Source organism: Meriones unguiculatus, chromosome 11 (assembly GCF_030254825.1).
Source record: "Meriones unguiculatus strain TT.TT164.6M chromosome 11, Bangor_MerUng_6.1, whole genome shotgun sequence".
NCBI lineage: Eukaryota > Metazoa > Chordata > Mammalia > Rodentia > Muridae > Meriones > Meriones unguiculatus.
In genome coordinates this window covers 74,317,799-74,425,064 of record NC_083359.1, presented here as the reverse complement: position 1 = coordinate 74,425,064, position 107,266 = coordinate 74,317,799, and the positions used below count along the sequence as shown (strand labels likewise).

General features: G+C 41.7%; 2 protein-coding genes and 1 non-coding gene across 11 annotated transcripts; 1 reads left to right on the top strand and 2 right to left on the bottom strand.

The window, feature by feature from the left end:
* Nucleotides 1–4,940: 4,940 nt before the first annotated feature.
* Smg7 (SMG7 nonsense mediated mRNA decay factor) lies at nt 4,941–73,086 on the top strand. 9 transcript variants are annotated; one of them, XM_060364453.1, is made up of 24 exons: nt 5,068–5,207; nt 30,219–30,357; nt 36,580–36,611; nt 38,910–39,027; nt 40,548–40,680; nt 44,202–44,373; nt 45,558–45,629; nt 46,562–46,712; nt 47,039–47,174; nt 50,011–50,173; nt 50,790–50,943; nt 52,326–52,396; nt 54,693–54,753; nt 57,711–57,830; nt 59,872–60,298; nt 62,512–62,656; nt 63,085–63,464; nt 64,253–64,624; nt 65,311–65,460; nt 68,250–68,330; nt 68,714–68,873; nt 69,699–69,869; nt 69,992–70,134; nt 70,741–73,086. In XM_060364453.1, exons 2-24 carry the CDS (start codon nt 30,305–30,307, stop codon nt 70,852–70,854), a joined length of 3,579 nt encoding a protein of 1,192 aa, XP_060220436.1. In that variant the 5' UTR covers nt 5,068–5,207; nt 30,219–30,304; the 3' UTR covers nt 70,855–73,086. The 9 variants fall into 9 exon arrangements, with proteins under 9 accessions (XP_021488537.1, XP_021488541.1, XP_021488540.1 ...); XM_021632862.2 differs by lacking the exon at nt 30,219–30,357 and having other exon boundaries at nt 4,941–5,207; XM_021632865.2 differs by lacking the exon at nt 30,219–30,357 and having other exon boundaries at nt 4,944–5,207; nt 59,872–60,160.
* Nucleotides 16,524–16,667, bottom strand: LOC132646592 (small nucleolar RNA SNORA48). Its single transcript, XR_009584855.1, has one exon. It is a non-coding gene; the product is annotated as a small nucleolar RNA SNORA48 (small nucleolar RNA).
* Nucleotides 73,087–74,264: 1,178 nt separating the features above from the next.
* Nucleotides 74,265–105,394, bottom strand: Ncf2 (neutrophil cytosolic factor 2). The gene is made up of 15 exons (XM_021632870.2): nt 105,081–105,394; nt 103,147–103,229; nt 97,711–97,819; nt 92,999–93,133; nt 90,403–90,510; nt 88,721–88,780; nt 87,363–87,406; nt 84,446–84,587; nt 84,208–84,276; nt 83,234–83,309; nt 81,433–81,458; nt 80,838–80,989; nt 80,574–80,685; nt 76,756–76,933; nt 74,265–74,544 (listed from the first exon to the last, which is right to left on the bottom strand). Exons 1-15 carry the CDS (start codon nt 105,252–105,254, stop codon nt 74,432–74,434), a joined length of 1,581 nt encoding a protein of 526 aa, XP_021488545.1. The 5' UTR covers nt 105,255–105,394; the 3' UTR covers nt 74,265–74,431.
* Between the last annotated feature and the right edge of the window lie 1,872 nt (nt 105,395–107,266).

Here is a 107,266-nt window from a genome sequence, read left to right as displayed (position 1 = left end):
TCTTGTACTGTAACATCTCTACCAGAAGGTGAGTTATTCTAAGACAAGTATCATCTCTCTTTCACTGTGGTATCCATAGTAACCTGGACAGTTCCTGCAATATAATAATGCTCAGTAAATGTTGAGTGGCTAGATCAGCCAGCAGTAATAAAAAGGATTCATCTTTCTTATCTCATTAACCCTAACCCTAAGCTGTTTCCAAAATGAGTAGATATGAACATTTTCATAGAGTTAGTATCAGAAATATGTGATATGTTTATTATTTACTGAAGACGTATGCCTGAACATAAAAAATTGTTATGATTATTTTATTTAGTATGAAATTACATTTTGGTAAAAAATCTTGAAAGTATCTAACCAGGAATCAAAATAAATATCTAATAATGTAAGATATCTGACATGTGACCCCTGTAAAAGGGTCACATGACTTCTGAAGGGATTGTGACCCACACACTGAGAACAGCTGATCTAGGAAAATATATACACAGAACTGTATGCACAGTATTCAGGAAAGAAACAGACTATTTAGCATAGTTCTAGAAAATATAGACAGAGAAACAGACAAGAGAAAGATAAAAGGAGTTACATGTAAACAGAAAAGATAAAAAAAAAAAACAAAAAACAAATTATCTCTAATTGCAGATGGCATGATACTCTACGTGAAAGACCCTAAAGATTCTACCACAAAACTCTTAGGCCCCCTATGCGCTTTCAGTACAGTTTTAGGATACAGAATCTACACAAAACATCACTAGCTTTTTAAATATAGCAATAATGAACTTGCTTACTAAAAAAAAGTCAGGAAAATATTCCATTCACAATAGCTTAAAAAATACCTTGGAATAAACTCAAACAAGGAAATGCAAGGCTCCACAGTGAAAACTTTGAGACACTGAAGAAAGATCTCCCCTGCTTGCGGATGACAGAATTAAAGGTGTAAAAATGAACATATTACTAAAAGCAATCTACAGATTCAGTGCAATCTCAATCAAATTCTAATGACTCTCTTCACAAAACAATTACAGCAAATCATAAAATGCATATGGATGTACAAAGAGCCTAAAATATTAAATTCAGTCCTAAGCAGAAAGAGTGATGCTGGAGGTATTATAGTACTTGATCCTCAAATTATACTAAAGAGCCATAGTGACAAAAATTATACTGTACTGGCAGAAAAAAAAGCAAAACAGACATGCAAACCAATGGAATAGAATTGACCCACAAGCAAACCTACACAGCAACAAAATTATCAAAAGTAAACCTCAGGAAAAATGCTGCCTGATACCATCTATAGAATGAAACTATACACATAATTCTCTACTGTGTGAAAAAGCATACTTAAACTGGACCAATGACTTACAAGACCTGGAACTTTAAAACAACCAGAGGAAAACACCTTAAGATGTAGGCATGGGGAAGAGATTTCTGAAAAGAACTCTGGTAACACAGGGTATAATCCCAAGGGTTGAAAAATGAGGTTACATGACATTTAAAAAAGCTTCTCTGCAGCAAAGAAAACAACCACTTGAGTGAAGAAACACCTTGCATAAAGGAAAAACAAAAACAAAACAAAACAAAAAACCCTTTGCTAACTACACATCAAATGGGCTCATTATCTAGAACAGTGGTTCTCAACCTCCTTAGTGCTGTGACCCTATTTAATACAGTTCCTCATGTTGTGGTGACCCCTAACCATAAAATTATTTTTTTGTTTCTTAACTGTAAACTTGCTAGTGTTATGAATTTGTTATATCTGCTATGAAGGATATGTGACATTCGGCACCTGTGAAAGGGTTGCATGACTTCCAAAGGGGTTGTGACCTATGAGTTGAGAACAGCTGATGTAGAAAACACAAAGAACTGTATTTGTACAGTATTTGTAGTTGTCTTTGTAAACACCAAAATACAAATCATCAGTAAATGGGCTAAATAGTTTTCAAAATAAAAATATTGGAGTGTGCAAAATCTACAGGGACCAGGGAAATGCAAATTAAAACTGCTCTGAGATTCTATTTCACCATTCAGAATGGCTGCTATTAAGAAAACCAGTCACAAGGCTGAAGAAATGGCTCAGAGATCAAGAGCACTGGCTGGTCTTCTAAAGGACCTGGGTTCAACTCCCAGCACCCACATCACAGCTCACAACAGCAGGGTGGTGGTGGTGCATGTAATTCCAGCATCCAGGAAGCAGTGAGACACCCAGTCTCAATAAACAAACAAACAAGTAGAAAAAGAAAATGCTGGTGAGGATGCAGCCAACAAAGACATTCTTATACATTGTAGGTGTTATTGTAAGCTGGTCCAGCCTCTGTGGAAGCCAGTGAAGTCTCTCAAGAAACTAAAAACAGACCTACCATCTGACTTAGCTCTGCCGCTTGAGTATAGATAGACCTTAAGGACTGTAAGTCAACATACTGCAGAGATACTGGCACATCCATGCTCATTGCTCCACGTTTTCCTACAGCGAAGGAACCAGCTTATGGGTCCAGTAACGAAATGAGAAAAGGTGGTACATATAATGAATTAAAGAAAAAAAAAAGCCAGACTAAAAAAGAGAAAATACAATTTCTCTCATTCACAGCATCCAGATTTAAATTGTGTGTAAGTGTTATGAGAGTTCAAAGAGGACCATGAAAGGGAAGAAAAGGTTTCAAGGAAGGGAAGGGGGGGGGTGATAATGAAATTCTTAAGACAATAAAAGCAGAGGGAGGACTAAGTGTGGAGGGCATGAGCAAGAAAGGGAGGAAAGTAGTGTAGAGGACATCAGTGGGGAGGGTGAACAAAAATATAACATTTATACATAATGGAGCCCAGCAGTCTGTATGCTAACTTAAAAACTAAAGTAGAATATTTGAGTATACTTAGTAGGAACTTTCATTCTTTGGTTCTCCGAGTTGAAGTCGAATTCCACACACCGGAGATGTGAACAGTTTCTCACTAGGTGGCTCTCTTTCCCGTGAGTGGGCGGTGCATTGGTGCTGGCGGAAGATTGAGGGCATTGTACTGCTGCAATTGCCGCGCGTCATAGCGCTTCATACACTGTGCTTGCTTGCAGCATGAGGGGCCATAGTTCACTTTCTATTTCGTTGATGACAAGCTGTCCTTGAGGTTTATTTCCAAGTGGGCTGTACTTTCGTTTCCTGAGAACTCAAACACGTTCCAACTAAACACTCTTCTAGGTTTTTAATAGGCCTTGGATTCAAAGAAAGATCTGGAAAGCGTTTGTTGAGGCAGCAGGGAAAAACAGAAATCAGGTACCCAAATCAAAACCAAGATCTCACTGAAATGCTGATTTTTTCACTATATAGTGAGGACTGTGTTCTTGGAGTTTATGACCTTACATATTACAAAATATTTGGGGATAGCTGCTTACATAACTTTTCAATATGAATTGAAAATAAAATCTGTAAAAATGTTAGTAACTTCCCTTCCCTCCAGAATGACTTGTTCTGTGATAGATTCCACATCATTAGGAGACATTTTTCTGTTTTAAAAACCTGACACAAGATACATATACACTAAAATATTTGTTCTTAAAATGGTAAATTTTTTTCGCAGACTCCCTCATGCTGATAAATCTATGTACGTTTATACAAGATTTTCTTCTCTAATTAAAAAAAAAAAAACAGCGGCAAGTTCTAAAACACTGCAGATTTTTTGAGGGGAGGGGGACTTTGGAGATCAGCCTTCGATGACGGAGTGTCATTCCAATGTGGGTACCCCTGGTAAGGATGGCAGTCAGCCTTTCGGATCGCTCTCAATTCTAAATGCCTAAGAACTGCGAGCTAGCCTAGGCAGGATTCCAGCTCTCATCTTCCTCCCGGAGGGCTCGCAGGTGATACGGAGGAGGAATTAGGGAAGGCTCGACCCAACAGGACGAGTCGAACGTTCTCGATTGCCAGAGCCGCATCGCATCTCCTCCTTGAGGGACCCCGTCCTGGCGGGATCCCGCCTCCCAGACCCAAGCAGTTGTGGGGAAACCCCTTCCTCGCAGCCTGTCGGTGCAGTACCGCCTTCGCTTTTTCGCTCCAACCCACCACCCGGCAGCCTTCATAGCCTGCGTTTTCTTCTGGGGCCCAGCCCTTTCCCCAACCGCCTCTGAGATGAAACCATGGAGGTGGTTTCCACCTTCAGAAGGGTGGAAATGCCCACGGTGAATGCGTTGGGCTCTCCCCGCAATTTTTGCTGGAAGAGGAAATGGACTTCACTGCCCGGATCACAATCTGCAAGCCCAGAGTTTACAAGGCAGGGAATCCAAGCGGGGAATCCTAGGCGGTTTCCCGGGAACCCGTTTCTCCAGGGGAGGGTCACCCTGTCTACACACACCAGTTACTATGACAATACAACCACAGCCTCCAGTTTCCATGGCAGCGGCCTGCCCAATCTGATTGGTTTTCTTTCTATTTCTCCCCGGGCTCCGCCTTATGTCACCGTCCCCCTCGCTCCCCCCCCCCCCCCGCCAACACGCTTCAGGAGTTCTTGGGGATGGGCAGTGAGAGGGAGGCCTTTGCATCACTCTCCGGCGCGCGAGGGAAGACAAGAGTAGAGGAATTGGCGGGCGGAACTGTAGGAGGAAGAGGTGGCGTTTCCGGTGGGGAAAAGTGGAGGAGTGGAAAAAGGAAGCGAGAAGTGAGAGGGTGGAAGGGCGGAAGTCTTTGAGTGTAACCCCCCGGCTGATTTGGGCTCGGTGCTCGCGGAGAAACTTGGGGCTGCCCCCTCGCACAGGAGAGGAGCGGATCATTAGGGAGCCGCCAAGCGCTACCACCGACTCTCTCGTCCGGTGCGCAGGCGCCACACAACTTGATGTCCCCAAAAGGGAGCGGTATAGAGAAGCGGAAATCACCCGGAGGAACCGGCACTGCTAAAGTCTCGCGAGAGCAAACCCGACTTCCTTCCTCTGGTTCTCCCTCCTCTTCCCCCGCCCCCTTCCCTTCTCCCCCTTCTTCCCTCCTCCCGAGTCGGAGCGTCCCTGTGTCCCACAGGCCAGAGCCGCAGCTAGAGCAGCTTTCCCCACGCCCTCCCCCTCGCCTCACTCACTCTCCCCCCCCACCCCGCGCCGAGCGAGGAGGAGTCGGAGAGGAAGATGGCGGCGGCCGCCAGCACCCGCGGGGTCGCGGGGCCGCTCCGAGGAGCCTGAGAGACCCACGGAGGCTTCGCGGGGAGACGCGGCGGCGGAGGATGAGCGTGCAGAGCGCGCAGTATCTCCGGTGAGCGTCGAAGCCCGGCCGAGGCGCTGTGGGGAGCGAGGAGGTTTGGGGGGCCGGGAACAGCGGACTCCCGAGGTGGTGGGGGAGTTGCAGCGTCCTCCTGCCCCCGGGCCGGGGGACGCGGGCTTCGCGGGCAGCTGCGGGAGGGGGCGGGCACACACATGGCTGCCTGGCCCCCGCCGGCGGAGCTCGGCTCCCGTGGAGCCGGCGGTGAGCGGAGGGAGGTTGGAGAAGCGTGAGAGCGAACGTGTGTGCGCGCGCGCCTGTGCTCTCAGCCTACGGGCTGGGGTAGGGAGAGGCAGCCCAGGAGCAGGTAGCGACCTGGAATGAAGATGGGTGTGAAGGGGTCTGGTCCCCACAGCTGGGGAAACGTGGAGCGCCCTGACTGGAGCGATGCTTGCTGAGAGTAGAGGATGGAAGTCAGCACACCTGGGGGGTTGGGAGGGCGCAGACTGGAGGGCAAATTGGAAGAAGGGGAGACTGCAGGAAACGGGAGCTTGTTTCTTTTATCGCGGCTTGAGAGTACGAGAAATAATGCCTTCTGTGGTTAGTCGAGGTGGTAAGGGGAGCCCGAAAAGGGAGGAATGGATGGGGAAATGAGGGAGAAGGGAGGTGCTATGACCAAGGTTATGTTCTCAGAAGAAACTATAGTTGGAAGATACCATTCTCTGAGTCGTGTGCATTCATTAGGTGCGATGTAAGGAACTTGTAGGAAGGAGATGGAGTGACGCATGGGTACTGGTGCTTGTGTGTCTGTCGGGGGTATGGGAAGGAAGCAGGAATTGATGCAAATTTAAAGAAGACACATGCCTTGACACTGATGTCGAGAACATTTTGAATGGAAAGGCAGCAGCTGTTGTGCAGTCAGAATGGCTTCATGGATTCCGAGTAAGGGGTTGCAGGAAGCTAGAGGGTAAATAAAACCTTGATGACAAAGGAAACTAAGATTGTTAGAGCCTGAGATTAATTGGGGAATTGCAACGACTTAGAAACTTAAAAACTGGGCTTTTTTTTTTTTTTTCTTCTTTCAGGAACAACTAAAAAAAGGACAGTTCTTATGGGAAGATGCTTTTAAAAAAAAGTGATTTCATACGTTGCGGAAAGGGGAATTGAATAGATAGATTACTGAAGAGCTATAAATGAGTTACAATAGAGCCAGGCTTTAATCCCAGCGCTTGTGAGGCAGGTGGATCTCTGAGTTCAGGCCAGCCTCGTCTTACAAATCAAGTTCCAAGGGCTACTACAGAGAAACCCTGTCTCGAAAAAATAAAATAAGGGAGAATTAGTGAAGTGAAAGAGTCAGTGTGTGAGAGCAGACCCACATATACTTATATTGCAAGAGAAGGTATGTCGTTCTGTGGTGCACGAGGTGGCTGTTCTGTCTTTCAAAGTAGTTATTCATTATACTGGAGAGGGATAGTGGGATCTCTGAACCTTTGGTGCATGAATTCCAGAGTTTAGCACAGCGTATATGCCTGATGTTTTAAGGTAACATCTTCTTTTCTCTGTTACCCTTATGATTTACTATATTAAGTAAACTTTACAACAGATAAATGTAGGCACTGTACACAGAAATAGAAACTACCAGGCAGTTCTTAATCTTAAGGAATTTGCAGCTTAATAGCCAGTAGGTGAGTAAATTAACAGCGCAGACTAATATAATTATCACCACAAAAGGTACCATGTTGATGAGTCCAATTGCAGGAGATGACCTGAGCAACTGAGGGAAGTCAGGAAAGGCTTTCTTTGTTCATTTATACACATGTGATTCATCAGTTGTTTGGTTGATCACCTGTATGGAAGGCATTGTACTAACTGCTAAGAATAGAAAGTAAGAACTCCACCCTCTTACAGAACTTACTAGTTTGTTAGGCTTTAAAAGAAAAGAGCACTTAAACTCTAAGGCCAGACAATATTCTGACAGCCGAGGATTAGGAAGAAGATTCTAAATGGTAGGATGTAGATAATAAGGAAATGGAGGAGAGAAAATGGTGTTCAGATAGACAAGAATGTGGGGTGATACAATTGGAAAGCATAGATAGAGTTTACCTTCTTCCTTTTTACAGCTTAGGAAAAGAAGTCCAAAAAAGTTAAGGATCCTATGGTTGGTGTGTAAAAAGAAATTCAAATGCTTGTCTTTTGGCTTCAGGTCAGCTTTCTGATGTGCATTTTCTTTGGCCCAACTGTGAATTAGGGCCTTTCTATATTCTAGGACCTGAGGCTCCACTGGTGAACAGAAGGGAGAACATAGGCGAGTCTATTTTCATAGAAAGTCAGTAAATGTGAACAGATAAGTACATGATGAGTTACTTTGAAGTGCTAGGAGGGAAAATAAAACAAGACTGTACTTTATATAAACAGTAGTTACAGAAAACCTATTCTGTAACCTGATGCTCAAAGGGTCTTAAATTTTATGATCTTTATAGATAGAATATGTAGACATTAAGAAGTTTGTGGTGAAGGTTTTTGGGATGTAGCTTCATTTGAAGAATGCTCACCTAACCTGCATTACATAAAATTGGGTGTAATATGGCCAGCCATTCTGGAAGTGAAAACATGAAGATCAAAAGTTCAAGGTCATCCACTATTTAGCAAGGTCAAGGCCACCCTGGGCTTCATAAGCCCATGTCAAAGACAGAAATCTGAGATGACTTGTTAAGAGGCATATGTTCATAGCTATGCTTTGAGAAAATAACTGTCATAAAATAGTAGACCTTTAGGGTTTGAAATAAGGTCTTGGTAGTAGGAAAAAGGTGTGATGCAAACGTTAGGAAAGTGTTGATATTTTTCAGTGCAAAGATAGTTTCTTTGAGAAGCTTTTGTGCTAATGTATCTTCAGCATGGAGCGAAGAATTATCAGTGACAGGTTGGTATGAATTTATCTGTGAAGAGTAGAGAAAAATGGAATGAGCAGAGTTTAAATGACCACTACATCTCCAGCTCAATTGAAAAGGCAAAGAAGTTTGTGTTAACTTCAGTTTTCCTTTCAATTTCATTTAAAGACTGCTGAGGGGAGACTGGAGGGTATCTTCAAGGAAACATGTTGAGTTTCTTTGAAAATAGAAGTTTGTTTTCAATTTAGTAGACTTATTTTATATGTATGGGTATTTTGCCTACATTAAAATGTCTGCATTGATGTGTAGTGACCATGGGGGCCAGAAGAGGGTGTCAGGTTCTTTGTAACTAAAGTTGTGATGGTTGTGAATGACCTTGTGTGTGCTGGGAATCTAATCTGGGACCTCTGGTCCTAACTCCTAAGGCATTTCTCCAGCCCCCAGAATGTCTGTTTTTGTAGAGGTTAGAGGAGGCAGTTTGTCCTTGACTTTAGGATGAGTTTTGTTACTTACCTTTGTCAGTGGGAGAAGACCATGACTGGACAGTTTTTAGGCTGTGTGGCTGCTGCAGCTTTTCTCTTAGCTGAGTTTTAATTGTTTTAGTGAGTAGGGTATCTAGTATTGAAATGCTGGGGAAGTGGAAATGTAGGGAACAAGGTGGCAGCTTCAAAGAGTGAGAAATAGTACTATGAAGTAAGAAGTCTTAGTAAGAACAAGAAAGAGGGAACTAGGTAAAGGGAACTGAATTCATCTCAAGTTAAAGAAACAGCACAGATGAAAAGAAAACCTGTGGAGGGATGAGATGATACTGTGAACAAGACTGCAGATTTCCTTTGCTAGAAGAAAAAGACCCCTTTCCTCTCTTAGTACTAGGCTGGCACAACTCCTGTCCAAATAGATGTTTCAGAGACCTAATTTATATAAAGTAAGACATTTCCTTAAATATGTATGTTCTAGGCAAGAAATATTGGGAGTATATTACCCAAATCTAAGTAGAAATCAGGTGTTTTCTCCTGACTTGACAAAATGAAAGCTCTTTTAAAAAGACTTTGACACTTACATTGAGTAAAAAAATGGACAGAATGTAGTTTTTCTATGGTGCAGAAAGGTGATGATAGGTCATAGATAAGATAATAAGTATGGCATAATATTATACTTTAAATGAATTCTTAAGAGCTGGAAATTAACATACCAAAGGCACTGTTTTGAGTTTCTGTTGCTGTGATAAAGACCAGGACCAAAAAGCAGCTTGGAGAGAAAGGGCGTTATTTCATCTTACACTTTGTAGTCCACCATCATTCAGGAAAGTCAAGGCAATAACTGGTTCAGAAGTGATAGGGGGGGTGCTGTTTCCTGTCTTGTTCCTTCGTAGCTTGCTCAGTCTGTTTTCTTTTACCATGGGGATCACCTGTTCAAGAGTGGCACCAACCCTCAAATTCTGGCTTCTCTGACAACGGTTGATCACGGAAATGCCCTACTGACTTGCCTGTAGACAATTTGATGGAGACACTTTCCAATTTGAGGGTTCTCTTCCCAGGTGACTCCAATGTGTGTCAAGTTGACAAAAAAGTAACCAGGTCACAGAAAAATGTGGGTGAAGGAAGAACACATTAAAGTATGAGACACAGAAAACATCAAAGTTACTTTTTCTGCAATATGAGAAAGTGGAGTAATCTCTGCCATAACATTACCAGTCAAACAGGCCAAATCCTATTATAAAAGGTGTAAGAGATGTTACCAAATAACATCTGTTGCCGTTGTGAGAGGTACTGTTTTATATACCTTCCAACTTTGCTTTCTTCGTTATTCTGTCTGAAATTTGCTTCTATGCTGTGAGTGTTTTCAGTGAAATCAGCTTGACGTTGATTTCCTGGTGTTAGATTCCTTTACAAAAATGCTCTATAAATGTCTGCTTTGTTAAGACTTTCCCTCTGATACCTCTGTTGAAAGGACATTCTAGTGTCATATTCCGTGTTAGAAACTTTAGAGCCAGAAATGAAACAGCAGCCGCAGACTTGTTTTTGAGGCAACAGAAAAAATGGTTGTTATTTGAATTGGAAGGAAAATAGTCCCATATTACTGTAAGGTAAAATGCTTGATGGTAAATCTTGGCTGGGGCTGGGTAAAGTAGCAAGCATAATCTTAGACTAGAGAGAGAAGCCAGGAGGATAGAGCATTGGTAGGGAGCGATAACTAAGTGGAATGGGCTGTACTTTGTAGAACAGTCTGGTAATGCCGAGTCTGATAGGAAGCCTCAGAAAGACTTGTAAGCTGTACATGGGTATTAATCCTTGTGGTTCACAGAGTTGTGTTGTTCCTCCTCCTTCCCACCACTTTTAGCCTCTCTAGGGTGTGAAGTAGCCTCAATTCCAGAAAATCAGTCAAACATGGCTGGTTTACCAAATATGGCAATTAAAAAAAATTACTTGAGGCTTAGAAGTTTTGTTATAATGTTAATAGCACACTGGCTGCTTGGATACTGACTGGCTGAATTATCTTGGTTGGTAATTTCTGCCTTCTTTGTGATTTCAGTTGGATTAAAAATGTATACTTCCTGTTTTAGCTGTGTTTCATTTTTTGCTTTCTCATATCTGCTGTCATCTTGGAGGACAGTCACTGAGCTTTTTGTTGATGTTTTTAATGGTTAGGTTGTAGTAAGATCTGGACCCACTAGTACAGCCAGTTTCTCATGAGGTACTTGTTGGGGTGGAGAATGGTTCAAACTATAAAAGGCTATTTTGTTTTATACTGTATTAAGTTGTTGAGTCTTAACTTTAACAGACTTTTGGGTTTTTATTTGTTGTGTGAGTTCGTGCCTGAAAGTTTAGATGGGCTAGTCGTTCAGAGATGAGCAGACAGATGTCTTGAAGAAAGTAGGTTGTTCACATGTATGCAGGTTACTGGTGGGTGAGCATTATATATTGTCAATGAAGTTTACCGTGAAGATTTAGTTGCTGTAGCGTAATTTAGCAAAGAGCCTGGGAGATTGTCACTAAAAGCTAATCATCATCGACAGGAAACTAAGAGATGGTAATTTGGCAAACATGTCATATGGTAAGAACTTGTAACCAACTTCTTACTGGTTAACATGCAACCGAAACTCCTTAGGAAAGTTGTTTGCTGCCAGGTTCTTAGTCTGTAGGAAGAAGAGGAAACTTAAAGAAAATTTTAGAAGTCTCAGATACACTAAGCAACAAATGACTGGTTGTCTTTTTTTTTTTTTTTTTTTTTTCTTGATTGCTTCATTTTGAAGTGTTTTTGCAAAGTTTGGCACTTGATTGATATAATGGGCTATATATTCCTCATGGGTCCAGGGCATGGTTTATCTTGTGCACCTGGGGCCTTTAGCAGCCTAGCCTCCCTAGCCTGTACCCATTAGATGTGAATATCATTCATTCTGCCCAATTAAAAAAAAAAAGAATAACCAAAAATGTCACCATGCATTGTGAGCTGTTCCCTAGTGTAAATTCTAAACCAGTTGAGAACACTAATTTTAAAAAGTATGTATGCATAGTATTGTTAGTCAGTTTTATGTCATTATAACAAATACCTGCATAATCAGCTTACTGAGAAAACAGGTTTTTTGTTTGTTTGACTGATTCTTATCTATGTCTGTCTACCCATCTTTCTGTCTGTCTGTCTGTCTGTCTGTCTATCAGCTGTATCCGCCTGCCTCTGCCTCCCCAAGTGCTGGGATTACAGGCATGTGCCACTGCACTGCAGCGAGAAAAACAGGTTTGTTTTAGTTGAGTTTCTGGAGGTTTCAGCCCAGTCAGTTCTTGTTGAGTTTTGTCTGTGGTGACTTAACAGGTGTATGTGTGTGTATTTATGTTTTGGTGGCTGGGAAGCAGAACAAGAGACTCATACCCATCTCCTTTGAGGGCACACATGTGCTCAGTGACCTCCAGCCTCCTATGAAATGCCCACCTCCTGCGCGTTCCGTAATATCTCAGAAGTGCCAGGAGAGGGACCAAGCCTTTAATGCTGGTGCCTTTGTGGAAATGTTCCAGTTTCAAACAGTAGACATAGCAGTGGGTCCCTTTACCTCTAATCCATGGATTATTTCTTAAGCTTTCTCATCAATTTTCCCTTAGGTAGTGCTAAGCTAGCTGCCATGGTTTTACTTGTAGACATGTGTACATACTGACTTGGTTTTGTAAGTTTGAGGGTTTTTTCTACTGGCAGTTACTGAGTATTACATGTAGAGCACAATCACAGAGCTTTCAGTGGCAAGTTTAAAGTTAATTGGAGACACACCAGTAAAGTTACCACGTGCTGTTATATAGAAGCAAAGGTAATATGTGAATATAGGGATGATGTTTATTCCAACAGGTAGAGATATGGGTGAAAGGGCATCTTAGTAGAGGTGAGATTTCACGTGAAAATTGAAAGATGAATGGGAATTTTAAAGGGGGGGGGGGTATTGAGCACTTCATGTTGCAGCCGGCAGAACATGCTCATACTTGTTTTCAAATATATTAAAAAATGTATCTACTCTTGAGTAAATGCATGATATTAAATGTTCTGACCAGGCACAAGTTTCTCACAGATATAAAAAGAAGAGATGTGAAAATAGCGATTTGAACATTTGCTAGCTGGTGTGGGTCTCAAAAAAGGAAAAGCAATTAGCTAGGATTCTTCTGCAAGCCCCATCTCTTCCTTTTGCTCTTGACTGTATCTACTATTCTTCCTTGACCTATTTCATTTGTTGTGTCATTTTCTTCCCTAGTGTTTTCTGTAAAATAATCTTGATTTTCCTTTAAAAGCCTATTTTCATTCTAATTTTCCTTCTGAGTTCTGTCATTCATGCTTTTGCCTTATGGTTAAGCATTTCAAGTTTAACCTGCTGTCTGTTTGTCCTTTTATTGTGATCCATTTGTTGTTGATGATGATGTTCTTTATTGGTACTGACATCTTCAAAGGTGCCAAAGACCTCATAATGGCCCAAATCACTATTTTCCTTCCTTACACTCACACCTTTGCCTTTCTCTGATTGTGTATCTCTTTCTTATATCATCTACCCTATTCCACTAGTTCATCTGAGCCAGTGTATATTTCAGGACTCTGGAGCCTAAAAAAGAGACCATGCTTTCAGCTGTTGAGGGTCTTTTTGTTTGTTTGTTTGTTTGGTTGGTTGGTTGGTTGGTTGGTTGGTTTTATTTGATACAGGGTCTCACTGGGTACTCCTAGCTGACCTGGAACTATCTAGATCAGGCTAGCCTCTAACTCACAGAGATCCACCTGCTTCTGCCTTCTGATTGCTGGGATTAAAGTTGTGTGCCACTACTCCTGGCTCAAGCATACAAGTACTCAGTTACCATGTAATTAGTACTAACTGTGTTGTATACACACAGCCATAGGAGAAGTTCTTAAGCTCTGTTGCTTTTGGCAACTGATTGTGATTACTCTGTCCTGTTTTGTTGTTCTGGCGTATTTCACTCACCAGTGGCAAGAACAATGACATACCTCATTCTTTTTCAGCATTTCGTTCCTTCATTTCTTTTCTTTTAGATGGTGTTTTTCTGTGTAACAGTTCCTTGGCTGTCCAGGAACTCTCTTTGTAAACCACCTGCCTCTGCCTCCCAAGTGCTGGGATTAAAGGTGTGTGCCACCACCACCTGACAGCTTTTTTTTCTTTTCTTTCTTTTTTCTTTTTTCCTTCTTTCCTTCCCCACCCTCCCTCTGTCTGTCTGTCTTTCTGTTCTTTCTGTCTTTTTTTTTTTTTTAAGATACCCTTTCTACTTAACAAACTTCTGTCATGGAATCATCATTCTTTAAAACTTATCAAGAGTATGTCATTGTGCTAGTCCTAGTTAGATGATTGGTTTAGGATGTCACTCTTTCCTTTCAGAGACTCATAAACCTCTTAATGAAATGGGCACAAAGATAAAATAAACGGAGTTGAATATTCTGCTTTAAAGAGTATAATTTCAGCTGGAAGTGGTGGTACCCACCTTTAATCTCAGCTTTTAGGAGGCAAAAGCCAGGTGGGTCTCTGTTCTACATAGCAAATTCCAGGCTACACAATGTGTCTCAAAACAAACAGAATAGCATAACCTCTGGGGTGGAACTGCTTCAGTCTATGTCATAGCCCTGTCATTCGGTTGCCCTGGGCAATTCACTTACACTTTCTGTGCCTCGTTTCTCTGACTTCTTATCTGTGAACTAGAAATAATATGACTGTTGCATAAAGTAAGAAAGATAGTTAACACACTTAGAGTGGCTCCGGTAGGTAGTAAGTACTGTATGTTTTAGGTGTGCATAATCTGAAAGCTAGCATGTAGCACTGACTAACCATTTTGTCCTTCTGCCTTCTGGGCATTTGTCATTTGAGAAGTCTTACTGTTGTCAGTCTTCTGTTCACTCTGTCGCTTTAAAAGCTACTTATAGGGAAAGGGTTTTATTTTTGCTCACAATTCCACACTGCAGTCCTTTCATTTGTGGGAAAGTCAAGGCAGCAGGAACTTGAAACAGCTAGTCACATTATATCCAGACAAGATTGAAGAGAAGTGAATGCTTTGTGCTCAGCTCATATTCTCCAGTCTTAGAGTTCAGGACCTCCTCCCTACCCAGGGAATGGTACTTTCAACAGTGGGCTGCCTCTTCCCATATCATTTAACTTACTGAAGAGGTCACTCACAGGTCAGCTGTTTTCCCAGGTAACTATAGGTTGTGTCAGGTTGCCAGTTGAAGCTAACAGCCATATTGTCATATCAAACTCAACACTTAAAAGTAAACTCTGCTACAGTATAATTTGAAGCCAGCTTGGGATACATGATATCTTGCTTTAATAAGTAAGTAAATAAATATGCTTTATATACTTCCCTTCTTCCTAAACAGTTCGTTAAGCTTTCTCATTTTCCTCACTGGAGGTGCTCCTTGTGAGTCTGTTTCCCACCCCACCCAGCCAGGTTTAAACTCTGTACAGTCATCTTTGATTTCTGCTAGTTTCTTTACCCTCGAGTATATTATACCACTGTAGTACTGGTTCTGTCAGTTTTAGCCATATTTCACCCCTTTCCAGCCTGGTACCTTGCCTGCAGTTCTTCCAGGTCACAAGAGATATTGACTGGGCTTTAAATACTGCTCATTACTCGTTGGTGGTAAAATGAAACAGATATGAAGAAATAGCTCAGTGTAACCAATTCTGGTTCTCCTTCAGACTAAATTCTTTTTTTTTTTAATGTTCTTGAAAAAAATTATAAATGGCTTTCCCTTAATTATACTCCTTAGTCTGGCATTGTTGGCCTTTATAAAATAACATCTACTTCTGTCAATGGTGTCAGGAACAAAAAAGATTAAAATGATTTGCCTATTGTCTCTGAACATGCCATATTTATTTCAAATTAAAATTAAAAAATTCTCCCCTTCATTAACCTAGTTATATTTCACTTGTTTACTCTTGGTTTCTGCTTTAAACATAAACCATTTCTTTTTTGGCGTTTGTAATTTTAATTTTTTTGAATTTTCATATGTGTTAATCACTGTAGCTTAATTGTAGTAGAGGATGTGTCTTAGCTTATTTATTTAACTTTTTGTTGATGTGTTGGGAGTTTCACATCATGTACCCTAGTCCTGCTCATCTTCCCTCCCGTCATACCTGCGCCTTGCCATTACAACCCCCCCCCCCGCCCAAATAAAACACAGACAAACAACAACAAAACAAAGCTTAGAAAACATCTCATTGTGGAAGCTTTAGTTTGTCACAGTGTATCCCACAGTATATTTCTCTGTCCACACATCTTCACTTCCAAATGTTCATTGCAGTGAGGCATTAGTCTGTTTGAGATCTGGCTTCTGTGACACCATCAGTCCTCTTTGGGGCTCCTCCTGGTTATCCTGTTGTTGCCCTGTGTCATGGAGATTCTGCAGCCTTGGAACAGCAGGACTGGCCCTTTTATGCACCTCAACCATTTGTAGATGATACTGATTTTGGAGTGAGCCAATTCAGAGCTCTCCCAAGGGCTGCAGCTGGTGAGGGGTGGGGCCAGTTATGCATAGCTCTTGGACATCCAAGTGGTCCAAGGCTTGGACATCCAGTGGCTCTGACCTGACCAAGGACATCTCCGTATTCTCTAGTGATAATGTGAGCCATGGACATTGACACTGATACTGCTATTGCATAGCCGTGGACCCAGAACTGATCCAGGACTTCAACATGGCCCCAGGTGGCGAGGCTGGACACGCACAACAGGCTACTCCTCTCCACTGTCAAGTCTACAGTTCCATATCTCTTCATAATGCTCAAGCTGCTTCCTTCTTTTTCTCTCCCATCTGATCACCACATACTCGTACATCGTGGTTGCTCCCTCTGAAGGCTGGTAACGCTTCTAATAAGCCCTTAGGTGACATCCTCCGTACATGCTGCATAGTGTGGTGCTGTGTAGCTTGGTGGCAAGTGGATATCTATGGCCTCCTGTGGGTGGCATGGCAGGTATCTGTTTTCTTTTCTCTTCCCACATTGTACTGCCTGGATTAGATTTTATGAGTCCTAGGCATAAGACAGCTTTGGCTACCAGGCCAGGCATCAAGCTAGGATGAACAAAGGACTGCCATCTGCTCTGCTTCTGACTGATATAAGACCACCACCAACAACAAGGTGTCTCTTTGCTCATTGCCAGCGGTTGTGGTTGTGTCTTAGTTTTTTTTATCTATCTATCTGTCTATCTATCTATCTATCTATCTATCTATCTATCTATCTATCTATCTATCTAATCTATCTAGTGTTTTGTGGCCCAGGCTGTTCTCCTGCCTCTGTCTCTTGTTCTGGAGTTAGAGGATAGGGTCCCCAAACCTGGGCCACATGTATTCTACAGTTGACATGCGTCTTCACAGGCATGAGTCTTGCACCTTCCCTTAAGGGTGCATTGAAAACTTCCAAACATAAACACCTCCTCCCCGCCCCCCATCGTTGTCATTGTCATCTTTTTCTATTTCTTCATTTTTTTTCCAGTTTTTTTTGGGGGGGGGGTCTTTTTTTTTTTAATGTGTACGGAATTTTTGCCTGCATGTATGTAGTGCTTACAGAGGCCAGAAGAGGGCACCAGACCCCTGAACTGGAGTTTTAAATGGTTGTTGAGCATACACGTGGGTTGGAAATCAAACCTAGATCCTCTAGAAGAACAACCAGTGCTCTTAACCACTGAGCCATCTCTCCAGCCCCTGCTGCTGCTGGTCTTCTTGAAACAGGGTCACAGTATGCTGTTAAAACTTATTCCAAGTGATTCTTCTGCTTCAGTGTTCTCAGTGCTATACTACAAGCATGTGCCATTGTATCCAGTCTGTGCATAGATTTAAAGCATGAGCAGAAGTAACCAAGCTAAAAGTCTAAGAGAAAGGAAACAGGAGAAAGGCATGTCTTATGCAGTTCCTTTGGAATATGCAGGATTTGAGTTTTCTCCTTTTAGTGAATAGATTCATCTTCACTAAACTTTACTAGTTCTTTGGAATACTTTTAAGTTATTTGGGAGATAGCCGGGTGCAGTAGTGCACTCTGGGAGGCAAAGGCAGACAGATCTTTGAGTTTGAGGCTAGCTGGTCTACAAAATAGTCCAGGTCAGCGAAGGCTATACGTGTGTGTGTGTACACACACAAATTATTTGGAAGATAACGAAAGTTTTAGTAAGGTTGTGTAATTCTGAAAAAAAATTGGGCTGTAGGATTTTATAGAATTCTCACCTGTGATAAGGAGCTAGGGAACAAACAGCAGGAGTTCTGTAGTTTGTTTTCAACTGTACCCTGTTCCTCACCTCTTGCTGGGGATGGAACCCCACAGGTTCATATGTTCTAGGCAAGTAGTCAGCCACTGAGTATGCCTTAGCTCCTTATCACGGTTTCTGGTGGCATTTTCTTTTGTTCTTGTCCATCGCAAGTGAGAGTCATGGTTCTGAAATTTTGTCCTTGACATACTATCAAGGTAATCTTAAGCTTGTTTAGTTTTAATTTTGCTACTAATGATCATGATGGGTCACTAGAAGAAATACATGAGAAGCTGTAACTTCCTCATGTAAAGTCCAATGTAGTTTTAGATGGACAAATGTAACCTTTTCTGCATCGACTTAATTTTCTGTATTTTTAATATATTAACATTTCACTTTAAAATTTGCTTAATGTAGTCTTTGAGGTAGGAGCAGTTAATGGTATAAATAGTTGTAGGGTAATTGAGGGGCCTGCAGTGTGAAATGAACTTATTCATTGCATGAAGCTGCTATCTTATTACTGTAATTTATGCTTTCAAAATGCCTCTATGTAATTATCTTTTTAATCCTAGAACCTGTGAATATTTTACTGTTTGTTACTTGGGGAGAGGAAATTAAGGATTGAGATAAAACTGCAGACTTTAAGGTGCCATTATTTACTGGATGCAGTGTAATCACAAAGATCCATTATTTGTGGGGGAAAAAAAAGCAGAAAAGCTAGAGTTGATGTGGCATTCTTTTGTCTATGAAGATAGAAGACGGCCAGGCGTTAAGGAATTCAGGCAGCCACCAGAACCAAGAAAAGGCAACAATGCTGATTCTTTCCCCAAAGTGACATGGTGACACCTTGATTTTTAGTACACTGGAAATCCTGTGATAATGTATGTTGTTCTAGGCTACGGATTTATAGTAAGCTGTTAAGCAAGACTAGGAAATTAAAGCAGTCTTTTCATAGAGCATCACAAAGTTCAAAGTGTTGATTTTGATCCCAGCAGTATTTAAAAGCACCTGTTTCGATGCACTCTGACTAGTACTGAAGGCTCTATGCATCTCACTTTTTAAAGCAGACGCTTTAATGTTTTTACTTGTATTATATATGGCAAACCTGTGCAGTACTGTAGCATATATTAGAATATATTTTGCTGATTAACATTCTGTTATATATAAGCAAGAGGATTATCAGTACTTCCAAGACAAAATAAATTTAAGAGCACCAGATTAAACTGGATCTTTTGAGGAACATACAGGAGCTTGGTATATAGTGCTGGGTGGCCTGATTCTCATTTAGTAGCCCAGGCTGTCCTTAAATTTATGATTTTCCTTCTGCCTCAGCCTCTCATGCTGTGATTACAGATAAGCATCACTCCACCTAACTGTAAAACTGGATTCTCTCATAATTTTTAGTGTGCTAATTTGTGTTGTGAACATCTAGAGGGGAGGTGTAGTTGTTTCTCGGAGTGCCCCATGACTCTAACTCTCTTACTACATATCGCTCTTACCATGCCACAGCACAGACATGGCCATTCTTAGAACTCTACCTCTACCATTTCAACCACAGCACTACCTCCATTAGTCTGCGTCTGGTTAAGACTTCTGCCTGGTGGTGGTTGGCTATGCCTTTAAACCCAGCAGAGGAGGCAGGAAGGCAGAGGCAGGCCGATGTACAAAGTTCCCAGGACTTCCAGGTCTAAACCCTGTTTTTCTACATACTGATTTTTTTTTCTTCCTAATTAGCCTGTTTTCTGTTCTTCTTTTGATAATTGGTTTCCTGTCTTAACACTATCTTCCCCCTCATCATATTGCCCTTCCTCACTTGCCTAGAAAAATCCAACAATGAATGATTCTTACAGGCTTCTCCTTTGGGTAACCTACCATTAAAAAGTCTTCCTGACTTGTAAGCTGCCACTAATGTGCAGTCCTCAGCATGTATTTTCCCTTACTGGCTTGCCTAATACTTTAGAATAATTATTTTATGCTTTTACTATTTCTTGAAGCTTTATTGACAACCCTTAGTGGAAGGCCTTTATAGCAGATATAAAAGTTAGAATTTGGTGGCACTAATCTTATTCCTGGTCCCTCCTCCCTGATTTGGCCCTTGCCTCCCTCCATATTAAAGTTACATTGTATTGTTTTGTTTTTGAGACAGGGTCTCACTGTGTGGTGGCCTTGGCTAGCCCAGAACTCATAGAGATCCACTTGCCTCTGCCTCAAGTGCCCAGCACCATGCCTGGCTAGTATGTTTTATAATAATATATTTTTATAATAATTCTGACTAAAATTGCTTTCATGATTGCTAAAAAGCTTTCATGATTCATTAGACTGTCACATGGGTGTAAAAGGAACTTTTATTTGCCTGGTTCAATTGTTGTCTGGAGGCTTACTGCCTCCTTCTGCTAACCTAGGCCTAGTCCTGGAAGCTTGGAGCCTCTGTACAATCTCACCTAGGCCTAGAATGTTTTTAGCCTCTGAGACTTACAGCTTAATAAACTCACGCTTTGTAGTTCTTTCTGAGCTCTGGCCTGGCTGGTTCAGCCCAGCTGTTCTGGCTCAAACCCTCTCACAGCTGACTTAATCTGGCTTCTCTCTTGGTCCCTGAATTGCTCTCGTTGGCCTCAAACTAACTCCAGCAATCTTTTCTAATCTTTTGTCTTATTCTTATTCTCTGGCTCAATCGGTCTTCACCTGAGTTCTCTCTCTGCAACCTGTCTTTTACAGTCCCTATAAAACTGCCTCCTCTCTCTGAATTGCCTTTTAAGTGGCTTCCTTTTTCTCTCTCTTCTCATGAGAGTTGGGCATATCCTATTCTATCAAATCTTCTCTGATTAGTCACTGTCTTCTGCCACTCAACTGACATCACTTTCAAACATGGGTGTGCCCTTCTACAAACTATCTTAACCTCCATTGTTTGGAATTAAAGGCATGTACCACCATGCCTAGATCTAAGATCACATCTGAAACTCAGATGTGCTTGCCTTGTCTCCTGGATTAAAGGTGTGTTTATATTCCAGCTGGATCACACAGACCTACAAGGTCTTTGGATGTGAGCTTTTTCCAGAACAGCCACACTCTGAATTAATATTCCTCTAAACATGGGTCTTAGGTTAAAACTGACTCACCTTTTATCTTAGGCATACCTTTTGTCTTCTGGTTATGCTGTTGAGACTTGTGAAGATTGGTCTGCTCTCACTATTGAGTTAGAGTAACTTTGGAGATGCTGCTTGTTCTCTTTGATACAAGTAATGACAATAGTCAGTATTTAGGTTTTATTTTATTCCTGACTCAAACAGTTTGTTTATTTGATTTTCACAGCAATCCTATGTGATATCTACCACTGTTTTTCTGTTTTACAACAGGCAAACAGACTCAGAATAGTTAAGCCTAAAGTTATTCTCAGATTGACAGAGTTGAGTTTTGAGCCTGGGAGTTAGGCTTTTGAGTCAGTAGTCTTAATTGTGTATTATACTGGCTGTCTTTAATTTTATATTATTTGCTTGGGATTTTGAGATTTTTGTTTATTATATATTGCTATAAAATATAACATTCATAATTACAGATACAATATGACTAAACTCTTCAATCCCAACTTTTAAAATACATTTTTTTTTCCTTGAAGGGAGTAGTATTTAGAGTAATTTTTGATAAAAGGCAAAAGATTTATACTATCTGAAGAGAAACCAGAGTATTTTTGGAAGGTTTACTGATGGGAGCAGAAAAAGGAGGTTCTTTGAAATTCATTGGTACTGCTCAAAGAATGAAAGCAAGATCTGGACCTTGGTGTAGATTATGAGATTAAGGGTGGGAAGATAAGAGAAAGTATATTAGTTAAGACCTCAGTGGTAGAAAGCAGGAAAAAAACAAAACCTTCTTTAAGAATGAAAAGGGATGGAGACCTGTTAGCAATAGCTATGTTGTGTGGGATAGTGCATCAAATTTAAAATGACCTAGTTTTCTTCCTCTAAAGACACTGTAGAACCTTGATGCTATCCGTAACTTCTGTCTCTGACCCCATTCTTCCTTCACCCCAGTCCATTGCAGTTAGAAACTAGGTAATCTAGGGTGACATAGCCACAGTTTCTGCTTTCTCTCACTAGCTCCACTTAAAGCATGGAGTTAGAAACGTAACTAGTGTTTCCTAAATTATGTGTCTGGCTCTATCTGACCAAGAAGCTGGTAAATCTGTAGCAGGAAGCAAGTTCTGACTTATAAATTGAGGGAGTTTCTGTAAGATAAGAAACATTCAGATGTTAGGTTTCTTAAAGGAATGCTAACTAAAGAAAATGCAATAAGTATTATAAAGCTGTGTCCTTGGCATGAGGATTCTGTTGACAGACTGCCACAGATGCACGTATGTATAAGAGGCCTTTCTGTATTGCTCCTGGCTAGGAGGATAGATGTGGGAACCCATGTTCACATGTCAGTACCCTAATACAAATCAATGCTGTTTCTTTTATCTAATTAAAGCTAGTTTTGTTGCATGAAATTTTCATTTAAATGCAATACTTGGTATCTGTGAGTTTGATATATATGAACCAACCATAGATTGAAAATAGTTGTAAAAATCATGTTCGAGGGCTGGAGATGATCAGAGGTTAAGAGCACTGGCTGTGCTTCCAAAGGTCCTGAGTTTAATTCCCAGCTACCACATGGTGGCCCATAACCATCTGTAATGAGGTCTGGTACCCTCTTCTGCCATGTAGGCACACATGCAGGCAGAATGTTGTATAAATAAATAAATCTTTGAAAAAAACCGTGTTCGAACTAAATATGCAGACTTTTTCTTATTGTTTTCTAAATAATGAGAACTGTCTATAACAGATAGGGCTAGGTATTAGAAGCACTCTAAAGGTGGCTTAAAGTATATGTAGAGTAAGTGTTATCTGTCAGTTCTACACCATTTCATGTAAGAGACTTGAGCAAGCTTTTTTTTTTTTTGTTACCCAAGAAAGTCCTGAATTCCCTGTGAGGAAGAGAAAGTTTTCTTCTCACGATCAAAAATTGTTGTTGATTTTTGTACCTTTGCCATTGGAGGGATGACATTAAGAGTAGTTGATGGAGAAAGGTAGATAGGTTTTGGGGTTCAGTAATAATACTGCTGTATTGCTCTTTTTTCAAGCTACACCTAGCTGTTTGCATTCATTTAAACTAAAAGTTAAAATTGAGTTTCTGTGTCTCATTAATGCATCAAGAGATAATGTGGGTAATGTATAGCCAAGTCTAGACCCGTGGTGTAGGATATTGTATAAAAGGCGATTCAAGAACTGGAACATATTTAAAGTTTGTTTTAATCCCTTAATCTTCTTCTGTGTAGACATTATTAATCTTCCGTTTTGGAAGTAAAGATAGGATCTCATGTAGCCAGGCTGGCCTCATACTTGCTCTGTAGTTATACAGCTGAGGATAACCTTGAACTTCAGGTCTTGCCTTTACTCCTTGAGTGCTGAGATTAACAGGTTTAAGACAAACTGTATTTGGTTTATTGATGGGGAGAGGTCTGGGGACATGACTGGATTAAACGCAGGATCTTATGCATGCTAGGCAATAACTATGCCATATGAGATGTGCTTCTTGGTCCCTGAAAAGCTTAAACTTGTTTAATTTGAACTTAAAGATGTGTGCTAGTCACTTAAAAGTCAAGCATGTCAAACAACTTGAGTGTAAAAATCTACTTTTAGGGGGCTGGAGAGATGGCCCAGCAGTTAAGAGCACTAACTGCTCTTTCAGAGGACTCTGGTTTGATTCCTAGCACCCACATGACAACTCACAACAGTCTGACTCAAATCCTGAGGGATCTCCAGGCACTGTACACACATAGTGAACAGAAGACATTCATGCAAACAAAACAAAAAAAAGAAAAAAGTAAATCTTTCAATAGTTAATTTTATGAAATCTAAGTAAAAATCAGTTATTGAAAACTTAGCTATGATTTAGAGATGCTGTATAATTGTGAAATACTAATCAAAATTTGGCTATTTAGTGTGAAAAGAATTGAAAAATCTTTAATTGGTTTTACATTAAATATATGTTGAAATGGTAATATTTTTGTCTATGTTAAGTAAGCTAAACTATTATTAAAAGTTATTTTCATTGTTTCTTTTTTATTTTTCAGTGTCACTAAAGAACTTGATTATATATGTGACTCAGTAGATTTCTTTATTGGCCAGTAGTAATACAAATCATAAGAAGTCTCCAATAAAGGGCTTTTATTAAATATTTTGTGTGAAATTAAATTTATCACCTTGATGTTTAAACGTGCAATTGTTATCTTTAATTTAGGTGTCTTAATTTGCTTTATATTGCTTTGATAAACGGCATGACCAAAAGCAACTTGGAAAAGAGAATGTTTATTTAGTTTATCTATTGTGAGAAGCTAAGGCAGAAGTTTGGAGACAGAAACTAAAGTAGGTACCACAGAAGACCACTGCTTACTGGCTTGCTTTTCATGGCTTACTCAGCGTAGAAGTAGCAAAGCCCACGGTGGGCTGGGCCCGCCCCTCATCAGTCATTTATCAAGAAAATACCCACTAGAGTTAGTTGCCTACAGACCAACCTAATGGAGGGCTTCTGAGGGCTGGAGTTGTAGAGAGCTGGGATTGCAGGCCTCTGCTACCTCACTTGGTTTTGGCGTTTCTGGGAATTGAACTCAAAAGCTTTGTGTATGCTAGACAAGCATTGTGGCAACTGAGGAACATCTTCAGCAACTGAGTTAAATATGCCCGGCTTAACTTTTATCCTTAATGACTATTATTAATCTTCTGTTGTTGCAAATGTATATGTATTGAATAAAACTAGAACATCAAGAAGAAAACTGGTTTTACCATGTTGCTACCACTACTGTTTATATCTCCCATTTATATGAATCAAGAATCTGTTTTTGTTGTTGTTTTTCAAGGCAGGGTTTTCTGTGTAACCTTGGCTGTCCTGGACTCACTTTGTAGACCAGACTGTCCTCAAACTCAGCAGAGATCTGTCTGCCTCTTCCTCCCCAGTGCTGGGATTACAGGGGTAATCCAGATACTTTCTGGCTTTTGCCAGAACAGCCACACTCTGAATTAATATTCCTCTAAACATGGGTCTTAGGTTAAAACTGACTCACCTTTTATCTTAGGCATACCTTTTGTCTTCTGGTTATGCTGTTGAGACTTGTGAAGATTGGTCTGCTCTCACTATTGAGTTAGAGTAGCTAACTCTAACTCTAACTCTCCTTGCTTTGGACTGTGAAGTCCATTCTGGGTGTTGGCATGGGGTATAAAACCATACTTACTTGGGGGTAACAGCTCCCAAATAATGACACAGAGACATAGTTATTTATGAATGCCTAGGTCTTACAGCTAGGCTTGTTCCCAAGCAGTTCATAAGTTATCCTGTTTATATTAATTTAAATCTGCCATGTGGCTTGTTATTTCGTCTCCTTCAGTCCTGGCCTGCTTGCACTGTGTCTGGCTGTCGACTCCAGGCGCACCTCTCTCTCTCTCAGAGTTCCTCTCTCTGTCTTAGAAGTCCCACCTCCTGTTCTGTCTTTGCTATAGGCCATCAGCTTTTTATTAAAACCAATCAGAAAGTGAGGGGGGTTGTTTACAAGACATTGAGACAGCTGATGCTTAACACTATTAAGGTCTGGTCTGCAAATCTGATCTCTGCAGAACAGAAATCGGCATTTGAATATACAGGGATAACCTTTACACAGTGCACAAAGACGTTATCCCAACAATGGGGTCTGAGAGCATGGACCCCTAGCTAATTCCTGTTAGCCCCTTTATAAGGCACTGGTCCCATTCTTGGTCCCATTTGTGTAACCTTCATATGGTATTCATTCCCAAGAGTCAGCACCTCTTAATGTTGGATTGGGCATTAATTTTCAGCATGTATTTGGAAGAAGACGTACAACCTTCAAACCAGAGCTAGTAGTTAAAAGTTATTCCATTTACTTCTAAATTTTCTTCTAGAAATTTTATAGACTAAGTCTACAATCTATTTCGAGAAAATTTTGTATGCGTTGTGATGAATTCCTTGAGGTTTTTAACTAGTTACATTTTTTTATCTAGTTGTTGAGAAAGTACTTTTTCTTTAAATTTCTTAGTACTTTTATTAAAATATGACTATACACAAAACATATTTACATACACATATACATAAGTGTTTCAGTCAGATACTATGAAGACATATATTATCATAGCAACTCTTATAAAAAGAAAGCATTTAATTTGGACTTAGAGTTTTGGGGGTTGGTCCAATTTCATCAAGATGAGAAACATGGATGCACACAGACAGAAATAGTTCTGGAGAATTGGGCAATAGCTCTACATCCAGATCCATAGGCAGCAAGAAGAGAGCCATTGGGCCTGAGCTGGGCTTCTGAAACCTTGACGCCCCACCCCCAGTGACACTTCCTTCAACAAGGCCACACCTACCCCAACAAAGTCACACCTTCTAATCCTTCTAAGTAGTGCCACTCCCTGATGACTTAGTATGGGCCCACAGGGGCTCTTATTCCTACTTAAACCACCACAGTAATTACATCAGTATATGTTGGTCTCTGACTCTTGAAATCAACAATGTACCTATGTCTCTCTGCTTAGAGTCCTTTGCTTTACACAGCTCTTTAGCGGGTTTTGAAATCAGGTAACATACATATTCCAGACTTTATTTATTTGGAAAATCGTTACAGTTACAAATGCTAGATAAACATGAAAATCACCTGCCAATTTCTATCAAAAAAACACATGCTGAGGTTTTTTATTGAAATTGCATTATAACTATAGATTATTTAGGGGTAAACTACAGGTATTTCCAAAGAAGTAACTTTTGGTTCTTACTTTGTTTATTTTCTTTGCATTGTTTCTTCATTTCATTTGATTTGAGTTAGTGGAAACCCCCCCCCCCCTTTTTTTCCCTTTTTTGTACAGCTTTTGAAAGTGGATGCTTCCTTAGATCAGTGCTTTTAGCCCTTTCTCCTCTATATAAACATTCAGAGTTCTGAAGGCCTCCATGCTGCCTTTGCTGCATACAGACAAATTATGCATATTTACATTTTCATTTGGTTTTAGATATTTTCAGATTGCTCTTGCAGTTGTTCCTTTGATTTATAGTTCTTTAGAAGTACATTTTTTAAAAATTGAAGCTTTGTGAAACATGACTGAATGTGAACAACTAACTGAAGCTGACTTTCTGTATTGATTTGAATTTTTGTGATTTTGTCTTAAATTTATAAAAACTTGTTTTATGCTGCAGCGTATTTTCTGTCTTGGTGTATACTTGGGGAAAAAGTGTGTTTTGTTTGGCAGAAACTTTTTTTGTTTTTTTTTTTTTTTGCCCCTGAAGACAGGATTTCTCTGTGTAGCTTTGGCTGTCCTGGACTCACTCTGTAGACCAGGCTGGCCTCACAGAGATCTGCCTGCCCTCTGCCTCCTGGAGTCTGGGATTATAGGGTGCACCACTGTGCCCAGCTTATAGGTTTTAATTCTATCAGATTGGCCCAACCTTACCGGCTTTCTGCCTTGCTTATTCTATTGCTACTGAAAGATGAATTTTGAAATTTCTAAGTAATTGTAGATTTTTCTGTTTTTCCTTTTTTGTTTTATTTCTACTTGTGTGTTAATATAAACAATATACTTTCATTCCATTCATGTCTCTTTACATTTCTTTTTTTATTTTGTGTGTGTGTGTGTGTGTGGAAAAAGGCTCTCAGGTGTAGTTCATGCTGGTCTTCACCTGCCTCATCCTCCAACGTCTCAGGATTGATGATGTACATTGCCTGTACCTGGCAGTTATTACCCACCCATTCCATTTTTGGCTTGTACTACTGTCAAATGTATACATTTTTTAAATCTCTATGATCTAGTATTATTTTTTGCTTAAAGTAGAAAGTAATTTTTTAAGATTTATTTGTTATTTATAGTATTCTGCCTGCATGTATGCCTACATGCCAGAAGAGGACACCCAATATCATTATATGATGGTTATCAGCCACCGTGTGGTTGCTGGGAATTGAACTCCAGACCTTTGGAAGAACAGCCAGTGCTCTTAACCTCTGAGCTATCTCTCCAGCCTGACAGTAATTTTAAAATGAAATTAAAACAAGAAATGAAAGTATTTTATGTTTACTCACAGGTCTATTTGTGGAAATCTTCACCTCTTTGCTTAGTTTCAAGTTTCCATTTGGTATATTCTTTCATCTTGAGAAGCTTTTTAAATATTCTTTGTGAGTATTGATCTGTTGGTCTGAAGGTTCCTTTGTTCTTGTATTTCTGAAAATGTTACTTGTTTTCCCTTCGATTTTTGAAAGATATTTTTGCTGGATATAAACTTATATAGGTTGAGGTTTTCTTTTTTTTTCTTATACTTTGAAAATGTTGCCTTTGTCTTGCCTTTTTTTTCTGATAGGAATTTAGCCATGATTTTTACCTTTATTATTCTCTATAAAATGTTTCTCTCCCCTCCCCCTGTTTGCTTTTAAGGTTTTCTTCTATTAAAATGACTCCATAGGTTTTCGTTTTGGTTTATTGAGTATCTTAATCTGTGGGTTATGACTTTATCAGTTTGGGGAAATACTGGATTTTTTTTTTTCAGGCAAAATAGAAAAGAAAATCTGGGTTTCAATAATATTTGATATAACTTTAAATAGAGACACCATCCACATTGATTTAAATTTATTTATATAAATGTCTAGTAATCACCATGCTGGGTGCTAGTTATATATACAAGATTGAATAGATACAACTTTTTTGTTTGTTTGTTTTATGTGTATTGGTGATTTGCTATCATGTGTCTATGGAAGGGTGTCAGATCCCCTGGAACTGTTATGTGAGCTGCCAGGTGGGTGCTAGGGATTGAATCCAGGTCCTCTGGAAGAGCAGCCAGTTTGTGCTCTTAACCGCTGAGCCATCTCTCCAGCCTCAGATCCAACTTTCTTTAATGGAAAAAATATGTAAACAATTTGTATGGTGCTACGGTGAAACTACATGTATGCACATTCTGGAATAATTAGCCAAATCACATCTTTCTTATAGGGGTTACTCAGTTTTTAAAAATCTAAGAATGAGTTGGCCAGATGAGGAAAATGGGAGTACATTCCAGGTTTAGTGATTAAAAAGCATGAATTAAGATGTGGATCCTGAGAGGCAGAATGCAAGAAACTATGAGTAACAGCTAGAGGCTCACTGGGTCAGAGTCAAAGCTTTGCTAACTGATTTGCTATGTCAAGGAAGTTGGAGCTGTTTTTATCTCATCCTTTCCTGTGAATACATGCTTTAGAAGTAAAGCAACAAAGCCCTCTACTGCATGCTTGACATTTCTGTTAAGACATTTTAGTGCTAAAAATTATTAAAATCAATGTGTTCTATTCTAAAAATTTATTAGTATGAGTTTCTAGCTTCACTTTCCTAATTTGTAGAAGATAATAGTGTTTGCAATTTTTGACTAGTTGAGAGTTGTAATTAACCATAATGATAATGACAAATGCAGTAATGGGTAACTTATTTCTATTGCTTATAGTACTGATAACTTTACTTCTGTTACTCTAATTCATCCTCAGATCATCTTGGTGAGGTGACTTGTTTAATTATGTCCATCTTCTAACTAAGCTGGGGTGTAGAGCAGTGATTCACCTTGTTACATGGCTAGCACATACCAGAGCTTAAGTTGAACCCCAGCAGCCTGAATGTGAAGACCCCCAGCAGTTCCTCTTCTGCTCCCATTCTGTGAGGTCACATATAGAAAGCACTTAAGTATGCCTAAGCACATAAGTAAGAACTATAAATGTAAACAGTGACCAAAGGCCAATAATTAACTCACTTTGCCTAAATCATTTGAATACCTCAGTAAACTGTTCTTTTTCCTATGGCTTACCTTCTGTCATACCACCAACAGCGCATGATTCTAGAAGCATGCTTCAATTGCTACCTTCTATTGCCTGCTGCTTTGTTGATCTGTTTATACATTCTATAGTAAATCTCTAGCAAGGACTGTTACCTATCTTATCACTGTATTTTCTCTTCTTAAACCAGTGTAAGCAACATAAAATGGTTTTTCTTTCACATAAAAATGACCCAATACTGTTTGATGACTGAAAACCTAAAAACCTAACCGCTGCTGATCATAGAATTCATACTACCTACCTGTGCCTGTGGTTTAATTGCTTTTATATGGTTTTCTGTTGGTTAAGAGTACGTCTGTTTCGATGTTATACCTGGGTAGTTTCACCCTGCAGATCCCTGCTGGGAAACTGGTGTCTATTCTGTAAAGATCAGTTTGTAAACAGTGAAGCTCATGAGGGCAACATATAGGGTCTAAAACAAAAATATTTTAGAAAAACAAACAAAATAACATTTAAAGGTGTTTTAAGAAATATAAAAAGAAAACAAACTTTGCTATTTTTCTTTGCTTTTTGCATTAAGTCATTTCAAATAAATTAAAATTTTTTTTCCCAGGGCCATTCTCTATTTTTTGTGTTAACTCATATTTTCCTCCTCTCCTCTATCTAGAGTGTCTTAAACCATTCTACCTTGTGAAAAATTGGATGTTCTTGCAGATAGTCATTGTGGGAGAAAACGTTTGATTTAAGTCCCAGATGAGGACCGAAAACTTGAAATCAGAGGAGCATCTGAAATCAAGTAATATTAGGTAGGACAAAAATTATAAGGGATTTCTGCACTGTTACTAATTTCCAGTATGTATATTAAAATTTTCATATTCTGTGGACATTGAGAAAAGAATTTGAGACTTCCTGAAGGATGGAGGAGGGATGTGCTAAAGATTTTATTTTTACTTATGTGGCTTTATGAGAAATTAAGCTAGGTTTACTTTGGCATCATTACATTGATACGGTCCAAAGAAACCTTAAAAAATGTACTGAAATACATTTCAGGAATTTGTATATTTAGATATAAAGTTTCTGAGTTTTTGTAAGACTGGGGATATAGGATTAATCATTTTCATATAGAATTATTTCCTTTATTTTCGTTTTATGTATATGGGTGTTTTGCTGCATATATATGTGTATACCCCAAGTCTGCAGTATGCACAGTCTAGAACAGGGTGCTGGATACCCTGGGGCTGAAGTTAGAAATGGTTGTGAGAGAGCATACCAGTGCCAGGAAAGGAACCTGGGTCTGCTGGAAGAGTAGCCCTTGCTCTTAACTGCTGAGCCATCTCTCCAGCTTCCTGAGTTCATCTTCAAATTATCTGTTAAAGAAAATTTCTGTTACATGTTTAGTGATTTATTTTAGTGCAGGAAACATCAATTTTGGGTTCGGTATGTCAGTGTGGATGGTATTAAACTCCTAGAGTTTTGTGATAATGTATCACAGAATACATTTTGTGATAATATATTACAATGTATATTATAATGTAATGCTCTGGTAACTGTTGCTCTAGCATATTAATACTGACATAGCATGTGATTAATATCAGAAATGTGGTTTTACAATGATGGTTGTCCCTGTAAGTTGCTACTATGATTGATGGTGACACTTGTAGCTACTTCATTTCAAAAATCCTGCTGCTTTTTTTTTTTTTTTTTAATAAATGTGTCTAAGCTCTGGTTCTGGAATTACATTGCAAGGTAGAATCCAAGCTCTGCTACTTTCTAATCCTGTGATAGTAGGCTATTTCATCACTCTTTTCCTGTTTTCTCATCCAAAAAAAAAAAGTACACATTACTACTTACCTGATAGAGTAGCTGAAATTTAAAGTTGTTTGCTTGTTTTCAGTATTGGGGATCAAACATGGAGTATTGGGCATGGCTCAGCAAGCATTCTGCTATTGAGCTATACCTAGCCCTGGTTTTTTGTTTTTAGATAGTCTTGTTATATAGTATTGTTATAGCCTTGAACTTCAATGTCACCCAGGGATGACCCCATACTTTGAATCCTACTTCTTCTTTCACGGGACCACCATGTGTTGTTATAGGCCTGTGCTTCCAGCTGAAATGTAAAGACTTTATTAGATGAAAGCATGACAAGAAAACTTAGCAAGTCATACATTATCAAATTATATTAGGCTATCAATTTTTAAAAATATTTATTATTTATATAATATTCTGCTCACACATGTGCCTACACACCAGAACAGGGCACCAGATCTCATCATAGATGGTTATGAGCTACTGTGTGGTTGCTGGGAATTGAACTCAGGACCTTTGGAAGAATAGCCAGTGCTCTTAACCTCTGAGCCATCTCTCCAGCCCCCGAGGCTATCAAATTGTATCTGATGGATTTGGGCTCTATTTTTTCAGCATGGCATTTCAATCATTTATCATTTGTTTCACATGTTATCAGGTCTTAAGTTTTTAAATGTTATTCTGAAATAATCAGTTAGAATTATAACATGTTTAGAGAGATAACAGAAATGTAACATCTTGACCCAGTTCTTTTGTAATTGTCTGTCACTGATGTTATTTTTTATGCATACTAAAAATATACTGGTTTTATTTTTTGCTCATATGAGAACATAGTTTTATGGTATTTAAATAGCTTATCTCTCTGTCCTTTAGCATTATGTGGAGATAAAGAACTAGGGTTTTTGCTGTTTTAAACTTGCATTTAATACATTGTGCTTTTTTAGAAGAGATCTTGTGAAGTAGTAAGGGAAGGGACACCTGATTACAGTTAGAATACAGATCAGCAAGTAGTTTGGTCACAGGTTGTCCTTCTTTGAGAGGTCATTTACATGCTTTGTCTTATTTATTCCTCATAACATCTGTCACCTCTAAACTCCTGCCTATACTATATACTGTCCAAGCTGGCTACCTGAAATGATTTTAGACTCTTTGCTTTGATTCTGTCTCTTTGCTTCCTCCCTCTCCCTTCCTAGTTTAGCTTTGGAGATATTTTGGAAAGGAGTTTTCTACTTAGCAGTATTAATCATTATCTCATTTCCAGTCTTGACCTGTAATCCATGCTTCATGCATCTGATATCATTGTGCCATGGATGTATGTGCCCTGTATGCGTGCAGTGCCTACAGATGCAGGGTCTTGTAACAGTGCTCTCGTACTCTTACTTTCAGCATTGATTTCTTAGAGGACTGAATTTGAACTCTTGAAAACATCATGCAGGTCTTCTCACAATCGCTACCTTTCTTGATTCTCCAACTTCCATCTATTGCTTTTGACTTTGCATTTTATCTTTGTTTTACTTAGTTTTGTCTTTTGCTCTCATCCTTGAAATTCCCAGATTAGAATGACCCTTAGCAAACTGTATACACATACTCAAAGAATATAGACCATGGACTAAATGTATGTCTGGTATAGAGCAGTGTGGGTTTTCAACCTTCCTAATGCTGTGACCCTTTAATACAGTTCCTCATGTTGTGGTGACCTCCAATGGTAAAATTATTCTGTCGCTACTTTATAACTGTGATTTTGCTACTGTTATGAATTGTAATATAAAAATGATATGCAAAATGTCTGATATGTGACCCCTGTAAAAGTGTTGTTTGACCCCCCAAAAGGGTCACAACTTGCATGTTGAAAATGCTGGTATAGAGCATTGTAGTGTGCAAAGATTACAAGAGAAATAAGAGAAAGCAAGTTCATATGCTTGTTAACCTGAACTGAGAAAAACCCTTAGTATCAACATCTTCCCTAGAGTATCTTCAAAACGATATTCAACAGGACAACAGTAGCATTTATTCTTCTCCAGTTAATTTATTATTAGACAACTTGCTACTGTCTAGAGAGCTATATATACATTTATGTGTGTTCATAAATTCATACTCACTTTACAGTATTTGGCCTATTTGCATAATTAATTACGATTTGGTTCTTATATTTATCATAATAGATGAATATTGTAATAATCCCAAATTGTTCCTTAGAATGTGTATGTTGAACAAGTGAACAAAGTAGCAAATTAAAAACCAACCTTGAGGGGCTGGAGAGATGGCTCAGTGGTTAAGAGCACTGCCTGCTCTTCCAAAGAACCTGGGTTCAATTCTTAGCACCCACATGGCAGTTCACAACTGTCTGTAACTACAGTTCTGACACCTTCACACCAATGCACAAAGAATAAAATTAATTTAAAAAAACAAAAAAACCCCACCTTGATTCTTGCTTGGTATGGGAGGAAAAAATGTCCCAACTACTCTAGGCACTTCTAAAAGAAAGGAGAGTGGCTTAGCATTTGTGTGTTTTGTTTTGATAGCTGTGAGTTTACACTGACTTTTTTTTTTTTAATTTAGTTTTTTGTTTGTTTGTTTTTAACAGAGAAAGTTGGTCAGAAGTTCAGGTTGAAAAAGTGTTCCAGTTCTATGGGCTGTTACTATCATACGTTTGAATTTTTTTTTTTCTTACAGTTTTACTACTTCCAACTCTGTGACCATGGCTTGCTACTTAATCTCTACATGCTTATGTTTTCTTCAAGTGTAAAATGGAGACAGTAATAGCACATAGTAAATATTAAATTATTACTTATACTAGGCCCTTAGAACAATGTCAGGCAATGGTATTATAGTGCTAGCTCTTAAAGTTGCTAGTGCTTAGAATGCACTAAATATATTTATAGATCTTGATTCTGTTTTCTCCATGTGAATTGTTTGATTGTAGCTTTCAGTGTATTTATTATTATTGATCCATGCCCTTTAATTTCATTTTTCTTTATTGTTTAACAGGCATACTTTATTTCTTTTAATGAATAACTAAAAGCTGCTAGGTGTGGTGGCATACCTGTAGTCCCAGCACTTGGGAGAGTAAGGCAGGATGGTTATGGAAGTTCAAGGCTAGCTTGTAATACATAGCAAAATAAAAAGTCCAAAAACAATGTATATAATAATTTTGATTTTTTAAAATTTAATAGCTATATTTAATTGTGTTTTTATTATTAAGAGTATAGAGATTTAACTTTTGGATCCTTGGTATATTCATTCCTTTCACTGATTTCCTTCAGCTTAAAGTAAGAACAAACAAACAAAAAACCCTTACCTTTGGTCACATTTTCTGCTGAGAGAGGACATTAAGACTAGTCTTGGGCCGGGCCCAATGGCATACACCTGTAATCCCAATGCTCTGAGAGGCAGAGGCAGGTGCCTGCTCTCTGTGAGTCTGAGGCCAGCCTGGTCTACAAATGAAGTCCAGGACAGCCAAGGCTACACAGGGAAACTCTCTCTTGAAAAAACAAACAAAAAAGTGGCTATTTTTTTTATAAAGAAAGACTATAAGAATAAAATTTATAGGCATTGGGGACTGGAGTGGTAAAAACACTGGCTTTTCTTCAGAGGATATTGGTTCCATTCCCAGCCACACGACAACTTTTAACACTTTCTTCTGCTCTATGCTGGTTCCAGGCACAAAAGAGGTGTACGAGCAAAAGCAACTTAGGGAGGAAAGGCTTTATTTTACTTATACTTCCAGTAATAGTCCGTCATAAAGGGAAATCCAGGGCAGGAACTGCTTATTGGCTTGCTTGCTTATCCTCTCAATTTTTTACACAACTCTGGACCACTCTCCTGGGAGCAGCACCTCCCCTATTGAGCTGGGCCCTCATTCTCCTATGCAAGAATATACCAGAACCTTGTGGGAAAGCATATTTTAGAGTTCCTACTAGGCTTTATGCTAGTTGAAAAGGGATTCTAATGGTATGTATTTTTAAACGCTGTGATACCTACTTATTATAAAGTGACTTTGGGAGCCTAAGGGTTTCCTTACCTCATGGGTTTCTCAAGGAAGTTCTAGTGCTCTAACTCAGACAGAAAGTATAAGTAGTTTATTGGCCAGTAAAGGGAAGGTGGTGTGCTTAGCCCAGGGACTCCCCTTTTCAAAAGTCCAGTGGCAGACCACTAGATTAAGGAGAGAAGAGTGGTGAAAGTTCAGAGACTAAAGAATTTGTCACTAAAAATTTTATAGTGGAAAATACTAAACGTTTTACGTTCAGGTGGGTAGTTTATAAGATCAAGCATGAATTCAAAAATATATTTTGCAGTATTTCAAATGAGGGATGGGTGGTGTGATAGATAACATGGGGAGGTGGCTAAAGAAGTAATGCAGTGAAAGTCCAATAAGTATTTAGAGGACATCACTTCTCTAGAATTGGTAAATATTAAGGCTTTGGAAGAAGGTTGTCATGAAGGACTTCTGGGGGTTTTGCCTTCCACAGCTGGAAAGCCAATAAAACTTGCCAAGATGAAAAAAAAAATTCCTAAGAGAATGAAATGTGGAGTTAAGGTTATGTGTGGACCATGAAGTCAATTTAGGATCTCTCCAATAGCAGACAATTCTTGAATTTCACAGAGGGAAAAGTTAGCTTTTTATTTTTTTAATGTGTGGAAAACTTGAATATATTTGAATGCCAAAGAGATGGAAAGGTACAATAGCAAGGGAATGTCATGATTGTCTAAAAGGGGAAAGAGTAATCATGTCCTGATGAATGCTAAAAGAGCGGTCCTTTAAGATGAACTTTGATCTCATAGGGCTGTGTAAGTGCAGTAAATACCCAGTTGTGGGAATTGTTTTCCCAGAGCAGGGCTATGTGACAGTCATTTGCCAGTGGGAAAAGGATTAGGAAAGAGCAGTTTGAGAAGGGAGGAAATTTGAAATGTTAATGATAACCAGTAAATTGAAAGCAAACTAGTTGTCAAGGCGTTCAGGATGGGAAGGGAGGGGCTTTTTTATCTTTACATTCAGATTTGGAGAACAAGAAATGACTCTTTTAGAGAAGTCACCAGTTTAATCTGTGAAGTAATTTTTAAGTTATGACATCAGTTTCTCAAAACCTGTGCTACACTAGGTGTTAAAGGAGGGCATAAATTTCTCTCCATATATATAGCCTCATTGTAATGCATTTTAAACTTAGTGTTTATTGTGTTTATGCTAATTTGTTGTTTTTTAACTATTGTTCTTTTTTCTCATCTAGGCAGGCAGAAGTCCTGAAGGCTGAAATGACAGGTATTAGCTGTCTTCTTTTTTTACAACTTTTTTTATTCTATTAAGTTAAAGGAAGAAAATTTCTTTTCTCACTTAAGGTATAGTACCAAGCCCTGTACTAGTTGCCAAGAGAAATACTAATTTTGCTTTAAATGTTTATTGGTCTTATTCTTTGGATTTTTCCTTAAATATTTCTCAGGAGCTTAATGTAGTATATGCCACGTTTGAATTGTTATTAATGTGTACAATCATTTAATGTTTATGAACCTTTTATTAATAATTTAAGATATAATTCACATTCCATGTAACTATATAAAGGTGTGGCGTTTGATTAATATTTTTGTAGGCAAATGTTCTTTTCAATTTGTAATGACTCAAACCTAAGTGTAAGTAAACCTTCAAGAAAAATGTTTATAGAAAAACTGCACTGAAAGGATGAAATGCAGTGAGCTATCTTTTCTCACACATCTTTTCTGCTCTGAGTAATAGCTTCCTTTTGGGAAGAAATTTTAGACTTAGCTGCTAAAGTGAGCAGATAATTAAAAGCTAGTGATCCTTCAAAATAGCATGTGTTAGCCTAACCTGTCAGATGTGTGATACTAGGTAGATAATGTTCTAAGTTGGGGGAATTTAGTTATATGGTTGACCCACGAAGACTTCATCTACTATTGATTGGTAGCCAGCATTCTAGCCAAGATTTGCAGTTCAAGAGGGCATATGCTAACTACTAGGGAGATGGTGGTTTTTTTTAGCTTTGACAGTTACAGGCTAGTGTTTATTAAGAACCTGAATACTGTATCATAAGGAACAAGGCAAAAGAAGAAGGCTTACAGTGTATTCGCTGCTACTGTTCCTGTTAACACATTTCTGGCCATCATCCATATTACGTGATACCAGTGTCAGAAGTATTATCTGTGCAACAAGCTGCATATACCATACATTTTTTTCGAAGTATTGAACATGTGTTTACATTTACTTATTTGAATGACATCTACAGTCCCCTAAAGCCCTGTGTATAAGACCCAAATCTTACTAGCCAGCAAACCTCTGTATTAGCTCAAATATTCAGGATGTTCTCTTTGCTGAATAGGATTATGATGGCTTATAGGTACTTCTAACCATCCTAAATAGAGTGGAAATTGTGACATTGTACAGCAGCAAACTTCTAGATTGAATTAAATTGTTTAACTGGATATTGGAAAAATATGATTGAAAAGTTCATTAAGTAGCTCTGCTGAGGCAGTATACTGTCAGCATTTGAGCTGTTCACCCTACAGGACTTTGGCCAAAAATGTGGCTCTAGTTCATAAACACACAGTCAGAGACTGACTTCCTAATTCTATCCTAGATACAGTTACTCTTTTGGCTATTTGAGCAGTTTAATTTCAGGCTTCTGCCCTTTCTTCATATAAAATGGTTATAGTATGGACTGATTTTATAAGGACCTTGGATGGCCATGTTCCATCTATGAAAATAATTCTTACTATTTCATTAGGGTGGCATAATAGAGTAGGAATAATCCAGGCATCTGCTGGATGGTAAGCTGATAAAAGTTTTGTGAGGATCCTTGTAGAAGTGATTCAAAATAAACATGATTTGGGTAGAGATTAAGGGGGTAAACAATTTGATATAAATCAATTATTTTAAATATAGTAACTTACTGTGAGATATATGACCTGCTGTGACATGAATAGGCAGAAATTAAACCAGAAGCAAAGGGTGAATTTTCTTTTAATGACCATTTTAATTTCACAATGTTATTTTAAAGTTGAAAGACAGGTTGGAGAAAATGGTCAGCACACAGGAGTTTTTGCTTCATGAGTGAGCATGGGGCCTGGCCAGCAACTACAGAAAATCATTCTGGGCATAGCTGTAACCCCAAAAGGTGGGGAAGGTAGAGACAGGAGAATCACTGGAACTTTATAATTGACAGCCTCACTGAAAAACCTGAAGCTGCAGGCTCATTGAAAGACTGCCCCAAAGGAACAGGTGGAGAGTGATAGAAGAGGATAGCTGTTGCCCTCCCTTACTCATCCAGGCTATACACCCACACACACTCACATATAGGCTCCATACACATGCACACAAGGTTTTTAAGACTAGCTAAAAGACAAATAAAAACATTTTAAATCAAATTTAGTCATTAGCAGAAAGGCAGTAGGTGAAAGTCATTTGAGACACAGTAACATAAAACTTCTGCAGCAGTGGACAGAAGATGCTGAGAGCAGATTTGTGTTGGTGGATGGAGAGAGAAGGAATCATTGATGTGGATTAAATGACTTAACTATATGGTGGCTTTTTGTTTGTTTCGTTATACAGATTCTAAGCTGGGTCCAGCTGAGGTCTGGACATCCAGACAAGCTCTGCAGGACTTGTACCAGAAAATGCTAGTTACTGATCTGGAATACGCTTTAGACAAGAAAGTGGAACAGGATCTGTAAGTATTAGCACTTGGGGCGCCCCTGTGCTCAGGAATTTCATCAAGATTTTGAAACAGGGTGGTTAGTTGGTTGTTTTTTCAATCTACCCTAGTGTAAGCTTTTCCCAGAAATTCTAATACTTGTGACTTTTTAAAAACAAAACATTTAACCATTAGTGTTTTTTCAGGTATAATCTTTGAAGGTAAGAGGAATAATGTTTAGATCTGAATTTTACCAAAGGCAACTTTTAGAGCATACTGGAATAAATAAAGCTAAACATATGTATGGTATCTCAAATTCTATGAGTTTATCTATGTTAAGTCTTATAGTTAAACTTTTCTTTGATCAGTAGGATTTTGCATTTGGACTTAGCCCAATGATTAAGAAAAAGATGAACAGAGTCATCTTTTTTCTTCATCAGAAAGGTGTATTTGCATTGTAAGAAAAGTTCCTTTAATCAAATACATGGCTATATTTTCCTTCCTACTCCCCAGAAAATTAAAGAAAGATTTTTTGTTTAGACTATTCCACTTGTTCTTTCTAATGAAGGATGAAATGGCAGATAACCAGATTACCCAGTGAGTAAAATAATGGCTTTTTGTAGAAGATCTTGCCTATAAAGTGAAACAGGGACTGTTAGTTTGGTAGAAACTTAAACATTCTGTCTAGTAAGGCCCACTAGTCTAAGTTGTGATGAAGTTAGTTCTTCCCTTTTTTTCTTCTATGCTTTTTATGTTCTGTGTTTGTAGAAAATCTAGTAGTTTAGCTAACTAATCAGAAGTCATGTCTGTGATATTTGAGTCCACAGTAAAAACTATCACTAATATTGAAGGAGTATTGACAGACGTCCTAAACTATTTTTAAAACCATAAGGCCTAGAGCCTCAAAATTTGATGTTGGCTTTTGATACTACATTTCACTAAAATTGAACTTAAGCTGATAATAATATTGACTAATGTCATTTTCATATAATGTATTTCAGCTCTGGGTTGTTTAAGTAACCAAAATTGAAATGTGGTTTCTATTTCATGTTGTTAAGAAAGTATTAAGCCTTAACCTGTAAGATAAATAAAATCATTAAATAGGAATGGAAATGAATGTTATAGATAATTAGCTTGGGGAAAGTAAATGACAGACCTTACTTAGTATGTACAAAGCACCCCGCAGTGTGTCACTTGAGTAGGGTGTAATTATTTTTGGCCCACTGTGTTAAAATCGCTAATATCTTATTTTACTTTGATCTTACTGGGATTCTTAAGTAGGTCTTACTATAAGAGTTCTAAAAGTTCATAGTTGCAACCACAGTCTACTTACTGGAGCATTTGGTAAGTGTCTACTAAAGGCAGTTACATTCTAATGCATGTTTGGTCTAGTCTTGTTCAAAGAAAAACCTGAAGTTATTAAAAAAAAAAAACTTTATTGCTGGTTTACTGTTTGGTGTGGTATAACATAACAAACAGTTCTTTCTTGTTCTCAGGGGGACCAGTGTCTGCCCAGTGAGTCACTACTATACCAAATAGAATTATTTTGTTTTCAGCTGGAATCATGCCTTTAAGAATCAGATCACAACACTACAAGGCCAAGCAAAGAACCGAGCAAACCCAAATCGGAGTGAAGTCCAGGCAAACCTTTCTCTGTTCCTAGAGGCAGCTAGTGGCTTCTATACTCAGGTGAGTTCAGCTTTGTATATGAATTCTCATGGCTTTGTGGTACCCAGCTCTTTGTACACATCTTTTGTGCATGTAAATACTTTATGAGACACCAGAAAGTTGATCTCATATAATCTCACATACTATAGATAGATGTCTGAAATTACTCATAATACCATTTTAAAAAATGCAGACTTAAGTTTGAGAATGTAGTATGAGATCTAGGGTTCAGGCTCCAGTATTGGCAGAGAGAGTCATTATGACAGTATTAGCTGTGTTGTACCAGATGAGTTGTCAAAAGTGGTAATATCAAGTGGGTTTTCCTAGCATTATTTACACAGTGGAGTTTATACGGATCATGAAACTATTTTCACCCATCTAAGAAACTATTTCATTCAGTTTGAAAAATATGCTATACACTCTTCATATTTTTTCTTAGTCACATCTTATTGTACTTTACAAATAAATAAATTTTTATGGGATTTTCTTTAAGCATAATTCCTTGGAAAATAGCTATTTTAGGCTGGAGAGATGATAGCTCAAAAGTTAAGAGCTCTTGTAGAAAGAGGACCAGAGCTCTCGCTTATATAGCAGCTCTCAACTGTCTGTAACTCCAGCTGCATACAATCTGATGCCCTCTTGTGACTTCCATGGCCTTTTACATGTATGTAGTGCATATATGTGTATGTAAATAATAAATAAATAAATACACATTAAGTAAATATTTTCGTTGTGCTTCATCTATTTGTAATTAAATGAATAATAAATTTAAAATTGATTTTATTTTATGTGTTGGAGGGGTTGCCATGTGTAGCATGACAGGCACATGGGTAGAAGGCAGGATAATTTTTGGGTGTCAGTTTACTCTACCACATGGGCCCCGGGGATCAAACTTAGGTCATCAGCCCAATCACCTTTACCCCCTGAGCCATCTCAGCAGCCCTTGTGATGATAAGATTTTATAAACTGTGAACTGAAGAAATTCTTGGCCAATTTTCCCTATTTTGCTTGCTCCCACCTATGTATTAGCTATATATTGTTTTGGCTTAACCATTTATTGGATGAAGAAAAGGAAAACAATGTCTATATTGGAAGATACTAAATAACTGTCATCTTGTAGAAGTTACTTATTTTAGGGAATGGTAGTATGTTCCTTTAATCCCAGAAGCAGAAACAGGCAGATCTCTGTGAACGTGAGGCCAGCCTGGTGTACATAACAAGTTCTAGGCCCGCCCAACCAGGGCTACACAGTAAGACTCTGCCTCTGGGAAAGAAGGAAAAAGATGGAGGGAGATATTTTGTTATTTACTATAAAAATCTACCACAGGTCTTTACTGAAAAACCTCAAGTACCATTTTTATTCTTAAAATTTATGCCAACTTTTAGTAACATAAATTGATGCTTCTGGAAAGGGGATTGATGTTCAAGTGAACAAATACTGAAAATTTAAACAAACAGTGTATATTGGGCTAGCAAGCTGCCTCAGAGGATAAAGATGTCTAGCCATCTGAATGTTGTAGTGGAAGAAGAGAATTGACTCTGAGCACACACCCTCTGACCTACGCAAGTGTATAATGGCATTTATGTACACACACACACACAAATAAAGTTAAAATTTAAAGCAGGAGCAGAGATGGCTCAGTGGTTAAGAAAGAACACTGGGCAGCTCTTCCAGAGAATCCTGACTTCATTCCTAGAATCCGCAAGGCAGCTCACAACTTGTCTGTATCTCCTGTTCAGGGAATCTGATGGTACATACATTCAGGTAAAAGCATCCATAAACATGTAAAATAATACTTAAAGGATAACATAGAAGGAAAGCAGATAGTAAAGGCTTGTTATTTGATTGCCATAGTCGGTTTTTCTTGGTAAATGGTTTTGACTTCGTTACCTAAAACCTAGTGCTTTGGTCACTTCCAGAATCTTAGTAAAAATGAAAGCATGTAACATTTCATGTAAGATGCTTTTGTTATTTCCCATAGAAGAAAATAGTAATTGTCTTAGTTAAGTTTCTGTTTCTATGATAACACACCATGAACAAAAGCAACTTGAAGAAGTTTATTTTAACTTGCAATTTGAAGTTCATTATCTAGGGAAGTCCAGGCAGAAACTCAAGGCTGGAACCCAAGGCAGCTGGTGCAGAGGCCATGGAGGAGTGCTGCTTACTGGCTTGCTCCTCAAGGCTTGCTCAGCCTGCTGTCTTAAACACCACTCCCAGGACCATTGCCCAGGAGTGGCACCACCCGAAGGGGGCCAGGCTCTTCTGCACCAATCAGGCTTGTGGTGCATTTTCTTCCCAAGTGACTGTATAGCTTGCATCAAGTTCACATGAAGCTAGCCAGCACAGTAATAGTCCTTACTCTAAGAAAACGGGAGAAGAAAGCACTATCAAATTTCTATGTTATGTAAAAGTGATAATCTGCTTCATAGTCAATTCTTCATTCTTGGCAGAGTGAGGAACTGAGGGAAAAAAAGACAGTACAGTTTTTCTCTTGGGGCTCAGGATCCCAGGAACTGTCTAGTACTGTAGTACTGACTGACTGTTGTTTACCATGTACCTGATAGAAGGCAGACATTTGTGTGAATGTGGTTGTATGTAAAGATGTGAACAAAAAGGAAGGAGACAAGTTTCAAATGCTTGGCAAGACAGGTGAGGGAGGCTTAGAATTAAGGAAAGTGAAAAGAATGTTTGGGGGAAAAAAGCTTAAGAGCTAGCTAGCACTACGATCTACAGATTTAAATGGAGCAGGAGGTCCGATAATGGGTTAGAGGTGGAGGTGATCGTTGTGTTTGGCCAGCTACTATATAGCAAAGTGTCTGATAGATGCTTTAGTAAACCAGCGGTGGATAGGGGTAGGAGAGACTTGAAGGAAGTAAGATGGTAGTGGGGGAAAAGAGTGAGGAGGTTTTGACAAAACAGATGAGGAAAAGGTGGACTCCCTCTCTAGTTGAGAAGAGAAAGACATAAGATTGTTGGAAGGACTCTCAGGTCAATAAAGAGTGTTTTGGTTTTGTGTTCTGTTCTTGTTTTGTTTTTTTCTATAGGAAACCTTAATATGGTTAGACCAAAGGAAAGACACATGAATGGTTTAAAGTGAAAAAATTGGGCTAGGGTGTAACAGACAGGAACCAGAACAGAATGGAATAACGGACACACACAAGCTTAGGAGGTAACTGGCCAGAGCAGAGTCCCCTCATACCTTCAGAATAAAGAGTGGATCATTTTAGAACTTAAGAAAAGAAATGTCAAGACCTGTCTTGCATTTTAGAAACATTTGTAACCAACCAATATTTAATGTTTTTTATGTTTTTTTTTAAGAGAAGTAGATAATTTCATGGAGTTTATTTTATGTCCTTGCTGAATGTCTTTTCAAAATGCTGTGTTTAAAAATGCTTTGATAATGAGAATCACCCTATCAGAGATTGCATTTAATCTCCATACAGTTCTTACTGGAGTCTCAGTACTATGTGGTACTTAGATACATAATCTTGTGTGTAAAGTTTACTGTTATACATACTGAATTTTGCTTATGTTTCTTCAGTTATTACAGGAACTGTGTACGGTGTTTAATGTAGATTTGCCGTGCCGTGTGAAGTCTTCCCAGTTGGGAATTATTAGCAATAAACAGACGCACACCAGCGCCATAGTGAAGCCACAGACTAGCTCCTGTTCCTACATTTGCCAGCACTGCCTCGTCCACCTTGGAGACATTGGTGAGCCTTTGGAAAGGAACTAATGACACATTCATTCTTTTCTTTGGAGTTGTCATAGGAAGAAACTTCAAGTATGCATGTTTGGTTTAAAATGATATATGAAGAAATTATAAAATTCACTTCTAGGAACTTACATTTCTTCACATTTTGAGATTTGGCAGAAGAATTTTGAAAAAATTCTCATTAAAGTTTACATTCTCCAGGTCTAGGCAAGTAGTAAACACTAAAAATGTAGCCAATGGTGAATTATCAAAGTGATCCTGTATTTTCTAAATTAGAAATGTGTACTATTTTGCAACAGATAAAATTTATAAATTACCTCTTTAGAACTAGATTGTCTATTATTTCTTCCTACTGGTGCACTGAAAGCTCATTTTATGTGCTGCTTCCTTTCAAAGGTTAAATTTGCATTTCCATTATACACATTTTTACCTGGGGTTATTATATAACTTATTTTTCTGTTCATTCCTTTAAGGTGACCTAAAAAGGTTATAAAACAAATTAACTATAGGATTATGTTTTGTCCTGAAATAACAAGGAATACGGAACATTAGTATGTTTAAATTAGTAGATTTTAGATTTCTTAATGCCATAAATGAGTGACACTTTGAGAGGTCACATCAGAATATCAGTGAGCTCTGAAGGAGATGCAGTTACAGTGTGTTTAGGTTGGTTTTGCTTTAAATGTCTTCTTTGCACACACATAATAAGATACGAATAAGATACAAGACATTTTTCAAGATCACTATAAAATATTGAAGAAATACTTAATTTTCAGATCATATTGTATAGTGTTTTTTGTTTTGTTTTGTTTTTAAGTGCCATATAACTCACCCCTTCTTGTGGGCCGGCTCCAGGTCACCAGCATAGTCCATAGTGGGAGCTGGTGATGCATGACACTGGAGGACCTGAAAATGGGGGCTAGGTAAGCTTTAAAATTGGTTACATGCTGAATGTCCCAAGTAGAGAAGGCCGGATGGACACTTCACACATAATCCTATCGTTAATTTGTTTTAAATTTTTCTGTCTTTAATGGTCTTTAAAGTAAATTTAATGTCTTTATTATCTTTAGAATTTATAAGTAGCTGTTTTGAACATGCCCTCCTGATGGTTTTGTGTATGTTTGTGCATATTTATATGGTTTAAAACTGAGTTTTCATTTTGTTTTGTTTTTTTTTTCTCAGCTCGATACAGAAACCAGACCAGCCAGGCAGAATCCTACTATAGGCATGCAGCTCAGCTTGTCCCCTCCAATGGTGAGTGGGCCTGTCACCTTAAGGTTAACCATGTTCCTTCGTTTTTTATAGCACTTTAGAAAATAGGTTCTACTTTGTAGGTGTGTTAAAGCAGTAGATGTTGAATTTCAACAAGATTGAGTTTCATGGTTTCCTTTTAACTTTATATACCATATACTTAAAATAAGGTTTTTTTAAGAAGGTTACTTTGTTAGTAAGCCAACATAAATGGAATTAGTCAGTGTGATCTAATAGAGTTTCTACAACTCTAGCATACTTAATTGATCTAAAGAATAATGATCTTTTAAGAGAACCATTTCTCCTTAGAAAACTTACTAGTCACCTAAAAGATAATACTTTTGATGGCCCCAAGATGGGCATTCTTGAATTAAAGAGCTTAATAACATATACTTACTGTTACAAATCATTCTGCTAAGCCATGTTGAAATGTCTTTAGATTCTAGAAACTGTCTCAAGTAGAGTGATAATCTGGATACAATGTCTATTTTATATTGCCTGCAGCCCTCATACCTCAGTAGCAGAGCTGAGTGCTTGTAATGAGCCCTTAGCACCTAACAGAGCCAAGGAGATTTACTAGCTAACCCTTTGTGAAACCATGAGTGCTTACTGTATTGATCCTAAGTTTATGAGTTTTGGTTTGTTTGCTTTGAGACCATCTAGCTACGTAGCCCAATATGGCCTTGAACATTAATCCTCCTGTCTGAGCCTCCTAAATAGCTGCTAGGTTACAAGTGTGTGCTACCATACTCAATATTTAAGAGTGTGACTTTTTACACTGCAAATGATAAGATTGTCATCACTAATAATGTATAGTCATAAGACTTGCCTTATACAATATTTTGCATTATTAATTCAAGGATTTAACTGAGCATTTGTATTTTGATATCAAGATTAGTTCTTGGTGACTTTATAATCTTAACTTTTTCCTTTAGGTCAGCCTTACAATCAGTTGGCTATCTTAGCTTCTTCCAAAGGAGACCACCTGACCACAATTTTCTACTACTGCAGAAGCATCGCTGTGAAGTTCCCTTTCCCAGCTGCCTCCACTAATCTACAAAAAGCACTTTCTAAAGCACTGGAAAGGTAGGTAGGACTGCCTTTTTTCCAAGAATATTTTGTGTAACCTGGAACCGAAATCTCTCAAATTTTGGTCCAGGAAACGCCAAAATGATCTATTCATCTTTTACCTATGAAACTATAGATAACATCATGATTTTTGTGCTTTTACCCAGTATGTGCTGAATGCTGACTTACCTAAGTTGTGGCTGTGAAGCTAGACCTAGACAAAACCTTTTCTCTCTGTTGGATGCTCAAGCTACTTGCAAGCCAAATCCAGTTTAGGAGCTTACTAATTTTGCTGATTAAGATTCATTCAAGTTTTTCTTTCTCTTTTTTTTTTTTTTTTCTAGCCGGGATGAGTTGAAAACCAAGTGGGGTGTTTCTGACTTCATCAAGGCCTTTATTAAATTTCACGGTCATGTATACCTGAGTAAGAGTTTGGAAAAGTTGAGCCCTCTTCGAGAGAAGTTGGAAGAACATTTTAAGGTTTGAGTTAAAAACAAAACAGAAAAATGCTTGTCTTCTCTAAGTCAGAAAGCTTAAGATTTGAAGAAAATTAACTCATAGTTTTTGTCTTTTTGTGGTGTTGGGGTTGGAACCCAGAGCCTTGCAAAGCGAGGCAAATGCTTTCCTACTGAGCTGTACCCAAGAACTAGACTCCTACTTCCTTCCTGTGTTGTTACTTAATTTTAAACTCATAATAAAAGTTAAATCGGAATATATGAAATCTTCACATCCAGCTACCCTCTTGTTATCTGAGCTGTGGTATCCAGACATGTTGAAACAACCTTCTCATTGACCTCTTGCCAGTTGGCAAAAGAGGTCAAAGTGGAAAAATATTATTAAGAAACAAGACAGTTTAAATGTATAATGGAAAAAGTTAAAATACATATCACCTTATTTTAAATGTATTTAAGAGTCTTAAATATATTATTGAAGTATTTGACTATTCAGTATCAGTTTTTAAGGCACCAGAGTCAGCAGTAAGCTAGATACTGTGAATATTGTTGTATTTCTTCATTGCTCCTTTGTTCGCTTAAAGTTGTTATAGTTAAATGTTGTGAAATATTGTATCTCAAGAGGTTTAAATATTTCAGTAGTCTGGGTGGTATATGCTTTGGGAGGCAGAGATAGGTAGATCTCTGTGAGTTTGGAGTTCCAAGCCAGCAAGAGCTACATAGTGATAGACTGTCCAAAACAACCACACAAACTTGGCTAGTAAAAGCATAAAGTAGCCAAATATAATCAGTGTCAAATTGATCATTTATAAGATTAGATCATATTTACAATAGAAATAGTTTGTTGCAAAATAGTCTTTTCTGGTCTTACTCTTATCTCTTCCCTCTGGTGGCATGCTTAAATGTAGGCCATGGTATTTCTATATAGGGTTAAGTGTGAAAGCTGCACCATCACTTGAGGGCCTAGAATATGGAACCTGAATAGAGTTGTTGGATTAAAAGTATAATCAGCATAAATAGCTTATCTAGAAGGCTAAATGTATAAATTGAAGGAGACATTTTATTAGAAAATTCTGTCAGATATTAGGGAATTTTAAGTAAAGAAATGTTTGGAAAAAGAGCTAACTTTTTATATATAGTGGAATGGCAGATCACATGGAGATTGGATTATCAAATACAGATCAGAAGTTTTTCTCTAATAATAATTAATTATAAAAGCAAAGAAGACTGGCTATTTCAGATTCTTTATATAAAAGCAAAAAATAGAAATCTCAGAACACAGTGAGCGTGATTGACATGTCTGAGGTGGCCGGGTCAGGAGCGCCAGTTACTGGTTTGGAACTGCAAGAACTATCCTTCTGGATCTTTAGTTCCGGTTTTGGTTTTTGTGTTTTTTTGGTTTGGATTTTCTTGTTTTGTTCTGAGGTTGTTTGGATAGGTCTCACTCTGTAGCCCTTGCTGACCTCAAAATTGCCACAATCATTACAGTCACGGCAAACCTGACCACATCTAGTGTATTATCAATTCTTACCAGGAGACTACTGATACTTAATTTGCTGTCAGCTAAATTGCTTCCTGGAAGCAACGGAGGAAGGCTGGCTACAACTAAAAATATCCATCCCAGTAGCTGTCAACTTTGTTGTGAACTTAGGTTTGGAAATTATTCCATATGGGAGTAACATCCCATCATAGATGTTAAAGCAGGATATGTAACCACATTGAGACCACCAGCTCTGAGAATCTGCTTGGTGGTGTCATGCACTGCTTAGGTTACTGTCAACACAGTTGCTGCATAAGTGAAACTGGTAAAAATCATACGTGGGTTTTTCTATGAAAATTTCAGCATGATCATTGTAAAGGTGCTTATTTAGACATCCTAATGGCTGCTCCAGCATATCATTTGTCCTCCGTTCCTAAGTATGTGTTTTCTGCCTTGTTTATATGTAAAGTTGCCTTTTGTTTTTGAAGGTGAAAAGTTTAGGACAAATACTGTCAAGCTTCATGTATCAAGGGTTTAAAAGAATACGTGAATCTTTTCATTTGGAATTTCTTTTCTACATAATCTTCTTTCAATCACTTGTCCTGTTTGTTTGTTTTGAGATGGGGTTTCTCTGTGTAGCCTTGGCTGTCCTGGATTCCCTTTGTAGACCAGGCTGGCCTCAAACTCACAGAGATCTGCCTGCCTCTGCCTCTCAGAGTGCTAGGATTACAGGCACTGTACACGGTTCATTTGTCTTTTTTAAACATTTTATTCAGTATATATGTCTTTTATAAGACAACCTCAAATGGATTAAAATGTCTAAATATATGTATAGCCTCAAATACTTTCTTCTCAGGTCATACTGAAAATACAAATATTGGTTCTGGGGCTGGAGAGATTGCTCAGCAGTTACTAGTGCTGGCTGCTCTTGTTCTATCCCCAGCACCCACATGGGAGCTTGCACTTATCCTTGACTCCAGTTCCAGGGAATCAAACACCATCTTTTGGCCTCTTTAGGTACCAGACATGCATATGGCATACATACATATGCAGAAAAAAACACTCCTATTCATTTAAAAAAAAAAAAAACTATAGATAAATCTTACTATATGGACAGTTTCTTAGAGTAAAAATGTTTAAGAAACAGTTTAAACAACTGAATAGTGCCTGAATTGATCCTTTTAAAGAGTTTTCTTTGTAGTTTTAAAAGATTTTTCTTTCATATAAAATACTAGAATTAAGAGTAGGAAAATTTACTCATCCATAATGCTATTACAATACTGTTACTCTAAACACAGATAATTCTAAACATAGTAAGTAATTCTTGTTTCTAACTGGATTCTGCTGTTGATAATATATGCAGTATTTTTGTCTCCCATTACAGAGGCTGCTGTTCCAAAAAGCTTTCAACTCTCAGCAGTTAGTTCATGTCACTGTCATTAACCTGTTTCAACTTCATCATCTTCGTGACTTTAGCAGTGAAACGGAGCAGCATAGTTACAGCCAAGATGAACAGCTATGTTGGACACAGTTACTGGCACTCTTCAGTGAGTATTAAATCATTTAACTTTGAAAGGTGCAATCTACATTATTAGGAATTTTTTTTTAATGTAACCAAATGCAATGATATGTAAAATGAGTCCTATATTTTGTTCTTTTTTGGGGGGTAGGGGGAACTTGGGGTTTTGTTGTTGTTGTTTTAGGTTTTGGTTTTGGTTTTGGTTTTTGAGGCAAGGTTTCTCTTCTTTGTATAGCCTCAACCTCCTAAGTCCCGGATTACCATGCCTAGTGAGTCCAATATTTCTTAATATTGGATCAGGAGACTTAAACATCAAATTCTGTTCTTTTGCCTGCTTATACCACTCATCTGCTTTATTTAACTTCTTAACACAAAAAAAGAGTGTTTTCTGTTTGTTTTTTGATGGTTTTACTATGTATTATTCCCAGGCTGACCTTTAATATCATGGTCTTCCTGTTTCAGCCTCTCAGGTACTGGGATTAGAGCCATGGGCTAGTATGCCCAGATGAAAATAACTATTTAGAAAGAAACTTATAATACATAAATGCTTAATACAGTAGAAGTCTCATGGTAATATTTTAAACTGGTGTGCTATTTCAAATGCCTTACACATTCTGAATCTTTTTTTTCACCCCACACCCCAGTGTCTTTTCTTGGCATCCTGTGCAAATGTCCTCTCCAGAATGATTCTCAGGAGTCCTACAATGCCTATCCCCTTCCTGCAGTCAAGGTCTCCATGGACTGGCTAAGACTCCGACCTAGAGTCTTTCAAGAAGCAGTGGTGGATGAAAGACAGTAGTAAGTGTTAGAACTTTTAAGGTAGTTGGGTACTTTTTGTGATACACATACCATCAGGAAACTGCCTTCTAAAATAAGACTGCATTTTCTGCCTATTCTATGGAAATTGAAGTGAAAACCTCTATGCATGCTTTCATTATTTTTAATTCTTCATGTTAGGCACACAATCTTACATAGAAATTTGTGACTCCTGTATTCCCGTTTCCAGTTTCCATATCATAAAGACGCATTTTTCACATTTCAAAATGAACTTGACATTAAAAATCAAGTTTGTTTTTTTAAACCATACATTTGCCACACTTTTCCTGCTTTTATTTAAACAATAAACTTCATATCCAAACTGGTTCTGCCTTGTAATTATACTTAATTTGTATTATATTTAACCATATATAACAAAATAATTTTTACTTTACTCAAGACAGTTGAGACAGTTCTTAAGAATCTTTGATTTTAGTGATGAATTACATTTTCAGTGTACTTTTACTTGTAGAAATAACATTTCAAAAAGATTTTGTAGTGGCAAAGTTCCTGCCCTGCATATTTTAGTAGTTGTTTAAGTCTCTGAAGTTTGTGCTGTGCCCTGGCATGTACACACTGACTAGGGACTGTCTAATAAATGATGGGACTTCGTTAAGACCCTGTGATCTCTCTAGTTCAGAATCCTTTCTTCTCCTCCCTAATAAGTGCCTTTGTTTTTAATACTGTCATGAATGGGATTTAGGAACATAGAATAGCATAGTGTCTGTCTCCTTTTAATATTATTGTAGGTGTGCTGGTACAGGTTTTTAGATGCTGCTTTTCTGTGTGTAAATTTTTTGCTTATGTGTACTCTAAAACTCAAACCTGTTTTGTTTAATAAATTATGTCAGGAACTTTTTGAACTTTTTGTATTCTGTTGGCTTACAGAGTTTTTGTATTTTAGGGCAAGCCTTGCCTGCCATTTTTGTTTGTGCAGTGATCCTTTTGATTACAAATTTAGAGATAAGGATGTTGTAGCTGCATCTACTTGTACCCTAAAAAAGGCACTGTTAATCACTTTGAACAGAGATTTGAATTTGGTGTAACCATTCTGTTGCTAGCTGAAGAACTAGCAGTACTGCTCAGAAATTGTATGTGTTCAATGTGTAACATATTACTTTCCACTCATTAAACAAACACTGGGAAATAATATGCAGTAGTGTATCACTCACATATAATGATCCTTTTGATGTGTTTTTGCCTGTGTAGCTTTTTTATTAGGGTATTATGTAGCCTTTAAAATGTCTGAGTTGAGTAGTGGGACGATAAATGAAAGACGGGGTCCTTATAGATGCCATTTTTGTAATTATTATTCTGATTTCTTTTGTATAAAAATAAAATCTGAAAATTTCATTAATTTACAGCATTTGGCCCTGGCTAATTTCACTTCTAAATAGTTTCCATCCTCATGAAGATGATCTCTCAAGTACTAATGGTAAGAGCCACTAATAGAACTGCTGCTCTGTTTCTCCACAACTAGTGGTGGGTTGAAAGCTTCTGGTGAGGCTTGTTTCACTTTAAATTCAGGGAGTCTCTGACTTGCAGTACTAATGAAGGTGCCAGATGTGGGTAACTCTCTCCTGAACTCCCTCAGCAGCTTCCCTCGTACACATTAGAGGAGACTTTCATGACCTTTAACTTCTATCCATTTTCTTCCTCAGCTCTTCATTGTTACTAGTTGTTTGGGATTTTTGTTTGCTTTTAGATTTATTCATTTATTCATTCATTTATTCATTCATTCATTCATTTATTTATTTATTTATTTATTTATTTATTTATTTAATGTGTATGAGTATTTTCCCTCGTGTACATATTTATACCATGTATTTGCCGGGTGTCCACAGTGGACAGAAGAGGGCCTTGAATTCCTTGGAACTAGGGCTACAGGCAGTAGAACCCACCACCATGTGGGTTCTAGAAACCAAACTTGGGTCCTCTGTGAGAACATGAAGTGCTCTTAACCACTGAGCTCTCTCCCCAGCCCCACTAGTGATTTTGTTTTAAGGAAACTATGTGAACACCAGTCTGCTGAATAGGTACACATCACACAGGATTTAGCACATAAAGCATAAAAGACATAAATTGTAAATAGATCTCCCATAGGATAATAGTTTATCTTGTTCACATGGTAGTGCATGATCTTAGGGCTTTTTTCTAAGTGCAAACATAGGAGTCATATACAACTTTAAACATGCTTTTAAATTTAACGGTATAACATTTTCATTTGCTGCTAAACAGTTTTTACTGGCTTCGTAATACTTTACTTTATATATGTATCATAGTCTATTTACTAGCCTGTCTTTGGAATTTTCTTCATCAAGGCCTAGAAAGATAACTCAGTGAGTAAACTGCTTTGTCTCTCAAGCATGAGGACCTGAATTCAATACCTAGAACCTGTGTAAATATTTTATTCTTACCTGGAAGCCCAGTTCTGGCAAGCTAGGAACAAGAGGATTTCAAGAGCTCTCTTGCAAGCCAGTCAAGCCTAATTGGCTGAGCTCCATGCCAGTAAGAGACCTTTTCTCAGAGAAGGTGGACAGCATTCCCGAGGGAAGATACCTGAGGTTGTCCTGGCACACAAACATACACATTCAACTTGCAGTGTGCAACTTGCAATGAGTCACATGGATCTTCTTACGATTTGGAAGGTTTGGGATAATGCCAACACTTTCTTGTAAGCTCATAATGATATTAGAGTTGTGTTGATGATTATTAATATTTAATATTGATTTCTCTTTTAGTTAAACTGCGGTTATTCCTAAACCAGTTGTATACCCAAATCACCACACAAAAACTAGGATTTGTTTAATAAACCTAGAGCACAGTGCTGGGGAATAATTATTCCATACTAAACCTCCAAGCCCTCATAGTTTCTTCCCATTCAGATTTCCCACATTATACTTGCTTTTTAGTCATGTCTTAGGTCTGGTTCATTTCTCCTGATGTTTTCTGGTCCTGTCCTCGTTTTCTCCTCCCGTCTCCTCTTTTTCCTCCCCTTCAGACCAGGATGTCCCACTCTCTTCTCTCCATTGCTTGGCATTGGCTGGTTTTTATTGACAACACAGAGAACAAATGGTGGCATGTTTACACAAACTTGAGACAGATGATGCTTCCATCACAATGCAATGATTGAAATCAAATAGTGGGGTAGAGAAACCAACATTTGAATGAACAAGGGTAACATTCCACAAGAACATTATAACAACAGTGTTGTCACTGGGTAACTTAAAAGTCATATGTAGCCTAAGTATTGGGGTTACTAGATCTGATCTGAAGCTCTGAATTCTAGTTTTGGTTGAGTTGTCTGGTTTTTCATAACAGGTTTTTCTCTGTAACCCTGGCTGTCCTGGAACTCCCTCTGAGACCAGGCTAACTGCGAACTGAGAGATCCACCTGCCTTTGCCTCCTGAGTGCTGGGGTTAAAGCTGTGTACCACCATACCCAACTGAAGCTGTAAATTCTTGAGACAGCTGATGAGGAAGTTGCTTGTGTTCTGCACCTTGAGTGTTCAGTATGGAATGTTAGGGATATATAAAGACCAGTGATGATGCAGGGTTTTGTGGTGACTTATCTTTACGTGATGATGACACAGGAAAGCAGAGAAGGGACATTACAGATTCTTCCCATATCTTTTTTCATTCACTTTTTTCATATCTTAAGTATTACTCTGTTCTGCTCTAATAAGATTTTATTTAAAATGATTACAGATTTTGGTGTCTTTCTTTCTTTAGCCACACCACTTCCAGAGGAGTTTGAATTACAAGGATTCTTGGCTTTAAGACCTTCTTTCAGGTAAGTAGCTATGAACTCTTTGCAGTGTTCAGATGTATAGGAGTCTGGACTTCTTGTAGAGGAACCTTTGATTTGTCCCAACTGTCGACTGGAAAAGAAAATTGTTCTTCTAAGTGGTACTTGACAAATGCTACTTTTTTTACTTACCTTAAAATTAAGGATGTCTTAAAAAGGAACCTTTTTGTTACTAATTCATTCATATTCATTCTTATGTTTTGAGACGGAGTCTCACTATGTAGCCCTGGCTGGCCTAGAACTAACTTTGTAGACCAGGCCGGCCTCAGACTCACAGAGTTCCACCTGCCTCTGCTTCCTGAGTGCTGGAATTAAAGGTTTGAGTCACCATACTGTACTTTTTTTTTTTTTTGAGACAGAGTCTCCATAGTCATTGCTAGACTGAAGCTTGTTGCGTAGACTGTTGTGTGGTGTCAAACATGCAGCAACCCTCTGTCTCCAGAGTGCCAAGATTATAGGCATGCACTGTATATACTCAGCAAATACTAAATTTTAGCTAAAAGTTATTACCATACAGTTTTTGCATATTAATAGTAGTGACAGGGCAGTGGATATGGCTCAGTGGTAAGTTGTATAAGCATGAGTGTGGATCCAAGCATCCATATAAAAGCCACGCATGGCTGGTTGTAGTTGTGACACCAGTATGCAGCTAGAAAAAAATAAATAAAAATGCCAAGGCTCCAGTTCAGTGAGAGACCCATAGTTCCTCTCCATGTGTGTATGCACATATTTCCTTCTACATCACATACCAATATTACAAGAAGGGATCCCTTTCACTAGTCACCCTTGGTTTCTTGCTGCCTTCTTGTCCTACCCCTCTATCTTGTTCTTTCCTTCTTACTGTGCTTCACATTGTTTTTCCAGTACACCCCCACCGGTTTTCCCATCTCTTCCCAAGTAGTTGTTTTCTTTAGCCTACTAACATTCAGGTTTGTTTTTGTGTTTTAATTCTATAAAATACAGTTCAGTCTCCATCTTTCTCTGTTACTCCTTTCATGGGTGTCTTAAGAGCAGTTTGGGTGGCCCTTACTAAGTTCAGTTTTTAGTTCTGTCTCAACCTTCTACAACTTAACACGTATACTATCTTAGTTACCAGATTCTAATGGACTTTGTTTTTATTTGTTTACTTAACTGCTTTATTTTGCTACAGAAGTAGTCTGTGAAGGAAGAATCCTGAAAACATCATCTTAAACTGTATTTAACTTCTCAAAAGTTAAAGCAAAGACCAAGACAATTTAGGCACAAATACTCTATTTAACATCTTTGCAACAGTTTGTCATTCGTGGTTCATTCATTTTTAAGCAGTTTTTAAACATTCATTTTGCCTTTATAAATTCTTGTAGCTTAAGATCTGTTGGCATACTTTATTCACCAACCTAGAAAATAGAAAAGCTCTTTTTTTTTTGTTATTTTTTGTTATTTATTGTTCTCATCAAGGATTACAATTCGATAACCAAAACGCCTCTATCTCCAGCAGTTTCAAGTGAGTACTGACATAGCAAAGACAGGAACTTAGGTTTCCCGTTCTCAGTCATTCCGGGCTCTCCTTTAGCTTAATGGCCAAGTCCTCACACTGTTGAGCCCTTGGCCCCTTCACAGTGCCCCAGTTACTCACACTCGCCTTGTCCTTTTGAATGAGCTGCTTTCCTCTACACACTGTTGACTACGCCAGAACACCCCATCTTCGAACTGCTTAGAGCATTCCCATCTGCTGGTCTGCCTTTCCTTACTGTCTTGGTCAGCAGTTGACCTTATTTGTTAATCTAGCTCAGGTGGCACTCTGAAACCTTTCCAGGGTTTTTGGAAGGAATTCAGTTCTTCTTTCGCTTTTTCATTCTTTATGAGGTTTTATTATATGGCTTATCAAGTTTAATTTTAATTACTTTTGCCCAGAAATAGGGACTGTTTCTCGTTTATCTTTGTATGTTCTTCAGCCTAACTTATTTTAATGGCTTTTTGGGTTTGGACTACATGGTTTCACTATGTAACCCTACAACCTGCTGTCATGCCTCTAACTCCCAAATGCCAAAATTATAGCCATACACTACCACGCCTGCCTTAAATAATCTTTTTTTCTTTTAGAATTAATGTTGAAAGAACTCAGGAACTCTTTTCCACCCTGGTTTACGCATCTGTCTACATACTCTATGACATTTGCACATTTTTCTGATTTAGAAAAGGACATCTTAAAGTACATTAATACTGTTTTAATAGGCACCTCAAAAGCTGGAGAGATGGATGGTCCTTTACTCTTTCAAAGGACATAGGTGTGGTTCCCAGTACCCTCAAGGCAACTCAAAACAACCTGAAACTCCAGTCCCAGGGAAATTCATTGCCTCCTTCTGGCCTTGTGGGTACCAGGCAAACATGTGGTGCATATATGTACATGCAGGCAAAATGCTTCATGAACATAAAAAAAATAAGAAACTCAAAAATGCTTATCAGAGACCCTTAGCATTATAATGGTTTGTTTGTTTTGTTTTTGGATTTTTGTTTTGAGTTTTGTTGTTGTTGTTGTTTTGAGTTAGGGTTTGTTTAGCCTTGGCTGTCCTATAACTAACTCGGTAGACCAGACTGGCCTCAAAGCAATCCACCTGCCTCTGCCTTCCAAGTGCTGGGATTAAAGCATGAGCCACCACCACCCAGACCATAATGATTATTTTTTACTTAGTCAAATTACTTAGAAAATGGGTCTTTGGGGATTCATACAGTGAGAGCATATTACTTAGAAAGTAAAAATAGGACATTAATATAATGAACTTTGATGTTTGTTTCACACTTTGTTTCTTATATTTGGAATCTTTGGAATTATAAATTCAAGTAAGCACAGTTGGTTGCATGTGGTCTGTAGCCTGTAAGGGAAACATCCTGAAGTTTTTGCATTTGGTTGCCTGGAAAACTTTCAGTATTTAATCTTCTGTAATGTGCTATGTCATTTTTAGGAACTTGGATTTTTCCAAAGGCCATCAGGGTATTACAAGAGACAAAGAGGGTCAACAGCGACGAATAAGACAGCAGCGTTTGATCTCTATAGGGAAATGGATCGCTGACAATCAGCCACGGTATGCCCCTGGCCACCACCTGCATTCCTTTTTGGTCTGTCATCACACAAATGTACCTCATGTATATCTTAGACTTCGGTATAAACACTATGATGAACTAAGTCAATATTTGTAACATATCTCATTATGACCCAAGTGATCATAAGTGTATTTTCTCCTTGTTAACACTGCCTGTTATCTATGATAAGAATTAATCTTGTCTTTATTATCACGAGCTGCTCCAGTTTTTTTAATTTTTTTTCTTTATTAATTACACTTTATTCACTTTGTATCCCCCCTGTGTTTCTCTCCCTCCTCCCGTCCCAATCCCTCCCTTCCTCCACCCTCTGCATGCATGCCCCTCCCCAAGTCCACTGATAGGGGAGGACTTCTTTTCCTTCCTTCTGATCCTAGTCAATTAGGTCTCATCAGGAATGGCTGCATTGTCTTCTTCTGTGGCCTGGTAATGCTGCTTCCTCTTCACGGGGAGGTAATTAAAGAGCAGGCCAATCAGTTCATGTCAGAGACAGTCCCTGTTCCTATTACAGTGGATCCCACTTGGATACTGAACTGCCATGGGCTACATCTGTGCAGAGGTCTGAGGTTATCTCCATGCATAGTCCTTAGTTAGAATCTCAGTCTCAGGAAAGACCCCTGTGCTCAGATTTTTTGATTCTGTTGCTCTCCTTGTGGAGTTCCTGTCCTCTCCAGATCTTACTGTTTCCCACTTCTTTCCTAAGATTCCCTGCACTCTTCCCAAAGGTTGCCCATAAGTCTCAGCATCTACATTGATAGTCTGCAGGGCAGAGCTTTTCAGAGGTCCTCTGTGTCAGGCTCCTGACTTGTTCCCTCTTTTCTTCTTGTTCTGATGTCCATCCTCTTTGCCTTTCTGGATAGGAATTGAGCATTTTAGCAAGAGTCCTCCCTCTTGATTAGTTTCTTTAGGTGTACAGATTTCAGTAGGTTTATCTTATATGTCTATATGAGTGAGTATATACCGTGTGCAACCACTCTGGAAAGCAATCTGGGGCTTTCTCAGACAACTAGGAATAGCGCTTCCTCAAGATCCAGCTATACCACTAGTAGGCATATATCCAAAAGATTCTCAAGTACACAGTAAGGACATTTGCTCAACCATGTTTGTAGCAGCCTTATTTGTAATAGCCAGAAGCTGGAAACAGCCCAGATGCCCCTCAGTAGAGGAATGGATGCACAAATTGTGGTATATCTACAGAATGGAATATTACTCAGCAATAAAAAACAAGGAAATCATGAAATTTGCAGGTAAATGGTGGGATCTGGAAAAGATCATCCTGAGTGAGCTATCCCAAAAGCAGAAAGATGCACACTGTATATACTCACTCATATAGACATATAATATAGGATAAAGCTGCTTCAGTTTATAAGCGTCTGTATTATTTGAATAGGATTAGACATTCTCAGGTCTAGTGAATGATTCATATGTCAAGGATGTGCTGGCCAGTGTCTGTCACTATAGACCAGGACCTAGTAGCTAGCTAGAGACCACTCAGATGTGGTTGCTGGCCTAGTGGAAAGAACACAGTTTTGGAGTCAGTTAAATTCAAGTTCTGTGTCTAACTGTTCTTTTCTAGTACTCTGTCCCTGGCATCTTCCTGCTGGATTATTTCCTTTTCAGTCAGTTACTATTATTTCTTAATGTTTGTATTCAAATTTCTGTCATGCTTGGTGCACTTGAATGCTTGCATGTTTATATAAACTCACCATTTCTAAGTTTCACTATCCCTGTCTATAAGATAAGTATATATAGCTACATTATAGGCTGTGTCAAGGACTTAGACAATCTTACTCAGTAAGAGTAACCAGTTATTAGAAAGGGAAGGGCAGGAGAATGAGTGTATTGTGGTGATGTGAAATACAGTCATGAGGATCTCAGTTATTGAATATACTGTTTACATTAGCTGGATCTGTATTCTCTTGCCTTTTTAAAAAAAAAAAACTAAAAATACTTGTTGAAGTTACATACAGTTGTTCCTGTTCTTTAGTTTGTTTTTTTATATATGATTTATTCTTGCTTTTTTAGGCTGATTCAGTGTGAAAATGAGGTAGGGAAATTGTTATTTACCACAGAAATTCCAGAACTAATACTAGAAGACCCCAATGAAGCCAAAGAGAACCTCATCTTGCAAGAAACATCTGTGATAGAGTCACTAGCTACTGATGGGAGCCCAGGACTGAAATCAGTGCTGTCTACAGGCCGAAATCCAAGCAACAGCTGTGACACAGGAGAGAAACCAGTGGTCACCTTCAAAGAGAACATTAAGCCACGAGAAGTGAACAGAGACCAAGAAAGAAGCTTTCCTCCCAAAGAGGTGAGAAGGGACTATAGCAAAGGCGTAGCTGTAACTAAGGATGAAGGAAAGAAGGACAGCAGCAAGAGGAGAGCTGAGACCAAGAGATGCACCTTAGGAAAGTTGCAGGAAACAGGAAAGCAGAGTGTGGCAGTGCAGGTAAGCTGTACTTGAACTATAAAGCAGGTAGAGGAAGGCTTACACACAAACGGCAAGGTTTCTTGTTTTGTTCATAAAGATCAGAGCATTCCCATTCTGAAGTTTCAGTGTATTCTTTGACCACATAGGAAGGTATGTGAAGAGCTGTGGTAGATACTCTAGCTTTATCAATTTGAGGGAGTTCCTTTGTCAGTGACATTCTCTTTAGCTTTTAAAGGGCTTCACACAGGATTGTTTTTCTTTAGACAGTATAATTGCCACAAACAAATCTTAGAGAAGAGTTTTGGAATTACATAGCATCCAATAGAATCAAAGGTATATTATAGTTCTTAGTGTTTTGTTTTGTTTTTGTTTTTCCCTTGAGAGATACTGCAGGCTCAGCATAGTAATACATACACACCTTTAAACCCAACATTCAAGAGGCAGAGGTAGGTAGTCTTTGAAGTAGAGACCAGCCTAATCTACATAGAAGTTCCAGGCTAACCAGGGCTGCATAGTAACCCTATCTCAAAAACAAATTTAAAAAAGCTTCACTGTACAGTATAACTTAACATTTTTGGAGAAAAATGAAGCCCATCTTTTTGACATTATACTATATTTGATCCAGTGCTGTTGTAGATTAGTATCCTGGCTCAAAAAAAAATTGGTAAAGGAAGAGCTCAAGTCAAACACTTACCATCTATTTGTAACTTTTTTTATACCTTTCCAAAGAGATACTGGTAATTTCATATAATACAGAAGGATCTGGACTGTTCTATTAATACCATTAATGTTTTGATAACTATGTAAGTAGCTGTGTAATTTGTTAGCTCACTGTGGCAAATGCAGATGTTTGCCTGAGGACCTCATATTTCAGAAGGCTGCTTATAAGCAAGAATACCTTCGGTTTACTTGTCTGATAGAAGGGGCGGGACAGGACTAGATGACATGACGACAAGGTGTGGCTCTCTTTTTTTAATGTTTGTATGAGCACACTTGTGTTCTCACGAGTGTTCATGGTTTTGCTGGTACACACGTGTATATATGTGAATTTGAGAGAACAACCTTAGATGTCATCCTCGGGAAGGCCGTCACCTTCCTTTGAGACCATTGGCCTAGAGTTCAACACTTAGGCTAGACCAGCTAGCCAATGAGCCTTTCTTCTGACTCCTCCTCCCCAGCACTGGGATTATAAGTACACCACACCTGGCATTTTTGTGTGAGTTTGGAGATTGAAATCTGGTTCTCATGTTTACAGATATTTTTCTGACTGTGCTGTCCTCTAAGACACATACATATATAGGAAATGGCCTGAATAGAGAGGGTACAAAGGAAAGTCAAAGAAAGCAACAAAACAAAACTCCTAACCAGACCTGTGTTTAAGGACTAAATCCAGCATCTTCTGTTTGTCTTCTGTAATGGCTTTGCAGTTAAGACCCATGCAGATAATAAGATCTCTTTCTGTCCTCCGTCCTTCTCAAATCTACCAGTAGATAACAAAAGTAAGTCTGCCATAGGGGTATGGCATTACATGCCTGATTGCTACACATTTAAGGCCAGCCTGGGCTACATAGCAAGTTCTAAGCTGGCCAAGGCTATATAGCAGACCTTTTCTCAGTAGTACACAACAAAAACAAATGTTTGGCATACATATAATTATCATGCTCTTTTTCTTTCACTATCTGTTTTACTGCTTTTTGCTCAACCTTGAGCACTACACATGGCGTCTCCATTTTGGCTTGATGTTTAGAACTGTGGGTTTATTTATTGCTGCTAGATGTTTTCCTTCATATGTTTAAAGAGCTTTGAGAAGTGTTACCTAGTTGAAATTAAACCAGGAGCTATAGTATGTCACCTGTGAGATAATAGTTCTCATGAGATCCCAGTGCAGCACGAAGAGCGCTAGGCCCCTTACCATACAGCTGAAGATCACAGTCTTTTTCACCTATTGGCATGAGATCTCTCACATGTGCAACAAATGGTTGTACATTCCTTTTCCTTATTTAATATTTCTGTGGTTATGTGAAAGCAAAATAATTCTATTAGTAAATCTGAGCCCTTGTTTCTTTTACTAGTCATTTATTTTTATTTTCCTATTCTAACTTAGATGAGTTTAAGTTTCTTCAACATACTTTGGACATAGTGAGGTTTTACATATTTTTTTGAGTAGGTTCTTCTTTCTGATAACACGGGCACCAGATTTTTGTAGTTAGCTTTGCTTTTGTTGATTGTAGGTAAAATCCCAGACAGAACTAAGAAAGACTCCAGTGTCTGAAGCCAGGAAAACACCTGTCACTCAAACTCCAAGTCAGACGAATAATTCTCAGTTCATCCCCATTCATCACCCTGGAGCCTTCCCTCCTCTTCCCAGCCGACCAGGTAAATACACATTCTTCTACCTGATTCCATCAGTATGGGGTTTTCTGTTTGCTTGCTGGATACTTTGTATTCTTAGGATGATGTTACTAAGCTATGATGTAAAGAAGAAAGAAATTCAGCTTCCCTAATACTTATGGGATTCTGGTTGAGCCTTTTTTTTTTTTTTTTTTTAATAATTTACTTGTCAGTGCTGGTCAGAGACTCTGAAGGAATTGCTATCATTACACATGTACACATGAGAAGCATCTTTAGGATAGTGTGATTAATGTTAGAGGAAAAGTAACCAATAGTCTGTATTTCTTAATGTCATGTTAAAGACATGCATGGTTGGTTGTTGCTTTTATAATGTGTTAGAAGCACCCTCCCCTCAAATTTTACCCCTTTCTTAAGTTTCTTTAGAACTAAAGCTGTGTTCTTCTGTTTTGAAGGGTTCCCGCCCCCAACATATGTTATCCCCCCTCCTGTGGCATTTTCTATGGGCTCAGGTTACACCTTCCCAGCTGGTGTTTCTGTGCCAGGAACCTTTCTTCAGTCTACAGCTCACTCTCCATCAGGAAACCAGGTGCAAGCTGGGAAACAGTCCCACATTCCTTACAGCCAGCAACGGCCCTCTGGACCAGGGCCAATGAACCAGGGACCTCAACAATCACAGCCACCCTCCCAGCCACCCCTTACATCTCTACCAGCTCAGCCAACAGCACAGTCTACAAGCCAGTTGCAGGTTCAAGCTATAGCTCAGCAACAATCCCCTACAAAAGTTATACCAGCTTTGGGGAAAAGCCCGCCTCACCACTCTGGATTCCAGCAGGTAGGCAACAGCTAGAACATTAAATGCTGAGATAATTCGGTGTTTGACCATTTAGTAGATACTGCATAAGTCTATGTTGTTAGAAAATCGAAATGTTTGGCTTCTTGATTTATTTGTAAAGGATATGGTATATTAGATTTTTATTATCATTTTTCTATGCTACTTAATTGCTAGCTCTATTAAAGATTTTTCTGTAAATGTTATTTTCTTAATGTGAGCGTGTCCGTGTGTAGATGTGTGGGTAGGTACATTGTGCTTTAATGTGGAAGCTAGAGGACAACTATGGTGTCATCGTTAAAACTGCCCTCCACCTTCTTTCAGACAGGGTCTCTAATTGGTGAGAATTCACCAACTAGGCTAGATTAGCTGGCCCTAGTCCTCCATCTCTAGCACTGGGTTAACAAGTATGTGCCATCATGACCAGTATTTTTGCATGGGTTCTGCTCTACCAACTTTGTCATCCTCCCCACCCCCACACCATATAATTCTTACCTGAACAGAAACATCAGAATGAAAGTAGACTTGTAATCTTGAAATGGTTGTATCTTTATGGCACGTGAAACCAGAGGGCAAACACATCCTGTCTCACACATTCATTAAACTTACTTGACTTGAAAAAAAAGATGAGGGTTCAAGATCCTTATCTTCTCAGAATTTCTGAAGAAGTAAGGAAACTGCAGTTGTTTTTTTGTTTTGTTTTTTTTGTTTTTGTTTTGTTTTGCTAGAATATTAACTATCAATGAGATTGCAGTTTTTATTCATCTTCTTGACAGGCGCCTCTTTTTTAGTATCAACAGGCAGATGCCTCCAAACAGCTGTGGAATCCCCCTCAGGTTCAAGGCCCACTAGGGAAAATCATGCCTGTGAAACAGCCCTACTACCTTCAGACCCAAGACCCTATAAAACTGTTTGAGCCGTCACTGCAACCTCCTGTAATACAGCAACAGCCTCTAGAGAAAAAAATGAAGCCTTTCCCCATGGAGCCATATAACCACAATCCCTCAGAAGTCAAGGTCCCAGAGTACTACTGGGATTCTTCGTACAGCATGGCTGATAACAGAGCAGTAATGGCACAGCAACCAAACATGGATCGCAGGAGCAAACGGTCACCAGGAGTCTTCCGTCCAGAGCAGGATCCTGTGCCTAGGATGCCATTTGAGGTGTGTTGTCCTTTCCCATTACCAGGTTCCTGGAGATAGATCTAGGAATGTGTAGCTTTAGAATGCCCCAAATAGATACACCTTTTTAATTGATACATAACAATTTATACATTTTTAAGAGAGGTAACCATTATAAAGACAATTCGTGGTAAGGACTTGACCTCTTCAAATCATGTGTACTTAGATTGAGGAATTAAAAGTTCAGTAGCTGAACTGTATTATTGAACTGTACTGGTCTGTCAGAAATATTTAGTGGACTCATGATGGTGAATTCTGAGAAGAACTCTTTAGTAGGGGTGAGTCATGTAAGTTTAAACATGGGTCTCGTGGGTATTTAAACTAATTTAGTGGAACAAAGTCAGTTACCTCCTTGCTCTTGTTATTCAGGAAGAACAGGTGCATAGCTTTGGAAGAGCTGTTTTCTGTGTTTACTCACTGCCGGTATTAACACTTGTGCCCTGCTGTGTTGGTAGATTTACTCTTCTCTGTCTTGGTCTTCCTTCACTGTTGGCCATGTCGCTTTATATTTGTCTTTCAGCCTTTCCCTCTGTCTGCTGCATCACAGTTAATTATGTCTCTACCTTTGGCATTAGTTGTGTTGTCCAGCTAATCAGTCATGCTATCACATACTATTCTTACATGCTTTTGTCCCTAATTGCATCTCACATGATCCTTTCTGTCACTAGGACCCCAAGGGCTCCCCTCTGCTTCCTCCGGACCTGTTAAAGAGTCTGGCTGCCTTGGAGGAAGAGGAAGAGCTGATCTTTTCTAACCCTCCTGATCTTTACCCAGCTCTGCTGGGTCCTCTCGCCTCTCTTCCTGGACGGAGCCTCTTTGTATGTATTTGACATAATTCTGCTTCCTGCTCTAACCAACCACAGCTGCTTTTCTGAGGTTTTTATGATACTTATTATAGGTGAACTCTTTCTGGGGCTTTCCTCCGTATAGGAATAGAAAGTTTATTTCCATATCGCCTGAAATTAACCTGATACTATAGTAGAGCACAGCCAGTTGGTACTGACTAATTCCCCCAAATTAGAGCTATAGCTTGGATATGTGTCAGTCAGAAAACATCTAGTACTGGTCTGCTTGTACTCTGTGCTGGCAAATTTCTTGGGTATTATGTACACCTGAACTCAAATCTCAAATGTTGTATAATATATTATTTAGGGATTTAATTCCCAAATATGTTTGAAATATTACAGGAAATAACACTCAGCATTTTACAGTTGAGTGACCGAATAGTGTGTGGCTCTTTCTTGTTTGGCTCACTGAACCATAAAAGGGCCCTGATCTAAATTCAGAGCTGGAATTGTCAAATAGAATGGGTAAAAATGAAGAAAATGTCTGGAAACAGGGCTACAGGACTATAACTGAGTGGCAATGACTGTGAATAATTAGGATAAAATAGAATAAAATGCAAGAATTGGTTACTGATACCTGCTTGAAAACAGTCTTCTAGCCTGCACAGTGCCATTGTTCATGCTCAATAGTATTTACATCGTATTTAAACTGAGGGTTTGAGGTATAAACATAAGAAGAAAAGTATAAATCATGAAGGCTCCCATACTCCCTCTCTACATCCTAAGACAACTTTAAAAGATGTTGGAGGTTTTCTTTCTAGCTTTTTCTTTCCTATAAATAGAGATCAATAAAATACTTAGACAATTAAAATACATTAATCATAGAACCAGAAGAAATAAAAACAGCTTTATGCTAGTAGCTGCCATTCTTGGTACTTGAGGTTGCCTGGGCAAGTGGCAGTGAAGGCCTCCCTGATGGTGGGGGTCGTAGCAGCACAGCGCGCATGTGTTCCTGTCTTGTGCTTTTGTGTCCTTATCAATGAATTTTTTTTCCAGGTTTTACTTTTTTTTTATTCTTGAAATTTTTTTTATTTTTATTAATTACACTTCATTCACTTTGTATCCCCCATAATAATCCCTTCCCTCCTCCCTTCCCGATCCCACCCTTCTATCCCCTTCTTCACACATGCCCCTCCCCAAGTCCACTGATAGGGAGGTCCTCCTCTCCTTCCTCCTGATTTTTTCATTTGGATGGAAACAGAGCTGATGGTATAAGTGGGACCTTTTCAAATGTTTCTTGCCATGGACCGGCCCAGTCGGGCTCCCGTCGTCCGCAGGAGAACAAGGCTTTGGACAGGCAGACACGGTTTCGGCGAAGAATTGACAGAGACACCTTGATGGTTTTCACTCCGCTGCAGCTTTACTGAAATCAAGCTAGTATTTTTATAATGATTTTACAAAAGGCACCTTAAAATTGGCATACCTCCCAGAACATTCAGACTTTTACCAAGAATACAAAGTTTACATTTTAACTCAAAATTCAGTCAAACATAAAGCAGAACCCACAAGTAATCTTGGCCTAAAAACTTTTTGATCAGAGCAAACAAAGGAAAAGAAACCTCAAATATAGTTTCATTATTGCTAACCAGTGAAGAGGAAAGTCAGGAGCTAAGTCAGATGCCTGCCAAAGTCCCTCTCTATATCAAAATCTAACTATACCTTTGTTAACCATCCTCCCATATGTCCTGCTTAAGATTTATGATCTTCCCTAGGAACACGGCACTGAAGGGAGGGGGAAACTCCTGCCAGCTGCACCTCTCATGCTATTATTTCTTAAGAAGGAGCCTATTATTTTTCTACTATTTTTAATGCCTATTAATACTAAATCTAATTCATTACCTTTCTTAAACTTATTATTTTTATTAAAGCCTTTAACAATCTACTAATAATAAATTTCTTTATAAAGTTAGTTGTGCTGTTTTAGGTGTCACAGAAAAAGATCAAAAAATTCATTATTCCAGCCCCAGAGCCACAACTGAAGAAGCGTAGAAATCTCAGAACACGTCTCTTTTCCAAGTGGAATGAGTTTGCCAGGGACCTTCCAGGGGGCTTATTTCCGGAGAAATCATATCCCCCGCCTTGTAGCTTTTGCTACTATGCGACACTGGCGTGGGTGTTGGCAGTTTCTCTCTCTCTCTCTCTCTCTCTCTCTTTTTCTCATTTAAAAAAACTTTTTTTATACTTAACATAGTTGACAATATATTTCTGTGTGAAAATGCTTTACATGTAATGGATATTCAGCAGATTATTAAAGTGATAAGACAGGAAGCAGTAGGGGGATTCAGCTTTCTCTTTCCTGCCTCCTCCCCGACCCTAATAACTTTTTTAAGGACATTATTTAATGTGTATCACAAATGCAGCTGCTTTAGAAAACATGAAAACAAAACCAGCTATCAAAATAAATTTGAAAGGCTTCTTTAAGTCATTAATGTTTTAACACTTTAGGAAGTAAAACTTACTCGGATAAGTCTTTATCCTTTAGTAAGAGAATTCCTCAGGGTCATACCTAAAAACACCTCTCTTCACTGGTCCAGATAAGCCCAGAAAAGAAGGTTCTGACTCAGCCGTAGCAACTGTCACTTAGCTGGTGTTGTGGTATTGGCAGATATGAACTTAGCCTTTTCTGAGTCTTCTATTATACTCATGGGACAGGCAAACACATGCTTAAGTGGTAGTCTCTTATTTCAAAACGGAAGAAATCACCGTTGTTTTTGTTTGTTCGTTTGTTTTGTTTTGTTTTTGTTTTGTTCCTGGGACTGAAGAAATCCTTATTGGAAAAGCCTTCAGAGCTCATGTCACATTCATCTTCTTTCCTGTCCCTCACTGGATTCTCTGTCAATCAGGTAAGTAAAGTTAAGAATCCTGTTTTGTTTTATAGATTGATTTCTTTTCAGTGTAATATTATCTTCATAATAATATCTTCATTTTACCTCCTTTGTCTCTGAATGGGGTAGACACATAACCTATTTATTATGAGCTTGAGCCTTATAAATTTCTCATTAATAATTTTTTAGAGCTTCTGTGTTTGGTCAAATAAATGACTCCCTTCTCCCCCTACTACCCAGATAGATAATTTACATAGAGCAAAATACAGAGTGAAAGAAAGACAAAAGGGAAAATGAAAATGGAAGAAGTTAAAGTCTTACTAAGAACTAAGGTCTGCCGAGCATCACTGAGCATGGCTTTCTTAAATCTCTCTTTCTGGGTTGTTAACTTCATCTTTCAGGAAAGATATCCAAACAGCAGTATGTTCAATGAAGTGTATGGGAAAAACCTGGCACCCAGCTCCAAGGCAGAACTGAACCCTTCAGTTGCCTCCCAGGAAACATCACTGTATTCCCTTTTTGAAGGAACTCCATGGTCTCCGTCACTTCCTGCCAGTTCAGGTATTAACTGTAGTCCTTAAATTATAAAATTTGCTTTTTCTATATATAGTTGACTAAGAATTAGTCAGTCTAAAATTAGAAGGTTTTTATTATTATGTTTGTTTATCTTTTAAGATGTTTTAGGGACTTACTTTTATTTTATATGTGTGAGCATTTGCCTGTGTGCCAAATGTGTGCAGTACCCATCGAGGCCAGATGAGAGGGTTTCTCTGTGTAGCCTTGGCTGTCCAGGACTCACTTTGTAGACCAAGCTGGCCTGTAACTCACAGAGATCCACTTGCCTCTGCCTCCCAAGCCCTGGGATTAAAGGTGTATACCATCATACCCAGCTATGATAATTCCTTTTTTAAAAATTTGTTAAAGATACCGTGTTCTGCCTGCATGTGTGCCAAAAGAGGGCACCAGATCTCATTGTAGATGGTTATGAGCCACCATGTGGTTGCTGGGAATTCAGGACCTCTAGAAAAGTAGCCAGTGTTCTTAACCTCTAGCCATCTCCCCAGCCCCTATAATAAGTCTTAAGATCAGTTTATTCTGATTCTGGTAAATAACAATTATAAAGTGAAACAGGTCAGAGCTGCATATCAGACAAATTTGTCTGCAGTTTTGTTTTCTTCTTAGGGTAGAGAATGTGCCTTTGATATGTCCAATCAGACCCAGCAATGATCTGACAGATTGCCTCATGGTCTTTATTTGGCCTTTTCTCCAAAGCCTTATTATAATGCTCTCACTCATATTTTGATGACCATATCTGAAGGAAACATTAGTTCTTTATTTGGTTTGTGAAATACCTACTAAGGTTCTTACATTGCTGTTATTTAACAGATCATTCAACACCAGCCAGCCAGTCTCCTCATTCCTCAAACCCAAGCAGCCTGCCCAGTTCTCCTCCAACACATAACCATAATTCTGCTCCATTTTCTAATTTTGGACCCATTGGGACTCCAGATAACAGGGACAGGCGGCCTACAGATAGGTGGAAAACTGATAAACCAGGTGAGGTCCACTTTTCTTTATCTTTGGAACACAAGAGAAATTACTTCCTCCGACTTTACCTGGAGCTTGGTATCTGCTACTGATAAAACATGTTGGAAATTTTACTTATTTTCTTCTCTTAGCCATGGGTGGTTTTGGCATTGATTATCTCTCATCAACATCATCTGAGAGCAGTTGGCATCAGGCCAGCACTCCAAGTGGCACCTGGACAGGCCACGGCCCCTCCATGGAGGATTCCTCTGCTGTCCTCATGGAAAGCCTAAAGGTACGTGGATTTTGGGAACAGGAACACAAGGCTCCTGCTGCAGCCGTGTGTCTGCTTTCATTCTTGGAATTGAGAGGACTCTTGGGATCAGTAACTAAGTGTAGTATCGGGTTATCTGAAATGGTAAAAGGTTTAGTTTCATCCTAATGTTAAAATTCTAGTGTATCTTGGTATGTTTGAGTTAAGCCTTGTTTGACCTATTAAGAGTACGTAGTTTTAAATGTTTTATTTGCCTAAAACCTTTATAGTAAATTTATCCTGTTACACCTGCCATATGAGTTTTCGTAAAAGGACCTGACTGAAAACATAATTTCAGCTGGACATGTAATCCCTGAGTGGTAGGGTAGGTCTGTCTAGGGTACATAGCGAGGCCCTGGCTTGGGGTTAAAAATAATAATTTCACTGTTTGCAGTTTAAAGTAATCTTGGTTAGGAGCTAACAGGCCTTTAGAGTCTCATGTCTTTTTCTTAGAGCTGAGTTGCTTGGGGTTTAGAGTAGGCTAACAGGACACGTCTGCCTTTAGGGGTGGATGGGATTTAAAACAAATACCAGTCAGACTCCCAAGGCATTTGACCTCTGCTGACAACCTTCTGGGCTGTTTTTCAGTCTATCTGGTCCAGTTCCATGATGCATCCTGGACCGTCCGCTCTGGAGCAATTGTTAATGCAGCAGAAGCAGAAACAGCAGCGGGGACAAGGCGCCATGAACCCTCCACACTGAGGCCACAGTAGCGACCCAGGGAATGAAGGCTCCATAAACCATGGCATGTTGGGTTTGCAGGACTGGCCCACACAGTCCCTGCAGGTGGCAGCCCTCTTGTCTGTTTCTTGCTGTCGAGAGGGTGTAAGTGTTCCACCAGCCCGCTGAGTGTGCACGAAATGTTCGCAGTGCAACAAAAAGAAAAACCATCAGGAACTCTCGTTCCCCCGGGGCTTTCCGGAGGGAGAGAGGAGCTGCTGTTTGTCTCACTCAGTTACTGATAGCACGCCTCTCCCCTTCTCCACCGCGCATGTCCCCAACACGTGGGAAGTGGAAGCTGAGAAGGGAAGGCAGATGGGAGAAGCCGATAGGAACTTCTCAGTCCTTTTTTCCTCTTTGGGGAATAAAATAGGAATCCATTATGAGTGCTTTGCTGACTGAGAAAGTAGTTGAAATTACTCTTAAACATCTTTTATTGTTATTACTCTCAGCAGCAAAATATCACACTGAATTCTTCCATACACAGGCGTACTTCTAGTCAGTGTGGAGCAAAGACAGTACCATTTGCCGCTCCTTTGAGAGGTCGGTGGTGACAGGACAGGGAACTGACCTCTTAAGCCAGTGGGAGTGTTCCATAAGGGAGAGGACAAGGCCTCTCAGAAGGTTCTGGAAGGCCTTCCTCCAGCCTGGAAACTCCAGCAGGAAATGCCCTTCACTCTGTAGGTGCTCGAGCCCCAATCGAGGATGCAGTGTGGGTGTGCTGCTGGGCTAGACCAGCAGGTGGCTGCTGTAAGATTTCAATTAATGTTTTTGATTCCTACACTTTTGCAGTAGCATAGCAAGCAGTCTCAGAAGGCAGGCTAGTCCACTCATAGCCTGGAACACATTTTAATAGGTGGATGCTTTCAGTGTGGTTATTTTTGTTGAGTTGGTTTTTGTGTCCCCATCCTGCTTCCCAGCCTCTTGCACCAGTCTCCACCCCTTTAGCCATATGCTGTGTTGTAGTAATTGTTTTTTATCTCTAACGTGTACAACATCTCGCCAAGAAGCAGCAGCATGGGGCCAGCACTTGGGGCCCAAAAGCCAGTCTGAAGAGGAAGGAAGCAATTGTGCATTCATCGCTGCAGAGTAGCCAAGCTCTGCCCAGTTGCAGGCTCCTAGCCTTCACCTCAAGGACGAAGTTGAAGGCCACAGGGACAGATGCACACTGTGCACAGAAGAAAACACAAGGGACGCCACTTTGGAAAAGGCGAGAGAAAGAAATAAACTCTATTTGATATTTATTAGGAGGAAAGAGGACTGAAGATGTTCTGTGTAGGAACAGAAGGACAGCATTTCTGTTAGTCATTTCCTGGAAAAGTAATATTTTAAGGGGAAATTATGGAAGCAATCTAAATGTACAATTGCTGTGCTAGGTAGGGATTATTTTCTTGGAGGAGTGTGCGTACCTGTGTGTGTGTATGCACACGAGTGTGTGTGTGTCCACACATGGCCATCTACTCTCCCAGAGGGCAAGGGCTAAGTGTGGGGGTTAGTGTGGAACTTAGCTGGAAGACAGCTGTAGAGCAAAGCACATCCAGGAGCCCCCGGTGTTACTAGGATCTGGGTAGCCCCAGCAATGAGAAGGGGTGTGAGGTATTGCTCTTCAGAAAGTATGATTGGAGCCCCAGGCTTACACTATTACTCTTTTAATCTGACATGGTATTTGGGGTTTGTTTTGTTTTGTTTTTCTGAAAGGTCTGAAAGTGAAACCCCTCACCCAATGGCAAAAGAAACTGTCTGTGCTGCTCCAGTCGCCTCCCAGTGTCTACCTTTGTCCTCTTTCCTACCCCTTCCCTGCTTCCTTCCCCCAGTTTGTGTGTGTAAGCTCTGCATTCAGACAGCTGCAACATTCCGATGTTGGAAATGTCACTGACTCTTGCACCTTAGACCAGCCCACAGGTTGACCAGCTCCCTCCCAGCAGTGCCCACTTCCCATCTACAGCCCCAGTCTGCATGAGAATTTGGTGTTTGGAATGTTTTGTGACTCTCGGCGGGGCTCCTTGCCTCGCCGTCCTCACTGTGGGGTGATGAGGAAAGGGAGGAGAATCTTCATCAACTGGTTTTGTGTAATAAACTTTCTCTTGTGTTTTGTTTTGATTTAATTTAGGTTTGTTTTTTTTTTTTTTTCTTTCTTTCTTTTCCTGTCTGTCTGTGCAAGATCTGCAGCTGCTGAAATCAGCTTTGCCTTTAATTAAACCGTGTTCTCTCCAACCAGATCTATGTAGAGTGTTTATTCTTCCTTAAAGGATACAGAAGTAAAAATACAATTTAGGACTTCAGTTGCTCACTCAACAGGAGAAAAACAACGATGACTACAACTGGGGATAAATTTTGTTTTTCTTGGCATTCCAGTGACTTGTTCTGGAAATGATAGTTAGAAATAGACTTGTCAACAGTTCTTTGATAGAGTGACTTCTGTAAAGGCAGGAACTGTCCATTTTGTAGCTCAGCAGGAGGCAATTGAGAGATTGGTTATCTTCTGGCCTATAAGATTCACTGAGTTATTAATGCCAACAGTGATGACCACGTTAGCCTTGGGGTAGATTCTTTTCCAGTTTGTGCTGGAGACCAAGGCTCACGCTGCCAGCCTCTCACCTAGATTTTGGTTCCATGTAAAACTTACTTGCTACCAGCTTTTCACTTGCAACCTGTACAGACTTGAAAAATAGCAAAATCGTATGTGCTGCAAGGAGTGGCAGAGCAATGAGGTCCCGAGATCTAGGACCTAGGGGTCCCTGTCTCCAGTTAACCTGAAGGGTCACCAAAGTGATGTGTCTTGAACAACACATGAAATGCCCCAGAATGCCTCCAACAAGCTGGCACTGAACACAGATTTTCATCATTCCAGTATTAGTGGTCTATGTTCACTATTGAACTCTTAATAATAAATGTCCATCTGAGAAGGCTTGGAGGGTTATCATCCTAAGAGTTTAATTTTCCATGGGACTAAACAGTCTGTTTTTTGACCTGATTCACTCTGGCTTCTCTCTTCAATGAAACTTAAGCTTGATTTTGTTTTTGTTTTTTCTTAATTTTCCTTGTGTACATTGATGTTTTGTCTGCACATATGTCTATGTAAGGCTATTGGATCCTGGAGTTATTTGTGAGCTGCCATGTGGGTGCTGGGAATTGAACCTGGGTCTTTTGGAAGAGCAGTCAGTACTCTTTTAACCACTGAGCCAACTTTCCAGCTCCTTGTTTTTAATGAGTTAATTTTCTGTGTGCATACACAGAATTAAATGTAAATTTGCTTTAAACATCTAGAATCCAAGCTGTTTATAAAGAATATTTCCACTTGGCTGTTGAGCCAGCCCCCAAAACCCTTTCATTTCCCTTCCAGAAATTCATCTCCCTTCTCCATGTACAAGGAAGGAAATCTTCATCCCCAGTTCTTGTTATTGTGTGACAGGTTCGGTTTTAATAGAGACATGTTGTTAGTCAACATCTCCAAACTGATGTCTCTGTATAGCTCACAACAAAGATGGGTAAATTGGGGAGAGGAGGGGTCTAGGGAGCATGGATTCCTTTTCTTCAGCTTCGTAGATTATGGAACACCCTAGACTCCTCTGGGAGTGCCTTCCAAGTCCTTGGCTGCACACCCTTCAACAAAAGCTTTAGGGAAAATACCAATTTTGCCTTTACATTCTCCTTCCAGCCATTCTTCATTTACTGAAAAAGCAAAATATACATAATTACTAAAATCAGGGGAAAAAAAGTACCATTAGGAGTAATCTGCACTTATATCTACTGATCATCCCCTATTTCCATTTGTGATAAACAAAATACTGGAAAGTAATTTGAGGTTAAAGTGAACATTCCCATTTGCCATCTTAACTGGGTTCTGTTGTGATAAATACAGTTAAATGTATTACCTACCAGAAGATGCAAGGACTGATCATGCTTCCTCAGGTGGGGTTTGGTTTTGTTTTTGTAAGGAGCAGTTTTATCTGAACTTTTCTGGAATTCATTTTGATAATACGAAGGGGCATGCTGGTAAATGCCTTTAAAGTTGGCGCTAGTGGTGCGTTTTTAGTACATTTGTAGAAGGTATTGTCTCCATTTTTACTAAGGATAGGATATCCAGAGTTTAATTACATCCACTGAATCAGACCACATAGGTTAATTATGTTCATCTAGACAGACCACAGAGGCATTCAGAAGTTCTCTTTGGATATGCTGTTAGAGCCTTCTTGCCTAGGTCCTGCCCTCAGAAGTTCTGTAGTTGGGCATAGTGGTACGCATCTTTAATCCCAGCACTTGGGAGACAAAGGCAGGTGGATCTCTTGAGTTCCAGGCCAGCCTGGTCTACATAGTGTGCTCCAGGTCAGCCAAGGGTACATAGTGAGACCTTGTCTTGAGCAAAAAACAAAACTTGATAGTGTGGAGTGTAGCTAGGCATTAATTTTCACCAGGTTCCATTTGGAGACAAGTGCAAACCACTGTCTTCATTCTCCATACTTATGGTATGGGTTAAAAGCACCTTGTTTGCCTGGGTCTTAGGAACATCAGAAATGCAGAACCTCAGACCATATCCCAAGCCTTAGCCAAGTCCACCTGAAGAATATCCCAGCAAGTCACATGCACATTAAAGTTTAGGAAATACTCTATAAATGAAACAGGCCATCAGTGATTGTTGAGAGCAGTTGAACTTGCTCTCATTCCTGGTTCTGGGTTTGCTGAATTCTGACTCCCGTTGTTATCTTGAAGATAGAGTCGAACCACAGGGGCCCACTTCCCATCTTAAACCACTGAGACTTCCATCTGAGTCATAGGATATGGTGTCTGTTGAAGGTTGTTGTGTGTGTTCTCACTGTTACTTTACTCCTGACGCCACTATGCACACAGAGAGAAGCTAATGTTCCATCCACAGAGTAGTGGTGGTTCTAAGTCCAGTCCTTGCTGATTTTCCAGTCTCCTTTGAAAGAAAACGCTTCTTTGGGTTGCTACATTCTTGTTATACTCTACCCAGGTGACTTCAAACCTCTCCATCTGTTGGGTTTACTGTTAGAGTCAGCTATACACAACTTTGCATTACCGATGCTCAGCATTAGTGAATGAAGGGGTAGAGAAGGCACCTGAATTATACCAGTGCTTCCTGGTCATAATTAGACTTCGGTCACCTGGAGACAGCTGAGAAGTGCAAATATGTGGATCTTACCCCACAACTGACCCTGGAAGGTGGCCTAAGGAACTTAACCCTTTAAAGGATGCTTAGGCATAATGAACTTTGATACAACCACTGAGACTTCACTTACCGTTTCCCGTGTGTGTGTGTGTGTGTGTGTGTGTGTGTATGCTGTACAAGCTTCTGCACACACAAGAGCCAGAAGTTGAGTGTCTTGCTCTGTCCTATAAGATGGATTCAGTGAATCTGGAGCTGAGGCTACAGCAAACCCCATCAAGCCACCTGTCTCCCCTCCCACAGTGCTGGAGTTATTAGGCGTGAGTATGGCCACACCCAGCTTTTCCCATAGGTGCTATGATCCCTGTGGAGCAAGCATCACCACTGCTGCCGACGGAACCATCTCTCCCTCCCATGTCACTTTTTAATCTGCAGGTTCCTATTAATCAGGTAAGACACCGACACTTGGCTGCCTCTGCAGCAGAATGGGCCTTTTCTGTTCTCTGGAAAGTATTACATGGTTTATAGCCAAGGCAGAATAATTCCTGCCCATTACATTCCTGGGGCAGTCAGTATGCTGCCATAGTCTTGTGCCTAGCAAAGCGACAAACAGGAGAAAGGCACAAACTTGCCTCCTCTCACCAAAAGCTAGGAAGTGAGTTGAAACTATCGGCTAAGAGTTCTTTTCCTTTGTTGGTCCTTGGCCTTGTGTTTCCTGATACGTGAGTCTGGTTCTGTGGTCTTGGAGTAGCCCTTACCATGAGATAGCACCAGGATTACATCCCCTTCCACGAACTCCAGGTCTTCTGGCTGGGTAGCATCATAACTGAAGATTGCCACCACTTGGTTCCCCTCCTTAGGCTGAGGCTCTGTTGTCCGGTTATTGGCATCAGAGTTTTCACTTTCCTTGGGTTCATCTACAAAACCTTGATCACCCTAAAATAATAAGGGACCTGTTAAATGTGCTCATTTGTTCACCAGTGAGTGCTTACCACTAATGGAAGCAGCTGATACTCAGTACGTACCATAAGCCTAAAACTTTTTTTTTTTTAAAGAGTTTATTTTAGCCCACAGTTTGAGCAGCAGGAGAAAGCTGGTCACATATTTATCTTCACAGAAAGTTTGGTGCTGGTGCTTGACTGTCTTTCTTTTAATTGATTTATTATTTATTATTGAAGCAGATGCTGAGACTCAGCCAAACTTTGGGCAGAGCTCAGGGAATCTTATGGAAGAAGGGGGAGATAGAAGGACCTGGAGGGGACAGGAGCTCCACCAGGAAACCAACAGAGCCAAAACACCTTGGCTCAGGGATTCCTGCAGAGACTGATGTGCCAACCAAAGACCATGCATATGTGGAGGACCTAGACCTCCTGCTCAGATGTAGACCATATGCAGCTCAGTCTCCAACTGGGTTCCCAAGGGGAGCAGGGGCTGTCTCTGACATGGACTCAGTGGCAGGTTCTTCGATCATCTAAAACATTTTATGAAGGCCAAGTGGTTTTGTAAATGAAACCAGAGTGTGGAACCCTTTGTAGCCCTAAGTTGCCATACTTAGTCCCAGGGTACAGTAGGCATTGTTCTTTCTTTTCAGATTGGGAAATAATTTGAGCCAGAAGTAAATGGTAATCTATGGTAAAATTTCAGCCAGTTTTTTATCATACGTGTGTGTGTACATGTGTGCATATGCACGTGCGCGCCATGGTGTATAAGTGGAATCAGGACAACCTGGGCAAGTCACTTGTCTTCTACTATGTGGGTCCTAGGAGTTGATCTTAAGTCATCAAGCCAGACAGTGAATGCCCTTTTCTGCTGAGTCATTCTGTGGTCCTTAACTAAGTTTCTTGGCACTGAATTCACCCACTTCCTAGCACAAACACTAAGGGTCCACCTCAAACCCACTAAGACAGCTTTCTTAAGAGCTAGCTCTAGGTAATTCTGATACTCTGGAAAGCTTCAGAACAATGACTTTTAAAAATATTTTGAGGCAGAGTCCCAGGTAGCTCAGGATTGCCTGGAAGTCACCTACTTCAGCCTCTAAGTTCTGAGATTACAGAAATGCACCATTCCTGGCTGTATGTCTTCTGTAGGGCAGTACAGTGAGGTGGAAATAGCTTGCAATCCTAATTGGTTTTTCTTTTCTATTTTATGTGTTTTGTTTGTGTGCATGTCTGTGTGCCATGTGCATGCCTGGTGCCGCTATTTGGTTGCCAGGAATCGAACCTATACTCTACCAGAGCAGTCAGTGCTCTTAACTGCTGAGCCATCTCTGTAGCCAAGTCCTAGGTTCCCAGGTCCCACTTACTAGCTAGTAGCAGTGCAGCCTCTGAACCTGCTTCCACACCTGACGCTGAAACCTGATGCTGAAACAGGGACAGTGTGACATTGGAACAGCTGGCCCTTACTGAATACTTATTCTGTGCAGTACCCCACTGAGGACACAGAAGTACTTGAATCCGGCTGGTCATACATGTTAGCGCACTGAGTGGGTATATAGCAAATGGCAACTTGCTTTGCTTTTCCTAGTTAGCAGACGAGGACAGCTTAACAGCCTTTATGGGCAAGAGTGGCCGAGAACGCCAGCAGTGATGAGCCTGGGCGGGGCTCTAAAAAGGCTGTTGGGGGTCTGAGGGGCCTGTGCACACAAGCTCAAATAGCTTGGCCTCACTGAAGGAAAAACAACACTTTACAAGAACACTTCAAGTGAAATCATTCACATATTTGTAGGCAAGTATGCCCCAACAGAATAAAGTGAAATTTCTACCATATACCATTTAACATCAAAAGAAACGGGCAGCTCCTGTGTAAAATCCACTTACAGGCTGACAGAAAGCAAATAGAGTCAACATAGGGTACAGAATGAGACCGCACTGGCACAGGAAACAACTTTCTGAACAGAACAATAGCACAGGCACTAAAAGAAGTGGCAACTTCTCTCTGGAAAGTAAGGGACAAAGTTCAACTGTTCACCCGTCACTATCACTGTCACTTTAGCCTCTAACTTTTCTCCTAACTCCAATAAATTTCCCTTTAAGATCACGTGACTCCTGTCTAGACTTGAGGGTTAGTAAGGCAGTTTGGCCTTGTGTTTTCACTATAGCATGGTGATAGAATACAGACATGAAGCCAGGCACTCCACCCCTGAGCAACTCTGTTGTCCATGTCAGGTCACTAGACCTTTCTCTCCCGTGTCTCCTAAATTACAACATGTGATATGCATACATGAATAGGAGCACTGGGGACTTGTAAGAATTCCTTCACAGAGCGCATCTGGCACAGGGTCTAACTGGGAGCAGTTCTCTGTAGATGCCAGTGTTGCAGGATATTTGATCCCATTGTAAACTTGGAGACTGTGAACTGTAAATACCTCTTTCTTGTGGTGTAGCTCAGCCCTAACACACACCTTCAGTCCAAAACTTTTCTGTTTATTGTAAATAGGTGATTATGGTGTGTCTCAGCCCTAACACACCTTTAACCCAAGAACTTTCTATACACAGGGTTTAATAAAGTTAGGTCAAGAGGTGGAGCAAAGCTGGCATCGTGGCACATGCCTGTAATGCCAGTACTCAGGGAGGCAGAGGCAGATGGATCTCTGTGAGTTTGAGGCCAGCCTTGTCTACAAATCAAGTTCAGGAGAGCTAAGTCTACAGAGAGAAGCCCTGTCTGGAAATGGAAGGAAGGAGGGAGGGAGGGAGGGAGGGAGGGAGGGAGGGAGGGAGGGAGGGAGGGAGGGAGGGAGGGAGGGAGGGAGGGAGGGAGGGAGGGAGGGAGGGGAAGGAAAAGGAAGGAAGGAAAAGGAAGAAAAAGGAAGGAAGAAAAGAAAGAAGGAAAGAAAGAAAGAAAGAAAGAAAGGTGGAGCAAGTAAGAAAGAAAGAAAGAAAGAAAGAAAGAGGTGGAGCAAGTAAGAAAGAAAGAAAGAAAGAAAGAGGTGGAGCAAGTAACCAGAAAGGACAGACTTTGGGAGAAGGGTATTTAAGATGACAGTGTGGAGAAGAAAGTTTTTTGGCTCTTTGGCTTTTAGATTTTGGTTTTTTTTTGTCCTCCTGAGCTGCCAGGTAAGCTAACAGGCCTTTTCCTCTGGGGCCTGAGCTGAGTAGGAAGGTCAGCTGGGTGCTTTCTCTGCCCTTCTGAGCTAGCAACTTTTCACCCCATCATCTGGCTCCCAAGTCATCATTGGTAAAATCAAACGATTTGTGATTTTCTTTTTTTATAACAACATGCCAGCTCTCAGGAAGTGGCTGTTAGTCCTCTGTGTAATAAATGTTCGCTGTTTTCCATCATCCTCAAATGTTCCTCATAGAAACCCAAGGTGAAGAGTTGCTGTAATCTCAGCCACTCCTGTCCTTGTTGCAAGTGATGGCCATGACCCTTGACCCAGTCAATCTAGCGGAGGCACCTTTAGGCTCACTGTCTGTTTCTGGGCCCGCTCATAGGAGACAGTGTCCCTGCTGTAGCTGGATGGGCCTGTAAGCCACTGTGTCCCCATCACTGAGCCTATTGTGGCATGTGGGTGATGCTGGAGAAACGCTTAATTAAGTTGGTGGAAATGACCTTGGGTGCCCAGGCTCCCTCCACTCACCACTGTGTGCTCACACCAAAGAGTCAGGCAGTAGTTTTTCACTTGGCCCCAGGCATCCTTCATGCTTTCTTCTGACAGGAGCAGAAGCTCAGTGCTGTCCCGAGGCTGGTAGCTGGTAGGGATGATGGGTAAGGACCAAGACAGAGAGCATCAGCATAAAAAACACCCCATAGCCAGTCCTCTTCATCAGTACAACACACACACACACACACACACACACACACACGCCTCTGCATCCCCAGCTGCCGCCTGTCTGAGGCTCACCTCAGTTTAGTGTGTTCTGGCAAGAGCTCCAGTTTCTTCGACACCATGTCCCGAAGCTGGCTGTAGGAGAGGCCGAGCTGGGTCTCCATGACCACCGTGTACTTGTAATGCACCTTGAGCATGTAGGGCATGGGCACACTGAGCTTCACTTCCTGACGGAGGAGGAACAGAGAGCACCTTAGTGGCTTTCAGCAGCAGCCCGGATCACCACAGCCTTCCAACACTTTGTGTGCAGGCACCAGGAGTACCCCAGGGAAGAGGGGAGCTTTAGGAAATAAACAACTGGTTTTTACCAGTTAATACGGAATACATCTAATAAATAAAAATGGATAAATAAATGGAGAACTGGTTTCCGCACTGCTGGGGGCCTGTAGAGGGCTCTAATCCGGCGCATTTAGATAGGTTTCTACTGAGCTAGGTGCTCAGCTAGGGGCTGGTATGCCACACATGTAAGGGTTCCTGGCTTGTAGACGGAATGTCAGATGGCATCTGGTTCAGCCCTTTTCGCTGTATTCCATAATCCTAAGAGACATCCCACAGTAGACAAGCCAGACTCACCCATCTTCTTCACCCGGACACAGAAGGAAGAACTTACCTTGGGCTCTCCTTTTTGCTTGTGACCTAAGTGGAAAAGAAAATGGTAAATGAGTACTCGTGTCAGCCCTGCCACCCAAGAAGTCCAGCTTCTTATCGTTTAACATCCAGGGCGGTTGTGAACCTTAGCCAACTCTCCAGAAAAATCTCAGTCTGGAGAAGCACGGAGACCACGAACACGTGAGCAAAGCCAGTCTCTGCTCCCAGTGAGCTACCTGTAGGTAACTGTCAGAGGACTGGCCCCAAGACCAGTGAAACCAGGAGGACCCACAGCATAGGGAAGACAGACCTGTGAGATGAGTCTGCGCCCCAGGCAGAAGCACCACAACCATTACCATTTCATGGTCCTGTAGTTTTGTATATGTTTGTGGTTTAAAATGCATGATATGTTAGCACAGCAGTATGTGTATAAGAGAAGTCTGAGGAAGCCAGGTGCGGTGACACATGCCTGTAATCCCAGCACTCAGGGAGGCAGAGGCAGACGAATCTCTGTGAGTTCCAGGCCAGTCTGCTCTACAAAGCGAGTCCTGGACAGCCAAGACTTTCACAGAGAAACCCTGTCTCAAAAAACCAAAAGAGAGAGAGAGAGTCAGAGAGAGACAGAGACAGACAGAGGAAGAGAAGTCTGAAGCTGTTTACCAGTGAGGATGTACTGATAATGTTTGAAAGACTTGAGACCTTTTGCTAACATCCATCAGTGGTCTGGTAGTCCAATCTCTCCAGCCTGTGTCCCTTGGAGAACCTCCAGACGGAAGAGGTAAGAACAAAAAAGCTCTGAAGGACACAGGATGGGGCCATGTGGAGCAGGCGCCTTGCTAGTGGTCTATGTCCTGGATATGAAGTGCATCCCTTGGCAGAAGCCATGCTCCTTCATGGGGGAGTTACATCCAGGGAGGCTCTGTCATGGGTCTCTAACGTATACTGAAGGGGCTCTCATTGGGCATAGAGGTAGAGAACAAGGCCGTTGCATGATGTAAAATGTAAGGAACGGATGTGCTGTTTCCCTTTAAAGTTTTTGTTTTATTGTGTGTGCGTGATACGAGGGCACATGCCCTGACAGGCAGAGGCAAGGGGAAAACTTCTTTGTGGCTTGATTCCCCGTTTCCTGCTTTATGTAGATCCTGGTGAATGTACGCAGGCCACAAGGACTGTGCAGCAAGTCCCTTAACTACAGAGCCACCTTGCTGGTACATAACTGGCGCATTTAAGTGAAAAGTCTGTAGTATTCAGTGTGGCCTACTTTCAACTTTTCGGCAGGTTTGCAATTTTCCAAATATACACGGGAGAGGCATCAAGGCAGTTCTGATAATCAGGTGGTGGAGCACAGGACGCCTCTGTCATCGCCATCAGAATCTGCTTAAACTCACTGGTGACAAATAGGCATCATCTTCCCTACCCAGATTAGCAGAGATCCTCCCGGAAAGACCTCCCATCCACACCTTCCAGCGGACCCATGTTCAAGCCCCAGGCTCGGCTCTGTGGAGCATGAGTGGTCTGAAAAGAGCTACTGGGGGGAAATGAGGTTGCTTCAGCCTTTCTTCTCCAGCCTGGTGGAGGTGACTGCTCTCGTGATGGGCACCTACTGCCCCCCCCTGCACTCATTTCTAAGAAGATGAGTGCAGGGTGCTGGCATCACATTTCAGTGAGATGATGGATGATGCAGACAAGACAGTGCTCTGGGGAAAATGGAGTCAAAAACCAAGGGGCCCACTGGGCAAAGAAACCAGTATATCCTAGATGGCTGTGAAAACAGCTGTCTGTCATGAAGCATCCCAGAGAGCTCCTTCCCCAAGGCCACCAACCTGGTGACAACTGGGATCTTGCTGGGGCACTAGAATTCGGAGGTGGTGGAATATCAGATTCCGGGGAGCTGTCCTCCTGGAGGTGACAAGGGGAAACAGACAAGGTCAGATAAAAGCATGAGAGGGCTCCTATGGAAAGAAGCTGCATGCAAAGGGCTTCCTAAGAGTTGGGGGGATATAACAGGGGGAGATGGCTAAGGAAAGGGGAGCTAATTCACAGCAGCAATGTGAATCCTAATGCCCACAGACAAGGTCCTTTGCCATCCTATCAGCCATGTTGAAAAGCCACCAAAGTGGGGTGACATGACAGGCTTCTGTCTCAACTGCAGAGTGTACTGAGGGACAGTTCCATTTCCCATTTTCAGGGCACTTGAAACTCCAAAGCACCTCAAGTTTGTGACCAGACATGGAGGGCTCAGCACTTGTGCATCTCATCGCACAGAGTGAAGAGAGACTACAGGCCATCATCAGAGTATCATGTAGCTAAGGAAGACAAACTTCTGATCCTCCTGCCTCTACCTCCCAAGCGTCAGGAGCATATGCCATCATGTCTGATTTATTCAGGGCTGAGGATAGAATCCAGGACTTCACGAATGCTATACAAGCACTCTACCAACTTAGCCACATCTCCAGCCCTTGCCTTGTCTTTTAATGGCATTGCAGCAATGGTCATTGTGACATGCTTGGGAACTCCTAACCCTAATGGCCAGGCTTTACTTCCTAGCTCTCCCTGACCAAGAGGACTCACTGAGCTGGGCGAGTCCAGTAGATTCTTAGCAGTTGCCTCCACAGCTGGTCTTTCCCCCTCCTATCCAGGTTCAGCTCTGGGCCTCTGACACCAGCTCAAGCGGCCCAGAACCAGTGTCTTTCTTCCCTGAGGGGGACACCACCCCTTCCTTTCACACTTTCTTCCCTCTAGAGAGTTGTGTGATGGCTGAGAGGGTAGAATGGGCGAGGCCTTGGCGCTACCATACCTGGGGCTGCGACTGAGGATGAATCCGAAGCTCAACGGGCTCCAGGTAGTTGCAAGGAACAAGCCCCTTCTGCAGTGTCACGTTCCGGCGCCCAGAAAGGGAAAACAAAGACTCATCAGTACCCAAGACACAGAACAGCCTGCAGCAGCACACGGAAGATGGCCCTTGGCAGTTCTGCAAATGATGCCTTGTCTACTGTCCCCGTGCCCTCAGCACCTCCCCCTGACGCTCCGAATACCTGTCCATTGAACATGACTGTGGCCCAGTTATCACTGCCCTTCTTCAAGACAAAGACGATGTTCCCTGGCATGACCTGTAGTTCTTCCGGTGTCTCCGGCACAAAGCCAAACAACACGCGGTGTGCCTCACCTTCCAGGGCCCTGAGGGGTACACAGAAGACCAAAGTCCTCATTCAGCTTGGACCACACCCCCTGACTGCAGAGACTCGGCGTGGCACTCGCTACTGCATCTTAACCAGTGCGGGGTGCTGGCCTGCCCGCGATGCCGAGGGGCCTGTGAGTGTTCCATAACCACGCGAGAGTCTCCTTGTCCTCGGGGAACACAGCGCGAACCAAGGGCCCAAGAGATGGTTGAACCCTGTGTGCCCTGTGCTTCTCTTCTACCCACGAACACAAACGTGAGGACTTCTGCTTCAGAACGGAAGCGGAATGAACGTGCAACTCTTACAGTCTGCGGGGTGCCAGCAGAACCAGCATAAATTCCTTCCCCTTTACACTTAAGGACTAGAACGATTTGTGCACAACACTCCCTCCCATTACTCATCCATTTTATTTATCTATCTACCTATTTATTTATTTTTATTTTGGTTTTTCGAGACAGCGTTTCTCTGTGCAGTCTTAGCTGTCCTGGACTTGATTTGTAGACCAGGCTGGCCCGGACTCACAGACATCTGCCTGCCTCTGCCTCCCAGAGTGCTGGGATTACAGGCCTGCGCCACCACGCCTGGCTTCATCCATTTTATATTGTCTTTGTTTTTTGAGACGGGCATCATTCTCGGTAGCTCAGGCTGGCCTGAACGTTCTGCAATCGTCCTGCCTCAGCCTCTCAAAGGCAGTGATCAGAAATGCGAGCCCCTTTCCCTTTTAAGTCAACTTTCGCTTTTTAGCATGGAAGACAACTTTATAGCTTTGTCATAAACAAGCTGCTGCTCTCCGTACTACTCTAGTGATTTGGGACCATTATGAGTCGACACAAAGGGTATTGGAACAAGCACCGTAATAATGTGCCAATCCTTTTCAAAAGATACTATCTTCGCTTTATTTTACTGAACTTATTTCATTTCTATTTTTTAAAGTTTTACTTTAAAAATGTCTGGGGGAGGAATATGTGCCATGGTGCACGATGAGAGGTCAGAGGACAATTTTGTGCAATCGTTGAGTTTGAGGAACTAACTCGGGTCACCAGGCTTGCCCAGGGAGCTCTCCACCCTCTAAGCATCTCAGTGGCCACGGGTTTTGTTTTTGTTTTGCTCTGCCCCAATTAACACACACGGTATTAGGTTTCCTGATGGAATTTCTCAAATAAATTTTGATTCTGTTGGTTTTTCCTCCCCCCTTTTCTCTCAAACCTCAGTTCTCCGCCTTGTGCCCTTTATACACAAACACCCCGGGTTCCCCCTGCTTTCATGTCACAGGTGTCCCATTGCCCTCTCCCACCCTTTCCTCAACATTCTTTCTGCACTCTCCTGGCATGACAGAGGAGCCTGTGTAGGCGAGTAGCCACCAAGTCACTTGAGGGCAGGCAGCGTGCTATGAGTCCTTGGTAGGATGGGTTCCAGGCAGGTGGGAGTTCCTCTCTCTGCTCAGAATTCGCAAAGCAATTTAAAACTTCCTGCAGTTGTTTCTTTGCTTGTTTTTGTTTGTTTGTTTGTTTGTTTGTTTTTTCAGACAGGGGAGGTCTTGTTATTTAGCCATAACTGGCTTCTAGCTTCCTATACAGACTAGGCTTGCACTGACACAACCCAATATAAAACTAATGACTGATTCCTGGAATATTTCACTTAATATTTTTGGATCAGGGTTGACCACAGGTAACTGAAACGGTAGACAGGATGACTACAGTTAAAGGGAGATAACTGAAGAAAGAAAGAAAAGAAAAAAAAAAAAAAAAAACAAACCTCTACAATATAATGAGGCTGTACAGTCCTTATCCTCTACCCCTCCTGAGGAGAAAGCTAGCTCCCAGGTTCTGCTGTGGTGGACAGGAAGTAAGGGCAGGGGATTGACTTGGGAAGAAGGCAGGGAACACCAGGGGAGGGACTTATTACCTAGGCCAGCCTTGTGGGGAGCCGGAGAGGAGCCAGGCAGTAAAGGCACAATGGAGGATCTGCAGTGGCCTTGCTTTATGTTAGGCCGTGGCCTTTGCCCTTCCCTGGCCCCTGAGGGCCCAGGCCCGGTTACTCCCCCACACCTGGAGCATCTCATCTGTGCCCCATGGAACTCGTGAGTGAGGCTGCCTTGGAAGCTTCGAGAGCACAGGGTATCAGCCTCCACCTGTTCGGTCCCCAACCAGCCCTGCCTCTGTTTCCAAAGCCCCTACCTGATACTTCGGGCAATTCAACCTCTTCAGCCTCGGGAGCTTGGGAATGAGCCCCATCAGCCCCGCACTTTGAGATCCCCCATGGTACACACACACACACACACACACACACACACACACACACACACTCACACTTTATTGGAGGGGGAAGTAGGCTTGCTTTGTTCCATAGAGGGATTGCCTAACTTCGGTTAGGCCACTCTGTTTCTCAATTTACAGAGTGACTTCTTCTTGGGTGACAGCGCCCACACAGGAAGGAGCCTCCGTGATAGCTTCCGGAGTCCAGAGGGCTTCTGGGGGGCCCGTAGTCAGTACAAACCTGACCTCTCATGTCTGACCTGGGCCACGTTCCAATGGTCACAGCTTCAATGACCTCCCATTCTGTGGGCAGCCACGCCCGCTGGGACACAAGGTCGCTGTGGCTAGGCCCCCGGTGGTCACCCCACCGTAAGACTCCCATCCCAACTACACCCTTTGGTTCTAACCTTGAAAACAGGAGGAGCCTAGACACATGGTTTGCTCTCGTCACACCCTTGCTGCCATCCAGGCAGGCGGAGAGCTTGGGCATTCTGCATGGTGACTGAAATCAAACTTACCTGAAGATCTCTGGAGTTTTGGGTCTGGGTGGAGGCTCTGTGGCCTGTGGAACATTCAGGAAAAAATGAAGACGGGGCGGGGGGTGGGGGGGATGATGAGAGAAAGAGTGAGGGGGAGGAAGAGAACAGACTGTTAATGGTAATTTAAGCCTTCCTCCAGATACAAAGACTTCATTTCTTGGTGGTGCCGGGGTGGGGGCGGGGCACAATTTGGGAAGCCAGCAGCCTGTGGCCAGCCTGGATGTGGCTTCGCCAGAGCAGCAACTACCCGACCCAGAGCTGGTATCTGGAAAAGGTGTTGTTGCTGAATGGGTTCTGGGCTTCTGACCTCAAGCCTCATCCCTCTCCCAGTGTTTTCCAGAAGCTCTGGTTTATAGTTAGTGTGTGCCACCGTCTGTGACATTTCCGGATATTTAAAACCAACTCAGCATCTACTGGTCAGACTACAGTCTCCCTTTAATGTGTATTCCCTGTGCACTGAAGGTCACGGAGTCTGTTCCCTGGGACTTTCCTTCCTTGTCTTCTAGCTGGGCTGAAGCTCCAGGGACCTCAGCCGGGCTTCCTCCAACCTTACCATGCCAAAAGAAGACAGGGAATCTAGAGGCTGGCCCTCTTCCTGCCCCTGTGTTCATCCTATCCCCATGGCCCAAGCTCACGTTATGGTGAAGCCATCGATCATCCTGGCCATATTTGGGGTGGGGGTCACTGCTACCCTAGAGAGTGCATAAGCAGATGGCAGGGAGGTGACCAGGTCCACAGCCCTTTCCTCTGCTAGTGCTGACAGCTGCTCTTACGAATCACCCTGCTGTGCAGCCAAGCTTGAGTTTTCCATAATTGGCTTCACTGCTTTCGAGTCACAAGCTTTGTCTTTGTCTCTGGACCCATTGCCACATGTCATCGGGGACCACCTCTCCAAGCTCAGCTTGGGCTGGCACCCCGCCTTGTGTTCTCAAAGGGATCTCATGCATGTGAACAAATGGATAAAGCCCTCAGGCTCCAAGCTCTGGATCGCCCCTCCCTCCCTCACTCCTGAACCTACAGAGTGGCTTTATTGAGAAGCTTCCAGAGCACACATTTCAGTGTTCTAAGGGAATGGTCAAGGGCCCTCTCATGAGGTGATTGACAGATTTCTTATGACTTGGAAAGAGAGGCTTGAGATTTGGAAGAGCTGGTAAGCTGGCCTCAGGAGACGGGAGTCAGGGCTGACAGGCCATATTCCAACCAGGGCTGTAAACTGGGACTTCGAGTAGGGACCAAATACTCAGTCATGCTGAGAAGTGGCTGAGGAACCCTTGAGGTCAGTATGTCAACCTAGGTCCTCTCACTGGAAGCTATTCCCCAGAGAGATCTGGCCTTACCTGTGGCTGCAGCGGGGCGAAGCCAGAAAAGTTGTCTTGATGAACCACAGACGCCACAACCTGAAACACAGACAAGAGAGGGTGAGCATGCTGCTGTCTGCTCGCTCTGTTTGCCCGTGTTTCCCGAAGGCCCCCTTCTTCCTCACACCACAGAGCCACCGTCACTTGAGGAGGTTTCAGAGGGAGATGGGAGGTAAGGATTAGAGTGCATCTCTTCTGGATTAGAACTCTCACTCTCTTAGGAAAAAACAAAAACAAAAACAACATACTGGCATTCAGATCAAATTAACCATTTTAAGTGATGATTATGTGGTATTGCATACAGTCACAAGGCTTTGCAGTGTCATCTGGTACCAAAACATTTTCATTATCCCTGTCCCCAATGTTGGACCTCTTCAGTAGTTTACCGTAGCCTGGCAACCCAAGTTTGTAAAAGCTTTATGCAAACAGAATTATATAGCATGTGCCTTCTTTCCCCATTTTTTTTTTCTGGTGTTTTATGTGTGTCTACGTAGCTGTATTGTCTGTGTCTGTATGTCTATGTCTGTATTATGTTTGGAGGTGTGTCTGTATTGTGTGTGTGTGTGTGTGTGAGTGTCTATGTATTTGTGTGCCTGTATTATGTGTCTGTGTGTCTATAGTGTGTGTCCCTGTGTCTACCTGTGTCTGTAGTGTGTGTGTGTATGTGTTATGTTTGAGGGAGCAGATCTGTGTGTGTGTGAACATGCGATTAGAGGCCCCAGGTTAATGGGATCACCCCCAATTGCTCTCCCGCCGACTGAAACAGGGTCTCTCAGCTAGACTCAGCGCTAGCCTTGCTTACTCTGAGGATCCGGTCTCCACCTGCTGAGTCTGGACTTAAACGGGCAGGACTCCATGGCTACCTGGCATTTAAGTGGGTTCCAAGGACCTGACATCGAGTCTTCATGCTCACAGAGCAAGCACTTTAACAACTGAGCCACCTCTGCAGCCCTAGCACACGGCATCTGTATTTGCCTTCTTACAGACGGCATACATTTTCATCCGCGGCCCGGCATGCATTAGTACCTATCCTTCTTGTGGGTGAACAGTCCTCTATATAGACACATCACATTGTATATACCCATTCACGTAGTAATGGCTCTTTGGGGTATTTCTATTGGCCACGTTGTGTTGACCTCTGATTCTTCCAGATCCGGCTGCCCAGACTGGACAGCTCACATTTCCAGACTGTCAAAGTCAAATGCAGATTGGATAAGGTATTGCTGCCTCACATCAAATCATGTCTGAAAGAATTTAAGAGCTGTGTTCAGGAGAAACCCAGCTGAAGAAGCAATCCAGTCGTAGGCCTGTGAAAATGGGAGTGATTCCCCAGGATCCTGAGCAGGAAGCTGCAAGAGCAAGCTGGCCCCGCCCCATAACATTCTCCCCACTCCCAGGGAGTTCTAACTTTGTCTGTTTTCATTTGCCTCAGCCCCAAGACTCAGCATTCTGAGAACTTCCGGAGTTACTGAGGGTCTGGATGACAGAAGAAACTGGAGAGTCCTAGAGAGAAGAAACTGTTTTGTGTTTGTCTTGTACTGTCAGCAAGATCCTCATTGGCAATCCTGAATGCCACAGAAGGGGACAGGGGACTCCCTTCCACCCAGCCCCATGGGATCCAGGGAACAGGAAAGGCAGAAAGATGCGCAGCCCCACCCTACCGTAGCCTTGCCCAGATAGTCCTTCTTGGCCAGCTGAGCCACCTGCCTCTCGTTCGGCCGGAACAGCTTACCCACAGGGATCACCACAGGCTCGAACAGCTTCTGCTTCTGTAATAGAATGATCAGTCACGCGTCACTTAGCGGTGCTAGGTTCATTTTCACGTGCTGTTGGGTGAGGTCGTGTGAGCATCATAGAATGTGCTCATACAACCTTGGTGTTTCAGCCATCGTGGTTGTGTGTGATTGGTTGACTAAAACATCTTTACATCTCTCGTGACTGTATGTCCTCATCTGAAAATGGGAGTGAGGAAACCATTCTTGCTTTGCTCATCAAATGGACCATTGGGAAAAGTCTCAAGAGAACAACTCTTTCAAACCATAGGGATTTGTTACTCTAGAAGGCTAAGCAGGAGCAGCTGGGTTTACTTATTGTTAATTCTTTGAGAATTTTAATGTATCTTGATCATATTCACCTAACTCCTCCCCTTAATTCCTACCTCATCCACCCTCACCTCCTTACTCCCCACAACTTTGTATCCTTTGTTTGTTTGAAATAGGGTCTCATTGTGTAGCCTTAGCTGGCCTGGCACTCACTATGTAGACCAGGCTGGCCTGGAATTCATATAGATCTGTCTGTGTGTGACAAAATATCCTGTCTCCTGTTTATTTGTTTGTTTGTTTGTTTGTTTGTTTGTTTTTAAAGCCCCTTAACTTCGATTTGTGTTATTCATATTCTTCTGGATATGGCTAGCCACTGGCCTATGGCTGACCTAGCAAGAGCCACATATCCTTAAAGAAACGTGACTCTCCAGCACCCTAGAAGCCACCAGCTGTGTCCCTAGCGCTTCAGTTAGGGATGGGGCGCATGAACTCCCTTGTGTTAGAATGTTGACTGGCTTGATCTTCTGTAGGCAACCCCAGAGGCTGTGGGTTGAGTTCTGTAGGGGTCCTGTCATGTCTATAAGATACTATTTTGTCCTGATCCTCCATGACCTCTAGCTCTTACAATTTTTCTGCCCTTCTCCCTTCTCTGTTGGCCCCGAACCTTGGGGATGGGATGTGACACAGATGTCCTATTTGTGGCTGAGCACTACTCAGCCATGGACTCTCTGCACTTGGAGAATTGTGAGTTTCTGTATTAACCACCATCAACTTCCCACTGCACAAAGAAACTTATCTGGTGAGGACAGAGAGCTGCAGTAAACTACGGGTAAAGACATACATATTCAGAGAGCAGATTGATACTCTGCTCATTAGCAACATAATCATAATCTTAAACATAAACATAATCATAGTAGGTTCACCTTCGGGGCCTGTGAGCTCCCAACGATGGGTACTCAGTCAGATTTGCAATATGAGGCATGTGTGTGTTCGCTCCTACGGAGTGAGCCTTAAATTCAATAGTAAAGCAGTTGGTTACTTCATAGCATTCATGCCACTACTGCACTCTTGGGCGTATCTTACCAACACTGTATTATTTAGGTTTACAAGGCTCACAGCTGAGTAAAAATTACTGATGGCTTTTTTTTTCTCCCAGCAGCCTGCACAGTACTGCTAGAACCTTCTAGTCCTGTTAGAGCCAGCGAGCATGGAGAAAGCTTCTTGGTTAGTACCAACTTGACTTCTCCACCTCCTGTGACCAATGTGTGTGCTGTCTCAAGCAACAGGGTCTTGTTGGAGCTACTCTGCACAGAGACTTATGCTCAGCCCAGAAGCCATAGGTTGCCAAAATAATGCAGACTATTTTTGATGCTCTTGGTTGCCCAATGGGAGAAGTTGACTTTTACATCACCTTATGTTGGCATTCATCCAACGCCCTCTTTTGTCCAGAGCACTGATACTTTCCTATTCTGTGTGGCATCTTGAGTTCCTCTACCAGCATAGAGGGTACCCTACAAGGGTAGCTCCAAGCAAGGGTTGTGCCAGTGTTCTCTTGGTAGTAGTATTGCTCGAGAACATGGGCATACAAAAACTTGAGCCCTATTTTTGGTGTTTACTTAAAACTACCTTTTTGGGGTTGGAAGTTAAGAACACTTTCTGCCCTTCCAGAAAACCAGAGTTTGGTTCTGAACAGCCCCTATCACACAGTTCACAACTGCTTGTAGCTCCAGCTCTAGGGGACCCTTCTGGAAGCTATAGGCACCGACCCACGCATGCACATTCTCACACACAGACGCGTGATTTAAAATAAAACATCTCCAAAGAAAGAAAAAAAAAATCACTTTTGCTTCCAAATGTACTCAAACGATGGATGATAATTTTCACGATTCTCTCATAGAACCGGAACATTTTTGTGAGGACCACGTTGAACCTGGCACTGGGCGAGACGGTGAGGCCTCAAAGGCAAGCAGAAAAAAATACAGCCACTATGTTCACAGTGCTTGAGGGCTGCACAGCACCAAGAAAGTACAGGCATTGCCCAGGGCATCACTCAAAGAGACCCAGGGGCTGTGCTTTTCCACTCTCCAGTACATAGCTTCTCGGCTCCGAGCAAGGTCGGAAGGTATTGAAAGAGCATTTGTTGATCAGAACCAACAAAGAAAATGCCACCCAGTGGGACTCCGCTGAGGAAACCATCCCCCCCCACCACACTCACCCAGATGCTTTCCATGGCCTTGTCAATTTTGGAATGTCTGGGCTCAGACTTCATGTTTGTTGCCAAGGCTAACTGCTCTTCTGCCTTTTTCCATTCCTCCTTCTTGGCATGCATGAGAGCGATATTATACAACACCTAGAAGAGCAGAGGCCACACAAAACTTGAAACTACTCCAAAGCCAGGCACCAGGAAAGGGTTCACATATGCACACAGAGAATGCCGTCTGGTGACATAATTCCTTTCCTGAGTATCTAGGGGATAGCCAACAATTAGTGTAGCCACTGAGCTCTGTCAGACATAAGCGGTGTTAAGAAAACTCTTTCTAATGCAGAAAGCCATGTGCATTCTTCTATAACCAAGTAGGTCAGAAGGGACAAAGAACTAGTGTGTTGTTCTAACATAGAGAAGAGGAGCTTTCCCAGAGCCTCATGGGGAGGGAGGCAGAGTCAGAGCTGGGAAGGAAAACCAAGGTGTGTGATTTCTAACTCCGGCTCTTGCCGTTGAACCTGGGCGGAGCTACAGGCCAAGTGCGGGGTGGGAAGAGGTTCCAGATGCGTTGTTTGGCACCTGAGCCGATAGAACCTGGCTGGAATTACATGGATCGATCCCAAGACTCCAACACAGCAGTGTGCATCAGACAACTTCATGGTCCAAGTCCAGTGGAGCTGGAAAGAGAGCTGGCATTCTCGGAGCCCAGGGGAACGCTTCAGCTGCAGGGGGAGGGAATGGCAGAACTTCCCAGGTCTTCGGTTGGATTGTAGGTTCATCAGTGTTTGCTTCACTTTTATACTGCGCAGTTTACACACAGAACCAGTTAAACTTTTGGATACATTAGGAAGATAAAAAGAATGTTGTGGAAACAGAGGTGTGACACTTGAGGCTGAGTCCGGAAGGACACTGACGCTCTAGCATCCATCCCCCAGATCACCTGTTTTTTTCCGGGACGCCAGCTGCCCTGTCCTGACAAAACTTTGGCCATCCCACAGGGCTGTTCTGTAGCAAGAATGGGAGCCCTTAGCCAACAAACAGTTCTACCATGCTAGACACACCAGGGCCACCAGATTGGCATTTCCACGGTGTTAGTGGCTGGTGCTGGTTCTGGGAGCGAGGACGAAGGCCCAGGAGTGGTGCTCTAGACACCTTTTCACCACCCCTTTCTGAGAATCAGTGAGCTGGTGCCTTCGGCATAGGTCGTTGGCTTAGAATGATTGCAGTGAGGATTTTTTTTCACTCTTTTGATTGTGTGTGTGAGTCATGGCACATGTGCAGAGGTCAGGAGACAACCTGTAATAGTCAGTCCTTTCCTTATACCATGTGGGTCCAGGGGTTTGAACTAAGGTCTTCAGCCTTAATGGCTAGCAACGCTAACCCACTGAGCCATCTCGCCAGTCCCCAAGGACTCAGGCTTTTTTTTTTTTTTTTTTTTTAACTTAACTATAGTTCAGAAGAGAAACACATACATTCGATAGAAAAAAAACACCTCCATGTTTTAATTTTGATCTTTTCCCAGGGTAGTGATACATATGACAATACTCTCTTGCAATTTGGTTAGCATCATAGAGTCTTGCCTCCTAGTCAGCCATGCAACCACAAAGGAAAGCAAGTAGCGCACCGTAGGAGGCCTGAAGGGTGTTGTGAGGGGTGTGTGTGTGTGTAGGGGGGGTGTCTCTGCCACCATCACAGCCAGCAGAATAAGAATCCACAGGAGATAAAAAGGCAGCTTAGTTCAATACAACTAAGTAGCGGAATTCAAACTTCGAGAATCTGACCTTGAGTCGTTTTTTTTTTTTCTTTTTATTATTTCACTTTATTTACATTTGTGTTTTTGCCTCCATGTAGGTCTGCCCAAGGGTGTCAGATCCCCTGGAACTGAAGTTACAGACAGTTGTGAGCTGCCATGTGGGTGCTGGGATTTCAACAGGAATTCTTTGGAAGACTAGCCAGTGCTCTTAACCACTGAGCCACCTCTCCAGTCCCAACCCTGAGTAGTTTATTTTAGACATAGTTAAACACCGCACAGTTTGGTGGAAACTCAGTCTGTGTGCACAATCAAGCACAAAGTAAGTGAGATAAAAATCGAAGGTGACTGCAAAGAAACTCTTTGTACAGTACATGTGACATCTCCCATAAAGATGGATTCTGGGCCCTGTGGGTGGTGGTGCATGCTTTTTAGTCCAGCACTTGGGAAGCAGGGCCAGGCGAAGTTCTGAGTTCAAGGCTAGCCTGGTCTACAGAACAAGTTCCAGGACAGCCAGGGCTACACTGAGAAACTGTGTCACAAAACAAAACAAACAAACAAACAAACAAACAAACAAAGGGTTCTGCAGATTTGCTGAGAAAAACAAGCTCAAGATAAGGGTCTGGGGAAAGATCTGGTGTAGTCTGGGCTACACAGAGCAAAGGTCACCAGGCCACTAACCACCTCCACCTCCAGCCTTCTGGTTGGATAGTTCCCTTTCTTTGAGGGAACTACCCTAGTGTTCAACATTTCAGGTTCCCAAAGTGCTCATCTGTGAGCACAGGGACCGCCATGCCTCCTACAACACACTAGGGTGCAAGGCCATAAAACAATGACACACATGGTGTACGGGTGTTAAATGCATTTTTGACTTAAACTAACTCTTGCCTTCACTGGGACTGAGGGTGTGTCTCAGTTAGGAGAGTGCTGGCTCAGCAAAGCCCTGGGCTCTATCCCTAGCCTGCGTAAACCCTCCAACTGCTACAGGCCTGGGATTTACCCACTGTCGAGGGAAGGTGGGAAGACTTGGTTACATACCCAATGGAAGGCTAGTCTGGGCTTAGAGTCCCTTCCAAAAAGACAGAGAGAGACAGAGAGAGAGAGGAAGACAGAAGACATGCACACACACTCAGAGAGAGGCGGGGGAATGGGTTTTATTTGTACAGAACCTGTCATCATAAATTGAGAAGCACATGACACAAATGTGGTTACCCTAACCTATTCAGGACATGTGAGGACAGAAAAGAGACCACATAAGCTTTAAAGTTTCTTTCTTTCTTTCTTTTTTTCTCAGTTGCCTTCACTTGAGGCCTTTCCTCACAATCAGTGTTTATGGCTGTAAGGGTTTGAAGTGAATCCACAAGAATGGTGTAAGCAGGAAAATGACCAATTTCCTGCTCTCTGGTCATTCACAGGGAGGACTCCCATAAAGTTCCAAGAAGTTCTCCTTGCTACCACAAGGCACAATTCTTTTTCCTCTTCCTTCCTTCTTTCCTTCCTTCCTTCCTTCCTTCCTTCCTTCCTTCCTTCCTTCCTTCCTTCCTTCCTTTCTTCTGGTTTTTCGAGACAGGTTTTCTCTATGTTGTCCTGGCTGTTCTGGAACTCTTTCTGTAGACCAGGCTGGCCTCAGAGATACACCTGCCTCTGCCTCACAAGTACTGGGATCAAAGGCTTGTGGACACCACCTTCTTTTTCTAGAGCTGCCTGCTCACCCTCTCCCCACACCTCACCCGGCACCCCTGCCCCGATTCCATATGTAAGTGACCCTCTGCAGGGTGAATGGTAATGTTTGGAGACCATTTTGATCATCACAAGGTGAAGTAGGATGCCCCTGGCATCTAGTGGGGAGAGGCCAGAGATAGGGCCAAAAAAAAAAAAAAAAAAATTCCCACAAGGCATAGGGCAGCCCCTGTAACAAAGGGTCTGCTACAATTACTTATGGAGAGCAATGATTCCTGTCCTCAGGGAGCTGGTCTCATTCCAGCCCGTTCCCAAAGCAAAGGCCACACCCTTGTGAGTGGTGGTGTAGCTGTGTGCCTGCTGCAGGGCAGGATGGGCCGCATGTCCCCAGGGACTCGGGCAGCAATAGAATCTATTTTTACTTGCAGCTCCAAGCAACCCTGGGAACGCTTCACTTCTGCCTGAGAAACTGAAGCAAAAGAGACGTTCATTTGGCAATGCTTCTAAATAAAGGTCCATGACATTTGCAGGAGTTTTCGTTGTTTAAAGCTTGTGGTGTATATTTGGAAATTTGATAGGGAAGGTTATTTGAGGAAGAAAAGTTCATAAACTCACAAGTGAAGGCCAGCTATGCCTTCTTAGTAAAGCAGGGAAGAAGTTGTCCTTGTTTGGAGAACTTTCCCTTAACATGTACTTTGTTCTCGTACACAGATCTGCACCAAATGGCGCATAGTCTCTCTACAAGGTGCTGACCAAGTACCCGGATGCTTTACAACAGGCTCCTCACAGACAGAGAATCCATGATTTTGAACCTGTTAGCATAATGCTGAGCAAACAGCATGTCTTATGTAGCTTGAAGTGCTAAATAAGATATGCAAATTACTGTGAGTGCTCTCACAGGCCAGCACGCTCCAGTCTGGTCTCCCTTCAGAACACCCAGTGAGCTTATTTTTTGCATTGGCTTTTCAATCTGAAATTAAGAAAACGTCCGCTCTCAGGTGACTAAATTACTCTATAAGGAGCCTGGAGTCACCCAATCCTGCCCCATCTCTGATCTTATCCCATTCCCTTTCCTTTCCTCCCTTTGTCAATGTTGGGATCAGGTCCTGGCCCTCACACGTGCTAGGCAAACACCATTTACCTCTGAGCTACACCCATCTGAGTGTTTTCTTAACAGACAACCCGAGTCTCAAGGCATAGGCGTCAACATGACTTTGGCCAACCTCTGCAGGTGCTAATTGACCGCGGTGCTTCTCAAATGTCCTCTCCAGGCCACCGTCCCTGACCTCCTTACCTCACAGGCAAACAGCTTGAATTGCAGCCCCAGGATCTTGTAGTCTATCAGCTGGTTCCCTCGAAGCTGAGTCAAGGCCTCTTTAAGGTCTTTGATAGCTAAGTCGTATCTGCAGGACAGGGGGAGGAGTAAGCTAGTCCATCCAGGTCATGGAAAAAGGAATGCAGAACGTGCGTCTCTGTGCTTCTCTGTCCTCCTTCCATCCTGCCTGAAGAAGCACTCCTGTTCTGTTTGATAATTCTGCACTTTCACCAATCCTGACACCAAGAATTCTATAGACTAGGTGTGATTTTGCACACATGGGCGACCCAGTGCAGCTTGGGGGGACCCTCAGTCTACGACAACAATGAAGATTTCTTCTCTATGGGCCTTTGTACACAGTCCCCACCGTTCAGGTAGCCTTCAAACACAGCTCTCACTCTCACTGGCGATCTCCAAGCAGGACCACACTGACCCACCCTGCTTCTCAGGACAGATTCAAAGCAGTCCTCACCACCCTCACTCAGAGTCAGATCTGCCTGGCACAGCTATCGCTGTGGGCACCCTCCTCCTGCCCACAGCCTTCCCCTAAATCTTCTGTTGGGTCCCATTTGGCTCCTGGTTTTGCGGCCTTTTGCCTCCTCACCACACGCTGGGAAAGAGAGAGAAGTTACTCCCACACATCTCTGAGGCCATCCTGGAAAGAACGAGAAGGCAGGCTTCCTGGATCCCCGTCTGTAACTGCACAGGCCATGCGTGGCCAGCTGTCTCCCCAAAGCAAGAAGGCGGGTGGAGGCGCAGACGCAGTTTCCACTGTGCCCCACCGCCTGTTGGGGAGCAGGGAAACTCTCAGCGGGCGTACTTTCAGTGTCTTCAGCACTAACTCACACACCTGCCTTGCTCCCTGCTGAGCTGGCTGAGCAGGTGGTTTTTAGCTGTGGAGATGCCCTGAGTCTACCTGGCACTGTAGGGTCTCATCAGGATGTCTACAGTGTGGAAACCAACCAACCAACTAACCAACCAAACAAACAAACAAAAAAAAAAAAACCAGTGTTAACCAGAGTGCTCCTTTTGTGTGGAAAAAGCTGGGTGGAGTTAACCCTGCTAAAGTCCATTTGTTGCTGCTGGGTTTTTTTGTTTGTTTGGTTAGTTGGTTGGTTTTGTTTTTGAAATAGGGTCTTATGTATCACAGGTTGCTCTTGAACTCAGTACAGAACCTGGGATGACCTTGAACTCCGGATCCTCCTGCCTCTACCTCTTGAATGTTGGATTGTACCCAGTTTATGTTGTAAATTGAGTGACCTAGGGCGGCTTCTTTCCCTTCTCCCTTCTCCCTTCTCCCTCTTCGTGTGTAGCTCTGGCTGTTCTGGACTCACTTTGTAGAACAGGCTGGCCTCGAACTCAAAAATCAGCCTGCCTCTGCCTCCCTGAGTTCTGGGATTAAAGGTGTGAGCCACCACACCCAGTTCACACTTTCTTAGACTGTTAAAACATCCCTGGGGGCTGGCGAAGTGGCTCAGAGTTTAAGAGCACTGGCTGCTCTTCCAGAGGTCCTGAGTTTAATTCCCAGCAACCACATGGTGGCTCCCAACCATCTGTAATGAGATCTGGTGCCCTCTTCTGGCGTGCAGGCACACATGCAGCAGAACATTGTATATATAGTAAATAAAAATAAAATCTTATATATAGTAAATTAAAAAAAAAATCCCTTTAGGAGTGCTAGAGAATTGGTGAGATGCTGCATCATGGGCCATATACTTTATGTGGAATTCACACCAACATGTTTAAGAAACTCCAGGAGGCTGGTGAGGTGGTTCAGCTGTTAAACGCAGCACTGGCTGCTCTTCCAGAGGACCTGGGTTCAGATTTCCAGTACCTGCATGGCAGGTTACAACTGTCCGTACCTTCAGTTCCAGGGGATCTGAGCCCTCATCTGGCCTCCTAGGGCACAGACATAAATGCACACAGAATCAAACAAATAAATTTAAAAAGAAAAGAAACTCCAGAAGAACCAGGCATAGTGTACACCAATAATCCCAATGGGAGGTGAAGGTGGGAGGACCAGGAAGTAAAGGCCAGCTTCAGCTGCAGAAAGGCTATCACAAACTAGCGACTTAGTGAACAGAAAAGAAAAAGGGGGCCCTGGGGAGGCAGCGCAGTTGTAAAGCATTTATTCCTCAATTATAAGGACCTGCATTCAGATCTCAAGGGCTCAGAAAAAAGCCAAGCACTGTAGCTGGAGGGATGGTCCATGGTTAAGAAGAGCGCTGGCTGCTCTTGCTGAGGGCTGGGGTTTTGGTACAAGCACTTACATGGTGGCTCAGCACCATCCATAACTTCTGTTCCAGGTATGCAAATGCAAGCTCTGGACTCCGTGGGCACCAGGCATGCAGATGGTGCATATACATACGTGCAGACAAAACACTTGGACACACCACAGGGCTCTAGTAGGCCCGAGCATGGCAAACATGGCTCCCACAGGTTTTGCCTTTTAACCTTTTCCCTCTTGCTAAAAAACCGTCAGATACATTCCCAAAGCTAGCCCCCCAGGTCAATCTCCTTATTTGACCATTTCCATCTCCTCCTCCTGAGGCTGACCATCAAGGTCCAGCTATCAAAGGATTGAAGTCCAACAATCAAAAGCTCCCTTTTGACTACCCTAATTAATATGCCCAAACAAAATTAACCAACTAATCCCAATATGGGGTTTCCCCTTTTCCCTTTATAAACTGTCACTTACCTATGGGTCTCCTCTCTATCAAAGGTAGTCCTTTGTCCCTCTGGGATAAATCTCCTCCCCTGCCCCCTTGTTTCTTTTCCCTTCTCCCTCATCCTCTGTCTCCTCTTTGTCTCTTATTCCCTGATCTTTAGCCCTCTGGGACAAATACATCTCCTTTGTGCTGAGAATTTGGTCTTGGTGTGTTCTACCGACTCTGGTCCTTTTACATATAAAAAATAATCTTGAAAGAAAGAAAGAAAGAAAGAGAAAGAGAGAGAGAGAGAGAGAGAAAGAGAGAGAGAAAGAAAGAAAGAAAGAAAGAAAGAAAGAAAGAAAGAAAGAAAGAAAGAAAGAAAGAAAGAAAGAAAGAAAGAAAGCCAAGCTGACAGTATGTGCCTGTAATCCCAGCTCTGGGGTGGCAGAGACAAGTGGATCTTGGGGAACCACTGGGCAGCCAAATGAGCAAAATTCAGGAAGTTCTGGCCCCAGGGCCACTTTGGAAGGCTTTAATCTGGGGGTGTCGCCTGCCTGTAAAGTTGAGTACTTAGCTGTTGCTAGGAGCAACCACTAGTGCTCAGGGAACTTCAAAGGTTCTCTACAGTTGTGCTCAGTTACCTGATTGAGTGAGTGTAAAATGAAAGGCTTATTGAAAGAAAAGCCACAGGCACACACAGACTGTCTGGGGAGGGGGTCTGGGTTTGGGGAGAGGAGGAGGTAGCTGCCTCTACAGACAATGTGCATCCTCCTCCCACCCCATCCTCCAGAATCCAGTATCTTCTCTAGAAGCATAGAATATGGACAGAGGCAAGCCACAACTCAGTCCAGCTCACCCCAAACTATTTACTATCCAAAGAGAAACTGAGGGTCTTCCTTCTACCTCTCTCTAATACCCTATGATAAAGAGACAAGAGAAAAAGGGGGACAGGCTTCCAGAAGGAATTTCTACATGGAAATATCTGGAAGTTCCAGAGACTGTAAGGCTAAGATTTTGATTGACTTAGAAAAAAAATCTAGAACTGAAAAAGCCAGACATGGTGGCTTACGCCTACAGCCCAGGCGCGTGGGAATTGGAGGCAGGAGGAGCAGGAATTCAAGGTCTTCCTCAGCTAACAGCCTTTACTACATAGAACCCTGTCTCAAAAGCAGACAGAGAAGGAGAGGTTGAGTGGAAGAAAGAAAGATGAAAGAAGGAGTGGGGAAAATCCAGAAAGAGAATGCAGGACTGAATGATAATTGTTAAATCTGAGGAAGACAATCCACCAGATTTAGATTTTAGTTGTACAACTCTCCAGTGAGGAAAATAGTTAAGTCTGGCATATTCTCAAGCCCAAACAACTGTCTCCTTTTGTTGTTGTTGTTGATCTCTAGGTAGTGTTTTCAGGGGGACTTGCATGTGGAAATCCATTTGAGACCCTTAAGAGTCCACCCTGTCTCAAGGGACTCAACTCCAGCTGTAAGCAGCCAACTACTGCCTGTGTGACAGGGTCTCTCAGAATGTGCCTGCCCCATACCCCGTGAGGGTGGCCAACTCGGAAACCCACTTCTTGTCCTTTTCACTGCTGCCGCCCTGGTGCAGATCCCCATTTGTCACGAGGACAACTGTTGTCATTTCCAAAATGACTTCCCAGGCGCCAGTCTTGTTATCTTTATTCATATTTAGAGGGACTTAAACTTCCAGGAGTTCATCATCCAGCTCCGCCCACTCAGGGCATTCTCTGCCTCCCCAGTTCCCTTCCATGCCCTGAAACCCAGCCACACCAAGCTTGACCAGTTTCACTGTTGGAAAAGTCTTCCTTCCTCTCAGCCAGTTCCCTTTTCCCTAGAATTTGTGCATACAGATGGACACTTTCCTCAGTCAGTTTGCTGTCTGACTTTTGCCCAAAATATCTGAAATTCACATTTTGAATTTTTTTTATGCATATACTTGTTCTTTGGACATTTAAGAGGAGAAGAGGTTGAGGTTAACATTCATTTTGGGTTTTTGTTTTTGTTTTTGGTCTTTTTATTGTTTTATGGACTGTATGTAAATAACCCCAAACATGGACAATGTGATAGAGGGAAAGGGACTTCACTATCATTCCAGCATCCAGAAAGAACTAGAATGACACATTGGCCAATGCCCTTCTAGTCTGCAAAAAATGGCTTTGAACTAATTGACATGATGTTTTGAAAAACATTCTTTAAAATTTGCCGTCAACTGTGAACTAATACATATACACATATATTATGTGTCTGTAATATATAATATATGCTATTTGATTATATTAACTTACACACATGCCACTAACAGCCTGTATTCTTATTCTTTGTGGTAGGGTCATCCTCCCAACCCCCATCCAGTGGTTTAAACTGGGTTCGGCAAACACATTCAGCAGGGATGAAGCCAGGGTTGATTTGATTTCATGATGACTCTTGCTGTTGGACGGCTCAGCCCCTCACAGAGAGACACACTGGGTGTCCTCATTAGGGAGGACCAGCAGTTAAATAAGCAGCCAGTGGTGGTGTCTAGGCTCCTTGTGGTTGTGCCCCAGATGACTTACAATGAGGTCAGGCTTGCCTCCTTTCCCCTAGATAAGCCTCCTGCATGCTATTTCTTGCATAACGGCTCAGAAGAAACTAGCCAGCCTTCTTGTCCACAGAAGCTGGAGGGTACTTACTGAACACTAGGTCTAATAACACAAAGAGCCATCAGGCGTGCTGTCACACTCCCACAGCGTGGGTAGCCCTGGATCACTTACTTCTCCATGCTGTGGTAAAGCATTCCCCGCTGGAAGTAGGCCACTGCCAAGTGTTTGTCTCTGTTGATGCTTCTGGTGAAGGCCTGCAGGGAGAAGGGTGCACACATGGCCACAGAGCCAGGCAGAGAGGAAGTGTAAGAGCAGCCAGAGAGAGTAGCAAGCAGGTGTGTCGGAATGATTCAGCAACTCAAGGTGACAAAATCGGCTGGGAGGGGAGGAGAAGGGACCTGCGTGGATTGAAATGCCCCGGGTGTTATTTCCTCTTCATGTAGCCTGTGGTAAATTACCTAATCTCCCTGGACCTCAGTGTTTTCCTCTGTAAAATAAGTAATGGGGCTGGAGAGATGGCTCAGCAGATAAGAGTGCTTGCTGCTCTTCACCTATGTTCAATTCCCAGAACCCACATGGTAGCGCAAAACTGTCTGTAATTCTAGTTCTAGGGCCCCTGAGAATCTAGCCTCTTTGAGAATCAGACACTCACGTGGCATCAAAACATACATACTGTGAAAACACCCACTCACATTAAATATAATATCAAAAATAAAATGAGATATAGTTAAAATACATGTTATAGTTGCTCAATATTAATTTACTGTGTAAGTATTTATATCACTAAGATAATAACAACTAAGAATACATAGATAATATTGTTAACATTGGATTAAACCAGAAAACAAGGGCAGAGGGAATGAGAGCGCCAGCAACAGAAGAAAAGTCTTGATCGGTAAGGGTAGAAGCCAATGATCTGAGTGTGTGAAGTGACCTTTGGCACAGCCTGGCCCAGAATCCCAGGTCCAGGCCAAGATATGCACACGCAGTGCCTGTGGTAAGAGCTTCATCCAGGAGAGCTGGCTCCTGACGACTCCACAATGTGCTGGTCTCCACAGCTCTAAGGAAGCAGCTGTCCCTGAGGGGAAGTGGAGGGGGCAGTCCCCCCCCCACAGGCAGAGGCTGGGCCAGCCCATGTTCTGTCCCACCTGCTTGCTGACAGTAGCGCCTGAGCACACCCAGTCTCTCTTCCTGTCACCTGCTGCTGGGGGGGGAGGGGGTGAACTGGATTTTTAGAGGTGGTGGAGGACCAGGAGATGGTTAAGTAGGTAAGATGCTTGCCTCACAAGCATGACAACCTGAGTGTGACCTCCACGTACAGGGCCACAACCTTTGAAGTCTCGATGCTGGGAGATGGAGACAGGATCGCCAGCCTAGCTTAATAGGCAAGTTCTAGGCTAATAAGAGACCCTACTTTAACAAAACAAAACAAAACAAAACCCAGAGTGGATGGCTCCTGAGGTTCCTCAGGTGGTTCAGCAGGTAAAGGCACTTGCTGTGAAATGCTGGAGATTTGGAGTCGATCATTGGCACCCAGGTAAAGATGGAAAGAATGCAAAGACAGAGCTCCACAAAGTTGTCCTTTGACCATCACATGTGTACCATGGCATGTGTATCCACCCACACATAAGTCACACACACACATACACACACACACACACACACACACACACACACAATCAATCAATCAATCAATATATATAAAGAGACCTGGTGGTCTTGTGGACCAGCACTTGGGAGGCAGAGGCAGTCAGAACTCCACTGAGTTCAAAGCCAGCCTGATCTACATAGCCAGGGATTTTAAATTCCTGGAAGCTGTAAGAGGCACTTTCCAACTGGGTGCAAAGGTAAGACAGAGAAAGCCTGTATCCAGGATGCGTTGTAAAAGAAAACAGAAGTGTAGCCGTCTTCACAAGAGGGTTAGAAGATGACATTGGGTAACCTGGAGTTCTTGTAAAGAGCAGAGCCCCACCCATGCGTGGCTGGGAGAACCTGCCCCGGGAGCTTTGTTAGCTGGGGCCTCTGGGGCTTTTGTTCTTTGAAGGCTCAGGGAGGTGAGGTTTCCAAGGGGAGGAAAGGCTGTGATTACGGGGCCCCACACTCACCTGCTCCGCTGCCGGCATGTTTTCCAGGATGGCGTGCATGCAACCTATGTTAAAGCAAATCCTCGAGTGGGGGTCCTGCACCTCGCTGAAGGCCTCCAGAGCGCCCTTCCAGTCCTTCTTGTCAGCTGCCAGCACCCCTTCATTCCAGAGTCTGATGGCCTCGGCCAGGGACATGGTCAGGTGCTTACCAGGAGGCAGGAGAGAAGCTCAGAGCGGCTCTCCGCAGAGCTGTGGGGCGGGGCGTGCCAGGCTCCGGAATGGGGTCTAGCCTCCCTTTGGGCAGCTTCATAGCATCAGGAAGTTTCCCCACCTTTCAGGAACTGACGCACAGCCAGCATGAGAGAGAAAAGGAAAGAGAAGAGGGGTTGGGGAAAGGGGAAGTGCATCAGAGGCTGTCTGCCATGGGTCAGTAAGTTCCTTTAAGTGCTTCCGCTCGGTCCTGGACACCCTTTGTTCGTCTCTGCCACCTACACCTTTTGTAGCAGTTTCAGGTCAGAGGGACCTCAGCAGGCCTAGGCACACCCCTGTACTTGACCCTTTCCCTCTGGGTCTCAGACTGTTAACACACTTGTTTGTGGCCTCTGGGTGTAACCGAGGCTGGCCTGAACTCCCAGTGTTCTGGCCTCAGACTCCCAAATTCTGGAGTTACAGGTGTGCCGCCACTATACTAGCTGTTGTGTTTTTATTTTTAAATCTTGGCCGGGAAATAAACATGCTACCCATTTCTGAGGCAGGATGGGGCATCCCCGGTGTCCATCCGGTCTGAGACAACTTTAAGGGAATTCAGAAAGGCCCAGTTTCTTGCAATTATCATCTCCCCATCTGCCTGTGAGAGCTGAAGACATGGCTCCTACAGCGACTACTAAGGCGTTCACTAGTCTCTGTAAACACAGATTTAGGGTTCCTTTACTTACTGCATGGGCAAACTCAAAGTTAACACACACACAAAGGAAAAAAGACAATAACAACAGCCAAAACCAAACAAACTTTTCTGAGGGAAACCGAGGTAGAGTGTCTAAACGACGAAATCTGCTGAAGGCCAGACTTCTTGGTGGGTCGAGCCCTCACTGATGAGGGCCAGATGCATGAGTATTTCTAAGTCTTGTTTGCACCACCCGAAGGAACTCAACTTACAACAGGGGTTGTAAGATGGAAGACAGGAGGTTGAAAAGAGGAACGAATGTGTCCTTGCATAGGCTTATCTTTGCCAGGCCTTCCTGGTGGTCTCCTAGGCTTCCAGACTCACCCATGCAGTCTCCATCCTGTGTCCTTCCTCTCTGCACTCTAGATTACAGAGGGAATGTTCTCCCTTTGTCTCATCTCCTCCTAAATACTGACCATATTTCCTCTCCGTCTGCTTAGTTCTTGGGTCCCTTGAAACTTGGTTCACTGCTGTTTTGCCGGGAGCCAAAGCTATCTACGGAAGCCAAAGCCAAAGCTATCTAGTGAAGACAAAGGTATCTACGGAAGCCAAAGTCAAAGCTATCTAGTGGAGACAAAGGTAGTTACTGAAGCCAAAACCAAGTAGAGAGCAAAGGTCATTTAGTGGAGACCTAAAGCTATTTAGTGAAAGAGTTATCTAAGACCCTAAATCATGGGTGATAGATTGTGAGGACATCCTTTAGAGCATCCGTAAGATATTTTAAGAGAACATCCTTATGGTATCTTGCAGGTACAATAGTTAAGCCATGAAAGCACTCTTCCTGTCTCCTGCAGCAGCAATAGATTAACCTTCCCCCTTTCCTGCCTTCTCCCTATATAAGTTGGGTAAAAATTTCTAATAAACGGAAGCCTTGATCAGATGAACAGACTTGGCTTTCATTTCTTGCGTCTCTTGTCCCCTCCCCCCTCCCCCACCAATTCCTTCCACTCTCCTCCCTTAGGAATCCACGTTCAAGCCCCGCTGGTTGGGGCCACTGTTTAATCTCAGATCCTTGGCACTTACTCTTAAGAAGTGCCTGGCCTGGTGGCAAAGGCCCGCCACCCTAGCTTTTTGGAATTCTGAGACAGAAGGAGCCCCAATTCAATCCAGGAAGATCCTGTATCCTGTTTCAATATAAAACACAGTATTTCAATGCTAGATCTCTTGCCCAGCATGCATGATGGGAAATGACCCACAAGCAACTGCCACACCTAAAGTTCTGCCCAGTGGATAATCAGAACTTGACCACCACAGTGATTTCTCA

Coding starts and splice junctions, on each gene's coding strand:
- Ncf2 (XM_021632870.2), bottom strand. CDS start 105,254: ATGTCCCTGGCCGAGGCCATCAGACTCTGGAATGAAGGGGTGCTGGCA. Junction 88,781..90,402: donor ACTATCTGGGCAAGGCTACG/GTAGGGTGGGGC, acceptor TCTGTGTTTCAG/GTTGTGGCGTCTGTGGTTCA. Junction 84,588..87,362: donor AAAACTCCAGAGATCTTCAG/GTAAGTTTGATT, acceptor TGTACCCCTCAG/GGCCCTGGAAGGTGAGGCAC.
- Smg7 (XM_060364453.1), top strand. CDS start 30,305: ATGAGGACCGAAAACTTGAAATCAGAGGAGCATCTGAAATCAAGTAAT. Junction 62,657..63,084: donor TCCTCTTCCCAGCCGACCAG/GTAAATACACAT, acceptor TCTGTTTTGAAG/GGTTCCCGCCCCCAACATAT. Junction 69,870..69,991: donor GTGGAAAACTGATAAACCAG/GTGAGGTCCACT, acceptor TTCTTCTCTTAG/CCATGGGTGGTTTTGGCATT.